This window comes from Vanellus vanellus (genome assembly GCF_965231255.1).
Source record: "Vanellus vanellus genome assembly, chromosome: 10".
NCBI classification, from domain to species: domain Eukaryota; kingdom Metazoa; phylum Chordata; class Aves; order Charadriiformes; family Charadriidae; genus Vanellus; species Vanellus vanellus.
In genome coordinates this window covers 14,792,928-14,936,543 of record NC_138915.1, presented here as the reverse complement: position 1 = coordinate 14,936,543, position 143,616 = coordinate 14,792,928, and the positions used below count along the sequence as shown (strand labels likewise).

General features: G+C 43.7%; 4 protein-coding genes across 4 annotated transcripts; 3 read left to right on the top strand and 1 right to left on the bottom strand.

Annotated features, from left to right (window-relative positions):
* Nucleotides 1–53,067: 53,067 nt before the first annotated feature.
* Nucleotides 53,068–58,519, top strand: CYSLTR1 (cysteinyl leukotriene receptor 1). The gene is made up of 2 exons (XM_082488230.1): nucleotides 53,068–53,073; nucleotides 57,200–58,519. The coding sequence occupies exon 2, from the start codon at nucleotides 57,228–57,230 to the stop codon at nucleotides 58,281–58,283; it is 1,056 nt and encodes a 351-aa protein (XP_082344356.1). The 5' UTR covers nucleotides 53,068–53,073; nucleotides 57,200–57,227; the 3' UTR covers nucleotides 58,284–58,519.
* Nucleotides 58,520–77,735: 19,216 nt separating this feature from the next.
* Nucleotides 77,736–127,841, top strand: LOC309676037 (fibronectin type-III domain-containing protein 3a-like). The gene is made up of 27 exons (XM_082488483.1): nucleotides 77,736–77,798; nucleotides 82,807–82,910; nucleotides 95,908–96,046; nucleotides 101,558–101,633; nucleotides 102,835–102,911; nucleotides 106,783–107,014; nucleotides 108,992–109,264; nucleotides 110,333–110,388; nucleotides 111,593–111,747; nucleotides 112,020–112,079; nucleotides 113,592–113,730; nucleotides 114,700–114,753; nucleotides 115,441–115,562; nucleotides 115,647–115,821; nucleotides 116,069–116,155; nucleotides 116,469–116,607; nucleotides 117,141–117,209; nucleotides 117,456–117,574; nucleotides 117,680–117,785; nucleotides 118,394–118,569; nucleotides 119,380–119,493; nucleotides 120,434–120,583; nucleotides 120,945–121,225; nucleotides 121,776–121,988; nucleotides 122,714–122,880; nucleotides 123,892–124,013; nucleotides 125,234–127,841. Exons 3-27 carry the CDS (start codon nucleotides 95,951–95,953, stop codon nucleotides 125,549–125,551), a joined length of 3,576 nt encoding a protein of 1,191 aa, XP_082344609.1. The 5' UTR covers nucleotides 77,736–77,798; nucleotides 82,807–82,910; nucleotides 95,908–95,950; the 3' UTR covers nucleotides 125,552–127,841.
* A 1,018-nt stretch (nucleotides 127,842–128,859) lies between these two features.
* On the bottom strand, nucleotides 128,860–131,121 carry LOC309676016 (growth hormone secretagogue receptor type 1-like; the record flags this gene model as incomplete). Its single annotated transcript, XM_082488459.1, has 2 exons — nucleotides 128,860–129,167; nucleotides 130,329–131,121. 2 exons carry the CDS (start codon nucleotides 131,119–131,121, stop codon nucleotides 128,860–128,862), a joined length of 1,101 nt encoding a protein of 366 aa, XP_082344585.1.
* Nucleotides 131,122–135,047: 3,926 nt separating this feature from the next.
* TAF9B (TATA-box binding protein associated factor 9b) lies at nucleotides 135,048–139,452 on the top strand (the record flags this gene model as incomplete). The annotated part of the gene is made up of 7 exons (XM_082488099.1): nucleotides 135,048–135,098; nucleotides 135,186–135,267; nucleotides 135,528–135,664; nucleotides 135,739–135,873; nucleotides 136,690–136,771; nucleotides 137,362–137,475; nucleotides 137,947–139,452. The coding sequence occupies 7 exons, from the start codon at nucleotides 135,048–135,050 to the stop codon at nucleotides 138,111–138,113; spliced, it is 768 nt and encodes a 255-aa protein (XP_082344225.1). The 3' UTR covers nucleotides 138,114–139,452.
* Between the last annotated feature and the right edge of the window lie 4,164 nt (nucleotides 139,453–143,616).

The following is a 143,616-nucleotide window of genomic DNA, read 5'->3' as shown; positions in this document are numbered from 1 at the left end:
ATTTATCAGCGGGTTGCATGGAGCCATCCCCCAGCCCCAGAGGAGGCTGGATCGGTGCCTCTCTGGTGTTCTCTGCAGTTTGGGGGTGTTGGCATGGCTGCAAACTGGCACAGCTCTCGCAGGGAGACAAAAGGTGGTGTCTGCAAACCTGTCTGCTATAAACAGTAATGCAGAGATGGTGCTCGAGAAGCATATCTCTAGGGATGTTATTTCTTTATAATCTCTTTTCTGGCCTACTCAATATTTGTTTTACACAGCTGCCTCCAACATCTGCTTTTCATCTCTGCTCTTTATCCATGTAGGTACTCAAAAATGCCTTTCTTCTTTCAGCTGCTTTATGTGTCTCCTGTCTTGTCAATGAAACGTGCAGCTAATTGAATTTTAAAAAAAAATCATTTTAAAATAGGCTATTGCATACTGTACACACAAATAATTAAAGGATTAATGTCAACTGCCTTCCGCATAACGGAAGATGGGGAAAAATAGCAAGATGAGCCTGAAATTTCTCAGGAATCTGAAAGCAGGCTGAACCCATTCTGTAATTTCAAGTTGAGATCTTTTCCTGCCTTTCTACCTGACAGCTTTTAAGCTGCTTTCCCAGCCTCCAACCTCTCCTTCTTCACTTGGGGCAATGAGGACCCAAGCTGCGGTTCAGCCGTTTAGCCCAGGATCCATCCCCAGAGCATCGGGCTTCCCGGGTGAGCAGCGTCCTCTGGTTAAGCATCCAGCCATAATGTCAGAAATAGCTGATTCTTTGGCTTTTGTCATCAGTTGGCATGAAAAAGCCGCTGAGCAGCACTGCTGCCCTGTGACGGTGGGTCTTGGCAGCTCTGCTTTACCCAGCTGCTATTAGGAGGTTTGCATGTGCGGGGGGACCGTGTTTAAGCAGCTATTCCATACCAGTTTGAGCCTGAAATCGCCTTCCCTTCTGTCCTCATCCCTAATAAACGCGGGCTTGTTGCTTTTGGATAAAGCATGCCGCATGTCTGAGGCATTTCTCAAAAAGCAAATACAACTTTTGACCTCAGCAAGGAGCAGAGTTTCGCCTGGATTGAAGGTCGGCAGCTCCACGAGCTGTACGGGCTAGAGACACTGATGCCTCCTCCCTCTGATACTCACTACAGCCTCCTCGGAGAAAAGCCCTTTTTCTTCTCAGAAAATCTCTCTCCTTTTGATGTTTTTCCCATTCTTTGTTATTTATCTCCCTGGACAAAGCTTGCCCTTTGGATAACACCCCTCCACGCTACAGTATCTCTATATTTCTGTGGCTGAGCTTCTCTTGCATCTTGAATCGGCCCCGGAATGGGCAAATCTGCATTTTCTCACGCAGATGATCAACAGTAAGGGTAGCCACTAAGCCCCACGACTGACTTTTATTAGGCAGAAAGCACTCCCACGCTCAGGTGGGGTAGTCTGAAGCATAACCGACCCTTCCAGTCTGGAGGGCAAACGGGGTTTGCATCCCCTCCTCCCCATCACCCTCCTCTGAGCTACCTGGGCAAACAGCCCATCATACGGAAGGGAGACTGGAAAAAAGCTGCCAGGTCACGGCTCTGTCTGAGGTCTGAAAGGTGTAGGAGGTTTCAAGGAGAGAAACACAGAGCAGCATTAGGGCCAGGTGGGACTGGGGTCTGCAAGCCCTGGAGGTCCCAAAACCAGCCCTTCAGCGGAGCAGCACCAAGGTTGGCGTCCGCCTGGATTCACATCCACCGGTTTTCTTTCGTAGGCAAATGAAAATCTGATGTGTTTATGCGTGTTTGTAGATCTGAAAATGTAAACTATGGTAAAGTGTCTGCTTATAGTGTGACCTCTTAACCTGAGGGTTTTTTTCTGTTCCGGGGTGAATTCCAGCAAACCACTGTGCTGCTGTGTTTACAAGGAAAATGCCTGATTTTTGTGTTCTCAAGGCCACAGCATTTCTCATTAAAAATCCTCTTTGGGAAAAGCAGGCTCGTTAGCATTGCTCACCCCTGTAAAGTCGCAGTGAATAAATATTCCTACTCCGCTATTTAAAGAAAAAAAAGAGAACTAAAGTCAGATTTAAATAATCGTTTGCTACCTCCTCTGGTTATGCATCTGTCCGAGTTTTAGAACATCGAGGTGCTTTGGTTACCCTACCGCGGGGCTCGGGCGGGCAGCCGGGCCTCTGTCCCCGGTGGCCGGAGCCCCAGGAGATCCTTTCCGCACAGCGGGAAGGATTTAGCCCGCTCCGGGGACCCGCTTGTGCAGGCTGGCAGCCGGACAGACACACCGCCCTTCCAGAAGGGTGCTGGCTCCCCACTGTGGCAACAAGGGCGATTTTAGCTGGTGAGCGTGTCGGCAGAGGCAGCCTGGCCGCGGCTGAGGTTGATGCAAGGTGGAAAGGCGATGGGTGGGCGGTGGCGGCTGATCAGGGGGTCCCGGCACCCCCAGCCCCCTGCGAGCTCCATCACCCCTTCAGCAGCTGCTCTTACAGGAGCTGTTTCAGCGAAGGGCCGGGGTAAATGACAGTTCCTGTTATGACAGGCAGGGTCCCACACTTCCCAATGGTTACCCGGCTCTGTAAATAGACTTCTGTGCGCCTGGCGACAGATCAGAGCCACGCGAATCGGTCCGTCCAGCTCTGCAGCAAAGCTCCGCAGCATACGCAAAGAAAAGCCAAAAACAATATGTTTATGAAATCAAAACATCACAAATACACTTTATTTACACTGCTGACACTGAAAGGAGAAACAGATGCTTCTGGTTTGGGTGCCTGTCCAGCCTAATTTCAGGAAAACATGGAGATCAGAGGGAGAAAAAAAAAAAGGAATTGAAATGTACAGTCTGTTACATCTCCATTTTTAAATATTATAAATCATTCATGTGCTGCTACAGCAAATGGAGGTGGGTTTGGCTTTGGCGAACACCGGGCTGTGTCCCTCCATGGACTGACGCCGTGGGTTAAATTGTCGGTGAAACAGCCACACGGGCACTGCCGCAGCGGCTCCTTTACCCAGAGAGTGGGACTAGTCCCAGCCCAGGCCCGGCAAGCCGGGCACTTTGCAAACTGCCAAAGGGCTGTCGCTGCAGTTGAGCAACATCCAGTGAAGGAGCGGGTGTTGGAGCTGGGTGGCAGCTAGGGCAGCCCGGAGCCGGCTCCCAGCAGCATGAATGCTGCAACCGGGAGAGCGCTGGGAGGTGCGAAAGTGTTGTACACAGCTCATGAGCCCTTGGCACATGGAATTTTGTTGGATAATTGTCTGCGTTGCCATAAAGGGTAAAAAATAAAACACGAAGCAACACATTAAGCAGTGATGCTGATAGACTGTTTGTCTGACTGAGCAGTGCTTGGAGAGACAGTGTCCAAAAAAAAGGATCAGGGCAAGAGCCAGCCTCTTCATAGCCCTGTCACTTTTTAGAACGGACAACTGGCAAGATTTATGTCATGAAACAAATATCATTTAAAAACTCTCCCCAGAGTGCCAATGGGGTTAGAGTGCCTGTGTCTCGCAGGCACATCCCTGTGGAGTGGCACCAGCACCCTCCCACATCTGACCGGCCTCGGCTCGGGTGCCCTCGCTGCAGCAGTGGGTCGGTCCTGCGCAGCTCCGGGCAGCACTCGCCTGTCTGTCTTTCCTGATTAGCTGCAGCGAGGATGTCAAGCATGTGCCATGGCCTTGAGCATTGTATTATTTCATATGCACTATTTATTGTTTTTACACGCATTCTACCACCACATGAAATTTGACAGGAGCAAGTGCTCGGCATCTCCGTCTTTGGGAATTGTCACAAAGCTCTGAGTTAAGTTTCGATTACACCTCATCCCACTCAGCCAAATAGATGGACAGGGCAAACAAGTAATGTATTATAAAGCTGTCCCACTTTCTGTCCGAGATGAAAATATGTTTTCATTGCTATGGGGATGGGGATGGGAGCGTGGGTCATGCTGAGCTGCTGGGTCACGGGGTGGCCGAACTGCTTTCTCCTCTAAGAGGCAGGACCCTCCGTGCAGCTGAGCTGAGCCACAGCCTTCCTGCCCCGGGGAGCGCAGGCATTGTGAGGAGGTGAAGCTTGTTTGGGCAAAGCTGCGCCTGGACCGGCTGCTAAACCTGCCCCTGCCTCCCAGAGCAAGCCTCCAAGACATGCCAGTAAGGGCTCATCCATCAGCAGCATTTATACATCATGGCATGGTTGCCATTTACTGATGGGTAAAAACACAGGACCTCTTCCTGGGGTTTCCTGGCGTTCAGTCTCCAGCCCCGGGGCTAACCCTGGGCTGCAAGGGAAAGTAAAGCTAGAGAAGTTATCAGGAGACATTAAGGAAGTTCTCTGGTCGGTTCCTCTGTTTTGGGGCTTTGGGGTTTGCTTGGAGGTCCTTTAAGCTGTGGTGGCGCAGGTCAGCGTGCGGTGGGGCTGCGAGCTTCCTGCGGAGGCTGTGCTGGGGTAAGCTCACCCCTGCTCTGCTCCGGTGGGTTACAGTCCTTCCCCATCCCTGTTGCGTCCTAGCAGCCTGTGTGCCTTAATGCACTGCTTGACTCTCCGGGTACAGCCTCCTGGTGCCACATCTGTAGCTGCAATCTGGTTTTCCCCTAATAATATTGTAAGATATATGTTCAGGACACCGGGAGTGCTGGGTCGTGCAGCTGGAATCGAGCACTTTTTCTTGCAAACGTCAAGCCGCAGGGTGACTTCCAAGTCACGGTGTCATCTGATACTCTGGTAAACTCCTGTTAAATTGAAAACCATATGTCCCCGAGGGAGCTTTGCGCGGGCTGTGCCCTGGCTGCCCGACCCGCGCTGCGCAGGGGTTTGCTCGCAGCAGCACCCCGGCAAAAGCGCAGCGCAGGTCTGCGGGGTGCGGGCAGGAGCCCTGTTCAGAGCCCCGCCTGCACGGGCTCAGTCTTTGCACCCTGAGCATTTGCTTTTCACCTTCAGGTGTGAACGCATTGTCACCCTGTTATGACAAATGGGCAGCTCCTGGCTGCCCCCAGGCACCTCCAGCAGGGCCAGATCCTGGGCAAGGGGGGCGCAGAGCAGTGCAGGACTCTTGGGTACAAGCCGCCCCCGGCTACTCCCGCTTGTTCCATGTCGGAGCGGTCAGAGGACTGCCTGGAAGGTCACTAGGTGAGGATTCACACCAACCTGGTGGATAAGCCTGGTTACATCTGTCCCAGGGCCAATTACTTGCTCTGAGTTAAGTCCCAGTACGTGCACGCCTACACTTCGAGATGAGCTACCTGCTGCTGCTCCGGGGCGGTCTCCTCGGGTGAGCGAAGCTGGACAGGATGCTCCTGCCTACCCTGTTGCACGTAATGCTGATTAATCAAGAGCGATATAAACTCTGGGCTTTATTTTTTCCTGCAAACACCTGTTACTGATAATTTACCCCAGCACTAATATTCTGAAGTTGTTTGGTGTGGTTTTGGCTGTGTTGATGGCTTTGGCAGAAGACTATGTGCAGGAAGGTAGTTAATCGCAGTCCTGGAGGTCACCTTTATGGGAGCAGAGAGGGATTTTTTTTCCCTGTGGAAAAGATGTTTTGAGAAAATTAGTCTGATGAGAGAGAATTTTTGGCAACCAGAAGTTTCTTTTTTAGGTGGCGAATTTTTTAGGTGGCATATTTTTTAGGTGGCATATTTTTCAACCGCTAAACTTTTCATTATTTAGGTCTTTTGCAATGAACACAGATAAAAACTTGATTTTCAGATAAGTTTCCAATAGATTGATTTACTAATCACTTGAGTGCCCTGTTGATCGGAGGGGGAGCTGGAGGGGCGGTGCTAGGGCAGGGGGCTGCATTAAAGATGGGGCTGCTGGGGGGAGAGCGACTGCCTGGGCAGCCCCACTGGAGAGCAGCACTGCTTCAGTGCTCTCTTCCAGCTGCCAGTAGCCAACGTGACTTCCTCAAACCTTCCTCTCCCTGCCCTGCGCATCTGGGTCATCACAGCCTTTTCTCCCTCATTACTCTTATGTGCTCTACGTGTGTCCACCAACTAACGAGCGACAGCATCCCCAAGCCCCAGAGCCTGCTGTCACCTCCAGCGTCCCACATCGATGAACTCTCCGCCACAAGTCAGGCGCATGAGCACAGCAATTATAAAATGCGGGGGATGATAGGAAATGGCCCGTTTGTGTCGTGTTTCTCCTGCAGTCTTCTTTCTACCAAAGCCAGAAGCACAGTTTAGAGACAAACAAAAAATGTGCTGCATTTAAGAGCCCTTTGGAGGCTGGAAATGGTAGCTCTCTTGTTTTAGTCTGACAAAGTATTGAATTCTGGGAGTTGTATAAAATGCAGATTTGAAGAAGCAAGTTTCTACTATTTTTCCTTGAAAAAAACTTCTTTCTGTAAAAGCTGTAGGTGACTCATTGTCCTTCCCTTTTCCCCCTAGGGGTTATAGCAGTAGTCCTGTTGTGTTTAAACTAAATGCAATGAATCACTGTGGTTTGTTGCTTGTTTGTTTTGGATAGTTTTGGGAGACGTGATCAGCTGTAACACTTACTTCTCCCCATTTGGCCGCGATCAGGCAGGATTGCCAAAACTGATGGCAACAAAAGCAGGAAAGTGTTTTTCCTCGCATTTCAGTGTGTTTGACTTGTGAATATGAAAGACTCTGCCAGTGGTTTCTGCTGCCCGGCTGAGCAGCACAGCTGGCAGAGCACCACTCATGGTGCAGCCTCGGCGGGATGGTGCTGCCCCGAGCAGCCTCGGGCCGGGGGTGCTGCTCCACCGAGCTCCCGCGGGAGCAGATGCAGAGAGCTCACAGCATCCCTTCCACCTGCACCCACCCCGCGGCGGGATAACGCTGCCACCCCGCACCTTTGCTCAGCCATCAATGGCTGAGCAAAGTTTACTTGTCTCAGCGTTTTCTCCTGTAGTTGGCGGACTGGATTTTCAAAATATATTCTGAGCATGGACATGCCTCACTTCTGAAAATCCACCCTCTGCGTGGATCGGTTGCGTTGTTTCTGATCAGGCAAACATGGTACCCCAGCAACATGAGCACAGGTTCATCGGGGTGAGGGGATCAGCACCTCTACAGCATTTTAGACCTGCCACTGGGAGCCCCGTTCTGCAGCATGCTCAGGCCCAGGCTGGCTTCTCGGGGCAGCAAAAAGCTTTGTAATCTCCGACAGCAGCAGAAGCATATTCTGGTCATGGCCGGAACCGGTCACTGGGTGCAACCAAGAAAGATGTACAATTTTTCAGCTTCTGCTTTCGTTCTGAGAGAACTGGAAGTAACGCACTCACAAATACCAAAAGTCAGAATGTAAATGCAAGCAGCAGACAGCAAACCCACATTTGGGCTAAAAGTTTAAAAAAGGAGTGGTGTTAGACCAAACTATATGTCTATCCATGTTAAGTATTCATTTCCATGAGTATCAGTGTTTGTTTACCACAAACCAAGTGGAAGAGATTTATTCTTCAGCATTAGCAGTATAGCAACGTAATTGCTTGCCTTAACTCAAATAACCCTTGGGGCAAAGGAGGGGATAATCGGCCTCAGTAGGGTTTATTTGGCATAGCTGCGGCATGCAAGGGAGAACTCCCAAAATATGTCTGAATAAATGGGCATCATGTGGCAGAGGACTGAGGTGGCAGGTGAAGGTGCCGTCGCGGGACCAGGTCTGGAGCTGGCTGTGACTTGCTGCCTCCTCCCAGCATCGCACTGTGCCACGGCATCTACCAGAGCAAACCAGGAGGATTTCCTTTTTGTCTGGCTTAAGCCATTGCTTTCCCAGCAGAGGGCACGATGTGCAAGCGAGAACTGTGAGTACCCCTGCCAGAAGCGATTTCAGAAATGATACAGCAAACAGGAACCAGCGTGCAGAGCCAGAACTCCCAAAGGCGGGACGTGTCAGGGCACGGCGTGCCCTTCGTGCAGCCGGCGCTGCTCAGCGCCTTGCAGAGGCTCTGGCTGCCTCTCCAGCAATCACTCAGCGCTGCTGACTGCTCCCAGCCCAGAGCCACAGTGGCCAAATATCTTCTGCGCTTCCAAAAGTACTCATTTTCAGTATAAAACACCCTCAAAGCTATTTGAAATGTAATTTGGAGAAAATTCTGTGAATTAAAGAAAATCAAGTCAGCATCTGTTAGAAGGAACACAATTGCTTGTCATTTTCCAGAATTTTGAGGCATTGATGTCAAAACAGCAACGTTTTCCAAGACAACTCAATGTCTTCTAGCAACCTAATTTACTGCAGGGAGTAAACCCGTCTCTTCAGTTCAATCTGTTCACATAGGTTGTGTGAGGTCTAAATTCAAGTCCTTTGTTTGGATTATCGGTGCTTAAGAGAACAGATCTCTGAAAGATGACCTAGTTGTAGAAAAATACTTTCCTGTCTGACTGTTTCCTTCTCAGAAATGGCTCCCTGGATTATTATCAAACTTTCTTTGAAAGAGGCTTCCCAGCAAAGGCATGACAAATGTTCAGTTCTCGCCTTAATAATTAAGTGAGGCAAACATGCTGTTTAGTTTCAGCTGTATATTTTAACTGTTCCGGTCATTCCCATGACGTGGAAATGTCCCTCTCTGTGCACCATCACGTATCTATTCCAAAATTTCTTTTATTTCAGCTTTCTGCTCATACAGTACTACCGCAATGATGTGATTCCTGACTGACACACAATTTTCTTCCAAGAGGCAAAGCTTACAGGCATCCTTGAACAGTGCAGTGACCAGTTGGGCTGAACAGACAGAAATCACCTACTCTGAGCAACTCCTGCACGGTGAGAAGGAAGAAATCACAAGCACGAGGTCTCCTTGGTGCTGCCACCCGAGAAAGAGGGCTGTGCTGCAAAGCTCCCCCGGGAGCTGCGTCCTAGAATTGCTTATCCGCTCATGGTTTCATGACCACTGGTTTTTGTTAGTATCGTGAGACAAACTGACTGGGCCACGAAGCGCCAGGGTGTTCAAACGGCAGTTAATGAAAGGTTCAGCAAGGATTTCACACCCCCGCCCACTGGGGCTAACACGAGTTTTACAATTTATTTTATGCTGCTTGGCAGGTGTTAAAAAAGAGAACTTGCACCAAAGCCAGCCCTTGAGCTGGCCCCAGGGATCGCTCGGCAATGCAAAGCTCTTGGCACAGCCCAGGTTGGTTGGGGTTTTGTTTCACCCCTGCCCTGCTTTTAGGATATTCTCCCAATAAACTGCAGCCTGGCTGGTTTTCCCAGTTGGCCCGTTATCTTGTAGCCAAGGGCTTTTTTCTGGCTTCGGAGAGATTTGTCTCACGTTACCAATGCCTAAACAACAGGCAGATTGCGGATGTGTACTTGGCCTGTCCACCCTGCTTTCTCCATCACCGCCAGCCTGCACCCACCCTGTGGTGTTTCCTCTTGTTGACAGCTCCTTCCCAGTCCCACCGCTGACTGCACACCTGGTCACCTTGTTCATACTTTCTAGCAGCTCTCCCACAGACCTTCCACCGTTCCCGGTGGACCCCTGGGCCTCCCCTCACTTGGAAAAGCCCTTAAAAGCACTGCCTGCTCAGCACAGCGGGTCTTACTCTTTTTTAAAGCTGTGGAAGGATTTTAGGTTGGCCCCCAAAACGTCGGTTTCTATTGCATCTTCAAGTCTGAAAATACACCATCCCCACTGGATGCAAACCGAAGGTGTGGTACCCACAGGTACACGTGCAGCAGTTGGAGGTAAAAGCCTTTACAAGTGGCCTCTGAGTGGGAGATCAGGGCATGCCCTGAGCCATCACTTTTTAGCAGAGGTGTCTCCGTGCCAGGGCTCGGTGCTCCCTCGCTCCCCCCAGCCAGAGGATTCCTCTCTTGCCCAGACAGCGGCTGCGCGAAGCGCAGGACACAGCCATAGCGAGAGGCAGCTGCCTGCCCCACGCCGGGCTGTCCCCTGCATGTCGCTGCCGTCCACATTACTTTGCAACGCCGCTGCAGGGGGATGGGTTCCTCTCCCTGTACCCCAGAAAAGGCATCTGGAGTCAGGGAGTGGAGAGGATGGGCCGGGCTTCCTCGGATGCCCACAGGAGCAGCGCTGTCTGCAGTGCGCACAAAGCCAGGGGAAGAAGTGCTGTAGTTTTTTTTGTGCAAAGACAGATGGGTCTGTGAACCTGACCTCACAGCCACAGCTATGTGCACGGTCAGACGTGCTGGTTCATGAACCAGCTCGAATCACTTAGGGAATCATACTTCAAGTGAAAAAAAAAAAAAGTAGCCCATGTCTATTAGTAGAGCTGTAGAGAAATCCCCTTTCTTTTACTGATTTTTAAACTTGACATAAGGATGCAAACAAAGTGAATAGAGGGTCTGTCATCAACCACAAAGTGCTTTGGGGATTCCAGCTATGCAAATCTCTTGGTAACCCGCTCTGCTGCCCCAGCTGCGGGCCGGAGGAGAGAAATTCCTTGCAGAGCATCTCCTTCCCTTTCAGCCCAACCACTGCTCAGGAAACCCGCCTGCTCTCAGGAGGGATACTGGTGGTGGGTTGTGCCCTGGGGTGAGCTGTTGCCTGCACAGAAGTCTCACCAGTGCAGGGAAAAGCTAAAGGCTGCTCAGCCCCGCGGGGACTCATTTCAAGCCACTGCTGCGGGGCGTGCACCAAGCAGCTCTCCGGTCCGGGGAAAGAGGGTCTCCCCTCCGCAGCGCCCACGAGCTGCACGCTGAAGCCACGAGCAGACCCTGGATCTTCAAGCTCCCCAGTGCCTTTCTGCTGACAGGGGAAAGGAAACGCTTTCTATTATCAGTTTTATCATCCTGTGTAAGGTTTGTTTCCTTTACATTTGAGAAGGTGGTCAGAAGTGGGGGTGATGGGGACAGGCTGCTGGTAGGCGTGCAACAGCGAAAATGTCAATTTGCTTTCTTAGATTTAGGACAGGAGATACAAGTGTGCGGTGGCATCTCTCTGTCATTTGGGTTTTCTCTGTGTCTCTCTGCCACCTAAGGAGTCAAATGTGGTCTAAATGTTAATTAATAAAAATCTCACCAACTTTGGCTGGGATAAGATAATCATCCTATCTGTAGATCTCAGCTAAGCAGATCCAATCCCTGACATTTTATTTTATGCCTGTCTTACCTTTGGTGAGCGTATGATGCAACTTGGGAACCTCTGTTCCTCAAACCATGTCAGACGGGGAAAGTTCTAAGCTCCACTCCAGACCTGATCTGTATCACTGAAATCAAAGACAAATCAGGCCTCTGACTTCAACACAGATGAGACAAGAGGTAATGGGCACAAACTTGAACATAGGAAGTTCCATCTATAGATGAGGAGGAAATTCTTTACTTAGAGGGTGGCAGAGCACAGGCACAGGCTGCCCAGAGAAGTGGTGGAGTCTCCCAGTCTGGAGACATTCCAAACCCGCCTGGATGCCATCCTGTGCAACTGCTGTAGGTGACCCTGCTCTGGCAGGGGGGTTGGACTAGATATGCTCCAGAGGTCTCTTCCAACCCCGACCATCCTGTGATTCTGTGAGAAAGTACTCACCAAGCTGTTCATCACCTTCCCTGGGATTTTTCTTGCAAATCCATCAAGATGGAGATGCAGCAATCAAAGCAATGGGAGCAGCCATGCTTGTGGGGTCTCTGGTTACCTTTGCAGAATGAGGACAGTCCCTTGGCTTTTGTGTTTGTCTTTATTAAGTGCTCTTATTGTTGAAGCTTATTGGGGAATTCATTTGCCTTTCAGAGGAGTGTGTAGTTAGAAGATGCTGAAAAGAATCTCAGAGCTGTGGGATTACTTGTTTCTACATGTATATTCCTCAGGTTTTGAATAGGACAGGTCACTAAAGAGTTCATTGGTTCTTAACACGTACAAGAGCAGGCAGCAGGATAACAAATCACCCAGCTCTAGAGATAGCCAGGTTGTTTCTTGCCAGGCTCTACAGATAACCTAGTTTTATGAGTATTTTTTTGATAGATCTCCATCAATGACTTCCCAGAAACTAAATCTTGTTGTGAGGAAGTACCCAAGACAATACTCTGGGATTCATAGCAAGTTTAGTCTGGCTGGAGTAAGCTGGTAACGATCAATCCTTTGCTTTTGACGGGGAGTGCTATAGTATTAACATCAGCTAACATCATTTTGGTTGCTAGCTTAAGATTGGTAAAATGCTCATTCATACTATGGAAATGAGTCACTTAGGAGGGAGAAGAAGTTTCTTGAACTCTCATTTTGCACAGTGTGAGAGTCTCAGCTCTGTTTAGTCATCATTTTGTGGAGTGTCTTGTATTAAATGATTCATTTTTTCCAGAGCATGTGAATTTTGGGTGTTTCTGAATGTTAGAATAACAATTGCTTTGGTGCCCAAAAGCCAACAGAAACAAGTGGATGGTGTTATTTAAAGCTTGACCTCACAGCCAGCTGAAAGACATGTCCTGGCATTGTAAGACAGTAAGACAAACTCATTGTCTAAATGCCTCCTACCCCAAAGGTGACGAGCTAAGACTGAGAAGGCAAATGGAAAAGACACAGTACAGCAGAGCTCACTGCAAGGGACTTTCCATCAAGATTTGTCATTGAAAAATGGTGATTTAACAAAATCTTCTATTTTGTAATGCAGATATAGGAACACTGACCAATTTCCAGCGGAGCAGAAAGCCTGAAACGCAGCAGAGCTCACCAGCAGTGGGGGGCTGTGAGGCTCAGCGCCTTCAGGACCACCAGGCTCCCAGTCACCAAGCAAACGTCCCAATTCCCAGCACCTTTGAGTATTTCTATTTTGCGGCTTTCTAAAATTGCCAAGGCTGCATAGCATCGATTATTCCCTTCCGTCGCAGATGGAGGAGCTGAGTTGTTAGGACAGCTTTCAAGTATTGCAGGGGGCTTGATGGCATCTCCGTCTTCAGAGGTCAGCATCCTCACTTTTTCTGCACCACAGCCCTTTTGGTTTGATTTTAATACCACCATGACTGATACTGAAGTAGCTGTGCAGTTTTATCCAGCTGCCCAGGAGATCAACTCACTGCAATAATTGTTTTGTTAATCATTATCAATATTTCTAGATAGAAAAAGAATTATTTAAAACCTTAAAAATAATACAACAAATCACAGCGATCAGAAAAGGGCTTCCCCTTGTGGTTACACAGTAATCACCTGTCTCCCTATGGAGCACCTGGGGAAAGCTGGAGAGCTGTGGGAGTCCTGACGGAGAACCAAATCCCTCGACCAAGGTGAGGGAACGGTCTCTGACCAAGGACACTGAGCAGCAACCTGAAAAATGACCCCACCTTCCCTCCAGCCCACTTGGCATCTCCCCCTGCTTGCTGCCCAGGCGGCACTTTTGGGCCCTCCCGTCCTGTTTGGCCCACCCAGGAGCTGGGGCAGCTTCCTACATGCTACACTGCAGGGAGGTACTCCATCTTGCACAGGGACCGATTTAAAAGCTACATCAAATTATTATCCATGAAAAACAGCGTCTCAGCTGCTGAATGCACTTGTCCTATGAGCCGGAGTTGAGCTTTGGACTCACTGGTTCACAGATATCTTGTCAATGTGAAGCTCAGCTAATGCTCTGAGCGCATGGGAAAGCAAAGCAGGCAGGCAGCACCGTTTCCCCTTGCCTGGTTTCCTCCTGCTCAGAAAGAAGCTTACAGTAAAACCCTACAGTAAAAGGGTTGCTAAAAGCTCTGGTCCCTGTGTCCCCCTGGGCAAGAGAGCAGAAGCAGGTACAACCCACGGCATCTACTCTTACGCGTGCAGCTGCACCCACCATGGTACCTGGGATCCTGATTTCCAGATACAAGTAAATACCTGCAGTATTTTGCTACAGGCTACCTTCTTTTTATGTGCTTGCTGTTTAAGCCAAGTCACGCTCTGTTTGCTTCCATTAATTTCTTAAGAAAAGGATTGTCCTGAGAGCACAGGCACATATCAGGAAAATCGGGCAAAAAAAAAAACCCACCCCAAAAAAATCTTAAGCTAAGTGATGAATTCAAAGATTAAAAATCCTGCGTGCCTTGTGTACCAAACATGGCTCCGGTCCGCTGGTGAACACTCAGCCATCTGCATGGGCTTCTGTAGGAGCAGACAAAAGTGCAGCAGATCCTCAGAAAGAGCACACATTTGTAATAAATAATGCCCACGCTTTAACAAAACAAAATTTTATTAATTACAGCACTTCAAGTAGTATTTCATCTCTCCTGAAAGTGGTATTTCAGGCTTCCACAATAAGAACAGTGTATCACAGTGCATCAAATTATTAAGACATCCTTCTTGCAGAAGGAATCAGCTTTGTTAGACAACATCCTAATTTAAGGGGTTGCATCGAAGTTTCTTTTAAGTGAGTTGATTACATTTCTGTTCTGCTTTTACTAAATACCCAGCCCTTAGCAGTGTTTCCTTTTAGTCTTCTGAGAAACAATGTCAAGCACTCTTCCCTCGCTTCTGGCTCTGCACTGTCCGTACCATCTCAGACACTGCTGATACTCATCGTAAATAACTGCACTTAGGCAGATAACTTCTGTGAATTCTGATACTAACAATAATGATAGTTTTTTGAAGTGTATTACTGCAGCCAAACGGATTAGAATATTTTTAAAGATTTTAGCAGTTGTAAGCAGTTGTATTTTCATCTCTTAGAGCCAGCCACGTACATCTGCAATATTATTGCTTGATTTTTCATGTAGAAGAAAAGATTCGGCCTTTTCTCAGAGAGTGTAGCGTGGGCCGTGGAGGAACACAAATGAAGGAGGAAAGGACGCAGGAAAGGTCTCTAAAATTACTCTGGATATACTAACCAGGGTATGGTTGTGTAAAAAAGGTTTTCATTAGTGTCCTTGTCAGAAAAAAATGCACTTGAGTGATCCCAGAGATGCCAATGTAAGATGCATGCTCCTTGCGCCAGGGTATTTGCCTTTCATTAAAACTGAGCTGACTTTATCTGACATGCAAAAAACCACCCCTATTTTGTTTCATTTAGTCTGGCTGCAATGGAGAGTCCCAAAGAGAGAAGACCCTCCTGCTGCTGGCTGCCTCCTGCCCCGGCAGCACGATGGGTACACCCGGTTTCACTGCCCCTTTTCTGGGTGTTGCCTTTCAGTCAAGTTCATCTTGGTGAAGAAGGAAAAACCCACTTCTGCAACCAACTACAAAAAGTGTGATTGCGAAATTTAGAAACTGGCTGGTGAGCAGAGCAAAGAGCAGGAAACTCCTCCACGCTTGCTGTTTGCCTTGGGTTTGTGAAGTCTGATCTTCAGTTGACAGCTCCTGTGCTTCTGGTCACCTTGGACTACAGGCCACTTGGGACAGTTGTCACCGCTCTAAGTGCCAAGTAGCTGCCACTAGCAGGGCACATCAGGCATTCACTGGTACCAGTCTGAGTGTGAGGATCTACTGCCAGCTGAAGCAGGGAAGGGTTAGAGATGAAATTCATCACACTTGGGTTTTGTGGCCCACGTCCTTTTTCTTCTCAAATGGGCAAAGGCTTATTGCTGTGTTCTGGCTGGCAAGGTGTATTGAAGGTCTGGAAGCATGACGGAGGGAGGCTGTATGTAGCATTTTGGCTATTAATACTGGGGATCTGGCTTATTTCATTTTTCTTTCCACCTTTTAGGATCTATGGATTGCAGAACATATCACAGAAGTTCAATCTCTCAAAGCCACAGCCTTTAATTGAAGCTGGAGGCCGTCTCCCATGCAAAGTGCAAGAGTAAATGGAAGTGCTTACATCCACTTGTGCGCTGGGGAGCGTCTGAGGTATCTGAAGTACTTTAAGTTTTGCTGATAACCTCCCAGTGCTTTGAGACCCCAGGGATCACCAACCGGGTAACAGTCCTCTTATACATCCACCGAAGCCCCAGTGCAGTCAGAGGTGCATCCTGGTCTTCTGCACCACTGCCAAGGGAGCTGGAACAGCACTGCTAACCCCAGTGCATCCCTCCCTGTCTCCGAAATCACAGCCACCGAAATCACTGGTGACGCCTCTGGGTACAGCACATGGACCCCTCAATACAGGGCTGCAGCAAACAACTGCATTCTGGCTTTCCACCTACTGTTTATTTCGCAGGTGGATGCGAGAGAAGCTATTTACAACTTTGTTGTAGCAACCTCACAAGAATAGCTCCAGGCGTGCACCAAGGTGTGGCAGCTCAGCCCTGCTCTGTCCTGGGGACTCGCATGGTGGGGCTGATGCCACCTGCTGGACAAGCCCACCTAGGCTGGCTCAGCTTGGTGCTCGCCTGGTCTCTCGATCATACCTGCTGAGCCTGGTGAGTCACCTGGGTTAGAGATATTTTAGGACATAAATCAAGTCTGTAGTATACAACTAGACAGCTCTTGGCTCAACGGATCCCTGAGTAAACCTCCAAGCACCCTTTTTATAGAAAAAATATTTGGGTTGCTTTAGTTTTTACAGCTATTCATGAAATGTCATTTATTTCACCTCTACAGTGAATAAATTCTAGCTCGAGAACAATCAAAGCAAGCCCGCGGTGCTCTGAGGCTGTCAACACGAGCACCCACAGCCCAACTGTGTTGTGTTTCAGTGCCAAGGGGCTCCTCGACCCCAGGCTCCTCACATTAACTGAGGCTAAATAGCATCGGAAAACAGGAAAGTTTAAACTCAGTGGTGTACCAAAACACGAGCCTTGGTCCTGGTTATTAAGCAGTTTTCAAACCAATAGTTTGAAACTGTGTTGAAGTGTCTTCTGTTTGGTGTCACAGTGCTGCTTCCCCTGGAGTATGCGCTATTTTGTTTTTAGTGTAGATCTGTTAGACATGCTAAAAAATATTTTGTAGTAGATGTATACATTGACAATCCTTAAAAGAATCCCGAGGAAGTAACTGAGGGACCTGAGAAGGGCTGCAGCCGTGCTGGAGAAGTGAAACAACAAAACGCAAGGGCTGTGGGTAGGAGCAGAAGTGCTGCTGGCCTTCAGGAGGTCATCTGTCTGGAACAGGGCACATTCTGCAGTCACCAGGATCCAAATGATTCTGGATGTCAGTCTGGCATTTTTCACCGTCCGTAAATGTCGAGACTCCGTGGGGAAGAAGGTTATCAAGTAAGCCTCGAAGGCAACGCAGCTTAGCAGCAAGCAGCTGATGTGTGTGTTTGCAGTAAGGAGGTTCTGCAGCAGAGCTGATGTGAATGCTGTAGATGAGATACCGACATCAAAGGTCCATACAACCATCTTAGAAACAAGGCTAACAGAAACCAGGATGTCTGCCTTTGCTAGGCTTGAAATGAGAACCACAGTGGACTTGGATGAAACCTTTGCAGACTGCAGGAGGATTACGGTGTACAAACTGCCCAGCAGGCCCAGAGAAGTGCTGACAGCATTTGAAGAAGAGAGGACAAGGTATTGGATATATTTAAGTACCAGGTATCTTCTGAGATCTTTCATGTGGTCTCTTTCCATAGAAATGCCGGTCAGGGAAGAATACCTAGAATACAGATGACAAATGGTGATTAAATGTAAAATTAGTGGGATAGATTCCAGACAAATTATTATGTACCTGCATTTGTACAGACACACGCTGGCGGCCTCCACACTCCAGCATTATCGTGGCATTGTCGGTTACCCAGCTTCAGGGGCATTCAGTATGTGAAATGCTCAGACTGCATCAATTGCGAAGTGAATTGCATATAACCCCAGGCAATAACATTTTATTATAGTTAACATAGGAGTCATTGCAGGGAGCTAGAATGACTCTGGACTAATACTGGAAAAATTGAGGTCAGAATAGGGCTACTTTCATTATGCAAGTTTTTTTCTGTTTGCCTTTATGGGTCAATTCAAGGATGAAGAATCCAGTCCCTAGTGTTGCAGCAAGAAAAAAGATTTCCGATTGTGCTGTGTAGAAGAGTGAATGAGATATTTATCACTCATTCTGGAAAACAAAGTAATAAACTAGAGGGAACGCTATCCAAGAAATGTCCAAGTTGAACCAGGGGTTGAGAATTACCATACAAATACTCATTTGATTTCCTTTTCCTGTCATTAGCTCAACTTTTCATGCGCATTCATATGGTGACTATAGCTTCTGAATAAAACCCAATGCCTGGGCACAATGTGGGAAATGGCAATGAATTAGAGATGCTGGGCTACCGGGGAAAAGGTGGGCTCAGCAGTCCCCACTGGTACAGCTTCTCAAGCGCACAACTGCTGGATGCAGAAGCCCATGGGGTTTTAAACTTTTGCTGAGAAGGGATGTGGTCTCTGTTTCGATATGTGGTTGGTGACAGCATCGCCGTGTGCACTGGAGCTCCCTACGCCTGTGAGCTTTCGGCTCTGAGCGCAGGAGGGGAGCGTCCTGGGGCCATGCCAGCTGCCACATGGCTGGAAGCTGGTCCAGCTGGTGCCCAGCCCCAGCCGAGGCACCATTTAAAACGTTTCTCTAATGTTCTGGTTTTACATAGCCATTTCTTTGGGTGTAAACTGAAAGCCAAGAGCCATTTCAAGCATTATTGCTAAAACCTATTGTTTAAGTTTCTTTTTCTTAAGTACCATTAACAAAGTCTAAGACCAACTTGCTGTTCCACTGATGGGGTGCCTGTTGGCAACTGCTAGCATTTCACTCCTTGGGCTTAGCAGAGCTATAATTAGATTTGCTGTTTTCCCACCGAGACAGCTATACTGTTATGTTTCCAGCGTGTTTATTAGTTAAATCTTCTAATGCATCCAGTTGGATGTTTATGAATCAACTGTGAGATTTGACCCAGAATTTGAGGCAAAGTTTATAGACCTGTGGGAAGGTATACAAATGAGCCTTGGGATGAAGGTGTTTGTAGGAGGTCCACATCCATTGTTCTTGGTGCTTCTGGTTGCCTAGAGTCTTTTCATATTTGCCCACCACTGGTTGCCTGCGATCTTCTGCAGCGATGGTGTGCTTTGGGGTCAGGTTTCTCTCTTGGCAGGCGTGATAAAAGCCTCAGTTCTCTAGGGTGTGCGAGCAAGAGGAAAAACTGCATCCCTCCAACTATTAGTTAACACTGCCCAACAGAACCAGCCATCAAGAATGGCAAACTGCTGGGTTTAGGCAACATGCAAAGCAATGAAATTTATGAAAACAGCGGGTTCCCGTAGGCTGTCAGTGGGACTCCTTCTTTGTCTGACTGTTATCTCCTGTAAAAGGTTGTGAACAGTCCCTTTGCCTTAAATGCAGTGGAAAGAGGTACCTGGACAATACACTTCTGCCTGGGGGTCCTCCACATCTCAGTGCGTGGCTTCAAGTGAAGTATTTTGCATCTGTGAGATTAAGTTTGCTCTTCATAGTCATTTCGTACCAACGTGCTGAAGTAATCTAATAAGTCAGGACTGCATCCCAAGGCTTTACTCACTTCCTATTCATGCAAAGTAGCCATCACCTTCAACTACAGCTTTGCATGACAGAGAATTGGCTGGAGATGACTAACAGCTCAGGATCTGACCTTGTATTTACACACTCATATCTTAAGCAGGAATGAAGTTTGTAAACTGCCCAGATATTTTTAGGTATTAGCATAATTTGTGTACTATTACCTCAAAAGGGTGTAAGTATGAACTATCACTGTGTAGGATAAGGTTACAAAGACCAGTAAAATACTAATTCGGTTAAATCAATAGTTTCCTGTTATCTCAAAAGCAAGAAAGAAGTTTACCAAAAATGGACAGAGGATTATATGATGAGGATTAATATAAAAGAATAGCATAAACGTGTAAGAATGATATCAGAAAGACCAAGACAAAAGATGAAGTGCAGTGAAGCAGTGATGTATGGGTAAGGAGGAAACATTCCATAAGTCCATTGTCAGACAAAGGAAGTCCGAGGAATGAGTCTGCTTCACCACAAAGTTTGCATTACCAACCAACTGTTGGTGCCAAAATCAGAAGACAATTCTTTTTCTGCTTTATTGTTGTCTGAAAGACACACTTACAGCTGGACACGTGCCACAGCTAGAGCTAGCAGCAGAAGACCTTCAGTAAAGGTTGATGGACATCAAGTGCCTTTCAGCCCTATTTCCTACATCTCTGTGAAGAACATTTAGACTACCAAACAGTAATAACCCCTACCTACAAATGATATAGTGTCTATCTTGTCAAGAACAGCGTGCTCTGATAATATTTAAGTTATGGCTCATGTCACACCAGAACATTAATTCATGACCTTCATTCTGCAGACATCCTGGGAGACAGCAATATAGTCTTTGCTCAGAAAGTACTCATTTCAAACTTTAAAATAATGTCATTGTTATAGTTACACTAACAATTTTGTATGAGCCGTCTACAAAGCCATTTGTGCTGTGTCTTGAGTTCATCGTTTAGTTGTGCCTAAGCTGTTTGCATAATGCTTCCAGAGATCTTTATCCAGACTCTACTCTTACTAAAACTTTGCCAGTTATTTTCCTTTATTTTGAATATTGGATCAAAAATCAGATCAGTGGTGAGGGGATCAGAGATTTAGCTAAATGTTACAATGCCATTTCTTTCATATTTGAGCACTTATCCCCCTATGTAAATTCTCAATATTCTTGATGTGAGCACCTTGGAGCATGTACTTCAAAGCTTTTCCAGTACAGTTACCCAACAGGTCTGGGTGGTTGCTTTAGTCCTTGCCTGTTTTTTCTTTTGATGAGATGATGGGAAAATGATCATTCTGAGTGATTCCTATGAAAGGTACCAAGCCAACTTTTTTAAGAGTGGGATTCCCGTTGCTTGTTGAGGCTCGATTTGTACTGGGCTGACTCATCCAAGAGTCACATGCACTTTTTCTCTTTTTCAGTATCTGAGCCAACTTGTTAGTGGAATCATTTAGGGAAGAGAGAGGAAAAATTCAGTCTTGTACTTCAGCTGAACTGTGGTACAGTTCATCTTACCCTAGTTTTCCACAGTGATTAACTAGAAAAATGATTCTGCATTTTCTGACAAAAGCAAAGTCTCTCTGAAATCAATGGTTTGTGCTCTTTCAGTGAAGTCAAGGGGCTTTGCCACCTAGTCCTGATGCAGCCCCTTTAGCCTATACTAAAGTACCGAGAAGTGGCTTTGCTTCACTGCTGAGGATACAGGAGTTAGTGAAGAGGAGGGTTAATCTCTGAGCATTGATGTCTGAGCATTGGTTTAGCCATTTGTTTTGATACAGAGCATCAATGAAATTAAGAAAGCCACAGTGTGAAAGCTCGTACAACTCTAGCTAGAAGTGGAGGAGAACCAAGCTGTGATATGTACTGATTTATGTTGTTACTCAAGCAAGCTGGTCTTTCTTTGGAAAGTTACATTAAGAATAATCTATCATTTTTTTGGATTGCAGGCTATTTCTGTGTATATTTTCATTAAGTATATTTTTAAGGAGACAAATTATGTGCCTCTATAAAGATCTTTGCTCATTTTATGACAACAGATTACTGTCATGTACATGTAACCTGGCCAGGCTGCTGTGTGCTGAAGATCAACATACCTGGCCACAGAACTTCAGCTAAATTCGAGGCTGTGATTCCCAGATGAGGGGCAGTAAACAAATCTAAGCTGGTTTGAGTAGCTGAATGAATGAGCAAAATGTGCAGTTCACTAACTTTGGGATTTTACATGTCCTGGGTAGAATGTGGAAATAAAATTTCATTGGAAAACAAACTGTATCAAACAGAAGTTTGCCATGTGGACAACACCAGATTCTCCTTTGAGCCCGTCTCATTCATATATTTCCTCCATCCTTTTTTTCAGTTAAGGAGTTTGAAAGGAGTAAGACACCAATGGCTGGATTTACAGCAGAACTTTATCACGTCCTTGTGGAGCATTTTAACTCCGAGCTTCTGGGCATTGGGTCCTGTCTTACACCCCAGGACTTGGTGATGAACCCATAGGCTCTTTTAATGATGAGTGTTAGAAAAGGATGCTGAGCAGCCGATACAGCTGGAGGAGGTGCCCAGAAGCAGCCAGTCCAGACACTAAGGAGCTCGGCATGTTTTTCACATCTTCCCTCCTTGAAAACTTTGGCATTTTACATAATGCTTTACATAATGCTTACTTTACCTATCACCACAACGTACTTTGGAAAGGAACTGGAGTTTCTGGGTGGAAGATGCCTTCCCACCTTCTGTTAGAGATGTGTCACCGGTGTCCTTTCTTTCAAGCCAAGAGGAGACAGGATCGTTGCCGTGGCTCCCTCCTGCTTCCCTCCACCCCTTTCACACTATGATTTAGTGGTTAAAACTCTCATCCAGAATGTAGCAGAACGAGGTTCGATTTCCTCCTTTGCTGCAGGGGATTTAGATGTTTATCTCTCGTGGGTGTCCCAACCAGCAGGCTACAGGTTCTCCTGAGGTGGGGACACTTTTCGTACCACCTAAGGAATCTGGGCACAGTGTAGGAAAACAGCTGACACCGTGGGCCAAGGGGCCAGGATCAGGAAATGCTCATGGATCACAACACAGGTAATTGCGGATGTTTCCTAGGCAAAAGGGCATCCCGGTTTCCAATACTTGCTCCAAATGTTGTTTGGATACATCTGCTCTAGTAGATTAAGCAGAGCTGGGAGATGTTCCTGGGTGCTGGAGCTCAGTTACTCATAGTCTCAAGACAGCTCCAATGACCCCCAGCACAGTTTTGGCATCTGGGAATGGACACCCTCCTGAACGCTGTGCAGGCACGGGCTGGGTTTTAGCAGGAGGCAGGGAGCATGCCCGCAGGCGGCATGGCTGCACTGCCCACCCTGCAAGGACAGTTTGAGGATACAGTCCTCATCGCTCTGGCTGAGCTCAGGGCCAGAGATCGGTCTGGGGCACACCACTAGTCAGACATAGCCTTTAGATATCGAAGCTTAAAGAGCCATTGGATAAACAACAGATGTATGAAGAGTGCCCAAAGCAGGGTCTGAAGCCACAGGCTCCTCCTTTGGAGAAGGTGGCTGCCAGCACAGCTCTCCTGAGCTCCCGCTGCCAGGATCCTCCTCCACAGCCAACCCAGCGGCTTCCCTCCAGCTGGGAAATCCTGCCAGCCCGTGAAGGACCTCGGGGAATGGAGAATAGGTGCTCTCCATCAGTAGACCTTTCCCTCTGTCTGCACCACGGTAGGGATGGACGGTATCATGCCTGGGATATGGCCAGGTGGGAACAGGAACAGGGGGCTGTTTCCAGACAGCCGCTCCCATCCTGCCAGAATGGGTGAAGAAGGCAACCTGAGCCAATTCATCTATTTATTTACAGTTTTCAAAGCAACCTCTTGTGGTATTCATTACAGGTCACCCACAGGAGGATCGTTGCACAGGGACAGTGACACTTAGACAGTTTTTGTTCAGTCCTTATTCAGATGAAGCCTCAGTTCAAGCCCACAGGAGGTTTCCTGAACTAGCACTTTGCGTTTTCAGCAGTACTATTTTTTATCTCCACGGAAATCTCTCCCCTGAGACGCTTTACAAATTCCAGTTAATAATAACCTCTAATTTGTCATTGGTATGTCTTTGTAGTCTGAGAGGTACACAAAATATCTCCTACTCTTAAAGAAATACTTCCTCTCAAAGTTCCTCCTGGAATTGTGTGTCAAAGAATACACAGAAGAGGAGAACAAATTTGAACCCCAGATTGCCACTGAATATCCTGACTGCAGTGAAGTGATACTAGCTTTTACTTAGTTTAAAAGCAAAAATACTTACATTTGCTGAAAAAAGCAGCCAGGAATAGTTTTCTGCATCACTGTATTCTGCGTACGGTCTGCAGCAGAGCTAAAATGTTCCGTTTCCCTTGGATTGCTTCCTGGGTTTTATATATAGCGTCGCATATTCAGTACCACGTCAGAGCACGGGGCTACGCTGACAGAATTTGTTTTGCTAGGCAACATCCCCAGGGCTGGTTTCACAAGAATTACTCGCTTGAATCATGGTAGCCATTAACTTTTAGCTGTCTGGAAAAATTGATGACCTGTGTGGAAGAGGAGTCCCAGACACTTCCACAAATACATGCTTCGAGATGGAGCAGATTACAGGGTGTAATCCTGAACTCGCCTGAATGTTTCATGAGCTAACACATTATCCATGAGTAAAAAAATTATTTTATTCCGAGCAAAGAAACGATGTCCTCTGGCATGAAAAGCAGCACTATATCTGGGATGGGGCTATCCCCGATGAGTGTTTGTGTTGGTGTTGCCTGGGATACCCAGGTTTGATGCTGATTACGTTTGCACTAACCCTTTATTGTTCTCCAGGGATGACGGTTAAGCCAAGTTCCTCCGTGTTTCAGGGCAGGGGAGTCCCTTCACAAGGTCTCAGAGAAGCATCCCACAGACATCATGGGGAATAGCAAACCGGTACGTTCCCAGCCACATGAACACGTACCACAGCTCCCAACCTTATCGTGACTGCTGATCTCACACCTCGAGTCAGGACACGAAAGCAGGAATTAAACAGCGGCACTGCATTGGTCTCTGATCAATGGGGAGGGTTTGCTGCTGATCCAACACCAGCTCTGCCAGCGGCACGCCATTGCCCCCACCGCTTCTCTAAGGGACAGAAAGCTGTAGAAAGATAAAGCAGCTGAAAACTCAGGTGCTGCAAAGGACTGTCGTTACAGCCGCAACCTGAGGAGCAGGCAGGGAAGGCAACCCTGTGCTCTCCTGCCTGCTCAGAGAGCAGCGGCCATCCTGGGCTCGCACTGGTGAGAGGACATCTGCCAAAGCCAGAGAAAGTCCCTGAAAAAAGGGATTTGACTGGGTGGTGATTAATATAATTCCTGCTTTGATTTAAGTGTATAAATATTTGGGTTTGTACTTGATTTTAATGAGTTAGCTTTTGCTAGAGGCTGTCCATAGCAGTTTTATTTTTTACAACTACTGTTTCTATTATAGTTGCTTATTTTGCTTGCATGCCCAGATGATAAAACAGAACCGTCAGCTGCAAGCGCATCAATTCTGCAAATAAGTTACACGCTTTCTCACCAGCTTGAAATTTCATAATAACCCACAGAAAACGTAAGGCAAACCCTCTGTTTCTCCAGGGCACCACCCATTTCATCACAGTGCTTCCCCCATAGCACTGACTCTGTGAAAATAATAATAAAATCACAGAGAAGGCAGGAGAGGTGCGTTTGGGTGGCTCAGACCCGAGCCGTGCCCCTTCTTCGTCTTGCAGGGCTGGAAGGCACCTGCAGAGCCGTGGGACCAGCCATGGGAAAGGCAGCTGTGGTGAAATCTTAATCAGTTCCCCTCAGTTAATCTTTACCTGCATTAGTAATCGCTCCTAATGACTGATGGCTTTCAGTGCTTCTCTTTGAACCCACCGGTATCTCCCTTGACGCAAGCAGAATGAACACAGCATCCCCGATTGATTTCTGCAGTGGCACGAGATGGTTTCCAGTATTTTTCCATAACCTGTTTATTTTGCGCTACACCTTTGTTTAAAGGCTTTGGCAAATTCCGTACATTGATTAGCAGTGCTCTTTACATCTGGGGACTTTTAATTTTTTTTCCGCAGCAAAGGAAATACAATTGAATTCCATTAGAATTCAGCAAGAGGTAAGAAAATTTCACTTTACTTTTGACACCAGAGGGTTTCCAGCACTTCTCCCTCACCATCTCTTCGGTGTCCCCTCTCCACCTCTTTGTAGTGCAATTTTGTACACCTCGAAACACTGCCAAGGGGCACTGTGAAAACTGCCCATTGCCCCTACAGCCTCTCTCTCTTGTTGATACTGAAAACAATCCTATTGCTATTTCTTTTCCTTTATACCAGGCTAAGAGCTTTCTTGAGAAAATGCAGATAAATGACATCATCTGAATATCTTGTGTTTTGGGGGAGTTTTTTTAACAGGCTTGAAGATTTTGAGGAAGCTGTAGGAAGGCGGTTTTCTTTGTAAATAACTCTGCAGCTCACTCCTATAAAACAAGTCCTAATTCTTATTCTTTGGTGGTTAACCATTTATCTGGTTCTGAAGTCATGCCAGTTGCTGTGCAGTTCTTTGGGCCATCCTGATTTATGTCTATGGTATGCAGAGCCTGTACTCTTCCCATTTTTACCTTTTTTTTTTTTTTTCCTGTTAGATTGCTTGACAAACCACAACAATTACTGTCTAATCTTCAGCCAAGGTTTCCCATTTCTCCCCTCATTAAACAGATGGCAGGTCTCCTGTCTGGGGATCTGACTTTATATCATTTCCCATCTTTATTATCCTCAGAGAACAGGCATTTCTCCGGCATTTGTGATTCCTTGCTGAAGTTCTCCACAATTCCTTCTCACTACCTTCTCTCCCTAGCCTTGCAGAGGTCAAGAAACGCATTTTAAAATTAAAAACCAGCCAAATGACCACCTCTTCTGACTAGAAAAGGGAGTAGGAGAAGCCAGGCAGGTATTTGCAAGTATGAGGAAGGGTTGAGCGATGAAGGCAAGTGTCTTGAGGACAGCAGTGACACGTAGCAGCTCCTAGGAGCACCAAGATGCAGCCAGTACAGTGGGACCTTCACAGGCAGCAAACCAACAGGAGGGCTTCCCAAAAGCTGCTCAGCTGATCTGCTTTGTGTCCTTTCTGGTGGAAAAAATAGTGGAGCCTGCATGCTGGAGAAGCAGGAATTGGAGATTTCAGCCCTATCCCTGCTGCTTTGGGCTTCGAGCAGCAGAAAGATTAGCCTATCCTCTGAGGGAGGGATGGACTTTCCAACGTGTCCCCAAATCCAACGCAACTGCCTCTTGGACATAACTGACATCCTCAGGCAGGACGCAAGACGAGGTGATCACACCTTTGCTGGGAGAGGACAGTGATTATTTCCCCTGGCCTTGCACAGACAAGAATCTTCCAAGATGTTCATTACAGAGAGGATGTTTTATGTTGGCTCCTTGGGAAAACATGAAAGGGCAGGTACGGAGATGTGTGACCTGGGTGTATTCTGCAGCTTTCTTAAGAACACTAGTTTCCACTTTCTACCTTTCCAAACAGCTCATCAGCAAAGAAAATAACTAGCTTACTTGTTCTATTGCCTTTATTCTCTATTTTCACTATAGAAAAGGAAATTCACTTTTAATGAGAGCAAATTCTGGGCTAAAGCATTACTAATGTAATGTTTATTCCTTGTGGACAGTAAGCCCAGCCATAAGACATCCTTGCAAGCGGCTTCCAGGATTTCATCAGCCCCTTTTGATAGCTGACGGAAAAGATTTCCTTACAGGGAAACAATGAAAAGGTTGATGGCTTAATCCTTTTGTCTAAGGTATTGAATCTATCAAGATTACAAATAAAACACATAAAGAAATGGTGGTGATTCATAAAACTTGGGGGAAGAAACAGGTACAAAAAGGTTGATGCAAATTTCCTTTGGTTTTGGCTTCCTCTTTCACTGACTAACTCACATTTCCAATCTGGAAATAATAGTGGTAACAGCACTTTGGGTAATGTCCCTCATCCAGGCAAAAGTAGGCGAGAAGGAAATTCCCCATAGTTGCCCATAGCTGAAGTTTTGGGAATCTCTTGAATGAGTTTGTAAGTTCTCAGCTGCCAACTCTTCCAAATGAGTAACGCAGGAAAGCCTGAAACCTCTCTCCCACCCAAGTTAACCACTTTTGGGCTCTATCCCTGCAGAGCTACGACCCTGCCTGTACGAATCCCTCCTCAGCAGCTGCTCGCTTGTCTCTCTGTGTGCTGTGTGATGAACAAGTCTTTCTGCCTTTTTATTTCTATTCATAACGTGGTTTTACACACAGTCTTATCATTCTTGTTCAGGGCTCAGTAGCCGCAGCTCCCACAGTAGCTCCCACGGTCAGCCCAGTCTGTGTTCAATTAGGGGTCTGGGGAAGTGCTTTCCTTTGAGTCACAGCATTCCTGCGCTGGCATCACTTGGCTCATCTCCGAGGATGCGGGTGACAGGAGTTTCCCTGGCACCCGCAGACTTCCTCGGCTCTGGCACTGCAGCTTTCTGCTGAACTCCTCCGCTTTCCACACCCCACATATGCTCACCATGCCCCTGACTGGACTGCCTCCATCCTGGTCAGTCCTCGTGGACCACACTGTGAAACTACGTGCATACGGTGTTTTCTTCTCAGTGCCAAAAACTAAATATGATTTTTGCTCTGCCCTTAGAGGAGCACTAGATGCAGTTTTGATATCTCCTACAAAGACGGTGCCTCCACTAAATTCTGCCCTCTTGCAATATTCTGTTTCCAAGGCATAATATTTTTACTTAGCTAGCTGAATCATAAAATTAAGTATATTTGTCTTACTACATCCCATCAATGCAGAAGGCTTTTTTTCCATTGCTAATTGTCCAGTACTTTGCCTTCATTAGATTTTAATGTCTCCATCTAATGACTGTTCCTTCCCTTCCTTGATGCACAGTCTAGGAGCTCTTCCTACTGTAAATGGCATGTTTGCTCGTTAATTGCCCCCTTGTTACTTGTCTCCATTTGTCTAAATTATCATTTATTCATATCCTGTGTTCTTTCTCTATTTTCAGCTTTCTTGGTGTTTCTTTATACCTGACCCATATGTAAAAATGTATAGCCGTACTCACAGAGTCTAATATTGTATTCATAAATAGGGTCAATTGTTTTGATTTTTTTAGCTCAAACAAGATGCATAGGACAATCAGTAAGAATATATCATGAATTTCTACCAGCTTTTCCAGGAAAGCAAGAGCAAAACCATAGTCATCAGCCAGGAGTTACCCTGTACGCTCTGCGTGTAGAAGGCAGTCTGTTTTTCAATCTCAGGCCAAGATACAGATACACAAAGTTTTACTTTTCTCATTTTTCCTACATTTTGTAAATCATCTGACCAAAACTCTTTTGAGACCTTTGTTTTCTTTTCAGTTCCTCACACCTGAGAACAAGCAAACACACCGTGTGAAGCACGTGAGAAGGCAGAAACCCACATCCTCCAGCTTGCCACAAAAGAGAAGAGTGAGCTCATTTCTGTGGTCTTTCGATAGAAATTGTGTTCTCAAATTTGGAGTTGCATCCTACGTGCAGCCTGTATTTATTATTATTCCTAACAGCAAAGCAAAGCAAAGCACGAGAACAGCGCTGAGGTGTCTGTTGGAAACATAAATGGCTCCAAGAGTTGCTCTGCATCCAGCCCTCCCAAGCAGAGGGAAAATGGGGGTGAGCTATGCCACTGGGAGCAACCGGTCCACTCACTCCCTTGCTTCACCTTAGAAATTTTTGGATATTTTGTTAACGTTTGTGTAATAATGTTCCCAGGAACTGAACTTTGCTTCACAGTAGATGAAACTGCAGCACAGTTCGATTTGTGTCGCACCCAACCAGTGCTTAGTGTTTAGAAGTGGTCCAAGGACAGCTGTAGTTTGAGTCATGCTGGAAATGATACTTGCTTCACTTCCCAGGAACATGCTGCCGTTCTCACATCTGTCTGTCATGCATCCCAATTTCGTGCTTCCCCAGGCACCTGCCCACGCTGCTCTGCTCCCCCTCAGGCCGCCCGTTTTGCTGTTTGCCTTCTGCGCTCTTAATCGTAGCCTTGATATGGTCAGACATAACACGACTGCTACAAAGGCTTGGTCCCCTTGAAGCTATTTGTTGTTGTATCCATTGGTGACAGCAAATTTACTTTTTGGCCTGTTTTTTTTTTGGTTTTTTTTTTTAATTTTGGCTAAAAGCCAAATGCCTGATCATCTCCAGCCATTGGTGCCGGTGGGCGCTGCTCAGTGGCCAGCCAGGAACAGGAGAAAGGCAGTCTTTGCTGTGTGTGAGCTCTGAGTCCCGGCAGGGCAGGGGAGGAGTGGGTACCAGCAACGTGCATCCCATCATCTGCCCTTGCACGGGTGGCAAATGGATGTGTAGATATTCACCCGTCTCAGGACAGGCAAGCCTTGCAGCAGGCTTGGATGGTATCTCTTCTGTCTGGGTGCAATCCATCACAGCACCAGCAGCACAGACTGGATATCTGCTGGCGCTGGTGAGCATCCACCCGGCAGTAAATCCAGGGAGTTGACGGGGACGTGGTCACATAGACATGTGGTTTCAGCTACTGCTCTGGAGTGGATTCAACACAGATTTCCCAGAAAAGTGTTCTTTGCTGTACTTGAGACCCTGGAGGATACACATTGTTGCTTCTCCAGACTTTCTTTGGGAATCATATCCTCCATAAACATTTGTGATGCTTCCCCTGAATATGAGTCTAATTTCCATTTATCCATGAGGGAATATAGAGGACACATCAAAGGAATTATTTTCCAGTGACTGGAGCTACATTAGACGAAAGTATTTGGAAATGTGTTTTTCAGCTTGGCATGAATTGTTTTTCAAGGCTATCTTGGTCTGAGGTTGAGACTTTCGTTTGGTATTTTGGGGGATTCTCTTCCTGATATCTGGGGGTTGGTTTGCTTTGTTTCTATTTTTAAAGAGAACAGTTTTGTTCAGGCTCGTAAACTGGAATAGCAAATTGTCATTGAGTAAAGAATGCAGAACCCCTGGAACTGAAAATACAGCTGTGAAATGAAAACAGCCCCTGAGGTCTGGATGCATGGCAAATGGTTGATTTTTAATAGAATGAGGTTTCTGTTCCCTAATGGCATCAGGAAATAGATTTTCTCAGGTCTTGTTGGGTTTTAATTCAGGACGGGTGACACATAGTGCTAGTGCCATTTCCAGAATGAGGTACCAGCCCGGACCGGAGCTTGTAGGTCACATACAAGCAGAAGTAATGTTGTCCGGTGTCTCATCAAATGCATATTTACCTGGAGTAAGGGTATTCTCCAACCTTTACACTTTTGTGGCAAATGAAAGCGGAGCAAAAGCTTGTTGCAGTGGCGGGAGGTAAATACAGAGGCACGGGAAAAGCCTAAAGGAGTATTTGGGATTGTACGTGTTTAGCTCCCATGTGGAGCATGGCAGGATTCGAGCAGATGAAGCCCATCCTAAGCAGTGGCCTCTGATAGCTCACTCAGCAGCTGAGCTGGAAACCCCAACCCACCAGCAGCAACAGAGCTAATGCCCTGATCTCTCTCCATCCGGAGCATTGTACCTGCAGTGATCGCATAAAGCAACCTTTCTACCACCAAGAGGAGCTGAAAAAAGTGCAAGATGAATTACTGGAACTGCCCTCGGTGTTTGCCAGAAGTCTGCTTTCTCTGTTTTGAAGATTAACATTGGTTACCGTCAGCTGGTGCGGCGGAAAGTTAGTTGACAGAAAGAAAAATTTACTATTTCTTCAACAAAAGATCTTAGGAGCTACTTAGAGTTTTATTGTTCCCTAGAAGACTGAAAGGAGGAAACAAATTCTGCGCTACTCCGTGCAATTCCCTCATTAGTAGATGTGTTTTGTTTGGACAGATGACAGGCGTTAGTAAATTGATTCCTAGTGGGACCACACAGATGGACAAAAATAACTTACATAGAAAAACAGTTAATAAAGACAGCACCCTAATTGTCAAACTTCAGGCAATCTAAGCAACCTCACTGGCAACCCTAGAAAATAATTTTGGAAACGTAGTTGTCCTAAGGGAGTTATTTAGGCCTATTTAATCCTTGGATTGTTTAAACATTGAAAAACTGGCCATTGTCCCTCATTGCGGAGATTTCTTTGTGTTCCTATTTAACATTTTTGGCAGTCAATAAAGTAACTAAGCACGGGCAGGTTGAGCCTGGCAGCGCTCAGCCACCTGCGAGCGGTTACCAAGTGGCATGTGGAGGGAGTAAATCCTGCAGCTAGCTGGGGGAAATGACTGTAGAAGCAGCCCTGTGGATGGAGGGGCTGGCAGGGACTGCCTTCTGCCAAGTTCTCAAAAGGAGACTGAATATGTTGGGTTTTCATACTGAACACGGCCCCCCCAAATGTAGCACAGCAGCTCCTTGTGAGCAATCACAGGTTAACATAGTTCCCTTGGTCAACAAAAGGCAAGCGGGGCTGTTTTTGCAGAGCAGGAGAGGGAGGGGTTGTTGGTCGTTTCACAGCTGAGGTTGAGAAGATCAATTTGGAAGAGGGGGAAAGTGGGTTTGATCAGATCAGCTGGGATTCAGGAAAGGGGAAAGATAGAGTTGTTCACATCTCAATTAATCCTGGCCAAAATATGCTACGCCTGAGGTATTTTGAACTTTCAGCACATCCTCAGCTCTGGTCTCCATGGAAAACCCCCTTAGCTGTGCCCTATCTTCAGCGGACCTGCGTGCCTTCACTCCACAGCTTCATTAGTGCCTGACTGCGATGGAGGAGGATCTGTACAGCTCTCTGATCACCCAAGCAGGATTTCAGCACAAGCGATTCCCTTTTCCTGACGCTTGTTCTTGAACTGATTCGATCCATCTAATCTCACCTAGTTAGCGCTTACTGCTACAGCACTGACACGGCTGCAGACCTGCTCTCTGCTGCGGTGAAAATCATTCCCTCTCCTGTAAGCACAGGCTCATACGAGGAAGCAAGCAAGGAGTCAGAGGTGAGAGTATCAGCAACTTTCTCTTCTATTTCTTCAAGACTTTGCCCTTTCATCTTTCTATTATCACCTCTTGCTTCACTTCTCTCTGCCACTGCAGCTTATATGCAGCGTTACATGTTCTTGCGCGAGCAGTTACTGTTCTTTTGCTTCTCGTTGTCTGTAGTAGTGATGCTGTAACTCTGAGAAAAAACTTGGAGGCAGCATAGACGCTTATTAAACGAAAATGGCGCTTTGTTCATTCTTATCCTGTCTTTCAGTTGTCATATGTCTCCTGCCCCTTTTTTGTGCATTGCTATTGCACTAGTTCAGTTTTCAGAAGTTTGTAACAGACGTGGACAAAATTGTGGTTAAAGTAGGACTGCCTTCAGTACGGTAAAAGTCCCTTGGTGAGCTTCAGCCCCAAGATGTGTTCTGCCAAGCAGCTCCCCAGGTCTTGATGCTTTGCCCACTGAACCCTTCTATTTTATAGAACTATCAAGAAGAAAAATATAAAATGTTTTTTTCTGGTTGATGAGGAATTATTCTCAAGCTACATCCTTTCTGGAAGACCCATTTCAGCCTGGTACCATGGCCTGGCTGGGCAGAGTGGTTACAGATCTACCATCTCTAGTGGTTACAGGGCCCTAGCCAGCCCCACCAGCAGTGGACACCATTGGGTTTGCAAAGGCTGGGAATGAGCAAGGGCCAGAACAACCCAGTCTGTCTCCTGAGGTTCCTCTTTATCTTCCCCATGAAAGATATTAGGAGAGACCTGATGGTTTGATTCTTGTGAAAGTCCCCAATTCACTGCCAGCACCATGTAGGGTTTCTTTATGGCAAAGACAGAGCTTTGGGCACATTGCCTGAGACGAGTAGACCAGAGAGAGCGCTGACATTGGTGGGGGTAAAAAAGAGCTTTGTACAAGCTGGGACAGCTGTAGCTTTTGTGATCCAGGGCAACAGAGAGGAAAATGTTGGTTGCTGCTCAAAGAAATTCTGGTCTTAAGATCAGAGAAAGTTGGCATCAGTATTTCCAGGTCTTGTCGTTTGGCAGATCACAAGTCTGCTGAAGCTGATAAGATAAAAGATCTGGAGAGAGCCTGGGGATAGGAGGAGTAACATATCTGTTTTTTTAAGGCCACACCAGTGGTTTTCAGAAGAAAATTACTTTCACTGCCAGCTGAAACTGCAGATGTTGTTACCTGCCTCCCCGCAACCCCAGCCCAGTGTGCATGGATGATGGTGTTAATGCTGGTGGCTATCACCACGACCCACGCAGAGAAGGAGAAAGGATTCCCAGCTTTCTTTTGTTTTATTGGGATTTCTCCTCTCGTTTCAAAAGAGCACTGGGACATGTAAAATAAGACCTAGGACCCACCTATTGTTACTGGCAGTAGTCAATACAGTTGCAGAGATGCAGAAGTACTGAGAGCTGGTCCTTGGCAGGGAGATGTGGCAGGTACTCGTGCTGATTTCTGCACTGGCACATCCCTATGGATTTGCTAGAACAGCTACTACTTCCAAAATCTCTAATGTTTGTAAAACAAAAATAAAGGCTAAATAATGATGATCCTGTTCTGTGGAGTCCTGCTGCGCCTTAGAAAAAAGCATTGTGGGAACAATCAGAAGGAAAACACAACATAAAAATAGTGCATACTAGTACAACTAAATAAATGACGAAGCAGGCCAAGACTTAGCTGAACTAAGGGCTCATGGTTCCTGCAGTGAAAGTCTGAGAGTTTGGAAAACGTCAACTCGATACTTTTTAATTGTTCTAATACAGAACTTTAAAGGCAGGAATGAGAAGCTGGAGTCTGATTTTTGAAGGCAGTGGAGGAACTTGAATGGGGGCAGCTTAATCAGAAAAGAATGCAGAAATCCGTTGTTAGGTTTAGCGTTGGGTGGGCAGAAAATGCTCCACTTTCTGCAGAAGTCATTGTCTCTAATTGGGTTGCTTTGCTTGGGTCTGCTGCCTTTTGTGGAGGATGGGCAGGTACAAAGTACACAGTAACCCTACATGACTTGCATGACTGTAGAACATTGTACTGCGCATCAGGCAAGGCCCTGGAAGAAGAGCTATGAAGGCTGCCAGGCAGAGAGCAGTCATCCAGATTAAGCGCAAGTATCTGAACAAACAGCCTTTAACATCAATTCCTTGTCAGTCTCAGCCTGTAAGTTAAATAGAAGCCGGCTGATTTATCTCGGAAGGAATCAGATGGCCAAAAAAGGCCACTTTTCACGATGTAGGATGATCTTCAAGGAGCAAACGTCAGCCATAAATCTCACAGATATGTGCAGACAGTTTGCACAGAAGTCTGCATTCTCCCGAGAAGAGGTTGGCATTGGCCGTGGGGTTTTGTGTCAGTCCGAGGTCAGAAGTCACTCCTGAGCCTGACCTCGCAAAGCCAACGTGGTTTTGATGCGTAAACAGATACAACTGTGCTGGTGTGCTTTATATCCACACGTAGTCCAAGTGTTGCAAATTTGAAACAAAATCTTATAAAAATGACTTCAAGGATCTCACGGAAAGTTAGGGAAGGACCTGTCTCCACCAGTGGTACCTCTGGGCATGGACTGCCTGGTGACCTGTGTCCCCTTAACTCTTTAGATGATGGATCAGAAGCAGCACAAAGCAGGCATTTAAGACATTGCTTGGCAATGGGTAACAAACTCCAGTCTCTGCTGGGCGGTGACTACAGTACTCCTTTAGCTCTCTGCTTCTCAGCAGTTGGAAATTTACTGGAAGAGACTACAAAGGCATTAATTCCAACATAAGCATGTCTCAGTTTTGCAAAAGCTTCACTGATATCTGCTGGACAGGATACGTTATTTGCCATCCCCCATAGGAAAATTTTTCTCTTCCAGCAGTATTTTTATATTTTGAATGATCTTCAGACGGATGGAAATAGACATCTTGTCTTTGGATTTTAAATGCTGTTACCGAAACTCAGAGTTGATGTGATGATAAAGCTATGATTTTAATTGCTAGTGTATTGAATTTGAGATCAACACTAATGAATCCCGTTATGGCACGTTCATGGCTGGTACCCTCAGTCTGAGCCCAACGACGTGGGTTTCCCTGGAAGCTGCTGACCAAGGACTACAGCCTGGGCTGTGGGTTGTTCCCAGCCTCCACCACTACACGTAGTACCACTGCATTTTCATTATCAGTAATCACAAGGGAGGTGATCTTGTGTGTGATTTTGTTTTCAGTTGGGGGTTGTTTTTTGGTTTTTAGGAAAAAAAGCTTTCACACTAACTTCCTTAATTGTTCCCCTTTCCTTTCCCAACCGAGATGACGGGATGACCTGTGTATAACCCATCCACTCTTGTGGTCAGCGAGCCATCTTCTGAAGAACAGCTGAGCAAGTTTGCAGGACCCAGCACTTCCTGGGAAACAAAAAACATTCCCACTAGCAAGTGACTGGGGCAACCACAACTAGAGATGTTTCTGCTACACATTCTCCCCAAACATCATTAAGTGCATTTGCCTCCCTGGTTTGTTTACAGATTTAGGAAGTTTCTACAAGTTTCTTCCCTCTTCCCAGCACATTAAGAGGAAAGGACTGTAGAGCAGTTGTCAGGACAGAAAGGCCACAAGAGGGTCCTCTTTTGTATGACTAAAGTTTAAGTCGGTTTTGGGGAATTTGGTGCATCTAGAGTGAGATGAAAGCAAGAATCTTGGTATGTTAAGCCCACAAAATTAATATATTGTGTATTCAAACTCAGAACTAATAGGTCAATACAAAAGTAAGGAACTATTTTTCATAATAAAACCTGAGCATGGTTTTTTCTGACTTTTGAGCCAGTTTTTGCAATAAGGGCAAGTTTCCAGTATCATCTGGCTTGAGACTAGCAAGATTCATTTTTAAGTGGTGAACCTTTGGGATTAGAAATGAGGAGACAGACTTGGACTACCTTCCAACCCTGCTTCATACCGAATGGTTTCTGAAGTTTACAAAAATCAGTGAAAGGAAAGTGGAAAACAAAAGTGTATCTTTCTACTTAGGCTCCTGCCCTCAGCAGGCTTCTCGGCCCATCTACAGGTGTTCCACAGACACCATCCAGCACCTCAGACTTGTTCCTTTCCTTCCATTTCCATACTCTCCTTCATTTCATCTGCTGGGCTTTTGTCCTGTTTTCCAAATCAGAACGAAGGATATTTGATAGTTCCTCAGCATGGCTGTACGAATTCATTTATTAAGTGTTACAAATTCAGTTCTTGTTCATTGTAAGATTCTTCATCTAGCCTGGTATCATAAAAGAACATGAAAATTAATGCTTCTGGCAAGAAACTCCCCTAATTTACCCAGACAGAACTCAGAAGCTTTGGTACTAAAAAGAATTAAGAATTGTGGAAAAAAGATAACCAGTTGGTGCAGTTGCTGTTTCATGCTTCGTCGTACAGCTATTCCTCTCTTACTTGTCACTTCTTTGAATTTGAAGTTCTGATTTGATTGTTGTATTGACTGAACTGATCTGGCTGCAAAAGGGAAAAGAAATAGGAATTATGTTGAATGACTTTTGGGCTGTGTCTCCAGGGCTAGTTGGTCACTTCTTGCTGGTGGCTTTCCTCTCCACCCAGGGAGATCTTGCAGACGAGCAGGTCTTAATCAGATGCTGCGGTTGTGTTGGTAGGCAAGAGCAGCGGTCACAGAAATGGATGGCTGCGGGTAGTAAATCAGACTGACATGGGCAGCAGATGGCCTGCGTGATCTGAACTGGCACCGAAGAGCACACTGGTAAACAGGAAGGCAACGGTTCTGCGCCACGAGCTTGTTGGGCAGCGCGCTGTGGGCACGCTTATCAGCAGGTGGGAGGGACACCAGCAAAGAGCAGAAAAGTAGAAAGAGCCTGGGGCGCTGCCTGAAAGAGGAAAGATGACGGACTAAACTCTTAAAAGCAATCAAATAGCTGAAGACATTTGAAATCAAAGCAAAGAGGTTTAATACGCTTCACTGGATCTAACAGCCAGAGATTTGCAATGCCCAGAGATTAGAAATGCCCGGAGAGGGAGGGGAAGAGGGAACAGGCAACAGTCAGAGGTTATTAACACCAGGAAGAGAGAATAATTATTGGAAGTGATAACTTCAGGTTAGAACTGGAAATAACAGTACTACGTTAAAATAAAAAGGTCCTTTGAGAGTAAACATTGGAATAACTTCCTGAGAAAGGGCTTCCAAGCAGATTTTGGTTTCCAGGAATAAGATCAGCATACGTGAATGTGTAGAATGCGTGCCCTTGCTTAGCTGAAGCTGATGGGTGAAGTTTGCATGCTCACATTTTAAGGGAGTAGCCCCTTTTCCCAGAGCTGCTCCTTATGTCTGCTTCATGGAAACTGGGAGTAATGTTAGGAGAAAAGTGAGTCACACAGTTTTGCTCAGGTTAGAAAGGTAGACGTTTTTCCCGAGAACCAGCAGAGCAACCTTTTCCAGAGATGTCGGAGATGAAGGGGCACGGACTCCGATATGCAGGATCAAAATCAAAATCAGCTTTATTAAGCAAGCGTGCTCTTTATATACATTTCTACCAAGGCCAGTAATTTTCTACTTTACTTGTTTACACCATCGCGTACTCTAAAAGATCACGTTCCCACTGAAAAGGGAATCTCTCTTCTGTGTGAGCAGCCCCTCCTTACCTAGGGAGGAGCTTCACACAACTTCTTCCTCTGCCAGAACAGTGCTGCAGCTGCTTATTCCTCCCTATTAGTTCTACCAAATTCAACCCTTCTTTTGCCTCAGTCCCCACATCTCCCCCTTTTTTGTTTTGTTGAACAATTAGCACTGTGTTTATTGATTGTTCCACCATTCTCTGCATACATTGTAAAAGGCATGGTATAAAGGGTAGTTCTGCAAAGTAGCATGTCTAACTGAATCTACATCCATTAATAAGCTGGCATTATATAGGTTTTTTGCATGTTCACGCGACTGTTACAGTCCTGCTTTGCTTTCTGATAGGCTTAGCTTGTTCGTTCACACGCCCTTATTATCAGTCTGATTGGTCTCTTCTTTGTCACAATTTTGGATCTTCTTCAGTCAACTTCCTCATATTTTCACCGCCGCAGCAAAAGTTGTCGCCAACATCTCCATGTTATGATAATTAGAACCGATTCTTTGACATGCCTCAATCATTTGGACTAAAAAAATAATTGGATTTTGTAACAAACGCAAAACACATTGACAATCATAATTAGCATTTTCCACAGCAAGCTGCATTAGCAAAGAGTCTTTCACATCAGCATTCGCTACTCGCTTATCAAGCGCTTCCTTCAATCTGTCAATAAACTGCATAGAAGACTCTTGCGGCTCTTGCTTTATTTTCACATAAGATGTGACAGCTTTCCCAGTGTCAGGGACTCTCAGAAGGGCTTGATAAGCTAGTGTAGTTGTTTGCTGTAATATTTGTGGAGCCAAGCGCGCTCGCAATTGTGGCGTATTTATAGGCGGCTCCCCCATCAATTGTGAGAAACCCGCTCCCCTTATGGGATCGTCGTCAGCCCTTTCCAAATTTGCAAGGGCTGCCACTTGGCAAACAGATTTCCACATTGATTCAAAAAATACCATTTGCGTAGGAATAAGTATTAAATGCGTAATTTGCCATATATAATAGGGTGTTAATTCATTTTCCAAAAATATTGCTTGCAACAGACTCTGGGTATGCGGCGCACCTAACCCATTTTGTATAACAGTTTGTCTCAAGTCTTTAATTACTTCATAAGGAAAAGGCGAGTGCTCATGAGGCTGATCTGTTCGTCGTATGACGGGACACGCTATTGCATTTCCACATTCTGTATCTCCGCTGTCTAGTGCCTGTTGCTGCAAGTCTCTCCAACGGGTTCTCGGGTCAAATCCAGTTCTGGGGGCAGTCGGTGTCAGAGGCTCGTACTCCTCCAAGTCCGTAGATGGTTCGTCAAAAGCTGGCAAAGGAGGTTTGGGTGTGGGATGGATATTAAGTCCCGATAAATTGATCAAATCGTGCTCGGCATGCTCAGAGCGCACCCCCTCGGTTCGCGGTTCTCCCTCTTCCGAGCGGAGTGCTGCAACTGCTGTCCCCAATGCCTTGCGTTCCGCTTTTTTGTCTTTTAAGGTTTCTAGAATTAATTGCCACGTGGTCATAATGTCTTTTGCGGTAGAGTCACCACAAGACGCGGTGTCCCAGATTTTTTCCCCTGCTTTTTCCCCTGTCTCAGTTTCAAATGCCGTGACCGAATCGGCTTTTTCGCCGTTAGCTTTTAGCCATTTTAACGTGAGTTTTATCTTATACTCATCGTACTTAATAACTCGATTCTTCAATATCATAATTAAGATCTGTACTGTAGCTTTCTCGTCTGCAGACATACACGCTCCCATCTTAATGACTACCCAGCCGCTCACCTGCAGTCGAATGGAGAGGCGACTGACCCGGGTATATGTGCTCAGTCAGTCCAGCCGCTGTAGCAAATCGTTCGGCTGGAGGTCTCCCGGCGCCGCAGTGCCTCGACCCTATCACGTCGGGGTCACCGTTTGTTGGAGGTGAAGGGGCACGGACTCCGATATGCAGGATCGAAATCAAAATCAGCTTTATTAAGCAAGCGTGCTCTTTATATACTTTTCTACCAAGGCCAGTAATTTTCTACTTTACTTGTTTACACCATCGCGTACTCTAAAAGATCACGTTCCCACCGAAAAGGGAATCTCTCTTCTGTGTGAGCAGCACCTCCTTACCTAGGGAGGAGCTTCACACAACTTCTTCCTCTGCCAGAACAGTGCTGCAGCTGCTTATTCCTCCCTGTTAGTTCTACCAAATTCAACCCTTCTTTTGCCTCAGTCCCCACACAGAGACTTTTTTATTAGTTTGCAATATTCACAGTCTGCACTTGCCAAATATTTTTTGCCTTGTAAACTGGAGGAAAACTAAATCCAGAGCTGCGCAAGATCTGACATAGTGCCAGGTCTCGTTTCCTGTTCACCCCAGTAGAACTGCCCCCTCCGCTGCCCTCGGTGCCTGCCGGGCTGTGGGTGAGCGGGACCAGGGGTTTGCTCTCTGTCTCAAAGCCGGTACGGAGACATCCTGGCGCCCTCTCCAGTCCTGCACCCACATCGGGAGCGTGTCTTCCAGCAAAATTTAACTTTGACAGGCATGGTAATAGAGGTGACTTGTTTCTTGCATGTGCTTCAATGCACGAAATACAGTAGAGCACACTAAAGGCGATATATCGTGCTCTGACTGCAGAATACCTTTTTTGATCTACCATTCAAAATCATCTTTACTAGCCCATTAGTTTTACCACTGTCCTTGGTTGTTACTTCAGCAGCTTCCAGTGCAGTTATTACTTTCTAATCACAAAGGCTTGTTTCTTGCCTGTCCTTTGTCCTCCATGTATTATCTGCCCAAGAATGATTTTTGAATGAGCCCAACATGAACAAACGTAATTGGTTTAAATTGGTTTAATTTCATTATTAATTCTTTCCGCCATAGGAAAAGAATATCAAAGTGCAAAACCTTAAAGTGCATTTCAAATTACTGAGGATCGCATAACATAATAAAGAGCAAAAAATCCCAAAGTCTTTGGAAAGATATTGCTCTACTGGTTTGATGAGAAATTATTAGTTGTAAAACTATGGCAACCCCCGATTAGCATTTTTAACAATGGGACTAGATTAGCATAACTGTAGTGATTAGTGAAAATATCCAGCTGCTAAAAACATTGCTGAATGAAAAATAGTGCTTGGTTTGCACGGGCACAGTCATGTGTGGTTTGTAGCTATTTCACTCCAGAGGCCAAGAGACTTGGCACTTTGTGGCTGAGAGGGGCTGAGCTGAGATTACTCCAAAAATACTGGCAATCTCCAAACCAAGCTGAGGAAGAGTCCTGGTAGTTTCAGTTAGATTAGATGATCGTTGTACGTCCCTTCCACCTGAACTATTCTATTCGTGACCTTTCTCGTGCATGGTCTGTAGAGGACAATTCGAGCAGGTATATTAAACAGAGCTTACGCTCAGTTGGAAGAAGGACACTCCTCATTCCATCGCTGGGACGGCACGATGTCTGCTGCTGCAGTCAGTGTGAGTTATCTCACATTGTCTGTCCATACAGGTGGTCTGTGCAACACAAATTTAATGCATGTAGAAGGCTCCCAGTGGGCAGCTTTGGAGGCTGCAGCTGTCTGTCCCAGGCCCAGATACCTAACAGACAGGACTAATGTGGTCCCCTCCGCTTTGCGCTTTAAATGAGCCCTGGAGGTGAAAGATGTAATTTCACATTTTTTTCCCCCAATTTCTGCAATTCCTATTTACCACAAAGGCTTGAGATAGCGCTGGTATTGCGTGCTCGTGGCCCTGCTGAGTGCCTACGGAGCATTAGCAGACTGTTGCTATTGCCCTGTTCGGCACCGAGCAGTGATGCTCTCTCCCGGGAGCACCATGGTTGAGCAGACAGCGCTGCCTTTGCTAGAGCAGCGAGGGAGTTACAGTTGGGGTGGACGTCAAAACACACACTGCTTTTGAGCTAACCTACAGCAAATCCCTGTTAGTGAAAACTCCTGCAGATGCCTATTGGCAGAGACTTACACAACACCTACTGTAAAATAGTTGAATCATGGCAGAAAAACAGTCGCATCCTCCAGCGAGGGGGGTTCTTTTTTTTTTTTTTTAAAAAAAAAAAGGCAGCCACTTGTCAGCACATCAGATAAGAGCAGCCGCAGAGAGCAGCAGGTTATATAACTGAGGGGGTTGATTCCCAGCCTGGGGAAGGTGCTTTCGGGGCTGATCAGAAGCTTATGGCCAGCCTGCACCAGGCACTTCGTTAGGGGACTGAGACCATACCTAATTCAATCCAAGCAGAGCGCATGGTACAGAAGTATGGGAAGCTTTGAAGCAGTGGATAACAACTGGATGAGAGCAAAAGCAGCTCGGTGTGGTGGTGTATGCCACACAACTCATTTCTCTGACCAAGAACATGAATTATTTTCAGGCAGTTCCACCAGTGACACTCAGGAAATAAGACCATGTAACTATTAAAGCCCACACTTCCACTATTTCATCAAACTTTTGATATCTTGATGGTTGAGTCACCATCCCTGGATGTGTTTAAGAGACGTTTAGATGTGGTGTTGGGGGATATGGTGTAGGGGAGAACTTTGTAGAGTAGGGTAGATGGTTGGACTCGATGATCCCAAGGGTCTCTTCCAACCTAGACAATTCTATGATTCTATGATCTTCCACAATCTGTTCTAGAAGCAGAAATACAAAAGTGTTGTAGGTGGTCACTGGTAGCTGTAAGAGCATCTTTTCACAGATTCACGGTATATAGGATCCCCTTATCTGAATCTCAGACTTGAACAAAAAGCCTACTTCAGTGTGCCATCATTTGTCAACAGTTTTTCTCTTTACATTTTTCCTTTTAAATCAACAAGAAAAAAACAACAAACAAGATGAGCACTTGAGTGCTCAAAGAACAGGAAATTTCTAATGCTATTTCCTCTGGTGATTTTAACAAAATTACTTTGCATATCTGATGATCTGTATTCATCATTCTCATGCTGGATGTCTCAATTTTTGTTGACTTACATTCTCATCATGCAGTTGCACATCCTACCCTTGCATTAGTTGTTAGACAAGGCAAAACATTCATCTCTTGCTGTGTTGCCATTATGTGCTGTGGTTTATTTTGATTCCAAGTTGACTGTTTTGGTCACTTTCTGTTTGGCTTGGCTTTGGCTCCCCGGATATTTTTGTTGGTTGACAAACCCCTCTGCACAAGCATGGAGGTGTGTGTTTAACCATTGGCACGGCTTGCATCCTGCTTCCTCCTTTCTCTGAGAGCTTGATTAGCCTTTTGCTATGTTAGTTTTGGGTTGGGTTTTTTTTTTTTTTTTTTATTATATACTTTCAGGATCTTGTTTCTCTCCTGCTTCATGCAGTGTCCTTCTGATACACATGCCTACCTGTTGCATTCATTCCTTTGTGGATGTTAGAAGTCCGGGACTACTGAGCTCCAAGGATGCCCATCAGCAATCTCAGCTTAGACATGGTTATGGGCCTTTCCCTGTATGAACCAGTCAGTAACAGTATCGTCCTTCTGACACAGATTATTCATGCGACCTAAACATAGTCCAGAAATCAAGGGCTATTATCCTAAGAAGTAGTAAGATGCTCTTTGGACAAAACAGTGGAGATGTCCTCTGTTCCAGATCTGTCACAAGTTGAGATCAGAGAACAGAAGCTATAGTTACAGGGCAGTAGCTACTCTCTTCATTTAAGTCTGCCACATAAAGCATTGTGGCAATTGCAAATTAAAAAGGAAAGCATCAAATGAAACAGTAGACACTACTTACAGTAGACACATGGCCAGTGCACAGTCACAGGACAGATCGCAGTGGCAGAAGCCATTCTGTAGAGTGACGCACCATAAAGCAATACACAGTGCAGCAAAAGGATGCTGGCTCACCACCCCGAGCCCTGCCTTTATCCCAAAAGTACTATAGTCACTGCCTCCTGGCAATCGAAAATACCTCGCATGGACTGCCTGCAGGTTCTGAGAGCGAATGCATGATGACCATTCTGAAACATGGTGATGCTTCCATCAAGCTCATGTTGATGCCAGGTTGCGGACTAGCATGTGTGTGCACACAGAAGGCTGGACACCACGGCTCTGGTCTCATCTCCTGTCACCGAGGTGCACGTGGACTGCAGGGCTGTGAATGTCACCTTCAGGTAAGTCACCTGAAGCGGCCCGAGGACAAGGCAATCCAGCACTAAGGAAAATCTGGGTCTGATTTCCACATGGGTTTATTTGAATAGCCAATGTGGAACAGTTCTATTGCAAGGTGGGGTCTTATTTCCTGGTGGGTATTTCCTATGAAAAGTCTCGGCTACAAGCCAATTGAGATGGAAGCCAGTTGGCATGGACTCCAATCTCATTCAAAGATGAGCAGATTAACATGATCTCTGATGTTCTGTGGTAACTTACTTGACTTACATTGTGTCGTAGATAATTATTTGGCCATCCTCAAATACCTAACAGCAATGTATATCAATGGATGCACTAGATAAATATGGGTTTAGTTAATTGTAAAGTGTCTCTACTATCAATGTTAAGATTCAGTAATGCACATGAATTTGCCTTTCAGTTTAGATTTTTAAAATTTTCCAAGCGATACAAGGCACAAAATTATTTTGATGCCAAAAATTCACATGTTTTTGTGATGTTTATTCCATTCCCTTTCCAAAAAGAGAACTTGCATATGTTATTTCTGGCTTTTTGGATTACTTTCCAAGTACCTTCCAAAGAAAGCTGAAGCAAAATTTCCCCATGAGAAATGTTTTCTTGTGTACTGCTGAATTTTCCAGGGATAAGGTTGTTTTCTCATCTTCCAGAGAAAAAGAACCCTGGTAGTTTATGTAATCAGAAAGCTCTGCTATCAAAAAAATGAACATTGGGGAACTAAAATGCTACTTTTGTACTGTGGGTGGGAAAAAATGGTAGCAAAAAAATCTCTGACAGATTATTTCAGCTTTTTTTTTTTTTTTTTTCACAAAAAAAAAAAAAGTTAAGAAGCAATAAATCTAGTGTCACTATCCGAAACAAAACTAGAAAATCAAAGCGCAACATTTTGTCAGTTTGAAAGTAAATGCTAGTTAAGATTACCTGGACAGACTCCCAGTAACCTGGATTATGAAGCCTAAAGTCACTCTTGACCTGCAGAGACCCTCACACCCAGTTCCAGTCTAAGGGCCAATAAATGCACCTTAGGTCTGTTCCATTCTAGAAAAAAAAAATATTAGAATGATAGACTACTTTGCAGAGATTTGCATATAATACAGATTCCCACCAGTTCTAACAAAACCAGGAGTAATAATGTAATTTTCCAGCTCTTGATAAATGAAGCCTCCAGGAACGGGAAAACGTTCTGCTGCTTCTGCCTGAAAACATGTCATTCACAAAGCGATGCTGAATGTTTCTCATTTCTTGACTAGTGTGTCTGCAGTGTGACTTGTGAAATAACAGACACAGCTTAAAGAAAGCTATATCTCACCCATCTACTGAAGCATTCATTTGCTATGTGTACAAAACAGGAAGAGGAAGCAGCAATTGGCTCTATCAGGACAGCATCTGCCGACAGCATGGCTGTTCTGTTTATTACAGGTTGACATGTTGGAACCATAAAAAAAAAACAAGGAAACCCAGCTTTCCAAATCAGCAATCCAAAACTCTTCATGATTTCTTTAGCTTCTCTCCTTTCTAAGGTGGTTAACCATGCACGGGACTTGGGATGCTAACCTGCAAGACACTGGGAACCCATGCCTGCCATCGAACAAACACAGAAAGACTTGGACGTGTTCAGCACCTGGTAAAGCCAATCCCATAAGGGCTACAGAAAGGTAAAATTTCAAACCTTATCTTTAATAAAAACATATGTAGTGTTCTTGTATGAAGTATGATCATCTGATTGCACATGGGCCAGTTCTCATGGTTTGCTGAGGTCCTTCACCAGCTGAACCACAGCAAAAGGATGTCTCTGGGTCCTTGTCTGGAGTTTTGGCCTGAGAAGCCCGTCCTTTCATTTTGCACAAGGTGAAAGGATCAGAGAAGGTTAAAGGGTCCCTAAAAGTCCTACTTCCAGAAATTTTCCCTGGCAGAATACCCCGCAATCACTGCTCCCAAAGACCTCTCCAAACCCAGGTGTAAAGTCAAGGTGGATCAGTCTAAAGGAGAGTGGAAGCACACCCAGCTGCAGGAACACCATGAGGCACTTTGGCTGCAGCACCCCAAGGAGGCTGTGTGGGCAGTGTGGGCAGCTCTATGCCCGTACATCTGTGGTGGGAGCCACACGCTCTGCTCCACTTCTCAGAAACAGCAGCACAAACTCTAACCTTTTGGTTTGCATTTTGAGTGGAAACCACATGAACCCTGTCTTCTCCAATTAAAAAAAACCAATGCTGTTCCCTGGCTGATGTCTTCTGTCATTTCTCGAATTAGTCACCCGTGCCCATTTCTGCCTCCTTCTGAGAAGAGAAATTTGTGCCTGTGAAAGAAAGACATCATTCTCAAAAAATATTTAGGCTAACAGTGATGGGATTGTCTGAATGCTGTCCTTGCAGCCACTACTGGTAGTAATTTATTTCATTCGTCTCAGGAGAGCAAGTGCTTTATTCCAAAAAATGCTAACTAGAGACAGGGCTGAAGATGTTCTACCATCTCACCCAGCTTTGCATATTCTTTCAGTCCTCGTTTCCGCAGCAGCTAGTTAAAAACGTATATTTGCAGTAGGATATGACCAACAGCTGCATGATCTGAGAGAGTGACAAGGGCTGAGGTTTTCTTAACACAAGTTTCCCAGCTCCATTCTTCCCCCACAGAAATTGGGGGAACAGGGAGCTTCATTGAGCTGGGCTGGGATGGAGCAGCTTCTCGCAGCTGCCAGTAAGGGCCACAGATATTAACATCAGTCCCTAAAAAACAAGTAGAAGACAGGACCAGTGAAAGCAGTTGCCAAAGCTGAAGAACTTTTTCATTCAGGCTGCAAACCATTTAGTCATTTAGGAGAATTGCCTGGAACTCCAGCAGTGAAGGAAGAAGCAGACCACTGCACTGGATTGATATGACATACATGACATTTAATGAAGATCTTAGCATCATGGAATCTGCTCTCTGACTGGAACTGCAGGAATTTGGGGTCCGGGAGAAGAAGGCAATAGAGGGTCAATCAGTGCCAAGTGGCAGCTTAGCTTAACCATAAAGCATGATCCAACTTTTTTGAGATTTGGATGGTCCCAGACAGTCCTCCAAAGCCCGTACCCCTAAACTGTGCTTTATCCCATTGTCCAGTGAAAAGGTAATCAGACTGATTTACAGCCTAAGCATCATATTGCTCTTGTTAAGCAGTAAAAGAACAAATCTTCAGCCTCCAGATGTCTACTGAGCTATAAAAATTTGTGTTGCAGTTAATTAATAACCGCCTTTATAGCAGTGAAAATCTTTCATGGAGGTATAAGGTATCTATCTAGGCAGGTTCCTCTAGTGAAATACTGAAAGAGCTGATGCCTCCGATGCAGTCACCACTCGCACAGAGATCTGCTGACATACGGGAAGTGCCAGGAATTAGCATCACCAAGGTGGCTGTGAACATCTGCCACATCACTCAGCTTTCTGAATTGCCCTGAAACTCCTGGAGCAAAGTGCCTGCAGACCTATGGCTGGTTCCTCCCCTCAGCGTGCATGTGTGTGTGTCTTATTAGTGTACCTAAATGACCCCTTCCAAAATATGGCTGGCTCCCTAGTATATCTAGAATTCAAATTGTCACTTAATTAGCCCAGACTTCTAGCAACTTTGAAGGAGAGCAAAGAAATCACTTTATGCCATGTTAGAAGTGAGATGACAAGTTACAGCTACCCTCGCCTGCTCCCAAATGACGAAGTGCATCCCTCTTTCCCTTGCTAACCTCCATCCTGCTCCCAAAACTTCCTACAAATCTCTTCCTCCCTCTTTATCTCTTTATCTCCAGCCTTCACCCTATCACCACCCCCATTGTGCAAGTTTTTTAGGGGTTTCCCTCCTCTTTCATTCTGTCACTCCCTGGTGTGTTTTTTCACGCTGAGGCTTTTCAACTCCCTCCTCGTCCTGCTCTGCTTTATGTTCCTCTGAATTTAGTTTCTTACCTTTTCTCCAGCCCTCGTTTCTCTGAACTCCTGCGCCTAAGCAGGATCTCTGCCCTTGGGACACAAGTGTAGTCTCAGCTGCTGCACTAGACAAAACCATCCTTGATCCTGCTACCTTCTCTTAATCGCTCCCCACACTTTCACCACAGCACACTCACACTACACACCCCAATCTCTCTCCTCCTGACCCCTCCTCACCCTCCAAGAACAGGTGCTTACTCTCCACATGATGAACCTGGTCTTCCTAAACACTCCCCATCCCTGTAGTCCTGCCCGGGCTAATTCTGCAAGTCTGACCACTCACAAGAGGTAATGTGTAACCTCATTCTCCACACCTGGTGGGCATCACTTTGTGGAGGTCTTCTTCACCCCCGCTTCTCTGGCAATACCTCCAGGGGGTCCTCTGGAGACTCCTCCCCTTCCCTTGCTCTCCTCTGAGCACCTCTCCTGTCCATGTGTGGCCTTTGTATGTGCATGTTCTTGTTGCCATCTCCTCCATCCTTTTCATTGCCCTCTCCCAATTCCTTGTCTAACCTACTGTGTATCGTCATCTTGAAACTTTGAATTGTTAGTCCTCATGACATGTTAGCTCAGTTTGGACTTACAGGAAGGCTCTAACAAGTCAAGCAGGGGAAGAAGAGCAAGGAGGTGACCTTATGTGGTGTGTGAGGAACACCGCACCGATGGCACTTCCTCGCTGTGTCTTTGAGTCAGCATCAAGTGGCCTGAAGATCTTCCCCTGCCCAAACTGGGGAAGCAGAATCACCGTGGCCTCTCCCACCAAGCAGTGCCAGCCATGCCCAGGGACAGTCACCCACGGCTCCACGGCTGAGGAGGTCTGCTTTCTCCTCCCTCGGGGCATCAGGTCAGCATGCCATGGATCCAGCCTTTCCCTGGAGCGCAGAGGTCCGCATGGTATGTGGAGGTGTCAAAGTTGGCCCACTTTGTCCCAGAGGACAAAAGGTTTCATCCAGATCCTTACAGTGCAGATATATTCAGTGAGTACCCCGGTCCTGCCCCTGGTTATCATGCCTGGCCTCCATCAAATACCATGTGTCTTCTTGGCCTCGTTGTATCAGAGCTGCAGTTAGACCTCCTCTTAGGACTCCAGTGAGGAAACCCTTTCCACACCAAAACTTTGGCTTTTCTGCCAGCACATCTGGAGCAGCAGCAGATTCCTTGATCCCACACCAACCTCAGTCTGACCTGACAACTACAAATCTTCCTGTTCTCAAGAGTAAATGGCAGAAAAGAAAAGAAGAAGGAACAGACACACACAAAAAAAGGAGAAGGAATAACAAAACAGAGTAGCAAAAAGCAGAAGGAATAGCAAAAAACGGTACCAAAAAAAGCAGAAGGAATGGCAGAATGGAGTAATACCAATATGTGCACCACAACTAAAAAAGTGGCTTCACAGAGTAGGAGATTGCAGCAGCGCAATGGGTTGCCCAGTCTTGGAGGCTCTTGGACCTCCATCCTTGGAGTTCTTCGAGACCAGATGGGATAAAGCCCTGAGCAACTGGGTCTGACCTGGTTTGAGCAGGAGGTTGGACTAGAGATCTCCTGAGGTCCCCTCTAGCCTGAATTATCCCATGATTTGACTGTTCCTAATACGCTGCTAAGTGGCTCTTGGAAGACTGACAGGCTTTTCTGCGCATGGGGTAGGTGAGGAAGGCAGGGAAGGCTCTCAGGAGAGGCAGATGGATGAGGCGTACTTACACACCTTCACTGTCCATAGACAGTGGTGCAAAAGAGGAACTGCCACCTCCGCTGCACCGTGGCTTTGTCTGAAATGCAAGTCTGCATGTTCTGGGTGTGCACAGGTGCCAAGGACCCAAAATGAAAGTGCAAATTGCTGGGTTGGACAGCAGAAAAAACATCTGGGACATACCAGAGTGGAAGAGATGCAAGCAAAAAAAGAAAGAAAAGACCTGGCTTTGCAGCTGGAGGAAACAGACACAGCTGCAATGCTCAGTACTGCAAAACCTCCAGGTGGGTCTGTAATTCCAGTGCGAGGCGGACAAGGGCGTTGTCATTATGTTCCGCCCATCTCCAAGCCTTTGCTTTCCCTACGTGATGTAAAACAGTGAAGAAGGGAGAATAAGAGCATGGTGAATAGCAGCTTGCAGTGGCTGAGTGCAGTGACACGTAAATAAAACACACAAGTACAAAACCAAAACTGTGCAGCCCAGGCGGAACCTGCCATAGCACAGTCTCCAAAGAGACCATCATCCACCTACCTCCTATGAGAGCAGACCCCAGTCTACTGTTGATCTTATTTGTGGTTCATTCCTAGAGAGCAATAATGAGTTTATTGACGTGGTAGCACTTATTTCATTCTAAACCATTTATTTTAAAAGTTCGAGGTGGCAAAACGTGTCATGAGTGCTCTCCAGCAGCCTTCCCCCAGCAGCTGCTCAGCTCTGCACCCTTCCAGCTCTCCCAGCGCAGCCCCTGGATGCCATCTCCCCACCTCGGCGCTGGCACAGAGCCCCTCTCGGCCCTTTGCACCCGCATGCCTCTGGGTTGCGCTCGCTGGCTCCGTTCCCTGCCCCAGCCCAAGGCTCTGGCTCTCACCCAGCTGACCCTGACCTGGGGTCTACTCCCTATTAATGAGAAAAGGAGGGTCTGGGACGCCCCAGGGCTCAGACATCACTGCCCAACCATCGGTAGGGGCTTTTTAAATGTTATCACCCACTGTTGCACCCAAACTGAAGATGTAGAGCAGCCTACAAGAAAGCAAAGAGCTGGAAGAATGTCACAAGCGATGCTTGCACTGAGCCCTTTCCTCCGGAAAGAGCCACGAGCCCGGGATGACCCACATGCAGGGGCAGTGGGGTCCGAGGGGCTCGCGTGGGGGGCAGCACTGGAAATAACAGCTCTTCCTCTCCCCGCACGCTTTCCTCGCCACCTGCCCTGTCTCTCCCCAGCCCCTTACGCTGTGGTGGGATGCCACCCGTGTGAAATGGGGAGAGCAAGCCCTATAGCGGGGATGTTTCCTTCCTACACTGAGCACTCCTAAATAACAGCATGGGAGTTCCTGCTGAGCAGAAAATGGGCCACAGAAAGGAGCAGCCTCGGAGACCCTCACACAGGGGCACAGACAGGCAAGGAGATGACCTTCATGCCATGGAGGTGCCATGGGAACAGGAGGATGTGGAGAGACATACATCCTATGAGCAGAGATCACAGGATCTCTTGATTACTGTAATTTTTTTTTTTTTTGTGCCTGCCACTTTTGGAAGTTAATCCTTAAGTCTGAGGAAGATTTATTTACTCAGTATTGTTATTTCCCATGAGAAGTTAAAGCTTAATATTAGAGTTACTACCAGAGACCAGTTGGGATTACATGGAAGAAAATCACCTTTCCAGGCCCAGGGCTATTTCTGGGCCACCGCAGTGTCTCTGCGTGACCCTCCTATTCCAAGGACGTGCTGGCAGAGAGCTGTGACCCTCCTGGCCCCCACCACAGGCACGGGGGCTGCAGAGCTGACAATGCTGCAGGGACAGCCCAAACAGCTCTTCTGGTGTCAAGATCACCCCAGCTGCACCTTTGGGAACCTCAATTCTGCAGAAGGCAGGGTGATGCCACCATTTCCAGGACAACATAAGGGCAAAGTTTGCCCCCAAGTGCAGGAAAAATCTCTTTTGGTGCATATGTTGGTCCAGTGCAACTACAAGTCCGCACAGAGCCCATTTGTGTGTGATCTCCATTTTTTAAATGGGTGAGCAGCAACGTGCTTGGCAGCTCGTCAGCATGTGTATGGGGATTTTTCAGTAGCTGAGGTGAAAAGATCTGCCTCCCCTGGTGCAATTTCTCAGTGCATAGTAACTAGACATGCGCACCAAGGCTTTTACTGGTGCACCTTCCTGTCCCACTGCTGGTGTGCAGCCAAGGTTGCCCCATTTGCACGTGCCCTCCCTGGGATTCTGTCAAGCTACCACTGTTTCCCCGTTGTGTGCTTCACCCCTTTGGATCCTGTCTGGGAGGACCACGCAGCCAGCCTGTCCTCACCCACTTAAAGAGCATGCTGGTCTATGGGAGCTCCTAAACCAGCCACCAATATGGAGAAGGAGCAGAAAAAAATGGCTCAAAATTCAGCCAAGTGGTCATCCAGCCATGCAGCACCACATAAAAGCTGTAGTGACGCAGGTATCTTTTCAGCAGAAGCACCTGGGGTCACGGCTTATGCCGCCTGCTCATTGAAAGGCTTTATCTGCGGACACCAGCACCCTGGGAACAAGGCTGTACTGGAGGACATCAGCACCAGATGGGTGTCAGGAACCAGGGATGCAGATGAGGGAGATCGAGTGAGGTGATTCTGCCCCTCTACTCTGCTCTTGTGAGACCCCACCTGGAGTACTGTGTCCAGCTCTGGAGCCCCCAACATAAGAAGGACATGGATCTGTTGGAGCAAGTCCAGAGGAGGGCCATGAAGATGACCAGAGGGCTGGAGCACCTCACCTATGAAGACAGGCTGAGAGATTTGGGGTTGTTCAGCCTGGAGAAGAGAAGGCTCCGGGGAGACCTTATAGCCCCTTCCAGTACCTGAAGGGGGCCTATGGGAAAGATGGGAAGGGACTCTTTATCAGGGAGTGTAGCGATAGGACAAGGGATAATAGTTTTAAACTGGAAAAGGGTAGATTTAGATTAGATATCAGGAAGAAATTTTTCACTCTGAGGGTGGTCAGGGACTGGAAGAGGTTGCCCAGAGAAGTTGTGGATGCCCCGTCCCTGGAGGTGTTAAAGGCCAGGTCGGAGAGGGCTTTGAGCAGCCTGGGCTGGTGGGAGGTGTCCCTGCCCATGGCAGGGGGGCTGGAACTGGGTGATCTTTAAGGTCCCTTCCAACCCAAACCATTCTATGGCGGATGGAGGTTCTTCATGCTGAGTTATCCCTGCAGGGCTATCTTAGATGCTACAAGCAGGTGCAAAGTGGAGGCACCCCCGCCGTAGACAAACACCATCCCCCAAAAGTGCTCCCGCCTGTCCCCGCAGAGGAGGCGGCAGCTCTGCAGCCACCGGGAGAAAACGAAAACCCGCCGGTTCCCCCAGCCCCGAGGGGCGCTGCCGGCGCAGACCAGCTCCCCCGCGAAGGAAGCGGGGAGGAGGCAGCCGGGGGTCCCGCCGGGGTCGGGGGTTCCCGGGGCGAGAGGGTCCCGGTGGGGGCCGGGCGGGGGCGGGGCGGGGGCGGGGCGCGCCCGGCTTAAGGGCGGCGGAGGGGCGGTGCGGGCAGAGCTCTGTGCCCGGTTCGGCTGCGGTGAGTCCTCGGCGGGGGACGGGACGGGACGGGACGGGACGGGACGGGACGGGACGGGACGGGACGGGACGGGACGGCCGCTAGCCGGGCTCTGCCTCCGGTGGCAGCGGGAGCTGCGGTGTCCCGGTCGCAGGGAGCGGTTTGCAGCCGGGCTAAATACCTACGGAGCTCGGTTATAGCGTTTCGTATTAACGAGCTGGGTTGTTAATTAGTGTCTGCTGCTTGCTTCGATTTTCGTTCTATTCCTCTTTCCCCGCCCCAGCTCCGTTCCCCTTGCAGAAGAGAGTTCGTCTGTGAAACGCATTCGGTGTTTTGAGGCAGTTCCTATGCCTCTTCCACCAAACATTAAATTCAGCTCATGTCAGTGCTCAGAGTGTTCCTGAGGACTGGTGATGCTTTGCATCTGAGCTTGAAACAAGTGATAGTATCTTCTTTGGTGGTATGCTTTTTGATTGTTTAGCTAAATCTAGTATATTCTACTTACGATCTACTATAAATCTAGCTGTGCTGCGTGAGACTTGAAGCATAACGGTTGTTTAGGGTTTTGCATAGTTTGGGATACTTTTCTCAGCTAGCCATCACTGCTCCCTCCCACTTGTGTACATTCCTAATGAGCTGTATTCTCCAGCATGTAAATAAATGGCTCCGTGAACCACGATTATACAAATAAAAAGTGGCAGAAGTTATATTTGTCTTCAGTTCATGATGCAAACCTGGTCTAAAGCCTCAGCTAGGAAATGGTGTTTCGTGGGGTTTTTGGTTTTTTCAGACACATTTCTAGGTGTGAAGCTCTCGTACTTTAGCAGTCCACTTCAATATAGTAATCATCATTTTTCCTTTTGGTTACAAAAGATATTCTAAATTGTGTGTGGAAATGTGATAGATATCAGGTCTCGGTTGTCTTTTAGACAAATACTTCGCACGGTTGTTCACTATCTGATAATGTCTTTAAGAATAGCAGCTGAAAGACTGAAATTTAGTCCCCAAAGGAGGTAAAAAGTTTATAATCCAGCTCAGTACCACTTAAGAAGTGTGCACAAATAGTCATAGGTTAAATAAGGAAGTTTATCTAATGAGCAAATGATGGGCTGAGATGTTTATCAATATCTCTTGGTTCTCTCTTAGGCAGGATAGCTAAACTGGCAGAAGGGAAGAGAAATCTGGGGTGGCAGGAAGGTAGCGGTACCTTCTGCAGCTGTGCATCGCTCGTGCCCTCTCCAAAGGCACATGGGAACCTGACCCAAAATGTTCTGTTGGGAGACTCAGATTCTGCCCGCACTGCCCAGCTCTCCCAGTGCTCCTGTGCCTTTCTCCATCTGCAGCCTCCTCCCTTCTCTGAGCGTTGCATCACATTACTGCTTTTGGGCAAAATGTCTCTGTTTATCCACTGGGTTGGCCACAGAGCCTGGTTTGTCCCATTTTCTCCTCATTCTGCGTACTGACCATAACTGCCTGGAGGTGCAGGCAGATGAAAAAAGCCTCAATGTGTGAAAGATCATTCCAGTCTCTTAATCTCAAATATCTTGGTGTGGGGTTTTTTTTAATGTCTGAGAAAGAACGATGCCTTGGTAAGTACAGAGATTTTATCTATATGAGTTTTCATGAGATAATTGAGCCACTAATCTCAATGTGCTTTTACAGTGCATAGCATGGTTTTGCTCGGCAGGTCTGCTTGCTGGCATTAACCCATCAGTAAGAGTAACGGTTGTGAGAGCTATTTTATTTCCTCCTATTTCACCTATGTCAGATTTTCTTGACAGATAAAAACAAGGAATGGGGATCATACACTTTTTTTTTTTTTTTTTTTTCCAGAGAATATTGCACTACCTGCCACCCCCAAACAATTGGTTAAAATCAGATCAATGTTATCGCAAACTTAATTTTAGCCCTATCTTGGAGATTTTCAAGCATTGTTGGAGTGATGCTGCTCTTATAACTTGAACCTCAAGTTTGAAGTGAAGACCTCAGGCAAGGGAGGATGCCAGCAGTGAGGGCTGAAAGCCAGATCTCTCAGCATCTCCCTCGGGACCCAGGGCTCGGTCTCCTCTGCCCCATTCCACTGGAGCAGCAGCTCCTTGTTGCTGGCTGGTCCTCGCAGAGGAGGGGTGGCTGGAGCCACGAGAGGCTGGCAGGGACAATGTCTGGTGTTCAGACCCACACTGGGCTTTCCATCGCAAGGAGCCAAGAGTCATCCAAGCTGGGGCTGAGGTCTGGATTCTGCCACTATCAGAACCAGGCTGCCGAGAGGCGGCATTTGTGGGGCAGGGAGAGGACGTGGCTGTAAACCCACTGCCTCTCTCTGATTAACAGGTCCTTTGCAATGAGTGTCTCTAAGCTTCATTTACACAAGCTAAGGTGAATTGTAAGTGATGATGTATAATGTACTGATCTATGGCTTCTGACAGAGCCATGTAGAGTCTTGGCTGCCTCTTCTGGCCGAAGACGTCGGTGCGTTTGCACAGTCATTCACTCACACACCCCAACACGTCCACAAATAGCCCAAGGAGAAAAAAAAATCCTCTCTTGTGTCAGGTTTTGCATTCTCTCGTATCTGTGCCGCCTTGCTGCTATCTGTGAGCTTTAATGTATGTCGTGCATTGCAGACAATAAAAGGATTGTTTTAAGAGTACAAGCTCCCAAATAGCTGAAATGGGATTGAAACCTGGAAGCCTTGAACATCCCAGTGTGGTTCTGAACTTCCAGTAAATCCTGGAGAGAGACAGACACGCTATCTTAATGCTGCCAGACTGTTTTTATGGATGAAAATACGTACAATTTAACACCAGTTTTGAGCACATATGTGGTGTGGGTTCTCATAACTGATCTTGTCCCAGCTGTTGCTTTCATCATTATTTTTCTTAAGTCCTGTTGTTTCAGCCTGCACGTATCCTGCAGTTCTGATCATCAGGGTTTTTCATGGTCTCGGACTGCAAGTGAGGTTCTGTGTCGGAACCATTAGAAATTGAAAATGAATGGGAAAATAAGTAAGTGTGTATTTTTCTCTTGCTTTACTTTAGGACAGCTCAAATTAAGAGTGTCATGTCTCACTGCACTCAAATGAATACCAAAAGTAAACAACAAAATTTCATGAAAGACTGGCTGGGCAGATCCGAAAACCCTCCCTGGCTGTAGGATCTGACCACTCTGGAGAGCCCCAGACCTGCTAATGTGAATGAAAGCAATGTGGAAAAATAAACCCAAGAAGAAACCCCTTGCTAGGGAGTTACCTCAGTAGTGCAGATGTTGCCAGACTGAGAGGTTTGCTCTCCTTGACATGAGCTTCCCTGCAGCTTCGCCCTCCCTTTGCCCGGCACTGCAGCAGAACCTCTGCCCAGGCAGTGCCAGGGAAACTGGTGCCCTGCAGCATCCTCTCCGCTACAGCAAGCCTTCCCGTTGGTCAGATATAATAGGTGGTATCACTTACAAAGCTAATAATTGCACATATTTACTAACAAAGAAAGCTTTAAAAAGTCCTGTGAGCAGAGGAGAGCAATGCAGAATTTGGGGAGCTGACAAACATCTGGTCGTGCGCTGAGCAGCCTCTGGCTTGGAACCATCTTCCACCTTCAATGCAAAGGGTTTGGGGTTATTTTAATGTGTTTTTTAACATTTTTTCTTCACTGTTTCAGAGACCTTCTTGCAGACTGTCTCCTTCAGTGACCTGTCCTTATGCAGGCAGGCACGCAGGTGGAGCCCAGGGAAGCAGCATTTGCCAGGCGATGTGGAGAAGCAGGACTGAACAGTCATTAGGGACCAGATCTGGTCTTTGTATTTTAAATTGCACAGTGCTATTGCCACCTTCATCATTACTCTCTGCTGGTTTAATGAGTAGCTACCTTAGTTTGTGAGGAGTTAGAGCTTTTTGGTAATTCAGTGGAAGATGGATGCCACCAGGACTGAGGACATACAAAAATGTGACTCTCATCTTTACCAGTTGTGGGTACCAGGTTAAGAAAGGTGGCTGTAGTGGATAAGTTATAATAACACAGATCTGTGCAGATCCGCATCCCTTCCTAGCTGTTGTCTCCTGTATGAGAGAGATGATAGGTTTTTTCCTCCTATTTAATAATGGCATTTTATTTTCGTGTGCTGCTTTACGTAACTCACCTGAGTTTTTCATCCTTAGGCCTGACATTCGTTGCCAGGCGGAATCCATGCCTCAGCCAGGCAACATGACGGTGCTGTTCGATAACTTGTCATGCCACCACTCCATTGACGACTTCCGAAACCGAGTCTACTCCACGCTCTACTCCATGATCAGCATTATGGGCTTTGTCGGCAACGGCGTTGTGCTGTACGTGCTCATAAAAACATACCGGCAAAAGACAGCCTTCCAGGTGTACATGCTGAACCTTGCCATGTCCGACTTCCTCTGCGTGTGCACCCTGCCCCTGCGTGTCATCTACTACGTCCACAAAGGGAACTGGTTCTTCAGCGACTTCCTATGCAGGATCAGTTCATACGCATTGTACGTCAACCTGTATTGCAGCATTTTTTTTATGACTGCAATGAGCTTTTTCCGTTGCATAGCCATCGTTTTTCCAGTCCAGAACATCAATTTGGTAACAGAGAAGAAGGCTAAATTTGTCTCCATCGGTATCTGGATTTTTGTTACCCTGATAAGCACTCCCTTTCTGCAAAATGGGTCATACCAACATGGCAACAAGACCAAGTGCTTTGAACCCCCAGAAAACACTCAGAAGAAAACTCTGGTCGTGATCCTGGATTTTATTGCCCTATTTGTGGGTTTCATTTTTCCCTTTATTGTCATAACTATCTGCTACACCATGATCATAAGGACCCTACTGAAAAATTCCTTGAAGAAGAACCAGGCTAACCGCAAGAAGGCAGTCTGGATGATCATCATTGTGACAGCCACCTTCCTGGTGAGCTTCGCCCCATACCACATTCTGCGTACAGTCCACCTCCACATGCTGTGGCTGAAGAACACCAGCTGCGAGGATGCCATATACCTACAGAAATCGGTCGTGGTAACGCTCCCTTTGGCAGCTGCCAACTGCTGCTTTGACCCACTTCTCTATTTCTTCTCAGGGGGCAACTTTCGGAAGAGACTTACCACCTTTAGGAAGGCTTCTTCCTCCAGCTTATCACAAGCCTTCAGGAAGAAGTTCTCCGTAAAAGAGAAAGATGAGGAACCCTTTGGAGAAAGCCATGGGGAGAATGGAAAGGCAGATGTGGCCCCTTCGTAAGGAAGCTAGACCTTCCCCTAGGATGGGCAATGGAGATCTTGGAACTCTTCCAGAGGACATGATGGAGGCTTAAAAGCCTTTATTGCAGTTAGATATGTAATAATAACAGTGGACAGTCCCTGATTTTATGCTACTCGGTGGTACAGCTGCCATCAGGGATGGCAGGCCCCTTCCCCAGGCGCAAGCACTGCTTGGACATGCACAGCCACTTAGCACGGAGGAGCCACCTCCAGCCAGCACCAGAAAACTGTTGATCTGATGATAAACTCACATAAACAAACTCTTCAAAGCCTGTATTTGGGCATTTGCTTCATTTCACAACTCTACAAGGATGATTAATTCTCTGAGTCAGTGAGAAATGTAAACACATTTGCTGTATGTGGCGCTCAAGGAACTACTGACAAATAACGAGGGCAGAGTTTTCCCTGAATCTTCAAACAGCCACCAAGTTACTTACACAGCAGAGGCCAGGATAGTTCCTGCCCTGCTCCCAGCTGCTTCTGCTTTGGATTTCAGCTCTCAAGATAGTTACAGGTGTAAGACTTGCAGGGTTGGTGTCTGGGTCTGCAAATCCAGGAACTTGGGCTCGAGCCCCTCTCCCACCCCCAACAAGCAGCTCTTCGGACACCCTCCACTGGGCAGTAGATCTGCCCACATTTTCTGAATTTCTGGAAAAATCTTTTCTATGGGAGCGGTTCTAAAATTGCAGTACCCTAATGTGCATTTGAAATTTCTTTCAAAGAAAGAAAGGGGAAGATCTCAAAGATCCCAAAGAATTTGGGAAGATCTCTAGGAAAACCTGGAGATCAAGAGTCTGATGAGTCTAGATGAGACATGGGTGAATCTATTTTGAGTGCAGTATGATGAAAAACCTGGTCAGGCTTTGTTTTTTGTGTAAAGAAAAACTTCAAAATCTTGGACAGAGGGAAACATTCCTGTGCTTTTCCAGTGAACCCATGGAAAAGTAGCGCTGCCTGCCTTTTGCTGGAACAAAGCCCAGCCCGAGACGTGTGATCAGGACAGAAATAGAAGGATTAGGACTCTTAGTTTGAAAAATGGTTGATAAATGAAAAGCAAGCATGTTTTGATATGGTATTTATGAAGTTACTTTATCTTAAAACAATTTTAATACTGTAGAATAAGAGTGAGCAAAAGGAGTTTGGCTTGGGGGCAGGGGTCTGCTTGAGAAATTAGCTTTACAGATACACAGAAGAGTGTAAGTTCACTCTTTACGCCACAGTTCGCATATCCCTGGGCCAGCAAAAGGCACTTAAAAGCAAATTCACCTGCAGATCAATTTATGGATGTGAAGCTTCAAGAAGATCTGAATCACCTTTAGAAAATTGTAAGGGTCTGTAAAGTGAAAAAGGGCTGAAAGCTGTTAATGTAGAGTGTTACAGTTCCCCCTAAACGCACAGGAGGGCAGAGCTTATAGTTCAATGATATAACCATGGACTGCTTTGAGAAAGTGTCTGAGAGTTGGCTAAAAGTTCTTTTCAAGGGTTAGCATTGAGTGTTACGGCTGTGTCTCAGCATTAAAGGCATTGTGCAACTGTAAATAGAAATTATCATGGGAAAACTAAGTTTCAGAATATGGAAAAATAATACACACATTCCCAAATTTTAAAATATTGTATAGTAAAGCTATATATATGTGTGTTGCAAAACACTTTTATTGTATTAAAAGGGGGTTGGTTGGTTGTTTTTTTTTTTTTTTAAAGAGGCAATGTTATGGCAAGAGAAATGGCAGTGGTTTTTGTGCAATAGGAAAGACTATTAAAAAAGATTGCTGAAAATTAAATGAAAAGGTTCTAAGTTAAATTTTAACAATTACTGTTTTCTCTGTCTTATTTTAAAGTCTCTGCATCCAGACTCTTCTTCCCTACCATACACTCTACTGCTGTGTGTAGATAAAAATGTAATATTCATGTAATAATCATTTATAATGATATAATAAAAACTTAGTCTAAGCAGCACAGAAGTTGCTGAGGGCAGCACCTGGTGTAGGCTGAGGTGCTGGGGGACTCACTGGCCAAGCCTCTTGGAGCTGAGTTTGGTCCAGCCAAACTAGCCTTTGCTGTAGCCCAACTTCCCTGGACTCAGGGCACCGTCTGGGGCTGCTGGTGTGGGGACCTGCTGGAGCCAAACCACATCTGGTGGCAACTGGGGTATTGCAGAGGTTAAGCACCCCAACAAATGGCACCTGGGACCTCAATAAATCTGTGTTTATAGTTAGAAAATGCTTGTAAGACGCTTGGAGAGATGTGATGCTTTGGTGAGGATGATATATTTGGGTGTCTTGTGTGGTCACGTATCACGACAGGTGTTCCTGCACCTGAGAATGATGTTTTCTACCTGGCTTTTCCCAAAATAGGTGCAGGATCTGTGGCATGTTGATTAGCTAAAAAATGCCAGCCTGTGCTGGTGAGGAGGGAGATTTTTCCCATCGGCTCAGAAGAAACCTATCTCCAGTTGAGAGGTGAGGGCAGTTGTCCCCTGCTTGTGACATCACCCATGGCACACAGAAAAGCGCCATCCTGGCAGCAAATGCTGATTGAGTTTTGCTCAGGAATAGGGACCTGGAGAGAAATATATGCCAAGAAACAAGACCTGTTACCATATGAGGTGAGTTAGAAATTGCGGCATTTGTATGGGCTGTAGAAATCGCGGGAGTTGGGAAGAGGGACAAAGTGCCGCTGTGTCGGTGTCAGAAGTACCTAAAAAAGGAAAGTGAGGTGTTCGTCTCTTGCTCGAAACTGGACTTTTTTCTGCTGCGATTTCTGGTACAATAGTGTCCCCTAGTGCTGAGTTATTCCCGGAGCAACTGCCAGTTGACTCACGCGGTTTCCCCTTTCTTTTCTTCAGCCCGCCCAGTCTCAGCCCCTGGCCTCTAACGCGGTCCTGTTTCCTCTGCTTTGCTCACGCTCGGGTCCCCCCTCCCGTCCCTGCCCGCCCTTTATTTCATAATCTTTGGGGTTTTCCCCTCTGTCTCCATCCTGGGTTTTCCTGTCCTCCCGGAGGGATGCTCAGGCAGGGAAGCAGCAGAAAGGGGTCCAGCAGCACCCGTCCCCACATGGACACGGGTCCCCGCACAGGGACGCTGACCTCGGCACTGAGAGTGAGCAGGGTCCCTCCTCCTGCCCCGGGCTCCAACAGCACCGTCCGCCTTGCCTAAAAAATGCTGTTTCTCTGTTAAATGGGTGTCCCAGCGCAGAGCTCGGACCTGCAAAGCTTTTGCTGGAAGCTGATGGCAACTACAACCCATTGGCATCACACCATCGTGACAGAAGTCCCATCGTTTTGCTCGTCATTTGCCTGGAAAGGTTATTTCTGCTAAAAGCCAGTATAGCTCCGGACGAAACCAGCACCCAGGACAAGTGCCTCACTGTGCCATCTGCTTGTCATATAGCAATAAAATGGCCTTGCCTGTCTCCTACCAAAAGAAAACAAGCGGTCCCCTTTGCACAGACACTGTCCCGCTCTGAGGAGTCCCTCGGGTCCTCAGTGAGGGAACCCGGTGCCAACACAGCACACACCAGCCAGGAATATCCCAGCTGAGGAGGAGGAGGAGGAATCGGCCCAGGGCTGTTGGTGCTGAAGAGCCAGGCTATGCCTTGTGCTCGCCTCTCACTTAGGCACCGCCTGGTTTGGAAAATAGCAGTAATTCCGTGGGTAAATTAGAGAGTGGTGTTCATTTCTGTTTGCTTGCAGATGGAAAAATAACTGGAGCATCATAAATGCTCCCAGCCAGCTGCCCTGTCATTTCTGACTGTCACTGGCTGTGGACATGTTGCCAGTCCGAAGCATCCAAAAGCCTCGAATCAAGCCCTCCAAATCATTGCCTCTTTAATATTGTTTTGGCTCTCTCTTTCTGCTCTTCAGCGCTTGTGCCTGTAGGGTGCAAGCAGGTAACATCTTCAGGCTTTGCTCTATGACCTCCGCAACTAGAAATATGCTTTTTTGTTCCCCAAAGCAAACCAGGAGTGGAAACTTCTGCTCTAGACCTCCGCTTTTAGCCAGCATCAAGTCAAGCCACTGAGAAAGTCTACTTAGGGCTAGTGTGTGTGCATTGCAAGCTTTTTAAATTATATGTGGGGCTCAGATAGGCTGGCAAGTGTATTCTATATGCTAAAGTATGAACTGATTAATATTAAGTTTACTGAAAAAAAAAAAAGTCCTTTAATCTGCTTTTCTCACTGTTGGGTTTTACAACTGTGGAGGTGCTGTATCCCCTGAGCAGCATTGAGCGTGTGACGCCTCACCAGGCAAAACACAAGTGATGCTTCAAGTCAGATGGTGCTGTTCCCTCTGACGGCCCTTGGCCGGGCAGAGGGTTCGCTACCGTATGGAGGGGAAAAAAGTCTGATCTAAGCTTCGGCCTATAGCATGTAATAGTATGTACAACCTGCAGGTGTGAGCGTAAGCAAGGGCTGAGGCTGCAAGGAGGCAGACTCCTTGTTCTCCTTTCATAGTTTCGGTATACAAACCATACATACAAGAATATAATCTAGATATTGTGGTTTCCGTTTTGTTTTTTTTTTTTTTTTTTAAATAGGGCAAATCTGGGTCTTTTCCCAGTGGGTTAAATAGGCATTACCAGCTTCTTAGAGCATGGAGTGGAACAAAACGTTTAAATACCAGAGAGAAAAATCTGCATCATGTGTTGATCGAGGCAGCAATCTTTTTTTCAGGCCGAAAGATTACAGTGTAGCAGATAACATGCAATTCCATAATGGGAAGATGGGGCAGAGGGTTTCCCATAACAAAAACAAACCCTGGTCCAGCAGATGCCCAGGACACAGTGCCTCCCAGACAGACAAAAACCTCTCCCCTTTACATCTTGGAGGATGGGTTTCAGGATAAACTTCTGTGCAAGCAAAGAGAACCATATGGGCGCTGTTTTGTCTTCCTAGCAGGCTAAAATCTGGTTTTATTTGTGCTCATTTACAGAGAGGGTCCAGAGCAGCCACCTGCTGCCAGAAACTAACCGCAAACTCGATTTCTGTTTGCAAAAATAAAACAATCTTTCTGTTTCCAAGAGAACAGTACAAACCTTGGCCTCCAATAAATCCTGGCCTTGACCACCGCGCACTCCTCCTCAGCAGCCGCTGAGGACGGGCATCCCCTCCAGCAGGCGCATCGCAGGCTGCCGGGCAGGTGCTGCTCAGAGGGGTTTTCAAGCCAGAATCTCTCTTGCTTTTGGCTTTTCTTAATGTTCTTCTTCAGCAACAGTAAAATCGTCTGACCTTCACTGCAGGGTGAAGGGCACTTTCTGGTTTCTCTTCAGCTGCCTGACCCCAAACTCGATTAGTCAGAATTGCTGGTTACTTCTGAAAATGTTACGTTTTGGGGGAGTTTTCTCCTCATGTGTATGCTTGAACACACTATAAATCACAGAAGATGAAGCCATATTTCAAGTACTCGGTGGCACGTCTAGTTTAGAAACTTTCAGTGGTCGTTTTTCCTCAGGCTGTAAAAATATTTCCTTTTTTGACGCTTGTGATACTAAAGCAAGGTGTCATTTGGATTTTTTAACTCCTCACTGTTTTTGACTGCTACAGGGCCAAATTCCAATGCCAGAGGCTGGGAAACTCAGAAACTGCGCATGGGACGTAACCACCCTTATTCCATATGAAGTGTCTTCATATAAAACATTTGCAGGATGTGAGAAGCAAGCAGCCCTTCAGTTTAACAAGCAATAAACTCCAAGCACTGGCAATAAAGAGAGATTTCCTGCTCTGAGCGAGGTACTTTCTGCCCCCGCTACCCGCAGGAGCCTGGGCACGTATTCTAGGGGTGGAGGAGCTCCATGCAAGGGGTCGGTGCAGCCCACGGGGTAGATCCCACTGCCTGAATCCCCCCCACCAGCTGCAACAGGGGTCTGTGCACCAAGAGGCTGCAGGTCCCTTAGCAGGAGCTAATTCTTATGCTGAATCCTAATTTAGCTTTTTTTTTTTTTTTTTTTTCCCATTTCCACTGCGGTCTGACATTAGAAGAGGGACTTCTTCCATATGGCAGGAGGGAGAACACTGGGCTCTTTATCCTTCACGTACAGCAGCGGAGGGTATGACCTGATTACTAGGAGAAAAAAAATAAGCAGCAAAAATGAAGGAAAGTACATCAGATTTTAAAATACCATCAGTGTAAGCAATAAAACGTCTTAGAAACGCTACTGAAAGCAAACCTGAGGGATGAACAGCCTGGCCCGCCGCTCGGGGTGACAAATCCATCTCCTGGCGCATGGGTCAGCAAGGTTGGGAACTCACCCCTACTTCTCCCAACCTATTAATTTCAGCTCTGTGAGTGGCCAAACGTACAAACAAATATTTGGAGTATTTGCAAACTTCACTTGAGGGTGAAATGTGCCAGTTTCTCTCCTGTCAATGCGGCTTCTTACACTTCAGAGGAAGCCAGGCTGCTCTTGGAGCAAAGTGAGGACCCTTTGTTAGTTTAATAATATATTCCAGATGGATTTTCACTGGGGGGAGAGGGGGGGGAAGAGGTTGGAGTTAAAAGGGAGGAGGTAGCAAAAACACCCTATTTTGGTCATTAATAAAAACGCTGCTTCCAGGAACACAGCTGCATGTCTCTGCTAGGGATGTTGAAGACTAAACAGAGTTTGGTTTTGGTTTAGCCCACTGAAGTCCCTTTATTTGTGAGGAGCGCACCTCTGTGACGCTCTGCTCGAGTTTAATTTCAATAAGGCTCCACGCAGCCCCTCCGAACCCCCCAGATAACGCCTTGGCGGGGTCAAGGACAAAAGGCACAGCATTGCCCTGTGTAACCATTTCAGCAATCGCTCTCAGCACAAGGCAGGAGGCTTCTGCAGATATTTTGTCTAGCCAGCCCGTGCCGGGGGTGCTGCGAAGGGCTGACTCGAGAGCCGCTCGCTTTTGCGAGCAGTTATTGCAAAAGGTGAGCATGCGGCTGACTCCGTTGAAGAATTGCATCTATCCCAGGAGTCAGACGAGGCTTTATTTCCTTTCTGGGTAACCATCTGAAATGACACAGTCCCTACTCTCTGCCCTTTTCTCCTTCCACGTTACTCACGGCAGGAAGCCTGCTGGAGTGACGAGCACACACTGCTTACGTGAGTGAGGGCTGAAAAATGCTACAGTGCCCTTTCACCACTGTTTTTCAAGGAAAATGGAATGAGAAGTTCCCCATAATTGGCCTTGAGCCTCTGCCTCCTGTCAGCAGCGTCTCCTCCCACATGCCTCCATGTCCTTCATCACCTCGACTTACTATGCCAGAGGTTCACAGACCTTCAGAGCTGGTTTATGTTCCTCCTCGCCCTTTTCTGGGTGCTCAGGCGGGAAGGGCATCGCTGCAGCTCCCGTACAGACCTAGAGCAGCGTCCTCACCCTGTGCAGGAGAGCTCGTGGTCCCCAGCTCCAGGCTGACGCTGGGGCAGCATCCTGCTCCCTACCTGGGCAAAGGAGACCTGCAAGGCTCTGCGTGCGCAGTCCAGCCCCCGTGACGAGGTGGCCCAGAAGACCTGCCCCGGAGAAGATCCACGAGCCACGCACGAGGCCTGCTTGGTCCCACGCTGAGCGGGACCACAGGCGGGCAGAGGCGTTGTGCTGAATTCAGGTGGATTTTCTGCTTCGACATGCAGCGCGATGACTCTGGTCAGGGTTAATCATATCCTGTGGTAGGAAACACGGGCCTCGGGGACGTGAACTAATAAAACAGAAGCACTGAGCAATGGTTGCCAAAGCCCTGGGGGCAGGTCTGCACATCCAGAGGTCCTGGGTACTTCTGTCAGGAACCTGTTCAAATCTGAATTGCACTGCTAATACCGTAGAGTCTGCTTTCACTGCAATTAAAACTAAAACTACTCATTACAATCTGGGGTTGTTCTGAGGGTCAGCAAATGTCCCCAGAGCATCTGTGTTGCTGGCTGGTCTGTGGTGGAGGATGCCGCGGCAGGTCAGTGCTGGGCAGGAGAATCGACAGCCATAGAAGGTGGCAGCAATGGTTCAGCCATGGCATCCACCCAAATTAAATTTCTAAGTACAGTAATTCTCTCCCGTGGTGGGAAGTTCTTCTGATGAAATAACCCCAGCTCCCTGCAAACGTTCAATATTACACCGAGTTTACATAAGTATAAAGGCACTGATCTCGCCAGCTTCCAGCGAGGGCTGCCTGAGCTCGTGGCCTCCTCCACAGCCGCTGACCCTGCAGCAGGGTTATATATTTTGATTTTCCCCTGTTTATTTCTACTGGCTGTTCCTCTAAAACAACTGTGCTCTAACGAGGAATGCTGTAACAAGAGATACCGGTTACACTTCATGCTCAAGGAGGGCACGTTGTGTTGGTAAAGGGACTCTTCTTAGTTAGAAGGAAGTTGTGAGACTTAATTGAGAGTTGCAAGGGAAAAAAGTAGAAATACAGAGTATTAGCCATTAAAGCCAGAAAAGCTTTCCCTGTGATAGTCCTCCTGCGTCAAGGCAGACAGCAAGTAGCAAACATCACAGCTGTGGCCAGGCCATCTGCAAGGAACCTCTTGATTTTGATTCAGGTATCTCACCTGCTTTGTGTAACCAAAGTATTCTTTGGGCAGCAAACAGAAGGAAGTTGTTCAACCACTCCATTACCCCACACGCCCCCCCCAAAAAAACTATAATAGTGGTAATGAAAAGGTGAAGTTGAGAAATTAATCAAGAATTCAGACCAGAGAAGCCCAACAGCTGAAGTGTCAATCCCAAATTTAATTCGATTACACAAAAAAAATATGTAAATGTTTCAACCCCTGGTTTCCCTAGAAAACTGAAATATTTACCAATTACCGGCTCTTTATTCAAACAACAAAGATTACAGCAATACAAATGATCCACGCTACACTCGTTCAGGGTCGTTGGGAGAGGGAGGAGATTTGGGACTGTTTGAGAAAATAGTAAATTGTGGGATGTGTTTGTTACTTTTTATTTTATGTTGAACTTCAGGGGCTTTTCTTTAAGTTCAGTGCAGAAACACCACAGAGCAGCGTCGCCTTTACTATCCCAGCCTGCATAAACACAGTTCAGGCTCTTTTTTGATGAAGGGATCTATATTTAAATAGTTATGGCTTTTATGATTTTTTTTTTTTTTTGCTATATTCCATATATAAATACAAACCTACTTATCCAAGGCAGCTACACTGTACATGAGCAACAGACCCCAATGTTGGCAAGTCATTTTCTCTCCGCCTCTCCTAAAGACATAAGGAGTCAGGGACCATTAGCAGGTTCCCCTCGGGAGGCACCGACAGCATTTTATCCATCAGAAGGAGGATTTTAAAGCCTCGGCCACACAACCTTTAGTAAGATAGGGGATTAGCAAACCTCGTTGAGTGACGCTGTGACAAAAGGCCAGCCCTGTGCATGTTCTCCCCCTGCCTGCGTGCCCCAGCCGCAGCACCCAGCCAAGGCGTTTTGGGGGGAAAAGGCTGAAGTAACTGCAAAGAGGGGAAGTGAAAAGAATATTGCTTCATTTTTTTATGAAACAGGAGTCCTGTCGTTCTCTCAAATTTGCGCTCTGAGTTTTTGTTTTTAGAGAAATGGCTGGAACAGACACGGCGGTGTTTCAGGCTGTGCCGTGACACTGTGCTACAGGGAATCTGCTCCGGGGTCTCCTCCCTCACGCCTTTCGCAGTGCGCGATGCTGCTTTACCCAGCGTCAGACAGAATGAGTTGTAAGTAAAAAAAAAAGCGAAACTTTTCAATTTGCTGGGTTTAATGGAGACTGCTGTTTGCGCCAGCCATGATGTGGGACCTCTGTAGCTGCGTGGTGGCCAGGGCGATGCTCATCTGCAGGGTTTGGCTGACTCGCCCCTCTTTATAGCAGAGCAACATTTGGCTCAGGGGTCTCAAATCAATTCCTGCAGAGTGCAGCTTATCAACCCTCTCTTACAGCTCTAACAGAAAATTGTCCTCCATCGCTGCCGATCTTATCTCGCCCCCATTATCACAGCAAAAGAGTAACCTCTAAAGAACTCAGGCTCATAACTTCCCTGTTACGCAGGGACCAACTGTTATTCACAGCGTGTAAATGAAGAAGTGAGGCAGTGACTGATGCTGGAGCGCTGGGACACTCTTAGACACCTTTTGTCAGCTGAAATGTTCATCCTGAGCTCACCACCAGCCAGACCGTGGTGGCAACCAGAAGCATTGCCCAGCAGAGCTCCAGGCATGAAGGCAGCTTCAGGGCACGCTCATGGCAACGTTGCTGTATATGCTGCTTACACCTCACTTTCTTTCTTCTGCTTTACTCGCAGATGATCGGAAAATTCACTGCTAGTGTGTCAGAGATGAGCCCCACGTCGATCCCCATGGAGGACCTCAGCTGGCAGTGGCTCCGGGCCTCGCCTGCAGCCTCCGGAGCCGCCAGCCCCGTCTCCAGAGCACGGTGTTCGCAGGAAACTCGGCAAAGCGAGCAATCCGCGTTTCTGCAGAGGAGCTTTCGGAAAGGCTGTGTAAAACCTCCCCTCTTCCAGCAGCCTCCATCGCAAGGCACTCACAATAGCTGCAGCGGGGAAGGCAGTGCAGATTTTTTCTTTCATAGCAAGAGAAGATGGGGAAGGTGGGAAGAGGCCAATTTTTTTTTTTTTTTTTTTTGCTTTCTCATGCACAAAAGGGTCCTTATTCATTTTAATAGCAGGTTCTCTCACACAGCAATCAGCTCTGTCAGCCAGGCGGCAGAGAAAGACTCCTTATGCAGCTACCTCATGCAGAATATTGCCGCTTAGACCTTCTCGCCTGCTCTCTGAGGATGGGAAACTAGATCCATGACAATCTCAAAATGGAGAGCATTAGCCCTGAACAAATAAGTAGATTGCAATAACGGATACAATACGGAGGTTTCCTCTAGGAGCCAATATTTGTATTCTTCACAGCTGCATCTTTTTCTGGGTTGTTTTTTTTTTTTCCCTTTTTAGCCTGAAGTGCTCCCAAATGCTTCGTGCCATGTGGCTGCTTCTTATTTGCATCAAAGACCTGATTCATCGCTGCTCTGCACTTTGATAGATTACGTATGCTCTGGCACAGCAGATATAAAATGCTCATCGGAGAGTATGGCAAGCCTCTTCTGCAGCGGTACGGACACTGATCCCACGTGAAGGAGACGGCGCTCCAGCTCCGACATGTCTGCCGAGTGCTGTGGCTGGAAGAGGAACCCCCAAGGCAGAGCAGGGGCCCCGGGCCTCCATCAAGTGAGAGAAAAAAAAAAAAAAAGAAAAAAAAAAAAAGGAATGGAAACAATAATGAAGCATGGGGTTATTGTAGGAGAGAGCGAGTAAAAGAGGTTGTTTGGGGACAGTGAAGAAAATGCCAGATAGGGAAGAAATAGTGCTCTGAAAAAAGACAATGGAGAAACAGAGTGAAACAATAGAAACCCCATGTTAAAACAGAGCAGGGAGATCGCTGATCGCGGGCGAGCAGTTTTTCACGAAGGTGTTGCAGCTTTATTCACTCCCAACACACACAGCTTAGGGGATGCAAATAAAACTCTTCGTGTACGTAGTTAAATTGAAACTTTGGTGCTAACGTGATGCCATGAGGGAGACGGTTTTTACTCGTGAAATGTGAAGGGGGGGGGGGGTTAGAAAATGGGCAGCAGCCAGGAAAACGAGTGAACCTGCGTCACCTGATGGAAGGTAGGAAACCTGCACCACACACACAGCAGGAAAGAAAACAACGCAAACAAAGGGAAGAGCATCACATTACGCTTGACATGAAAATATGCTTAGCATTTTCAGATTGCATCGGCCCTTTAGCGGTGATGGGTTCACCTGCAACTCATCCACATATGACATTTAGAACAAGTTGAATAAAAGATCAGTATTTCAACAACTAAAGTCTCCAGCCTTTTGTCTGATGGAAAAAATCAATTCCAAATGTGGAAATTTCAATACAGACTATAATTTTGTTACAATTTAGATTTATTCTGCTTGCTTTCCTTTTTGTCCTTCCCCTCCTCTCTGTTCTTCAGAAATTGGCTCTGATGCTTCGCTCTCGCTTGCCACAGACCCTTTGCAGCTGAGTTTAATGCAGCAGGAAACGAGCCCCTGCCCTGCTTAGCCCAGGGAGTGAACCCCCTCCTTCCAAATCCCCTGTTATCTTTGGGATAATAACACAGGATCCTGGTGCTCCAGCATCTTGCAAATTTTATTTTCATGCAAAGCAACAGTAAAGCATGTTGCTGATGGCTTTTTAAACATTTTCAGTCTAGTTTATAAGAGCTAGTCATGAACTCATTTTGGCTTTCTCCTTTTCTCACTAGAGCGAGGACAAGCATCCTCCAGCTCTAACATGTTTAAATTATGGTTGTTTTGAGCATTTCTGAGGATCCAGCTACTCCGATTACTTTGAACTATGACTACATTCGCGTCAGGCCAGGCACGCAGACCTGACTTTGCTCCACTGGCACTGCTACCAGGTCAGCTGAAGAACTGCCTGAGTATTTGCCCTGGGAGCGATGACTCCGCTCCAGCTCCTCAGAGCCTGAGCCTTCCCACCAAACGAAACGGCCAATGCATCTCCCCTGTGCCCTGGGGATGCTGCAACACCAGGGAGCGAGGCCGGGATGGGCTCCAACCTGCAAGGAGAAGCTGTTTGCAGGGAGACCATGATTTCCTTCAGCCATATGTTTTTGCTCTGGAGTAAAAGGTACGGTGCCTCATTGCGTGCGCTTCCCCCGGCATTTGCTTGGGCCTGCCTGTTCCCAGAGCTTTGTTGCAGCACGGAGTTCTTCAGCCTGTTTGGGGTTTTTTTTGTTTGTTTGTTTGTTTGCTTCTTGGCTTGGGGGAAGAGTTATAAATTTATGGGTAAACACAGCTAGTGTTTGGAATTAGACTGAATTGGGATATTTGATTCCTATCTGGGCCCTTGCTTAATAATTTGAGGAGGAACTGAGCAGAAAGACCTTGCAGAAGGTGGTAAAGGCATGTGGGAGAGACAGGGCAGGTGTCCCACAGCCATCTCCTCCCGTGGTGGTACCACAGAAGAGCAGCAGCCCCAGGCTGGGGCCAAGAGAAGCGAGTGATGACTGCCCCACTCCAGGCTTTCAGATGAGGAAAGCGCTGGTGCTCAGGCAGTGCTTGGGGCCGTGGCAGCCAGCTAGATGGTAGAGGACAACTGGAGGGTGCCACATCCCCTTGGCCAGAAGACCAAGCAGCTCCTACACTTGCATGTGCTTCTCCAAGGCTCTGCAGAGCTGCCGGGACCGGTGACTACGAGTCCCCTGACAAACAGTGCTTGCCCTCAGACTCTCGTGGATCAGCAAAGAGCAGACACGAATGCGTTAATTACAGGGACTCTCAGCACCTTCAGCCTCCAAGGATCCTCCGGGCTCTAAAGAAGCACTCTCAGCCGCTTTTGCCCCTCATATCAAAAGCAGCCGGAGCAATTAGTTTGCCATGGCTGATCGTCAGCCTGTGTTGCGCTCCAGAGGCGTCACGCTGCCTTTCCGTGCTCCCTGGCATCCTTTGTCGTTATTTACAGGCAGCTTCTGGCAGTGATCCTCTGGCTGCCCCTGCTCCCAAGGTGGGTGACCTGGGCAAGCTTAGCTCCTCCGTGCACACAGAGAGGTCGGCAGCAGGGGTGCAGCAACAGCCCAGGGTTTAATTCCCTTCCCTAATAGACCCTGTTGCGTTTCCAATGAATTCGGTCAAACCTGAAGGCTGGGGCGAAGGAAGATGCGGGTGCAGCTCCAGGTCAGGACACGCGGTGTTTGCACACAGACTGCGCCATATAATAAGTGAGAGAAAGAATCGTAAAACAGATGTTCTGTGCAAAGTGCAAATTACCCAGGTACTGAACTTCATCCCTTGCCACTTACAACAGCCATAAACACGAGGTATGTTTATTGTGGGTTGTGGAGGGCTTTTGTTTTGCTCCTTTATCATTACTTTGTACCAACAGCATTGTGGATCCAGCGATGACATTCAGTGAGTTCACAGGGGGTTTTATGTGAGAACTTCTGTGGAAGGAGTTGCTGATCTGGAGCATTGGATTCACTGGGAGAGGTACCACGGCAAGGTTCTGGGTCCTGCTTGGAGAAAGAACTGCAGACAGCAAAATGCAGCATCTATCTGCATCTCCATCACCTGCCAAACTTCTCTGCCAATCTATTCTGGCCCATCCATACTGATGACAAGAATCTGTCGTCTTCCTTTTTAAGACCTCTCTCTCTTTTGTTTTTTTTTTTTGTTTGTTTGTTTTGTTGTGTGTAAGATTACCACTGTTCCAGTTGTACCAGGAACATAAACTGCTGTGCCCACTGAGAGGGCAAAAAGTACTGTGAATGTTATTGGATGCAAAAACAAATCTCCAAACCTGGTTTAATTTCTTCACTTTAAATGGCATTAGTTTTTAATGCACAGTGGACAAAACCACACAGAGTGTGGAGCAGAGTGCTGGTATAACTCAGTGCCTCTGACAGTATTATCTATTTGTTTAGATAGTGTTGATTAACGTTAAATCATTTCTGCTGGTGATGACTTGCTTCTGGGGTTCGATGGCAAACAAACAGCAAATTCTCTGGAATCAGGATGAGTGCACCTGTGCACGCAGAACAGCAGGCATGTTTCATCTACCTGCAAGGGAAACTCCCGCTCCCGATGCCCTGCAGGCTTCTCCCATTGTGCTTCTTACAAAATATACAGCACAGAGTGCGGGTTTGCTCTCGATGGACCAGATCCTCAGCTGGAGAAAACACTCCTAATTCCACTGGGGTGGATGGAGCAATGCCAATACATACTGGCGGAAAATCTGCTCCAGTATACACTGTTTACTTTTGAGGATCTAAGCATACGCTTCCAACAAAGTGCTGTTTGATAAAAGTTTGTTTGCCAGGTTGCCTTGCCTCGGTCCCTCCTAAAGTGTACACAACAGTATTTTGTATATAATAAGAGAAAATGAAGCGAATGTGTTCCAAGACCTTGTTCGCACGTCCTAATGAATTCAAGAGATGGGAGGCTTTGCTAGACACCAGTTAAAATAACCATAATCATCATTATTATTGCCATGCAAGTATGGAAAAAAAAAACAACTGTTTTTATTATTGGCTGGAACTAGAAATCCAGAGCAGCTGCTAATCATCATGATAAGTGGGTTGTTGGTTTGGACGGGTTTTTGTGCATCCAGGTATTTACTGTGTCCAACTGTAAGCAGCAGTTTTTGTTATCCAAGCCTTTCAGCAACTTCCCCGCCCATGTTCAGATTGAAATATGTTGTAATTGTAATATTCCTCTTATCTCTCTTTTCACCCCTTTTTTGTGAAAGGCTTTTCTTTTCCATTTCTTTAATATTTTACTTCTTCCTCCCCATCCCCTTTTGTTTGTTTGTTTGTTTATTAACTCACCTAGAGCTGTCGAATTAGCAAAGAAAAAAGTAGAAATTACAATTCAAAATTTTCTAATGGAAGAATGAGCATGATTTTGGCACTGTTTCTTGCCATTGTTTTGTTAAGACGGACTCTCCTTAACTCTCCTTTTCCATTCCAGAAACTGCCCTTCCTTTATAAGCCCAGATTTCTTCCCATTTGTGTTCTCTTCCCTCCCTCCTGACTCATTTCCACTTCCCATTTTGGCTGTTTCTTTTCTCCTTCCTTTTCCTTTCTCCAAATGTTCTCTGATCTTGTATTCTGTTATTTTTAATTCCCTTTTCCCAGGCCCGAATCCACCCCCTGACCTGATCTCACTGGTGTGTGTGCCTCTCTACCCCCTTCCTCTCTAGACTGAAAGAACAGTCTGGGCGATCATTTCCTCAAAATCCGACTTTGTCATCCAGCGTCTCGAGATGAGCATTGCCTGCCTTTGTGTGGGAAACCTGGCATCACCACTGCCCTTGCACTGTCCTTATGGCTCTCCAGGAATTTCAAAATATAGTTAAAGCTCCCCTCAGACTTGTTCCATGCTGTTCTGTAATTTCTGACCCATCTAACCAGGGCCTTCTTTCCAGGCAGTTTGGTCACTACGCTACTCCTGCCAAATATTTCTTCTGTACAGCCTTGCCATCTGGAACAGCCCGCCTATGTGCCTTCAGCCTCACTGACTGGCCATACGGTTTCCACTTTCAGCTGAAAAAAAAAATAATATATATATAATTTCCCTTACTGTCATCCCATAGCAATCTGAATGTAGGATGTAAGCAGCAAACATTCGGTCATTTATTTTCCACGGTGTGGGAATAGTTCTCGTATTTGAAGCAATTTCAGTTTTAAAGGAGCCCTGGAGCTTGTGGAATGTGGGCAGTTTTTAGTTCTTTCATCCTAAGTCTCACTAGCGACTAACTATGACTCTGTAAGCTTTTCCATCAGACATCATGTTTGCTAGAACTACCAGTGAACACCTTGCTAGGATATAAAGTATACTTAGAGTGGAAAATTAAGAGGGGAAAAAAGTTTTAATGAAAAGTTGGAGGGAAAGGAAAAGGATTTTTCTGAGTGGTAAAATACTGCATTATTACCTACAAAGGAATTCTTGTAATAATCAAAGCTGGGAGGTCCAATAGCCTTCGGTGCAAAGAATGCTCAGCATTCACCCCCGAAGACCTTCTTTATTCTGGCTATCAGACACAGTATGCTCATGACGGGGAATCAGACCTCTGTACATCACACAACACCACTAGTCATAACTTTTAGGGTTTAGCTGGCAATGAATAAATACTGAGCCTGCAAAGTCAAAATAGTCCTTGAATTGCTGCCTTCAGCAGCAACAGTCATTTAATGCAATGTATTTCAAATCTCCAAATCGCATCCTGATGGGTCTCTTTCAGAGGATCTCTCAAAAATTAAGCACAAATATTTCACTTAGAAATGAAATCCCCGGGGCACTAGATACGCTTCGCTGCAGATTAGTTAGAGCCTGTGGAGTTATAAGATTCCTGAGATGGAGTGCTGAAGATTCCAGGAATTCTCTCAAAGGTGAAATGATTAACCAACCTTTTGTTCCTAGAGCCCAATAATACAGAAAGCAGGTCTGTATTCACTGAGTCCCATGCTGGACTTATCTACTACCTTTTCTGGAGTGTTCACAAGCCTTAAATCTGAGCTGGCATTAAAGAATTTCATTTCAGAATTGTCAGTGAAATAAATAGCTAAGTATTAGTGACATAAGAGTTGACTCAAAACAGAGAGCAGCTTATTTTTCCTCTGAATCTTTTTTCTGAAGATTTCAATCTATTTTATTGGCATGATGAATTATTAATTTCTTTTCAACCATAATAAAACATGTAATGTGCCGATCCACACTATTCCACAGGGCAAAAGTAGGAGCTGCTGCTTTTTTGTACCAGAATCAGGCAGTAATCACGTGTGCAGTAAAATTGTGGAAGAGGTAGAAAGAAGAGGAAATTTCAGTGCAGAGACCATGACAGAGATTTTGTCAATTACCTTGCTGAGAGGAAAAGGCTTCCGCTGCCTTCTCCACCTGGAATTGGCCATCGATCCAGCCACCCAATTGTGTTTTTCATATCACAAAGGGCATTACAATGAGCTGTTCAGACAAAGAAGCTCTCATATGCATTCAGAAGCTTAAATAAATAGGGGTGACAACAGAGATCAGAGAATGAAAAGGTAATGGGCTCTTTGAAAAGCCATCTTTCAATGCACAACCAGTGTTACATTACAAATGTACATTTTCAGTGATGCTAAAGCATAATGATAGCATTTACTTCTTTTCTCCCCAAAACAAATGTAAAATTCAAAAACATTAGTGAAGTCTTGTAATAGCTAGATGATCAAATACAAGAAAAGAGAAGAAAGAGAAAATACTTCAGCAGCTGCCGAATGCACAGACACAATCTGAGGGTGATTTTATCTGTTCTTTCACTGTTTGCTAACAATTTGCAGAGAATACATTCATCATTTTATGGGCCAATATGAGTAAGATTAATTGTAAAGTTACACTGAATGGTTTTGTGGCATTTATTTAACAAGGTAAGTTATTAGTCGCCTAGAAATTCAGCAGACACCACCACCTCTGGCCTTCCTTAACACTGCTTGCTTATTTAAAAAGATGGATGGGAATTTATTTTAGTCCTGTTTAGCATGGGTTGTTCAGCATGGCAAATCAACCACTTCCACTAGTCTCCAGAGAGAAATTCCCTCACATAAAGGAACAATTTCTTCTATTCATTACAAAATTTCCTATATTCATTAAAAATATATCTAAGATCAGTCCAGGGGTAAACACATGGATATTCATTTTCAAAGGTCAGTTTCTTTATATGTATATTATATAGCTTGCATATAAACATCGAGTTTGACCTTTTTCTTCTAAACTGCTATGTTCCACAGTTTACGTGGAGCTTGTGTAAGAGCACAGCTGTCACATTTATTTTGCATCCACACAGAAACTGACTCCCATGCTGTGTGCAGAATATCCCTTAAATCACCGCTTTAAAAAAATGTGCCTCAAACTTGCTTAAAACATATTAATGGAAATGTATCGGTACAAACTGTCCAGTGCAAATAAGCTGAAGAGTGCAAAACTTATTGCTACGTTAACTGCCAGACAACATGGATGTTCCAGAGAGGCTCTTCAGCCGGCGCTGCGTTTCTTCAGCCCCTGCCGCGTTTCTTCAGCCCCTGCCCTTCATCCATTTTGGAGCTGGGCTCGGTGCCCCCGAGGGCTCGGGGTGCTCCGTGGACGGGTAAGAGCGACGGTGGAGAAGGGAGCCGCCCGCCAGGATAGCCGGCTCCCCATTCTGACAAGCCAGTCACGAAATCCTGCCGCCTTCTTTGCTTCGCCCTCTTGAGCAGCTGCCGTGATACCCCTCACCTCTTATGGGCGTCAGCACTGATGCTTTGTGCACGATTACACAGTATTAGAGTTCGGGCCTTTTGTCTTTGCACATGTTGTGACCCATCTATCCCCCTAAGTTGGGGGTGAGATGAAAGGTATAATACATAAAACACCACACTAGTCCTGGTTTTGGCAGGACAGGGGTGGAGGCTGCAGACCCCCGGCCAGAGCCCAGGCACGGGTTTGCGTGTCACGGCCGGAGCACAGGACACGGCACTGGCTGTGCCACCCGGTGACGGGCAGTGCCCGGGTAGGACATCCGCCATCAGGTGCCAGAGAAGGACAGGGCCCGGCAGGGGCCGCGGGCCACCTCAGGGAACACGGCCCAGGCCTCGGTCATGGCAGGATGGTGGGGGCCGGCTGGCCACCCACCCGCTCCAGCCACCGTGGCACCTTCGTCTCCACTCGGTGCCACCTCTGCCCTGAAGAGCCGCGTCCCCTCCCTCGCCCTCCAGTCCTGCCTCCCCCGCCAGACACCCGCGGCCCCTAACTGCCGCCCGGCCGGGGCCTTCTAGCCACCTGCGGGCTCCCCCGCCGCCCCCCCGCGCCTCTTTTCGCGGGAGCGGGTGGCTGAAGACGAAGATCGGCCCGGCCTGTGGTTGGCGCGCCCGCCCGCCCCCGGCCGGCGGCGGCGGCGCAGGCGCAGTGCCCGCATTCCATCATGGCGGAACGGTCGGTTGGCGGTCGGCAGCGCCGGGGTTGAGGCAGGGGCTGCGGCGCCGCACACGGTCAGTGCTGCCGCGGGGCCCCCGGGACGAGGGTCGCTCCCGTGGGCTCCCTCTGATCCCCGTTCCCTCCTCGGGCCGGGCAGGAGAGGGCGGCGGGGCCGGGCCCGGGGGAGAGCGGCGCTCCCCACCCAAGGCGCGGTGGGCAGTGCCAGGAGCTGGCGGCCGGCTGGACTCGCCGGCGGCGGCGGGGAGCGGAGCGGAGCCCGCCGAGGCGGGGCTGGAGGGGGAAGGCGGCGGGATGCCGGCCCGTCTGTGGCGGGAGGCGGCGGGGTGCGGGGGGACGGCGGGGGGCCGCCGTGTGGGACGGGGTCGAGGGGGAGGGGGAGTCGGGGTGTGGGGCGATTGAGGGGAGAAACGGGACCTCGGAGTATGGGGCGGGGGGGAGGGCCTGGGGTATGGGGCAGGAGGAGGGCTGCACGGGTGGGTTGCCCCACGGGGCGCGGGGAGAGCCGGGGGGGTGTCTGGGGTGGGCGCGGGGTATGGGGGGGCCGCTGCTGGCGGGACAGCCCGGCGGCGGGTGGGGAGGGCTGGGAAGGCGGAGGGCTGCGGGGTCGGGGTGGCGGCGGGCCCGCTGGCGGGGCGGGGGTCTCTCGGCCGTGTTCCAGTGAGCCTCCTCCCCCCCCCCCGCTGTGCCTCCCCGGATGGGGTTAATGCCAGCGAGCTCCCCGGGCTCGCTCTTCCCTCCGCCTGTCCCCGCTCCTCTCCCCAACGCGCAAATTCTTCGTCTCTCCCTCTCTCTCTTTTCCCTTCCTTATGTTTGTCTTTTTCTTTAGGGAGGGGGTATTGAGATCTGTAGTCGTTTCCCCCCCCAGCTTCCCCCTCGCCGCCGCCGCTTCCCCCCCCCGCCCCCCCCGTTCTCCCTCTCGGCAGCCGGAGCTGCTGCCTGCAAATGCCACGTAGCCTTCGAGTTGTTCCCCTTGGCTGATCAACGGCTCCAGTACCAGACACCTCCCCCAGCTCCTCCTGGGGTCGGGGCAGGGGGAGGTCAGTTCTGTCATCCACTGTTTGGGTGGTGACCATCTTTCACCCTCCCCCATTCTGCTTTGTCCCCTTCTGCCTTGGGGCAGCAGCAAAGGTGGGGACCCTACTGTGACTGCTTTTCAGCGCAATCCTATTTACTGCCTCTTACAAAAGGCTGTTGACTTCAGCGACGTGTGATTGCTTTCCTACGGAGAACTGGGGGAGAGTCTCCAGGGATTCGTGGCCCCCAGCTGCCCCTCTGCTGCCTCTTATTTGGGGCGCATCATGTGCAGCACATCGCAATAATCTCAGAAAACGGGGTAATAACGCATTGCTGGCAGGTGTATTTGCTTCCTTTAGCAGCTTGCTCTCAGCTGGTTTCTGAGTTTTGTTTCTTTTTAAAACTTGCTATTCACACTTCTTGTTGGAACAATGGAAACTTTCTGTAAGGCTAATTTATTTTCATAATTGATGTTATGTTGTGTTTCAGTTTCTATCCATTCCTATCCATTCTTCAAATATTTTATATCTTTTCTGTCCTGTGGTAACTAGGTTTTTAACATTGGCAGTCCTTCCTTGCTTTACCTGATGCCTAACTGTGAATATTGACACGCAGTACTGCTGCAGATAAGTTCTTCAGTAGGCCAGTACATGTACGCCTATGGTCTGTGACTCCTAATGTTTTTCTAATGTATTTATGACATTTAGTTCAATAGGGAAATACTATCTCGGTCACAGATGGAAAGACTGAGGCACCGAAATATTTATGGCCCAAGGTCACACAGGAAGTATGTGGTGAGGCAGGGAATTGAATCTAGATTTCCTGAGACTCAGATTAGCATTTTAACCAGGGAAGCATCCTCTCTGTATTTTAAGCCAATAAATTGACCTTGGAGTTAATATCCAGTGTAAAAGAGAGCACTTTGTGTTTTTTTTGTTCAGTATCTTTGTGAGCAAGAAGCAAAACCCGAGTTGCTTCCCACACTTGCATTCCTTTCCTTGTTTTATGTAATTTGTATGTGAAAAAGGATAAGGTGGTAAAATAGGAAAGATGTTGACTTTCTCAAGGCTCTGTGTGTGTAATCATGCATGCTGAAAAACAGCCAGCTATTACGTTGTCTTCTCTTTTAGGTCTTTTTACCTTACTGCGTTCCAGATCTCTGAAAGTTTTGGAATACTGTTGTTGTCTGGGAATAATTTGTTCTTAGCTAGGATCTAATATTCTATAAAGCTGAGTTGAAAGCAATCTACTCTGTGTTCATTGGTATCCTGGATCACAGTTTGTGATTCTTAATACAGCAGTCTGAATAAACAGGACTTGTATTGACCGTCTTAAACATCTCCTGGCGCAAGCTATTACAAGTTGTTCACTTGGTTGTAGGCTCAATATTGTTGCAGCAAGGATTCGAAAAACTTGGCCTTAACCGCAATGAAGCGGCACTTTGACAGTGAAATGAAATAATTTCAATTTCTTGGGATTTGTATCTGCACAGGTACATATTTGCAGGCTATTTTCATTCCTGTTATATTAGGATAGCTTATTTTTGTTTGTAAAATTTGGTGATTAATTTTAATACAGAGTTTTACTTGCCAATGGTTCTGAGGAATTGGATGTTAGAATAGTTTAAAGCAATAACTCCTGGTGTATTCACCTTTAGAGAGAATAAAGATAACTTTGTCTACACAACTGCATTTCCTGCCACAACCCTTGATCACAAGATGCATCTTTCTTTGATGTCGTACTGAAACCAAATTTGCAACAAAGTTTAATATTAAAGTTCTATATAACACTTTTAGCAGTCTTTTGTTTGGGTTTTTTGGAGGCTGGCATTTGCATCATGTTGACTGTGTGGGTTGTCACACCCATGCCAACAATCTTTCATCTTTTCTGTTTATTTTTAGTAAAGGTCTGGTGAGTCCTTAAAGAAACAAGATTTCATATGTACTGTGCAAACAGTAAAAATTCCAGGATTCTGCTCACGAGAGAGAGTGCTTGGCCTTGGCAAACCCCCACTGGGAATGCAGTACGTTTGAATGGTACTATGTATGTAGGATTTGTAGACCCATTTGTACATCCATTGTCAAAAAGGGTTTTGGAATCCCTTTGAGTGAATTTCAAGCAAATTAAAATACATCCCTTAAGCTTGGAAGGCTGAAATTGGCACTTTTATTTGGTGACCTGCTATTTCCCCAACTCGGAAGGCTTCTTGTCAAACTGCAGAAGTAAGATTGTAACTTTTAAGAAAATATACAACTGGGAAGGCCTTCTTACAATATTCTGCATCAAGGTCATATGCTGGTATGAAATATTGTAAAGATTCCTTTGCTAGTTACATATTTTCTTAATTGCCTGTCTTAATTTCATTTAATCAGAGAAGAATTTTAAATTTATCTCTGAAAGCAGATGAGAAAACCTCAATATTAGTAATAGTGCAACAGTCAGGAGACTTCAGGAAAAAAATTATGTTTCTCACTTCTAATTTTGCTATATCTCAAAACGATCAGATCTGTACTATCAGTATTTAAAATTGTGGTTGCTCATTCTCTGGTTTCAAGACTGGTAAATGTCAGAGAAGTAACCTTTTCATTTTTTTCACCTGTTTTTAGCAAGTTGTCATGAAGCTTACCAAGGTCAAGATGGTTAGTTTTCAGCTGTTATCTTTGCTGCAAGCCAGACCTTAACTGAAAAGTTTTGGATTCCTGAGTGAGGAGCACACACTGAACTCTTTATTGCATTCTTGAAGAGCTTATTGTAAAAGCAGCGATAATTTATTCTTTCAGTGGTGCTAACACAATCCTTTCTGTGTATTGACCAGCAAAGACAGACCACTGGCTCAGAGCCCTTAGTCCGTTTCAATCTTAATGTAAATCTGCCATTGTTCCCAGTATCTTGATTGATGTGGAAAATGCCTCAGTTTGCTCAAGATTCACTTTTCCAGCATTGGGGCCTGATGCTTTATATTTCTTTGCCCATGTGTCATTAAAAGTAGTTCAGGAGGAACATTTATTAGGCTGTGACTTCAGAAACATCTGCGACTTCAAGACAGTATTACCTTTCTGGGGAAAATAACAATGGATCTGCTGTGTGTGCTGGAGGAAGCTGGGAGCTTCTGCTGGCTGGCTCAGTGCAAAGTTAGCCAGCTTGGGCTGTAAGCTACCTCAGAGAGCTACGGTGGCAGTGATTTCTTACAGTGTTCTGGTAAAACTGCAGAACATAAGTTTCTGTGCCTTATCTTAAGAAAAACTGTATTGGGAATTGACTAATATTTGTAAAGACTTCCAAAGTTTGGAGAGCTGAAACAGAGCAATTTATAATCCTCAGTGTGCAAATGGTTTAGGAACTGGAGCTTGGTACTGGATCCAGCAGCTTGAGAAAGATTATGATTTTTAGATTATTAAATGCAGCATCTTGAATGGCTTCAGTGACTACTGAAGCTCTTCATTACCTTCTTCTGGAGCATCTTTTGTGGAACAGTTTCTAGCATAAAGCGATGCTGCCCTGTGGCAGTTAACTCTGATGGTATTTATGTCCCCTATCAGAGAATAAATATGTTCGTGATGGTTTAAATTTGGATACATTCACATACTTTTTGGAAATGGATTTTCTTTTGTCAGTTTTCTTCTATAGAGGAATAGAGCATTGTGTAGATAACTAAGTAAACAGACTTAATTGTCACAAAACGCACTTCTTATGGGAACCATCTTGATAGTGTTCAAATTACCTTTCACTAATTAGATCAAAGCTTAAGCAATGACACGTCTTTGGCTAATACGACATTAAATGTATGCGCAGTGTTTACACAGTTGTCAGGTTTTGCATTCTGTACATACTGAATGAACGCAAGAAAGCTGCACAAGGTCTTCTGGTTCTTTCCCAGTGGAGTCTTCCTTGAGTTTTATTTGCTGATTGTAGTGGAGTTAATCATTGCCTGTTCTGTGATGTCTTTGGCTCTTCTATTGAATGTAGGTTGTTTCCTCCACCCTTTTTTCTTAGAACTTTATGCTTGCCAAGTCACTAAAAAGAAAATTACTTTTTTCTTGTCTGCAGAAAGAAGACTGAGGGACAGTACAGCACATTGCTCATACTACAGCAGGCACTGACGGTGTAACGTTTATCAACGGGAGGAAATTCAAGTCAGGAGATTGTCAACGGTAACTAGACATAACTTAGTATTCTCCCAGATTTTATGAAGTGTTATTTTCTCATTAAGTCTCTAAGTAACACTTTAAGGTGAAATAATACAAAAGTATTTAACAGACTTCTAAACTTAGGAGTTTTTTTTTTTCTTTCCCCTGGAAGAAATTTTTTGATAACTTATTATCAAATGGAAAAATGAATTAGGGAAGGGAGAACTGATAGAGTTCTTGAGATAAGAAGAGGTTCAGTATTTCCACATAAATAGTATTGATTTTATAAGGTAGCAACCTTATCTTTATTTTCACATTTCTCCCTCTCTCTCTCTCCACCCCCTTCCCCCTTAGCTGGAAGTTTTGTCTTAGAGAGACTTGCATAATTGGCCTTGGATAAAGAAAGTAAATTCTGTTTTTAGCGAAATGCATTTCCTGTGTAGAAAACAGCTGAAGTGGGTAGTAGCATACCAATAAGTGACTGACTAGGTGGCCTTACTCAGATACATTGTTTTTAATTTGAGCTCATGGAATTGACCTCCTCCAGCATGGAATTGATCAGGTCATGGAACTGACCTCCTTGAAAACTGGAAAGAAATCTGTCAGAAAATTGCTATCAGTATGGCACTTGTGAGAGCAAGAAGTCTCCAACTTTTTTTTTTTAGTGAAGATTCCTGTGACTTATTTTCTGATGTACAATACTGCAAGACCCTTATGAATCCATGCTAATTACTTTCTTAAAAATACCAGTAGCCAAAAGTAAAGACAAGTTTTAGAAGCTGTTGGCTAGAACAGTGTGTTTTACACAGAAGGAGAATAAGCAGATGTGCTATAAAGTATATGTGAATCAGAAATCACCTTTTTGATGTAAAGACATAAAGTAGTTGGTTCATCTTTTGGGGAGTTGATGTGAGTATGTCCTGAAGGCCATCATCAAGTTTTTTCTAAAAAGAACATTTATGTATAGAACCACCTGTTGCATTGGTGGACACCTGATCTTTGAAATGCACGTGTTTGAATTCATGTTTCACAGTCTATCTGTGGATTAGAAGACAGCAGTTGTTAATATTACTCAAAATAGGTATCCGTTGATACTGTACAACTATTATATCGTTACTAATTAACCTTGTCCTTTGACAAGTTTTTGATCACTGTATGTGTGGTGTTGGCTGCATATAGCTTAGAGCAGTGTATTCTTTAGCCTAACAGGACTGCTGCATTGAGGAAAGCAACCACATATCAGCTGTGTTAGAGGATAAAATTGCATTTTTGCGTGACGTCACAGCTAATGTACTGTTTATCGAATTGAAAGGCATCCAAGCAGATTTTAATTTTTTCTGTGATGGGGGTGTATTTTTGCTGAGGTTAGGTCTCCTCTAGTGAAGAATTGGTTTTCATGTTATGACTGTGCACCAAAATTCAAGTGTTAGATGCTAATCTCAACTTTGTGAAGAGCAGTTTACCCTGTTTTCCCAAGCCATTTCATGTTTCGTTCACAATTGTCTAGTGCAACAGAAGAAATCAAATAAGGAACTGAATGGTGGCTAATTGATGTAGAATAAAATGTGATGTGAAACTACATAAGTAAGTACAAAACAAGTCTTTGGGGACAAAAGTTGAAAGTGTCCTGTGAGCAAAAGATCAATCAGCACGTGGATTTCTTACAATTTTTTTTTTCTTTATGTCTTTTTATGCTATAGTCTCCTGAGTTGAATAGGTATTTTGGGAGGAAAATCATTTAACCATGTTAAATATGGGGTTATAAATTTGGATGAAGTATTTTTATCTGCTGCTTAATGCCCTTTATTAAATAGCTTCAACATTGATCTCTCTTTAATGGGGATCAGTTGCTTTTAGTGCTGCTATGTGAAGAATTAAAGTGTTCCAAACTAGTGAAGTGGTCTGTACTGTTAACGTATAATTTCAAGTAACTGTAGTATGATGAACCCAACTGAAGGAATAAAGGCAGCCTTAAATATTTGCATGCATGTAAGTAGCTTTAGTACTTTTTAAACACTTGCAAGATGGTACATGTTAGTATTGAGCAGAATGACTGTTTTCATTGTAAGGTTTGATCTGCTTACCCATACATAAGTTTTTGTCCGTTGCAAAATGTCGTGGATGATAATTGTTTAGAATAATTATTCACTTTTGGAAGATATTATGTAAACAACTTTTTGGTCTACTGTAAACTGTCATTTTGCTTATTAATGCCTAGTTTTCTTAGAATATAAACTTCATAAAAACAGATACATAAATTGTCATCCTTAGATTCTTCAAAACTGTGATAATTTACACTTACCCTCATACGTAAAAGTGTGATTACATCCCCAACTTGTAGCAGGTTAACTGATTTACCAGTAAATATTTAAAGCTCAGACACAGAAGCAAATTATTTTAGTGTGCTATCACACATCAGTTGAACTGTGATAATGGTTATATGCATGTTCCTGGCCTTTCACAAATGCTGGGTGATGTGTTTGCTTAAACCTCATGTATATGATCTCATACTTGCATTTTATCTTGCATTTTCCATGAAGTAAAAAAAAAAAGCACATGGTCTGTTACCATGAGACTGCTCAGATGTGGTAATTCATGTAATTTATTGGTGTGTTTTAGCCTCTGGTTTAAGTATAACCTGTTTTGACTAGATTAATTTGATCTGCTGTGCAGCCAAAGCATTACAGCCTGAACCTCTTCTCATGTTGTGTAAGGAAAACAGTCTTCAGTTTGTGTATCCAAATAATTCTTCCTTGCTTGGTTTGCATAATCTCTTACAATTTGAAGGAATCCTTTGCTTTTGCTGTATCTTTGTGCTTGTTTTTGAATTCATGTTTTGTAAGAGAGTTCTTAAGTTAAAAAGCTTGTTTGTATCAATACGTTGATGGGATGCATCAAGCACGCTTCTGATTCATAGAAGCAGATTGAATCAGAGCTAGTGGCGAAACAGCCTTTGCTTTCCACAGTGCATACAGAAACCTGAAAGCAAACCCTTGCTTGTGTTAATCTTGTGAAGTCCTGATATTACTTCTGTTCTGTTGGATTAGACGAAAACTGACTGCTCCGACCACTCTTGTGGTAGGGAGCCTTTCCTGGAAATAGCGGCGTTACTGTTGTTTTGAATAATCTGGATGATTAAGTCAAGTTTAAAATAAAATAAATTGTTGTTCAAGATATGGAACGCAAGTGTTTGGAAAATAACTTTTGGTTCAGATCTTATTTGTGTCACAGCAGCTTTACCATCTTTGTGCTTGTGTCTGCCATCCCATAATGCTCTCTGTGTTAATTTAGGACAGGTATTACCCAGATCTGGCACTGAAAAGGTATGAGTTTTGGTGTTTCCCTGGCATAATCGCAGGAGGTTTCACTGGCTCAGCAAACTGCCATCCATGTCTGTACAACACAGCATGGCATGTTTGGTGTCTGGAAATAGATCACATAGGACAATGTAGTCCAGCCAAGCTTGGGGTGCACTTAAACGTGCCACTTGGCTGGCTGGTCCTCAGCCAGCTCTTACTTGACGTTTATAAGAAAAGCTTTTAAAATACTTAGATATTTATTCCTGCTGTGAAGTAGTTATTCCTTGCTGTAGGGAGGAAGCTCAGATGAACAAGGTACTATGGAATATGTATGTTTCCGTTGCAATGGACTTGTCTGGACATAAAATAGCCATTTCTTTGGACTGTTTCCATTCATTGAAACAGAACTTTTTCCCCTGGAATTGAAGAAGGTTGGTAAATAAATGGGCAGAACTGTTTTCTTTTGAGGGGAAAAAGTATTGTAAAACAGATTCAATTTTATGTTCCACTTTAAGAACAAATTTGTCCCATAGGGGAGAATCGTACTTACTTATCCAGATACTTAACCTAAATTTCAGAATCTTGGAGCATGTGCAGCTCCCTGTAGAAACTTGCAGTTCCCATCTTGTAAATCTTGGCACGGTTTTAAATGTTTTCCTTCGTCTGTTCAGATCTGTAGTTACTTAAAGGTGTAAACTCCCGCTACCTTTTTTGCTGACCAGTTAAGGTTTCTCTGTGGCCGTTACTGCATTATCACCAAGATATATTTTCAGGTACATAGAAGGGCTTGTGCTCTTAGGAGTATAGGGTTGTCTTTCTAGAGCTGTAGGGTTTTATTTGCAAAGAAACACCCTTTTAGCTTTCCAGCTGTTCTTTGCCCCTGTTAACATTAGGATGAGTCCTCTGAGGATGCTGTTCCTGCTGTTGTTCTTTGCAGGGTTTTCCTTTCTCATTTTTTATCATTTTTTGGTTTCAATAGCGTGCTCTACTTCTTGTTGTGACTCTGGTCAGAAGTCTTTTTGGAATTACTTTTCAATAAACTGTGGTGTATGTTATTTCCATAACTTCTAAGTGATTTAGATAGACATTTAGGTATAAAATTTCAGTAGCATGTTGTTAATGTGTAAATAAACTGGTTTCCTTTGAGGCCTGAACAACCAGAACAACATTTTGAAATTCAGGGGGCACAGTTTCACACTTAGATAATCATATTTAAAATAAATGTTACATGGGATTTATTAAAAGCTTTTTCATATAAGCTTGAAAATTTCATGCTTTGTGTAGCTTTAGGACATTAAAATGAGCAGCTTAGCTTATGCCAGAACATGCCAACTTTCTAGCTGGTGGAAAGCAGCAGTCAGTTTTGCATTTAAATACTTTTTTTTTTAACAACATCGATACAGATGGAAAATATCTTAATCCCATTACTTTTTTGAAGTTGAAATAAGAATGAAACACTTTAAGGGCTCAGTCCTTTGAGGCGTTTAGTTCTTTTGAACACTTCTAGAAGCAGGAATAGGACCTTTTAGGAACTACTGGGTTTCGTTTTATGGGGCTGGTCACTTAGGAAGCAGCACAGAAGTGCTTAGGATATGAGTCTGCTTTTTTGGCAATAAGAGTAAAGACATAAAATAAATGAAACAATGGAGAAAAAAATATCTAAAAGAAATGTAATGTTTGCATTTTAGCAACTGGTAATGCAAACTTTACAGGCCTCATAAATGAGTATTTAAGGGTATAGACATTGCTGTAATATGACCAATGAGCATATTGTTAATAACAGCTCAGATCAGGTCAAATCTAATGTATTCTGGGTATTGACAGATGCTTTCTTCCCAGCTCCCAGTTCTTAACAGTGGAGTTTCTCATGCAGAGGACAGCGAGAAGTTCTGCAGTCACTGAGAAAATGTGTATAACCCTCTCGGGTGAGCACTACCCTTCGGATTGTGCATTTGTCCTTTTTGCCCCCATGGACTAGAGCTCTCAAAAAATCTTAAGGGATGTAGTTGCAGGCTAGAAAGTAATTCTTAAGTGCTATGGGCGGTTGCTGGTGTAGTTTCTGTTTGAGGGTGGAGTGGAGCAATTTTTTTATTGCTTTCCTGGCACAGTCGCATCAGCAACCTGATCCAGATTGGTAAGGGAGGATGAAAGTTGATATTATCACTTACGTCAGAGTTCCCGTGTGTCTTAGTATGTTGCATCTGCTGTTTCTCTGGGTTTTTAGGGTTTTTTGGTGGCCATGATATGAGGGCTTTCCATCTCAATCTTGCTTCTCCTTCAGGGAGATTTTCTGTGGGGAATCAGGTTTAACAGTACCCTAAGAGATGGGTGTTGATACTTATTTTGATCGTCTTTAGGAAAAATGTATCCTTCTCTAATTTGCTTGTTGCTTTTTTAGCCCCTGGTCTTCTGCAGAGCATTTACACCTTGGGCTCCCCCCACCATGGGTCATTTCTTGTCGGTGGCCACAGGAGCCAGCTAGCTTTCTGCAGCTTTTAGGAAGTTACTAGAACTCCTTCCGGTGACTGACCTGATGTGTTTGATCCCCAGGTGGTCTTTGTGAGCACAGAAGGACTATCTGGACTGTGATAAAAGGCTTGTGGTCACTTTCATACTTTACCATGGAAACCGTTGGCACTACTTTGAAATGAGCATTTAAGTAACAGTTAAACTTCTTCGAAAACACAGAGAAATGTTTTGGAATTGTCACTTTTACAGATGTCAAAAGGGAAAAAGATTCTAAAAGTTTCTGGAAGAAAACTCTTGGTGCAGAGCGCGGAAACCTTGTACTTTGGGTCTGTAGATTTGGGGTGGGCATTTTGTTGAGGTTTTTTGTTTTACTTAGGTCACAGACCTTACCTAGGTCAAAATTGCGAGGTCCCAGCAATACCTAGATCAAAATAACATTGGGCTTTTCACAGCTGTAAGCATTAAAAAATATTTGACTGAGCACGTTTGTTGAGTAAGCCATGAAGAAGGTTTTCAGTATCAAAGTTGTGGAGCCTTTCTGGCTAGAAGCCAAACTTCATACAAGATGGTGCGGACAAATTCACTTGGGTGTCATTAGAAATTATTTCCAACATTTTAATCAAAACATATATTTAGTTCTGAACAGATGACTGTTATGGAGTGATGGTGGTCTCTTCAGAGCTAAAGTTGTAACTGAGCCTTCTATTAATTCTGATTCTGTTAAGTCTCTCATTCCCTTCCTTACTCTTGCTAAAAGTAAACCAGTCCACCTAGAACGTCTCATGTGTGGTCCTGTGGCAGAAGAGAACTATTTTAGGATTGGGATGATATCTTAAACACCTTGTAAATACTGTTTATTTGAAAAACTTGTGAGAGGGTAGGTTGCACCTTTTTTCCAAAACATTTCCTACCTCAAAATTGTGTGGGCATAAATTTCAAATCTGGAGGAGTGAGGTTTCTTTACTTCATAAATAAGGTTTAATCTTTTTGACGAGGCTATTCCTTAGCCTGAGGTTGGGGATGACTTTTGTTTGGGTCTACTGCTGTGTTTTTTAACAGCCTCTGGAGATCGCTGATGCAGAATTTAACTGACAGGTTAGAGAGTGTTTAAAATACTCAGAGGTTTCAATTTAAAAGAGATCTTCTGGAGTTTAATATGGCCGTGTCTCAATGTTTCAGAGTACATGAGGTTCATATATGTATGTGTCCACAGATCCACTTTTAGATGTTACTTTTTTCCAAAGGTAAAAGACACTTAACGAAGTGTGGTGCTTGCAATGAGACTGGGGGTTTTTCCCCACTTAGAGAAAATAAATAAACATAATATATAAAAGCATAGTAGATATCTATATAAAAATACTAATCAGTAATTCTATTAATATCAAAAGTTACAATTAAAGCTTTAGGTTCCTATACAATACTGCTTTTAATAAGTAGCAATATTGTAGTAGTTTACTTCCTGCAGTAAATGTAAACTTATGATCGGGCTAGAAGGTTGCATAAGGCACTGAACCTAGAAATCAGGAAGTCTGAGCTATGTTTCTAGCTCTCCATCAGGCTTCCTCTTTGGTCCTGGACACATTGTTCTTTCTAACTCAGGCATACTGCATTAAAAAAAAAAAAAAAAGTCTTCATTTAAATAATAAGCTCAATGGAATAGGAACTTTCTCATATTAAATCCAGCACTTACTATAATGAAAATACAGTCTTTGTGATAGCTTCTGTGTGGGATTATGAAGTCTTGTCTTTTCTTTTTTTTTTTTAAACTGTCTATGAAATCTGTTCAGCTTCTCTGGACAGTGGAATGAAGCCGATCCATTTCTATCTACAGTGTTCTCCTCCTATTTAGTTTGCGTGTGATGTCTCCCTGGAGAGATTTTTTTTTTTAATAGACAAGGAAAATACTTATTATGAGATAACAGAATTTCTAAAACTTGTTAAATACATAATACTGCTACACATTTGTATAATGGATAATTTCATATTCTATTAATATGGCTAAAGGCTATAATTCCAGTGAAAAAGTAATTTTTCAGTATATGACTTTTCTTATTTTGTATGGTATTATAAAACACATCTAATGAATACAGAAACTTGTCTTTGTTTTTACATGCTCTGCACATAACTAACTGCAAAGTCATTGTTACTGCCTAAAGAGAAACCATGTCTGTAAAATTGTTTGTGTGGTGTTGGTGTTTGCTGACTGCTCCAAAGTTATTGATAAAACAGAGTGGTATGTTTATACAAGAAAATTACTCTGGTCATAACTTTTTCTTAGGGACATTGCTGTTATAATTTTGAAGTTGTTTCTGTTGTGACATCTCGAATGTGGCACCTTATTCCAAGTTGCACGTTGGCAAATGGGTAAAGGAGGCTTTGTAATGCAGTAAGCATTGTTTCTAGTGGTTTTAGTAAACATTTGTTAGTAACTGCCCCCATGTACTAGAATTGCATGTTTCTTTCACTTTGGACTGAAACTATTTTACACTACTTTAGATTTTAATTTCAAAATGTCTCATGAGAATCCATGATGTTTTCCAGACTTAAGTTATGATGATCTAACATCATATAGACTTCAATTAGCTACCTTTGCTTTGCTCGTTCCATATAGGGAGCATAATAGCTGTTTTGTATGTAAATAAGAGCCCAGCTTTCTCCGCTGAGGCGCTGACTTCAGAGGGGAGTAAGTGTGAATCAATGAACACTGAGTTCAGTGCGAATCCTCAGGAGCTGGACGGGGTCCAGGATGACTGCAACACTGGTTGAGAAGAATTTGGGCTGGAGAAAAGGGGAGGCCAATGTTTCAGTCTTCCAGAGTCTCAGCATTTTTACTATGTCAGGAAGTGAGGTCAGGCACAGCCGCTGTATACTGTAATTGTTTTCTGGAAGGCTAGTCATTAAGATTTTCTGTTTTTCTTAGAAGCCTTTGTAGTGCGAGACTGTCAGTGGAAAATATTGCCTTTTTTTTTTAGTATGGTTAACGTGATTAACCATATTACATTAGCACAGTGTTGAATTACTCAGGAACGCCTCTTAGGGTACATTTTGAAAATATGAACTGGTTTTATTTGCTTTAAAATACTATTTTTTTTAAATGTTGTAAAATGACAAAATATTACAGTTTTTTAGATGCATGTCTTGAACAAATCTGTGAAAGTAGTAGATGAAACTGTTTCCTGTGTAGGTTTCTGTTAACTTAGAAATGCGATATCTGCTATTACTTCTTTCAGCTTTGCTAAAACAGCACTTCAGAAGGTTTGTTTCTGAGGTGGTTAGTCCCAATATTTTAATTTTTTTTTTTTTTTAACAGCTGTCATGCTGTATGGGTTGAATTCATCCTTCAGCTCAAACAAGGTTTGGGAATGACCTTTAGCTGATGTCTAATAGAAACCACTGTAAAGAAATGAATTGGACCAGAAGTAGCCTTGCAAAATATAACCCTTCTAAAAATTAATCTGTTTAATTCCATACTGACTCAAAAATCTCCACTGCATGGTGACAAAGCTCTAGAAGATGCCTCTATAAATTCTGCTATTGATTCATATATAATGATTCATTAGTTCTCAGTATCTTCCTTTGCAACTCTGAAAACTACCAAATTTGCCTAGTCTTTAGTGCTTGCAGATGGGATTTTTCTTGTTTATTTTTAGTCTAGAGTTTAAAATTTTTTGTATTAGCTCATCTTTAATGTCAGTGCAGCCTGTGAATTCTTAGTGCAAAACCTTTTTTCTTCTTTTTTTTTTTTTCTGAACACTTGGATAGTTAGTAGTGATGATAAACTTAAAACACCTACCTGCCAAGAACAGACCATGGAAAATAGCACCCTGAGCCTCTGTTGCCAAGCGTTTGATAGAATAAACTAGTCTTCAGAGATCGAAGAAGCCTTTTGATGCAGTTCTCCCTCTAGGTGGGCTCTTCCTTTTTGGGCCGTGTACAATTCACCAGCTGGATTTGCCCGTCAAAGCTAACTTGGTTTGGGTTTGGAGTAAAACTGAGGGTTCAGAGAATGCCCAGTGTCAGTGACAGCGTTTGGGGGATCTGTGAGACTTAGTGTAGGACTTTTACTGTGGGAGTTGTGGATGGAGGTGGGTTTGGGATCCTCGGATCTCCTCTGCCCATGCAGTGGTTGCTCTCTGTCTTTTCTTTAGAAGCAGCTGTGCTGCATTGCTTACCCTGCCGCTGCCTTTGGTGGTGAGTCCTGGGGCTGAGCTGGAGGATGGCTGGGCTGGATTCCTTGCTCCTAGACTAGCAGTAGGAGAGTGCGGGTAATGGCTTTTCAAGATAGATCTCTATTTCTTTGTTTCGTTTTTCAGGAAATTGTGCTGGGTATGTAATAACTTTTCAGGAATTCTCTTTTTATTTACCCAAATACCACCTACTTCCTTGAATGAAATGGGGACTTTTGGGAGGCGAACCTGTTGATAGCATGTTCAGCAGAAGTGCTTTATTTCCTTTGAAAAGTTTTACCTGTTATACTGGGGAGAGGTCGGGTCCCATGCTCATTTGCCAACAGAAGTGGTACCTTCGAGTGCAGCGGTGTCTTTTGCTGCTCTCATATCGGTGTTTTCAAGGAATGAAGCTGTGCTCTAAAAGCAAAAAGACTTGGTTTTTGCAAAGTCCATAAGTATGCAATGGGATGTTCCTCTTTATCGTTAATATTCCGCCACTTGCAGCCAGCTGTACAGTAAAGCGTTAGTGTTCTGAGCCAGGTGAAACTGCCCCAAGAGTTACTGAAATGGTTTCATTTATGCTATTACTTCCATTTTCTGTGACCATATGGAGATTCCTACTAAGACATGAAATTGTATTTGCTATTTTTGGAGATTGTCATTAACTGAATAGAAACATTTGCTTCCTAATATTCCAAGTATTACGTTCTTCCTTTGAAAAATGTGAGTTTACAGCACTAAGCAAGTAGAATGTGTGTGTAGGTGTAAATGTAAATACTGCCTGTGTCATTAGGTTATAGATTAAGGATTCTAAAAACCATGTGGATGTTGATACTCACCACACTGTGCTGCTCACTAACGTAGACAAAGCCTCAGAGAATTATATTCAGCCAACGTGGGGGACTAGGATAGAAACTTTGAAGATTTATTTAAAAATTGCAGGTGGTATTGGAACTTGTTTCAGAACATGTTTTTCTACAGCTGGTTATTTTGGTTAGTTGAATATTTGAATGTAGATGTAGTTGCTTTTTGATAAAGGGTTTTCCCCTTTGTGTTAAATGCTAATTTCTGTCGTCTTTGAGGTTCTTAGGTGAAAGAAATTGAGAATATACGCATATATAAAATACAGTATTTTCAAACTGCCTGTGTATACCAAATTCTTATTAAGGCTCTTAAGACTTAAATCTAACCTCTAAACCTCTAAAATTGGGAGAGGTGTAGTGAAGAAACTTCTGCCTTAATTTTAACGTACTGCCTGGCAGTGTTACCATGCAGGTATTTTTAAGTGGAGTAGTTACATACAAGCAGATGAGTTTGTTTTCTTGGCAGAGGTAATTCAAAATCTTACAAATAGGGTGGAAGATTATTTGATTCAGGAAATAAATAGCATGCTAAGGTAGTTAAGTATATTTAGGAAAAACTTGATGCAAATTTAAACTTTGGAGGTTCTGTCTAGCCCTTGCACCTGTGTAGTCATTTTTGGCCTCTTAAAATTCTTACTGGGGCAGACCCAGAGAACAATTGGTATGCAGAATGAGCTGGTTTCTTTGGCTGTTTTGGGTATTTTGTTATGCTGTATTTTGTGGCTGTGATAGTATCAGTTATTTTGAGATGCTTTTGCAATCAAGAAAGAATGTGGTTTTTACCAATGGATGCTACCAGTCTCTTTACCTTGTAATGGTAATACAGGAGAAATACGTGTAATCTCAACCGTATTACAGACCCTTTCTGAATGAAATGAGTTAACACCAGAAGAAATTATAACACTCAGGCTATGATGTTTCTCCCAGTGTCATTAATCTGCTGAAGATTCAGTCCTACAAGTACAGAATTAATCAAGTTTCCCCCCCCCAATACTGTCATTTCCATACTGGGAATAGAGAACTGAACAAAGATTTGGCAATTATGTATAGACTGACTTGGTTCGTGAGATTGGGCTGGGGGGTGTTTGTTTTGAGTTTGCTTTTTATTCTTAATTTAATGAATTGAACTACCCTAACTGCATTTTGTCTTCTGTCTGGGTTTATAGGAGGTAATGGGAAGGGAGAAGGAAATGTCAGCATTTCCTGTATCCTGTTATCTTGTGCTTTTTATGGATGCTGAATTAACTATACACTGAAAATTCACTAAAATTTGGATTGTATTTTGACTTACTGTAATCATAGATTATTCAGTAGAAGCCCAAAACTATGCAGCACTTTTCCATATGCAGTTCTTTGTGATGCCCAGTTAAGGACTTCTAGAAAGTACTCTACGCTTGTATTTCCTTAAGCCTTGTTTTCCCTGTGTCAGACTTCTGCATTGATGACATGTTGCTACATTGGAGAAATTGGGGGGGGGAGTTGATCATTATAGAGACTGAAATGTACATGTAGTATGTGAATTACCTGGCCTAAAACTTAGGTTCTGGAGTTCAAGCAATTTAGAAATTGTAACTACAAATTTAGGAATAAAGTGCTGCGTAAGTGTAAATTATGCTACTGTGTAATTGTATCACTTGTGTACCGATTTCATCACTTGTGGTATGTCAGGTTGAATATTCGTGATCCGTATTTAAAGAGTATATTTTTGGAAGAAGGATATGTATTCCTTAAATGCAGTACTTAAAAATGAAAAGTATGGTAATACGTTAGACTACTTGGGTGTGCTCCATTGTGAAGAACTTGAGTATGTGACATGTGATCCCTCTCGATGCTTTTAAAACTCTCAGTTTGCACAAGTTTTTAAATGTTCAATGAAGCTAGAAGTGGATGTTTTATAGTAACTTTTGTGTCCAATTAAAGTCAGTTTATTTGAAAATCTTTGGGGAAGAGTTGTGGGGTGTTGAAGTCTGATGATATTTTCCTGTTGAGTTTTCAAATATTCTTGACTTGTCATTAAATGATTCAAATAATATCATAGTGCAGGTATTTGACTTTGTTTTGTGGAGAAGAAAAAAAAAAAAAAAAACCAACCAAAAAAAATGTCCTGGAGACACTGCTGTATTTTTCTTCTGAAACATTGGTATCAAGTTTGGCAAACAAAGTAGAGAATTATTTGAGGGAGGGGAGACATACCTAATGTTGGCACGCTCTTTTGTTTTAGCAGGTGGTTAATGTGAGCAGTTGTCAATGAATGGTTTTCAGACATGATGGCCGACCAGCCGCCTCCATTAGAAGCTACGCCTATATTGAATGAAGTGCCACTTCTACCTCATATGGTTAATGGGGACAGCATACAACAGGCAAGTAAATCCCTTGCACTTTTTTCATACAAGTCGCGTCATACTGTGCCAGTGGTGGTAGTCGGGAGGTTAACATTCAAGCATACTGTAGAAAACAGAACAAATAGAAAAACTGTTTGTTGCACAACTTGTATGATGGCTGAAAGAGGAGGAGGCTTGGAATAAAGCAACTGCAATACTGATTTGCAAAGTTAGAAAAAAGTTAGAAAAGCCTGTGGTTCTCAGCACTGATATCCATCAGTAATATAGAAGTGCAGATATAGAGAGGAAGAAAATCATTCAACATTAATATAGTGGAAATGTGAAAACATTGTAAATTAAAAGGCCGGTTTGTTATACGGATGTAAATGCTTTAAAATTAAACTACAAAATCAAAGAATAAAAGGAAAAATATCATATATGGATTTAATAAAGCACTATGGTTTTGAAAGCTCTTCTTAAAGCTCGTGTAAAATCATCAGTGAAGATTAGTAAGTGGCTGAAGTGCTCTAAAACAAGAAGTCTATTGCAGGGAAATGCAGAGGAGAAGAATGACCTTGGCTTCCTGATATTAAGTATCTTCATTAATAATTACAGTGCACTGGTGAAACCTGAGTATGTTTAGTTGAAATGTTAGAATTTTATTGGACTCAACCCTTCAGAAGTATCTAGTATGATTAGAAATATAAATAAAAGTGAAAGCAAAATGATTTGACTGAAGCACAAGCTTGTGTAAGTTGTAAGTAAACTTGAAGTGAATTTACTGTTTGGCAGTAGAAGCTGAGTGCCTTGTACTGAGAAGTTGTACTGGCAGTTGAAGCTGAGTGGCAGGTACTGAGATATCTTCCCATCATTTGGAGATAGACTTCAAGTGCACTCAGAAATATTACAGGTATCCCGACTTTTTAACACTGGATGTTATTTTAAGAAGCGTCTTCCTCCTGTCCTAGAGCAGCTACAAATGTGACTGGTCCTGAGAGGAGAGAAAAGATTTGTTTGTTTTAAAATAGCTCTTTGTTGGCTGGCAGCAATTGCACAGGGTGTTAGATAATCTCTTCTAGACTCCCTTTCCCACAAAAGGTTGGGCCAGGTGGTCTCTTGAGGTCCCTTCCAACCTGGGCTGTTCTAGGGTTCTATGATAACAAAACATAAATTTGAAGGATTTATGTGCCTGGACTTAAATAATCATTTTGTGGAAGCAAGGGACAAAACTGCCCATTGCTTTAACCTGATCACTTTATTCAAGTATCTGACAGTAATTGAAATAGGAATTAAGGGGTTAATCCAGAAGGAAAAGTTGCATAAAAATTTCTGGAGGATAACTGTCAGATGATTATGAAGGGTAACAGTGAAGACCTTGGCATATTTGAATGTACAGTGGATAAACGGGGTACAACAATATAATCATGAATTGTTGAGGATCTGATGGACCATAAATGCTGAAAAGTTTTACAAAACATACCCTTTACTTTGTAATTGTTAGAGATAGGGAAGGATTGTAGTTTATTTGCTTGTAAAAAGAGCCTTTATTTAAAAAGTCTACTCTGCTTTTTTTCCTCAGACTCTGGAGATCAAATACAGTGACTGTGTTTTGAAATAAGTGAAGCTATAGAGTCTCTAAGTTAGTTCTGAAGTTCTGGCATTAGCAATGTGAAATTTTAGACACTGACCAGCTGTGAGGTTATTCAGTAGCTACTGTTTCATGTTACACAAGGAAAAGAGATCAAGTAGATCTAACTGGAGACTTGTCTCCATAGCTGTACTTGTATAACATGTCTTGGTATAGATCGGTGTGTAGAACACTAGGTTATTGACTGACCCAAAAGAAGGTGACAGTTGTTGAAATTTTTTGAAACCTGGTGAAGACTGTTTGCAATCAGATGAGATTAAAAAAAAATAGCTTGATCTTGGAGGTGTATGGGAAAATGACGTTTGAAGAGTAGACTTTGAACACTGGTAGTCTCTAAGACTTATAATTGAATTATACTGGAAATAACAAATAAGTCTGTCTAGTGAAAATCTTCATGTGCCAACACTTCTCATTCTAGCATGTCTGTATATAAACAACCATGTCATGTTGCCATCCGTCAGTTGCCTAACAAATACACTTGCTGCCTTGTTTGTGGCACCTTTCTCTAGAGAGGAGAAGCTTCTGAGCCACAGTCTCACATTGGAAAGTTTGCTTTTAAGTTGGGTATTAACTTCAAAGCTCTATTAATGCAGATGATTTTTAATTATTTTGCTGCCAGTGCTGTAGAGGATAGGCTAATTATAGAGCATTGTACAGTGGTTTCATTTTCAGAAATAAAACTTGTGCTATTTGGCCAGTCCCTTCAGTCAGATGCAGCACTCGGTTCGTTATTTTCGTTTCACATTAAGTATCAGTTGGAAGCTTTTTGGAAGGGTTTCTTGTTTTAAAAATCTTCAGCCGTGGAGAATATGTGAATAAAGGATAAAAGCAAAACACTGATCAGCGCTTTGAAATAGCGTGATCCCACTTGTTCAGAAATGGTTGCACAGGACACGTGAAGGTGTCGACGTTACTGTGACCCCTAGCACTAGTCTGTTTGCTAACTTGGCTTAGATTGACTCATTAGAAACGCTCAAGCTTCCTGGAGATTTTCCTTGGTGGAAGGTAGATGGAACTGCATTTGTTTCATTAATTATAGTGAGTCATTCCTCTAAGACATTGCCCCATGCATTCCTGAAATTCCAGTCTCTGAACTGCTCTGCAGCCCTGTGATTACACCACTTATTTGTGATCCTTTTTGCTGACTTCAGTTAATAGTTTCCTGAACTGTTTGTGAGAACTTCAGTTGATTGAAACCTGTTCCAAAGACCTGACATGTTCAGAGGCTCTGAATTTCTAAAAGGGTCCCTTTCCTGCCTCTGAATTTTCTTGCCTTCGAAGATGAGATTTGCTGTGGGGTCTAATACCTGCCTGTGGAGTCCTGTCCCTTGCTAGTGTCCATCCCCAGCAGCTGTTGTTCGCAGCAGACCTCATCTTTCCTGTTTCTTTGTGCTCTGGCAAATCCCCAGCGCGTTGTTGCCTGTTTTCTTTAAACAATTAACATCACTTCTCTCTTTACTCCTAGAGATTCAGTACCATTGAAGTCATAAATTTACTTACATACTGAAATGACAGATCTGCTTAGGTTTTGGTGTTTTTAAAAAGTATTATCTGTCATCTCTCCTTCTTGTGGAACCATAATACACATTACTGACTGGCTAGCAGGCCTGTTCAGGGGGTTTTGGTGTTTTACTTAGGTCCAGAAGCAACTCATCTACCTCAAGTAAAATTGTCTCCTGTACTGTGAAATCACTGGAGCAGAGGCAGTGTTCATATATGCTTCTGCATCGCCTAGTAAAAATTAAAAGCTAAGATTAATGTAGCAATATGCAGAAGCTGCAAAACCAGTGTTAAACGGCGTTTAACAGTCTTCCTTTGAGTTTTGTTCTACACACAGCAGTTTAAATGTAACAGATCTGTGCAAACCTCAATCTCTTTCTGTTATGAAGTTGCACGCTCAAGGGTAGAGGGAGAGAGAAGCGGGAGACGTAAGCTGTAACTGCAGGAGACGTGGATGTGTTTGCACTTACTCTCTGACACGTTAGTTGGAGAAGTGGGCTTTGGTTAATGCCAGAATAAGCTACTTGGCAAACTCTATGGAAAAGAGTAGTCAGTGGAATTGGTCAAAATGCAAAGGTTGAATGAGGGACCACAAGATCGTTTTAAGTCTCATTCTTTTCAGTGATCTTTTATTAATGACCAATATAATAGAATTGAGGTGTACTTAATAGAACTGAAGCTGATATGAAATGGGAGGAATTGCAAGTGTCGTGGAACTCTGAAATTACTTTGATTACTAGAAATATAATCCAGAAAATCAGCAGCAAATAGTTAGCAAAGTACTGTGTTTAGATAGTCAATTTATCGCAAGGAATGACTGGTTTAGCAGTGGTCCTTTAGAAAAAGGTCTGCCGAGGGATGAATAAAGACTGCAAGTGGAACTCATCAGTGTTGCACTATTTCCAAAAAAAAAGGCAGATACAAATCCCAAAAGTATTTATATACAGGGCATGGCATCTAAATCACAGAAAACAATCTTTTCTTTTATTGGTGCTTTATTCTTTATTTCATTGGTGGTTAAGACATGGAGTAAGGGGTTCAGGCTGAAGTAGGGAGTGTTGAAGTTAGATGATGAAATCTGTAATGATGTGAGGATAGTGAAACTGTGGTGCATATGCCTGGAGAGTTTATGGTGCTCCATCGCCAAAGATGTAGCAGCACAAAATAGATAGGCTTATTCATTAACGTCATGTGTAGTTCATTTTTACCAGGAGTTAGATGACTAGGTCATCTCTTCAGGTCCCATCTACCTGATCTAATTGTCATTCCAGGAATAGAATAAAAATATTTTATAAAAATTTATTGAAAGAAAATTATACTTTGAGTTTCATAGCTGGTTTTACAAATGTATTTTATTTCAATTTTTACATCAGCCTTTCTCCTTTATGTGCTAGCTGTCGCCAGGGTGGAATTTTGACTGTGTAACAGTGCAGTTCTTACATGGCCAAACCACTCATTTTACTAAAGAATTAGACCTGTCCCTATGTAATATAGTAGAAGCTCACTGCAAAATTATTGTAGTAAAGTTGTGTTACAATAAAACTGAAGCGCAGCTGCCAGTGCTTTACAATAAGACCGAAGCATGTGCTGTGAATGGGGTAGAATGAGGTGATCGTTTGTGTTACCCAGCACAAGGGAAATGATGCTGTAGGCTGCCTGAAGAATAATTCTGGCAGATGTCCACATTGATTTGTGTGAAAGTGAATGTGATCATGTCCAAACTGACCTGCGGAACCTCGCTGATAGTTGTATTTCTTTAGCTACAGGATTACCAAACGTAAGAAAATACACTTGATATCTCAGGAGCTGTAGGGCAGAGGCGGTAGGCATGACCTGCTTCATCACCTCTTCTACCCTCCTTCCACCCCCAAAGGACTCCATACGTTATTAAGTTACCTGATAGTATTGGAGAATATATTGTCAAAATACATACCAGTAGGCTTTCATTGAAAAAAACATGGCTGAGTTTTGGGCAAAGCATTTATTTTTTGTGTGTGTAATTCTGATTTTGCTAATTTAGCCCTGGAACTGAAATAATCTCATAGACAAAGCTTGGAAAGCAAGGTGAATCTTAGGTAATTTATTCCTTCAGTAAAAGAAGACGAAGCAGTGTGAAAATATTGAAAATAAAAATTGTCAAGTGTATCAAGGGAAGCACTTCTGGTAGTAATCGGAGAAAAATACTGGTTATGCAAAACTAATGATTTTATGTCAAAGTATGAAGAAATTTCATTCTACTCATCAGTGTTTCTCATCTTGCTTTCTTATTCTCTAAGATTGCCAAAGCTATATTGTTTTAATCTAACATGTAAGTATAAGGAAGAGATGGGGATTTTTTTTTGCCAGGAAATTTCTAAAATTGGAAAAAAAAAAAGTAAAGCCTCATGTTTTGTTTTCTACAGGTTATTCTTGTACAGGTAAACCCAGGTGAAACATTTACAATTACAACTGAAGATGGACACATTCAGTGTATTCAAGGTAAAGTGCAGTACGGAATCCGAATATTTTGATTTGCAAATACCATAAAATTACTATCAGTATTGTTTTCTGTAATGTTAAGTGTGGGTTTATATGTTCTGCAATGTAATAAATCAGATTTTTCAGTTTGTACTTAAAGCACAAATAAGACAGCACTGGGAAATTGACAGGATTTCCTGCATCTCTGCAGACTTTGCTGATAATTTATAAAAGGCTGGCATCTCAACTGTTTTTGTAATGATCCTTGAATAACTGTTCTCAGAATCTTAACACATGAATTTATGTGGACTTTAGTCCACGCTAATCTAAACAACTTTAATAGATGCTGTGTGACCTCACTTTACTGTAAGGTAGTGGCTACTGTTTGTGTCTACAGACTACTTTTTACCTTCTGGGTAAGTGACAGAACCACAAATCTGAGTTGGGTCAAAATATCTCTTGTAAGTCAAGTTGAATTTATCAGTACTTCCATTTTTGGAATATTTTTCACTGTTTCAAATAATATTATATAAAATGTGTCCATTCTGCTTTCATCAAATCGCAGACAGGAATACTTTCTTTCAGCTTGATGTGAAAAATAATATATTCTGATAAAAAAAAAAGAAAACAACAAAAAAAATCAGTAGACAAGCTGTCAACATTACTGTAGTGCCAATGTTGTTGCTACAGACTTAGCTTTGTTACAAAACAAGAATTAAAATTTGTGTGTGCTGATTTTTGTCCAATTAAAGACCTACCATTGGCTGTATAAGCATTGTGGTCAGGATAAATCTAATGTGTGCTTTTTGTAGAATAAATGTACAGCCATACTTGCATTCAGCAATATTATCTAAAATTCTGGATGCTTCCTGGAAGTTATAAAATGTGTATTTTGAATGTGAAAATGAGTTACCCATTGGTGACATAAATTGCATTATTTTTCTTGATGAAAACTCGGTACAGTCACTTTTTCTTTTTTTTTTTTTTTTTTTTTCAAACTCGCAGTCCTGATTATTCAAGTTTCTCTCCTAACTGACTCTTTTATTGGATAGTTTAAGCCTTGCTTCTAAATCTACTTGTCTAAAAGTAGTTCCATAAATGCAGAGTTGGCTGCAGTTGCTGGCTTCTCAGGCACCAAAGTGAGCCACCACCTTTGGAAAAAAGGTGTCTCGAGTTTGTAAAAGCCTCGTTTGTTAAAAAGTGGCACCTTCTTACTTCTCAGGTCCAGCACATGTTCCTATGATGTCACCAAATGGTTCTATGCCGCCTATATTTGTGCCTCCCGGTTATGTATCTCAGGTAAACTTTAATTTATTCTTGTATTTAAGTATGTTTGTGGGTGTGGCTTTTTAACAATAGAGCTATTGATAATTTTATCTAGAACAGCTCTTAAAAGCATTTCTCTTATTTTTTCCATTGAACTTATCAACTATTTATTTTAGGCTCTGTCACCTTTTGTTCACATAGAATTTGATCTAATTTTCAGGATTTTTTTAATAATACTACTTGCAGAAAATCATTACTTTTAGTGAGGTGGCTCTGAATTGCCTATCTGTTGAGCTCCATTAGCAGGATCCACATCTTGATTTTTCTTCAGTCCTGTTTTCAAGGTGAAAGTAGGTGCCTGGGTCATAGGAACAACCACAGTTGAGTGCAGCCTGCTAAGTGTCAGAGGACTGATGAGTATAGATGGTGCTTAGCGCTGCTAGAAACAGTCTGATGGGAACATAGCTGGGGGCAACGTTGGAATTGACCGTGTCTCACGCATACTATGGATACAAGACTCATGTTTTTTACATTGGGGTTATATGGGTCATATACTAGTTATCATTGTCTCATCCCTTGGGTCTTTTTTTTATCCCTGGGCTGCATTAGATACTTCTCTTTAATGTCTTCTCTTAATTCAGTTTTTTCTATTCTAGTATAACAATTTATAATCAGTTTTCAATGCCCCTTTCTTTACCAGCTCAGATCTCCTTAACATGCAGCAAAACACTCAACTATTAGCAGAGGTGTGAAGAGGAGTGTTAATGCTAGTGACATGTGCCTGTGAAATGAGCAGGACTCTGGGCTTCTCTCCCAGCTTTACTTTTCCATTCTCACTGATTTTCCACTCCTCTGTGTTTTTAAGTCATAGCAGATCAGACCTGAGTGTGTGTGGTATTTGAACTGTTATCAGAGATATTTGAAGTTGCCGGTTTGATTTACTTTTCAATTAATGCGTTTTTAAAGGGAATAATTAAAAACAAACGTTTAAATGGGACAGGCTAGGTTTCTCATTTTCTAGTGATGTTCAAAATCAGGAGTTTCCTGACTAGGCGTGAAAACGTTGTTAACTGTATGTTCTTGAGTTCCCCAGACAGTTGTCTTTTTGCATACAGCTGCCTCTGCATTTTGTGCTTCTACTATTAGAAGTAGGTACTTTCATGCAGACCCTGGAGAAAGATCCACCACATAATTTATGTGTCAATATGAAATTGAGTCTTTAGTGCAAACAGTATGCAAAGCACTGGCAGATGCTGAGGTGTACAAACTGAAAAATACGTTTGTTCTGTGTTTGCTGTCACGTGAAACTGGGGGGGTTGTTTGGTTTTCCCTTCATCGTTATGACAAGGATAGACAAGTTTGAAACCAACTTTGAATCGGAGCTTGAGTTACGTGTACTGATCTTGTCAGTAGATGAGACTTCAACTTTCTGTTCACGAGTCTGCCTGGAGGAGCCCAGAGATAGTTATGTTGGTTTCTGCCAAAGTGAAGCGATTCAGTAGTGGATAATGGGGACACAGCAACATCAGACTATAAAATCATGTGAAAGTCTTACTGTATTAATGTGTCCCTTCTACCCAAAACTGCCATGCGTTCTTGTTTAATAGGTACATAAAATAGATTTAACATAGCCATCAAAATCTGCTATGAGTTTTGCCTTGTATATGTTATTGCATAATATTATAACGTATGCTTTGTAACGTAGTTCAAGTGGTGCATTTAGTTCCATTGATGAACCAAAAAGCCTCCCATGTTGTTTTTAGAACAAAGTGTATTCAGTGTAAGCTTAGTCTTAAGTGACTTCTCCGTGTAATTTTTTTCTTCTACTTAAAGTTTGTTAATAGTTGCTAATAATACAGCTGACTCTGAGGCCATCTCACAGCTGAACTTTGTCATAGCAGTTTGTGAGTGGACACATTCTATTTCCCTTCAGAAGAAGAATTTCTTGTTAGTTTCCTCTGTCTTTTGCAGAGGAGCTTTTCAAAATGTACTTTTGGCATAAGCAATATTTCAACATCTGTAATGCCTTCTTGGCCAACTAGGAAATGCTACAGTGATCTCTTACAGCCAAACTAAATGTGCTTTAGGAGAGGATCTTGAAGAAACTAACAGGATAAAACATAGGGCCTGCTTTTGTGTAAGTGCTTTCTTTAAATGCCTGAAAATATAAATTGTGTATATTTTTAATTACAGAGGGCTACATAAATAAGGTGAAATCTTCTAAGAGCAGGTTTTATTTTGTATTATTTACTTTACAGATTGCATTAACAAAATAAGGTTTTGTGCATCTCAATTTTGTATGCCAGCCTGCAGCTGGGATGCACCCCCCCCACCCCCCTTGCATCCACAAATAATGTTTTCTGCTGACTACATGATCCATCTCTGTTAATACTAAAGTACTGTAAGGCCCTGCCTAATAGCATTTATTTGCATTTTTAAATGCAACTTGGAGGAGATGACTGATTTAGAAGGAAGGAAGCATAAAGCTGCAGACTACTTTTAAACCAATCTAAGAAAAATGCCTGGTTTTCCTTGGTTAATTTTGAAGTGTCAGTTTGTCTTTAATATTGAACATTTTGCTATCATTGTTTTGGGTTTTTTTTTCCAATTACATTGGTCATACCTCTCTAATTTTTTGTGTGAGGGAGAAGAGAAAAGAATTGATTTGTTGTCTGCCTTTAAACAGGATTTAATACAGTCTAGTTTGCTTCTGAGTCAGCCTTCTCATTAGATACAGTCTGAGTTTTATGCCAGTGGATTTCTGTATTGTAGCAGAAGAAACAAACTGGAATAAGACCAGGTGATTTCTCTGATGGTCAGCTCAGAGGCCTTTGACCCTGTCAGAACTGTAGGTGCTGAAAACTTAATCCCTCAGATAAGCAAAATGGACTGTAACTACAGAATGACAACAAATCAGAGCAGATGTCCTCTGTCTGTACAATGAACCCCACCTGGAGAAAGGACCCTCTAAACCTCAGCCTCTAGTTGTCTGTTCCAGGGGTCTTCAAGATGAAACTAAACTGGGCATTGTTTTACTTCAGTGTCATTGTTTAATATGTCCTTTTGTAAATCCTGCTCTGGTGTTATTGTTTGACCTTGTCTTCTAAAACCTGTGTTCTGTCCAAAGTCTCTTCTCAGTTTTAAGATTTAGAGAAGCATTATTGCATAAAACCTTAACGTATCTTAAGTTTACTGTAGGAAAAGGAGTACATTGAGCTATTAATGTATTTCGCACTGGCAGAATTAGACTCCAGAAGGAGCCTATTTTTCTAGTTTAGGACACATGCTTAGAAGTGTGCGTGTACATACATATGCATGCACTGTCTTAGCATCTTTTTATCCTAGAGTTCAGACGCACAGACAGGTTCCTTGTCTGAATTCTCTTAGCCTGTGGCAAACATGAAATATTTCAACATTTGAGTTGGGTTGGATCATAGTACAAGACAGCAGAGCTGACTTGTACTACTTTGTACTTGCCATAGGCTAAGAAAGTGTATGCAGACATGTACCTCAAATCAGATGGCATGCAGTGACTTGTGCATACAGTAGCACTGTCAGTCAGGATGTGGTCTGAAGCAGTTCTTCTAACTGTAATTACAAGTAGACGGGGAATTACACTCTGATCAATTCACATTACTTATTTAAAAGAACATATACATTATTCATAAATTATAGATTGCTTAGCACCTTAGCGTGTGAGGCTCAACTCCTTAGAACTGACTGCCTCAATCTCCAGTTTCTTCCAGTAACGTATGCTGGGTTTCCATTGGAATTCATTTTGATGTGTATATCCCTGACTGACCGATTGTGGGTATAAACTTAAGCATAGAGATTCTTTATTAAATGTACAATATTTACAAGATTTTTTTTGTACTGATGTTTCATTTCTTATGTTGCATGACAGGTGGTGGAAGAAAATGGAGTTCGTAAAGTGGTGGTATTGCCACACTCAGCTGAATTCCATCCTTCCATGCATCCTCCTCCTCCTCCTCCCCATGTCCCACATTATATGCATCATCACCATGCTTTGCTTCCCCACCCACCTCACCCAGTGTACCCTCCGGTTCCTGGGACAGGAGAGCTACCACCACAGTTCATTCACCAGCATCCACCACCACACGTTTTTCAAGAACAAGGTGAGAGCGCAGGTGATGGTTAAATACACAAGAAGGCCTTTTCACTCTGTGTATCTAGATTGAAACAGCTGAATTCCGTCGGTAGCTCTTCCACACATTTCTGTGATTTTGGTGCTAGTTACTAGAATCCTTGAGCCTTATATGTGTTTATGGGGTATCTTAAAATACACTTGTGTATAAGGTATGCAGTGTCTGAGGGCACTACGCATGTGCAAACTATCGTCGTATAAATTTTAAATCTTTTTTTTTCTGTTTTTAAGGATTTAATACAACATTGGTAACTTAGAAGCGTTCTAATACAATATATATTATATTTTTCATGGATCCTTACATTGGTTACTGTAAATGCAATGATGATTACTTCTACCTTTCTCTAAAATTATGCTCTCCAAAAATGCTGTGTTTTGTCACAGCTTTGGCATGAAATTTTTTGAAAATGCATTTACTTTTATACATGAATGTTGGGGATTTTTGCTAGACAGAGTCCAAATGTGACTGGAAAGAAGATAAAAATAACATACATAAGCGAAAAACCATAGTAATCCATGTAGGAGGGTGAAGTGCAAGTCCACTCTATATTTAAAAACTGAATGAAGCAATACTTCAGTGGAGAACTGGGGTCACTGCTGAATTAAACCAGGCTGTAAGGCTTATTATATAAACAAGCATTTAACACAGAAAGAAATCAGACTATGTGAGACCTTTCTCTGTCTCTCTCAAGCTTAAATTGGTAATTAAGCTATTTGGGCTCATTTCTAGGATAAAATGCTCAGTAGCACCCAAGCTATGTTTTGAAAAGTTAGTTTGGGTCCTAAATTTGCTTACACTTTTTTGCAAATATGGCTATATAATAGAATCATAGAATTGTTTGTGTTGGAAGGGACCTTAAAGATCACCCAGTTCCAACCCCCCTGCCATGGGCAGGGACACCTCCCACTAGACCAGGCTGCTCAAAGCCCCGTCCAGCCTGGCCTTGAACACCTCCAGGGACGGGGCAGCCACAGCTTCTCTGGGCAACTTGGGCCAGTGTCTCACCACCCTCATGGTAAATAATTTCTTCCTAATATCTAATCTAGGTGTACCTAGTTTTAAACTTTTCAGTTTAAAACCGTTACACCTCATCCTATCACTACACTTCCTGATAAAGAGTCTCTCCTTAGCTTTCCTGTAGCCCTTTTAGGTACTGGATGGGGCTATAAGGTCTCCCCGGAGCCTCCTCTTCAGGCTGAAGAACCCCAACTCTCTCAGCCTGTCCTTATAGGAGAGGTGCTCCAGCCTTTGGATCATCTTCGTGGCCCCCTCTTCCTTTTATCAGGGAAGAAAGGCAACTGTAAGGCATAATCTTGAGCAGCTAACAAAAGGGAAAGGCCTGAAGAATTAAATTTAAAAAAAAAAAAAAAAAAAAAAAAGGAAAAAAAACCAAACCGTAAATGCAGTAAGTGATCAAAAATCATGTTTAAGAAAAAAAACCAAACTGACCATTTGGAAATGGGTTAAATGGAAAAACGGAAACTTGCTTGCAGATATTTTGCATATCTTACTGTAGCATTTAACTAACATTGACGATTCAAAATAAGGATTAAACCTCCAGGCACATTCTTTTCCTACTACCTGATCTTTATGCTCATTCACTGATTTGAGCCCAATCTGTAAACTCTTTATCAGATGAGGTTCCTGAAGTCTAGTGAAGCTCTGCCAGTCAGCGGTGTGATAAATGCATGTTTCTTGTCTGTGGCTCTGCTGCCCAGAGACACCTGAGTATCAGCCATGAAACTCCTCAGGACTTCACAGATGCACCAGGCTGAAGTTCTGTGAGCCATGCAGCTCCATGCATCTACAGACTGACAAAACAAGCACAGTGAAGTTCCACGGGCTTTCACGTTCTGGTTTTACTGTAGTTATTCTAATTTATAGACTATTTCTCAGGTGTCAAATAAATTGTACTGAATGATGAACCAAGTTCTCCTTTCTTTGTAGAACCTCGTACTCATGGAAGGACAAACTTCATTCAGCGAGATGAAAGGAGTCTCAAAATGCAAGAACATCTGAAGAAAAGACTAAAAGACAGACAAGCTAGTGGTCATACTAACAATAAAATTAACAGTCCTCCATCTTCACCACATAAAGTTGTTAATTCTTCCAATGCAACAATTCAGAATGGAAATGGAAAGGGACAGCAAGGGGCAGGAGGACCACTAAAGCAGAAGCAGATGGGAAAAACAAAGGGCAGTCCAGATGCAGAGATGGGAGGTAGGTTGCATTGAAAGGGTAAAAAAAAAAAAACTAGATTATTTTGTTACAGAAGATGCTATGAGTTCATTGCAAAATAGTTTCTGAAAAAAATGAATTTGTAAATTTCTTTGGTTATTCTGGATTAGAGAAAGCCTAAAATACTTTTCATTATGTTTAGATTTTTTTTTTCCTCTAGAAATCATAGTCGTGTCAGTGTTCATTTGAGATTTATCAATTAAGGTCTTCAGGAAGATTTAATTTTAAATCTTTTGTTTACTTCTCTGCCTTTTCTGACCCAGGACTGATCAATATTCCAAATGAGGATGACCTGTGGGTACTTATATAAAAAAAAAATTGTGGTCTTACTCTTTGTGGTGCTTTTCAGATAACTGCTTTTCTAGTCCTCTGTGTCGCTATTGTATCTTTGGTTAGAGAAATAAAAAAGAAACCTGGCTTTGTATCTTGGGAAGTAAATAGAGGTGGAAGCTTTTATCCAACTTACTTCAAGGATGAAAAATATACTTGATTAAAGATTTAATACAAATTTATGCGAGGGGGGATAAGGTTTTATTTATGGGCAGAATAATATCCTGAATTGTTTGATATAGACAATTGTATAGATAGGATTCGTTTTACACGTGTAACGCTTTTGGTACCAGTAAGTGCTTTTAGTGTGCAGTTTTGATCAGGCTTCTTCCAAATTATGCCTAGTCCAGGTGTTTTGCAATAGAAATTCAAGGAAAGTACATACAATAGAGTGATAAGATCTTATTGTCATTTCTTTAACACCTTTCACTTTTGGAGGAACGTTTTCGTATTGTTAAAGAAAACTCATTTATGCCTAGATGAGGAAAATATACCCTTTGTGCAGGATGTACTAAAAGGGTTTTTGTAACACTGTTAGTTTTGGATAGTTCATGTTTCTACCCCTCACGCAGCCAAAACAAACAGGGGAAATGAACTTTGCACAATAAGTACTATTGTTAAACTCTTAATGAGGCGAACTCCATCTTGTGGTGGCATTTTTGGAACAGACTGGTTTACTCCTGGGGTTTTTTGTAATCTGTTCTGTATTTGAAATTTCAGAATCTGACACAGAATCCAAGAAATGTGATATTCACTTGAGCATTGGCAAGCCAGTTGTAAGTATTATCCTTAAAATACCATTATTTTCTGTGCATATACTTTCTATAAAATAACATGGATCTTATTGATCTCTCTCTCTTTTTTTCTTAACGTTTTACATTTTTAATAGGGAAAATGTATTTTAGTTGTCAGATTTTGTAGCTCGGAAAGGGCAACCATGCTATAGAAACCTACTTTTTCGCAACTTGCTGAAACAGTCTGTCTGACTCAGTTTCCCAGTCTGTAACCTGCGATATATCCACTGTTGAAGTTGTCTGGTATATGAGAGCACTTCAGTAACTTGCAAACAAAGGGCCTGCTAAACTGATGGAGGTCTATCCCCTCTTGAACCGTCCTTCATTCAGCATAGAGGATTTAAGAATATTGGGTATAGAATGTACAAAAATAGATTGTCTTTTTATGTTATGTTTAGAAATTGGAGCAAATATTTGAGTATTTGCATTCTTGTTTAGGAAGTTGGAGTCTGGTGATGTTAACATAAATGCCTAAAGGCTAAAACTACACTGATATTTTTGATCTTGAGCTTGTTTAATGAAACTCTTCTTTGCATTATCTATACGGTGAGCATGGGTTGTTCTTTTGCTCCAGCTTTCTAGCTATTCTTTGTTACAGTAGTATTTGTTTAATTGCTGCTTCTGACATCTGCACTTAATGCCAACAGAAGGCCATGATGACTTTGTCAGAGAAAATTTGGAGTATGGGAATTAAGCAGCAAAAATCTTAAACCAAAAATTTTAGTTGTGAGCACTTAAAATCAGAGCCTCTTGCTATCATATAGCATAGTGGTTAAATATTAAGACTACATGAGAGAGTTGTAACGGAGTTAGAAAGTTAGGCCGTCTGACTGTGCCTAAGTAGAGATCCGGTGTCAGTGTTCAAGACTCCAAATCTGAAATTTTAATCCAAATGTGTGATACAAGCAGTGCAGGTGAAATAAAAATTTTCTCTTCATACTCTGAGACAACGTAGCATGTCTGTAAGTTTGTTTAGTGTTTGAAGGGAAATCCTTTAATCTGATATTTTTAGAAATGAAAAGAGGAAACAATTTAAATTCAAATGATGACTCAATATTTCCACTACAAAGGGAAAGAATTCCTCCAGTGAGGAGCTTCATGGGCAAACTAGCGACACCATGTTATTGACTAATATACCTTTTATTACAGAAAGCAAACTTACTTGCATTATTTATGCTTTTAATAGGTTTCTGATATACAAGCAAGATCAGCCGTTCTGTCCTGGAATCTCCCAGTTAGTTCACAGAATGGAGAGAGCCATAGTCATAGTCCAGCAGCATTTACATTTGAAGTAGCAATATCCAACAGTGGTAAAAATGGAAAATTTAAATCTGTCTATGTGTAAGTTTAGTTTCTTCATTTAAGCACAATACCGATGTTTAAAAACATTAACCGATCAGCAATCTCTCTATCAGGAGCTGTTTGTTGACTTGCAGACCTACCTACTTCACGTGAAATAAATTTTAAGTAATATCACTAAGAGTTACATGGACAATGGAAAACTTGAAAATTAAATGTGTGCTACATGGTTTTGCTTTTCAATAAGCTTTTATCCTTTAAAGTATAAGGAAGAGCTGTAGCTCATTTTTTTTTTTTTTTTTTCCTTTTCACAGTGGGGAAGAATTAACAATCACTCTTCCTGATCTCAGACCAGCAACTGATTACCATGCCAGGTATGTTTCTGGGAATGAAATACTTAATGATTTTGTTGATATGTTAATTACGAAATTATTGTGGCTTCATGAAAAAGGCGTAATCACAAACGACTCAAGGAATATTCTGCGTAACATATCATAGCTATGGACACTGCTGTTGCTATCCAAATTCCCGCTGATCTTCTAATTTCATAAAAATGTCTCCTCATTTTCTTCCCTGTTATCTTCTCTGTCTTTTCTTGTTTCTCTGAACTTTAAGTTATCCTCTGTTGGTATTTTTTAGAACAACAAGATTGGACTCAGTGAAAGAGATTGTTGCACGCTGAAGGCGGAGGCAAATAAAATAATTTAGACTTTATCATGGATTTGCAAGTCTGGCTTTTCAGCTTGATTTGTAAAGTTGCTTCTCTAAACTGCAGGCTTCTGTAGCAGTGCAAGAAGGGAAGTGGAAACTGGTTGAGAAATTAGATGCTGTGTTACAAGGGAACAAGATGGATGTGACATTCAAGAATTGCCCCTCAGAGTAAATAAGCATTACTGGAGAAGGCATGTAGCTGGTCAGGAAAAAGACAGTCTGGTTAAACAAGCCAGGAGAACACTGTGATCCAGTAGTAGAAGAGAGAGCTTCAATGCTTGGGCACAGAAGAAAAGTTGCAAGACTTACTGAAGCAAACTCCTATTCTTAAACTGTAAACAGTTCTGTGTGTGCTAAACACTCAGCCCAGCTCCACTTGCACGGTGTAGTGCGTGTTTGGTGTGTGGTGTTGCTTTCCGTACAGGCCAGCTTTCTTTTGCCTACAGTGCATTTGGTAAGATGGACAGTATTTCTGAAAAGTTAGTCATGTCATTGCTCTTCAAAAACAAACATAAGTGAGCGTGACTGTTCTAAAGATTCTGTCCCATTTGAACAATTATACCGATAAATGTGGTTTTATTACCTGAACAGCTGATTTAGCCTGTTTTAGTATCTGTACTCTTGCACAAGTAAGTGTTGTCCATATTTGAATCTCAAGATCTTTTTAGCAAAAGGTTAATTTCAAGTCAGGTGTATTCTGTTACCATTTGGTAACACTTGTTATAGTTTTCAGTGTGCCTCCCACTAAAATATCTCCACTGTGATAGATAGTAATTGTAAAGTAAATGAAGGATGCCAAATGGAATCTTCAAGGTCATGAAGTGTACCTGTGCAATCTCCATCACACTACTCCATCAGCACGCCCCTCTCTCCCTGAACATAGAACAGAGAGTAGTGTGTCTTGTGATGCAGGCATCAGTTAACGAGAACCTGGAGTGACATCACAAATTCGCTTTGTTATTTCTTTCTGAATGAAAAGGCATGAAATTATTGTCTTTTAGAATTAGCAATCTGAAAGAAGAGTAATTGGGCACTTGTTTCCTATAACATGAGCAGGCTGGTCGTGTTGCTGTAACCACTGCTTGTGATTAAATGCATTTCTAAAGCTGACAACTCTTTCCTTAAATTTTCAGGTGCTAATGCAATAGCAACATAATTAATTGTCCTTTGTTCAGAGTTTCAGCAACCAGCAGTTCCATAAAAGAATCCATTTCAGAATTAGTGAGTTTCACTACAGAAAGTTGTGAGCCAGACTGTCCAGCTGCACCGAAGCTAATTAACAGAACCAAAAACAGCCTGAGTTTGCAGTGGAAGGTAAGCAGTCTGATATTAATGTAGGGTGTGTTTAAATTCGCTTTGTCAATAATTTAGTCTGTTCTTCAGGTGTTGGCTTTTAAATTGCTCAGTTAAGACTGATAAGTCATGATTTGTTTCTTCCTCTTTCTTTCAATGTTTATTTAGTTTCTTGCATACGGCTTTAGTGTGATAGAGTTGCTAGCATGTCTCTCCTAAGTATGAACCGTTGGGTAGGAAAGTTCTGAACTGGCGGCATAGGAAAGAATAGATCTAGCATTTGTATTTTCACTTGCGGGTCCTGGGTGATAAATGGATATGATTTAACATTATAATTCAGAGTTCTTATAGTTATTCTGACCCATTGTCTTTTTGTTTTTTTCTTATGACTATACTTATACCTGGAAAACGGTTTATAGCTAAATGAATTTAATTAGTTAAATTATTTCTGTAATCTGTACTTAGAAAGTGAAGGAAGTTCCCAATTCATTTGTCACAACAAGCACAAATGTTGCTCATCTGAATGCTTATGTTGCTCAGACAGTTGGTGAACATACATTGCAAGGACACAAGGAAAAAAGCTATAAGAATGTCAATGGCATTATTCATAAAATAAAACTATTAATAAGTTTATATTCTAAACTATCTGAATTAATAGAAGTAGTATAGCATCCTGGACATCCATCAGGAATGAGGAATTAAACTAGCTAAAATAGCTGCTAGTTTTGACCTTTTCTAACTCACTTCACTGAATACCTGTGTCTGTGCCCACAGTAGAGTTTCAGCTGATCAGATTATGTGTCTGTGGAAGAAGAGAGCTGTTCTGTATGCCTACTGCAGATTCTCTTCAGCTCTACACTAAATATTTTGTTTTAAAAGGAAGTTGGAGTCTATTAAATTCAATTGTTAAAGTGTCTTTTTAAGGTGCAAAAATATTTCTAAAAGTACAACCATTTGATTTTAATTTTTTTCATTGTTTCTTTTTTTCAGTCCTCAAATGACAATGGTTCCAAAATAACTAATTTTCTTTTAGAATGGGATGAGGTAAGACCTTTTCTAGTGGCAAAAAAAAATCGTAATGACACCTGTAGACCAATTATATTTAAAAATACTTTTTGCTTAGGTACATCAACTATTTTCAGTGCAACTGCCCAGACAGTTTTAAAGAGACAAGTCAATTAAAAAGCTTGAATCAAATGACTAGTATTGCAGCAATTCAAGTAGACGGTCCTTTCAGATCCTCTGAGAGGACAGTGTAAGCTCCCTCGTTTGGCTCTTGTCATTCAGGGTATCATCAACTCCTCTGCTCTGTTTAAATGGGTGAGCATTTGACTTGTATCTTCGGTAGCTCTCACGAATACTGCTCGGCTCTTGAACTTTTTACTGAATTGTACTCCGAAGTGATAAAAAACTTCAAAAATGTGTTTTGTTTTCAATTGCAGTCACTTATTGCCATTTTGTCAAATTGACAGTGCCAAAAAAAAAAACAGATATCTCAATCAAAATGTGGTTTTATTATCAAGAATACTCAGGAATTAGTATCAGTGTACTCCATATGACCATGATGACATTAGCTTTTTACATTCTTTAGGCTTACCGATTATTTTTTTTAATTACTATTAAATTAATGAAATTAAATTTAGGGAAGTTTAGAGTGAAGAAGTTGACCTTAGCAGGGAGTGTACAGTCTCCATGCAAAAAGTGACTCGGATTGTTCTTACTTTTTCAAAGGGGAAGAATGGACCCTTCAAAGAATGCTACTTCGGGCATCTGAAGCAGTATAAACTTACCAAACTCTCTCCTTCTACAAAATATTCACTCAGATTAGCTGCTAAAAATGATATTGGAATGAGGTAATGAACACGATGTATCGTATCACTGATTTTCTCATCAACTAGGTCTGCTGTTGCTAACATTTTTTAAAACTGTTTTTCCAGTGGGTTCAGCGAGACAGTGACATACTATACAGCAGGAATTGTCCCACCAGCCCCATTGCCCCCTGTGCTCGTTGAAGCAGGAGTGACCTGGCTGTCAGTGAAATGGAGCCCACCTAATGGAGTGTCTTCAGATGACTCTCTCACTTACAGTTTAGACATGGAAGAAGAAGGTTCTGTAAGTGCTGGGTTTTGTTATAAGCGTAAAGCTTGATATGCAGTAGTGCTGAAATAAAAAAATTAACTCTGTATTTTACTTTTAAATAACATCCTACAAAATACTGCAACAGTTGGCAAGTATTGCATGTATTCATGAAACAAAGATGAAGTTCAAGCTAAAAAAAAACTTGAACGATCTGCTCTAGTTTTTGTTTTATCATGGAAAATTAGTGACTGCGTTTGTTCTTATTTTCCCTCCTTTACAGGGTTACGGTTTCCAACCACAGTTCAATGGAGATGAACTCTCATGCACTTTAAGAAATCTTAGGAGGAGTACATCATATAAGTTTAGGGTTTGTACCATACTTTGTTTCTAATTTAATCATGACTGTATGCCTTTCTGGAGTTGTAGCATTTTCATACAGCTAAGACACTTTCTATGGAGACAGTACATTTGCTGTACATTTGTTGTTATAATAGCTTTTGGTGGAATCATAACACAAATCAGATTTTTTTGCACTAGCTAATTTTGTTTCCTCTTAAATTGTTGTCTTTTCTGGGTTTTATGGGGGGCATGTTTTTTGCATGGAAGACCTTTATAAATCAGGATATTACTTGTCACTAAATTGAGCATTTATTATATATTCCAATTCATTCCTGAAACAGCTCTTTGCCTACAACAGTGAAGGAAAAAGTAGTCCTAGTGAGGTGGTAGAACACAGCACCAATCCTGACAAACCTGGACCACCAAGTAAACCAACTGTAAAGGGCAAGATCCATTCGCACAGCGTGAAAGTTACCTGGGGTAGGTTACCTTTTGTTAACGCTGTATTTGAGTGCTGCTTAGGTATGTACAGTCACTCAGTAACGCAGATTCAAAAACAGGGGCTAACTTTGGCTAATTATTTGTCTCTGCAGATATTGTTATTGCAGGAGAAATACTCAGCATTATCAAAAAACTTTTTTTGGTTTGTTTTGGGGCTGTGGTACAAAAACTAATGTTTTTCATTATTCATTTTAGAGAAGCAGTCAATGCTATTGTAATAGCCTCAGTTGTAATAGCCTCTAGATTTACTGTGATGCTTAAATAATTTTCATATGTTCCTAAAACAATTAGAGATGATACGCGAAATTGGCAGTATTTTCCTTCTTCGTGGCATAATCACAAATAATAGAAAAAAAATATTCTGGAAAATGTATTATGAATATAAGTACGCTGGGTTTTGTTTCTGTTTGAATTGAGTTTTCTACTTGAGTATATGGTCTCTGAAAAAGTTGATAACAAAATAATGCATTGTTTCTAAATCTTCTGTAATTTAAGATGTTGATTTCTTTCAGAACCACCCAAAGATAATGGAGGATCAGACATTTCTAAATACTTTTTGGAAATCTCAGAAACATCAGTTGGTAGGCAATCATCTTAAAGTACTAATTCAGCTTGTGCTAATTCAGTGCACTGATTCACTCCTTGTTGATCTACCAATTACTGTTCTGATTTCACATGTGTGTATATTATGTTGTACATGTTCTTTGCATAATTAATCATTCAAATTGGATTCTGTGGCTTGATGAGGTCTTAATTGTGTGAGAGAATTTTCAAGGTTGATTTTAGCGTAAGTTTTGTAGTGTAAAGTATTTTCTTTTTTACCTCAGGAAGTAAATGGGACACCATATACAGCGGTTCCCAGAGAGAACATGTATGTGATCATCTGAAGCCTGGCACTTCTTACAGAATGAGAGTTTATTGCGTCAGTAAAGGTGGTGAAAGCCAGGTGAGAAAAATAAGAGTAAATTTGCTGCTGAAAACCATTTCCATTTATGTTTTAGTGAAACGTTGTTTTGTGTTTCCCCTCTAAAATAATATGTATTATTGCTAGGCTTCTGATGTTATGACTGTTACAACATCAGCTGTTCCTCCTGGACCGTGTCATGCTCCGTGCCTGGCAGGCAAAGCTAAGCCCAAGGAAATCACTTTACAGTGGGGTAAGCTCCAGTATTTCTGAGCAAAATAATTTTCTGATGTTAAATGTCAAAAGAAAAATGAAAAATCTGTAGAACTCTTCAGGGATGTGGTCCATGTCCTTCGTTGTGGTTTTGTTTTCTTTTTTTTTTTTTTCTTTTTTTTTTTTTTTTTAAGAAGACCAAAGCTTGCTAACCGCCTCTGATTTGGTGATGCATGCACGTGCAACGATATGGTGAAACCCTAGCAGACATAGATGTCTTACAGCGAGAAAGCTTGCTGACTGACGTGTCATCACTGGCACGTGGTTGGCAATTTAAAAATCAACCCTCCTCTTCTTGTCTTTATCTCAGTAAAGGGGATAATCAAAAAGTAATGAAGATAGACTTTTTTTGAAGGAAATATGTGAAAAATACCTGAAAAAAAAATGAAGGCCATCTTAAACTAATCTATTGGGGGGGGAGTAAGCTTCATAAAGTGTTTCTGCTCAGATATATGATAAAAGCCTGCACTATAACTTTTAGAATTCATCTGATTCAACTTTTAGCTTGAGAAGGCTAACTAAAAACTATTTAAAATAAAGTGTTTTGTGCAATTAATAAGGAAAAACCCCTCTCTTTTTATTCCATAGATCCACCATCTGTAGATGGAGGTTCCGACGTTACAGAATATATTATAGAGATGGCAAACTCTGAACAAGATGAACGCAGACAGGTGTATCAGGGTCCAGCATCTGAATATGTAGTAAACAATCTACTTCCAGGGAGAACATACTGCTTCTGGATACGAGCAGCAAATAAAGTTGGGGTAAACCACTGTGCTAATGAGATCAATAATGGAGATAGTAATGATACTGTTTTTCATCCTAATGATACTTTGTAGCTTCTAGGTTCTGTCATAGTTCTGTTGAAGGAGCAAAATTTCTTACAGCATTAAAAAAAATTATTTAAGGAAGATTCAATAAATTAGGCCTGAAGAAAGGATTGAACGTCCCTGACTAAGGAGATGTTCACTGTGTGTTGCATTTCTGTTGTTGTTGTTTACTGGATCAGTAGTATCAGTACCTAAGGTAACTAGTCCAAAGTTAGTGCTAGACATTCCGTTACTACTACTTTTAGTTATTTGTTTGACTGCAGTGTAAGTCCTACATTTGTGGCCGTGAATAGCCACCTAAAGTTTATGCCTTAAGAAATTGCCTTATGTTTTCCAGTTAGCGTGGACTTTGCAGATTGGTGATGCGGGAATAGTATTGTGTAGAGAGGGGTGTGTTCAAATAACGCCAGGTTTGAAAAAGGTTGGGATAAATGTGGGTTGCGTAAGAGTCTTTCTGAAACAGTACCCGGCTTCTTCTGGAAACCAGATCCTGACTACAGGGGAAGGAGGAGTTACACAACCATAGCAGTGCGAGGATTACAGATATCCTGTAGGCACAGGGCCAGTTTACAAAGTAAACTACCTGAAAGGAATTTTAAACGGAGCTGTGAAACTAAGCACTGAATTCTTCTATTTATTTCTCTATCAAGTTAAAAATAATTTGTTTTCTTCAGCTCGTATGCTTGCATGTCAGTTTTTGCCCTACTGCTGTTGCTGTATTCATGCAATTGTATTTTCTTGCAGTTTGGCCCTCACTCTGACAAAGCAGAGATCTCTACTGCTCCAGGACCCCCTGATCAATGTTGCAAACCCCTGATAACGTGTAAAAGTGCAACTTGTGCTGTAGTTTCATGGGAGGTAGGTTTTAATGATACTCAGTAAAACACAAATTAACATTTGGCTTTAAGAATTGGAGTGACATGTGTATGATACACAGAAATGGAAGAAACAGCAAATGTAGGGCAACTAAGATGATTAAGGGCTTGGAGCATCTCCCTTATGAGGAAAGGCTGAGAGCACTGGGACTCTTTAGCCTGGAGAAGAGAAGGCTGAGGGGAGACCTTATTATGGCGTACAAGTATCTAAAGGGTGGGTTGAAGGAGGATGGAGCCAGGCTCTTTTCAATGGTACCCAGTGACAGGAGGAAGGGCAATGGGCACAAGTTAGAACACAGGAAGTTCCGTTCAAATACATGGAAACACTTCTTTACGGTTCAGGTGACAGAGCACTGGCACAGGCTGCCCAGGGAGGTGGTGGAGTCCCCTTCTCTGGAGGTTTTCAAGACCCGCCTGGATGCAGTCCTGAGTAATGTGCTCTGGGCAATCCTGCTTTAGCAGAGGAGTTGGACTAGATGATCGCTAGAGGTCCCTTCCAACTCTGAAAATTCTGTGATTCTGTAGAGCTGGAATGTTTTAAGTACTTCTTATGATAGAGGTGTACGTTGGTTTTGTAAATTTTGCCAGCTATGGATTTCCATCTTAACTGAATAAACTGTGTGACATTTAATCCTCCTCATGGTATGGTAACTAGTGTATTTAATTCATCCAAGTGGTAAGAGATTGTGTCACTCAAAATTCTGGTCTGAACTGTGGTGGTGTTATAGCCGTGCATCTAGATGGAAACCTTTCAACAAGCTGAACTTAAAATCATGCCCTTGGCTATGGTGGAAAAGACCTCAGGTTTCTACCCCAGTGCTTCTGTTCCAATGTCACTGTTCAGTGTCACAAGAGATCCCACTTGTGTGGTGAATGTGTGTATGTGCCATAGCTGAAGGAGAATTTATCACTTAAACCCACAGAGTCCTGCGTGCAATGGTGCAGAAATCAGTGAATACAGACTGGACTGGGGACAGGTGGAAGGATCAATGCATATCATTTACACTGGCCCTTGCCAGAGCTATGAAGTAAAAGGTCTTACACCTGCAACCACATATTATTGCAGAGTACAGGTATGAAAAGCTTTTTGTTATGTGTTACTTAGCAAATGAACAAATACATAGAGTTTGAAGAAAAACTTCAGCTAGAGATGAAGAAAATTATGTAGTCGCCTACTAATGCACTATAGAAGGTAATGGGTAAAAATACTTTCCTTTCTCCCCCAGTCCCTCATTACTACATGTATCTAGAAAAGAGGTTTAGATCTAGTGTTGTATTAAATACCAGACATTTTGCCGTATTTACATTTTATGTGGGAGATTTTCCATTCTCTTCCAAATTGCTTTTAATAACATGCAAAAGGAAGCGTGATAGACGTGACTGTCTGGTTAGAAAAATGTAGATTCAGTAAACAATACATGTTCTCTCTTGCAGGCTGTGAATGTCGCTGGAGTTGGGTTGTTTGGTGAGACTGGTGTGGTGACAACCCCTGCGTCAGTGCCTGCAGCAGTGTCAGTACTGCATTTACTTGAAGAAGATCAAATGGAAACGTCTCTTCCTTTATCAACGTGCCTTGCAATTCAGTGGGAAGAACCATGTTGTCACGGGGCAGAGATCACTGGATATAATATAGAATATGGAGAGAAGCAGCTTGTAACTATTGGAAGGAATACAAGCCATGTTCTTGAGAATCTGCTGCCTGACACTCTGTACAGGTTATTAATCATTTTTATTCTGAAACCACATTTGTAGGATTTTCAGTCAATAGCTTTGAGGGTAGTGTTTTAAATTTTTAGAACAGTTTTTTTATTCATTCTAAGTTTTCTGGGTTTAGAATTTTTTATTCTGAAGGAATGCATGTAATCAGTATCTTGTCAAAAGAGGATGAGTACAGATAAGAGCAGAATAGTTGTTCCTGTGTTGCACGCTTAGGCTTGGTTAAAGCTTAGTTCAGGCTGTGGATCTCCAGTGTCAGTGGGAGGCAACCAGTTCAGGTTAACGTGGAGGACCTGGGCCCTTGTTCACTGAACAGAATAAACCGGAACAATACTGAGAAACACCGAAGCTTCATTATGCTGAAAACAATGTAATTATGTTGACTGGTTTTGAAGTAGATTATTTTTATAGTTAATTTCTAACTGCATGTTAATTGCTTTATTGTTTGTGGTTATATTCTTCACAAATCTTAACCCTTGCTTCATTACCTAACGTTTTTTCAGGAACTTAGTTAATTAACCATACAACTGCTCTTCTCACTTTTTTTAGAATTAGAATACAGGCGATAAACAGCTTTGGAGTTGGTCCTTTCAGTCATTCCATTAAAGCCAAAACGAAACCACTACCTCCTGACCCTCCTCACCTTGAATGTGTGGTCTTCAGTTACCAGAGCCTTAAACTTAAATGGGGTGAAGGTCCTAGCAGAGCTTTAATTACCAACCCTACACAATTCAACTTGCAGATGGAGGACAGGTTTGGCAGGTAAGATAATCAGAACATTACAGACATTGTTGCTTTACAAACTTGTATCAAGTTTTTAAGACATTTTATGTATTCTCACTTCTGTTTGCACAAGTAAGTAATTTGGGCATCCCAAAGTTTGCCCCTTAGTTTGCATTTTTGCATCACGTCTTTCAACCAGAAATGCTGTTGCACTAGTATTTACTTGTAAACAGTAAATGCTATTTACTATTAAATAGTAATATCTTACTATCTTCCTATGTTGCCAATTTTTTTTTATTTTTTGGAAATTCTAATATGAAGTTCAGTTTGCATATAAGAAATGTGAGGTTGACAGCTGTTCTTTAACTTGAAATTGCAACTCACCTAGTATATACGAGGGTTATTCTCTTGATTCAAATCAAGAGTTTGGTCATGTAGTTTCAGTGGTAGCCTGTGTATGGCTGTAGCTTAGCGCCTAGCCAGGTTGAATGAATGCTTTGTGAATGTGAATTAAGACTTCCACCAGTAGGAATGGTGCATGTTGCTGATTTAATGCACGTCATGAACTGTTGATGACCATAACGGAGTTCAAACTGTCTAACATTCATCGTGCACATATGTAGAAAGCTGGGGCACCTGGAATGTATTGTTACGGTTTTTTGTACTTAAGTTAGATATGAAAGTGTTCCACTTATGATATTGACATACAAATCTGTGATTACTGAATAGATCTAATTTGTATGTATTCTGTGTTTTTCTTCCAGATTTGTTACTGTTTATAATGGTCCTTGTCATACATACAAGGTACAGCGGCTCAGTGAATCTACTACATACTATTTTAAAATCCAGGCATATAATGATGCTGGAGAGGGAGAGTTTTCTGAAGTTTACGCTTTTACTACAACTAAGTCTCCACCTGCATCTCTTAAAGGTGAGCTTACCCTGTACTAGAAACTTCTGCAATCCATTTACGTACTGGGTTAAATGCTAAAACCTGACTCTTCCTAGCCAGACATCTTTCTAGGGCCTTTGTGGAACAGAGAACAGAAATTAGCTGTGATGGGTTTTATCTTGGTATAAGAAGGGCTCTACTGATACAGGACCGGTGTGTGGCCATCTCCTACACTGTAGCTCTTCCACTCCTGGCAGTGAGGATTTCTTCTACCCTTTTTCAACTGGAAAGTCATTTTACAGGGCTGTCTATCATTTGATATAAGTTACAACAGCATGTAGGCAATTAAGAACACAAATAATTCCTCTGATCTTCAATTTCTAATATGAACATTAAAGATTGCTATTAGAGAACATCATTTTGACAAGCAGAATGGTAATTACCTGCAGGAAAATTAGTTGACTCAACTGTGTTTATAAAATGTAATTTCAGCTCCGGAGATACCTGGACATAAATTCTGGTTTTTCTAGTGATTTGAAAGTGCTTGCTTGTCCGGACAAGCACTAAACATCAGAAGTGTATCTTTTCAGCTTAAAAAGAAAGACAAGTGTAACCTACAAATATTACAATGATAATTTTTTAAGTTTATGTCACGTAATATAGCAAAGAAAAAGAAAGTAGAATGAAACAAATCTTAATTGCTTAAAATTATTGGAATGACTGTTACCTTGAAGAACAACAGTTACCTCTACCCTGTTAACAAATATATTGGAAAAACCTTAAGCTTTTAGATTTACACTGCCCAGTCACTTGCATTAGAACTGAAAAATTTTAAATGGAAAACATACAAAAGCAAATCATACTTCAAGCTGAGTGGGAACGTTTCCTTGTTGTCACTGAAACTAGCACCAATTTGCTGCATTAACTGTGAAAATGAGTCACTGTAATAACTGGTGATTTTGGACCTTTTCTTCTGATTGAAAATACAAGAACACTTGTTGAAACCATTGTTCTCTTTTTTTAAAATGCCAACAAATCACTTTTTTCTAGCACCCAAAGCAAATCAGCTGGAAGAAAACACTTACGAAATCACATGGGAACCTTTACAGCCGATGAAAGGAGATTCCATTGTTTACATCCTTCAGCTTGCTGCTGGGAGAGAGTTTGATCAGGTACCTTATACATAACATAATGAACTTCCGTTTTTTTTACTTTGAAAAATTATTGGAAAAAAAAAAAGATGTCTATATCTGACGGTTGGAATTCTTTTTGGTGATGCTAGTGGCAGGGATACTTTTCATTTCAGCAAGGGACTCACTTTACTATCCCTGACTCCCGAGGTGCTTCATTCTAGGTCTCAGTCAGTTCCTCTGAATGAGACTTTCAGTTTGTGATGGATGAGGACAGCTTCCAGTATAGGGTCCTGCCGTTCTGCCTCTTCACAGCATCGAAGATTGACCCAGATTAAAGATCATAAAGATTCATTTCTCTGTTGACCCTTTGCTTGTACTGTAAAAGCAAATGACTGTGAAGGCGGGCTTGAGAGTTATTGGGAGAATTGGTTGTCTAGAAGTGGGTTAATGCTGGTTTATCCTGTTCTCCCAGCACTTACCTTGGCTCTTTTGATTCACGGAATCATAGAATTGTTTTGGTTGGAGGAGACCTTTAAGATTATCAAGTCCAACCATTAACTTAACACTGCCAAGTTACCACTTAAGCCATGTCCCTCAGCACTACACCTGCACATCTTTTCAATACCTCCAGGGATGGTGACTCAACCACTTCCCTGGGCAGCCCATTCCAATGCTTGACGACGCTGTCAGTGAAGACAATTTTCCTAATATTCGATCTAAACCTCCCCTGGCGCAACTTGAGGCCATTTCCTCTTGTTCTATCGCCTGTTACTTGGGAGAAGAGACAGACCTCCCCTTTGCTACGGCCTTCTTTCACGTAGTTGTAGAGAGCGATAAGGTCTCCCCACAGCCTCCTTTCTCCAGGCTAAACAGCCCCAGTTCCCTCAGCTGCTCCTCATAAGACTTGTGCTCTCTTAAATCTTATGGTCTGTGGCATTGCTGCCTTTGTTAGTCATAGACAGCACTTGCCCCACATATGGAACAACAGTTGTGCAGAACAATTATTTTTTAAATTTTTTTCTCCTGAGCTTCACAATCCAGGTCTGTCAGTGTGGGGAGTAGCAGGAAGCTTTGGATTATCCACAAGAAAGTGAATAATTCGTCAGAAATAAAAGCTGATATTCTATTAAGTAGGCTTGAAGAGAACAACTTCAGGCAGTGACCAGCACTGCATGTGCTCGTAAAGCAGAATGGAAGGTATCGCGTACTGTTTCCAAGATGAACCCCATGTAAAGTGGTCTCTTTCTCCTGCTGACTAGGTATACAAGGGACCAGAGACTTCCTTCCGTCTCACAAGCTTGCAGACAAACTGTGAATATCGGATCAGAGTCTGCGCTGGCCGTCAGTCCCAAGACGCGACTGGATCACAGGAACTGTATGGACCTTACAGTCCCAGTACAGTGTTCTCATCTCAGAAACAAGAGCTGGTTCCACCGTGTGCTGATTTGACGACGGAGTTGGCAGAGACTAAGAAGACGTTACGTGAAGAGCGCTTCATTGCTATTGTTCTTCTCTGCGGATTTGCAGTGGTTGCTATTTTATTTGCTGTTGTTATTCAGTACTTTGTAATCAAGTAGACGAGAGCCTGTTCAGTACTCAGCTTTTTGTACAGAAGCTATTTCGGGTATTTATGGTTAGTTCTAATTAAAGTCCTAGCTGGAAACGTATAGTTACGTGCGTTTCCAGTGTTGCTGCTGGCTAACAGTGAAGCTGGGTTGGCAGATCCTCTCCAAATACTGAACACAGATTTCTTGTAGAAAGGGTAATCCTGGGTCCTCTGTAATCAGGGTTAGCTGTTAATAAAACGGCAAAAAACTGCCTTATTGTGCACACTGGTGTGTGTGTGCACAGTCTTCCTCTCATCGAATTCAAAGTGGTGCCCTTTGGCCAGTTAGAGAGAGAAGATAGAACAAGTCCTTTCCACGTACAGCTAGAGCAGTGGTAGTCGATCCGCAATGTTTAATCAGGTATCGTAGTTTGGTATACATGAAATACAGCAGCACAAATGCTTAAGCTTAGAGCAGTACTGTATTGCAGAACATTACTAGAGCATACCACATTTAATATACTGTAGAAGGAAAGCAGAATATTGACTTTGACTTAGCGATATTACTACTTTACAGTTATTTTAATATTTCGGACTCAGTAATAATCATTTCAAGTGTTAAAGTAGAGGGTGCCGGCATTTTTAGAATTTTAATCAAAATGCTAGACAAAATGTTAGCAGGACGTAATGTGCATACAGCGATGGCGTTCGTATGTAACATTGCAGAAAAGGCCCCTTTTGTATTGTACATTTCTGAATGAAATGCTTTCTGCTGTTGGTGAGCAGCTGTTGGCCCAATCCACATTTCACTCTCAGTGCCTGAGAGAAAAGTAATTTCCTGTGCTTCTGATTAAATCTTTGCAGTGTTTTCAGAAAAGCACAGGTATTGTCTTTAAGGAGAAAGAGTGCATTTATGATAAATGTTACACTATTTGGCTCAAACTGAGCAAATGTTTTTGTACTATTATTAACCTAAAAATAAAAAGTTCAAACTGCTTTTGGATGCCCTTCTAACTTAATCTGAATTATCAAATTGTACATGAAAGAACTCTTTTTAGATAACATTTATACAATGTTTTAAATGACTTGCTATCCCAGTGGTAGCAGCTTCACATTCCATTGTTTTCTAGATGGGAATGTTCAGCCTGCTATGAACTTTTCTGAAACTCGTCCTGTTTGTCTGGGGGGTATTTTTTGTGGACACTGTGCACTACATATGACTGTTCTTGTTAAATCTGCTTGCAAATACCTAAAGATGAGCCTGACAGCTGTCGTCTTTATATCAAATATTTTGAAAGCTGGAACTCACAAGTTTCAAACATGTTTCAGAATGGGTCTTCCCAATAGCATTTGGAATATGCCATAGAAAGGTAGATTTAGCGTATTTTGCAAAGACTACAGCTACACTTTATATACATCAGAGCAATGCACTTGTATGTGGAATGTTGGATGTGATAGTGCTACAGGCTAAGTATTTCCAGTAATTAATCACTTTAAGGGTCTTTCTCCTATGGCAGTTGATGAATAATGTTGCGTTATAGTTTGAGGCATTGTGTTGTATTTCAGATGTGGAAAACCTAAATTATGACATAGTATCGCTTAATACTCTTAAAAGTAGATTTATGGTGCAATCTGAAATTAATCTTTTCAAAATGTACTCTTCATTTTGTACTCTATTTATTTTGATTAAAAGTCCTGGAAAATGTATGTTTGAATGTATTGTTCTACTTGTAGCAGAACTTTAAGTTAATCATTTATTATTATATCACAGAAATCTCTCCCTCCAGTGTTGGAAAGAGTTTTATACAGATATTAGTCTTTAGTTTGCAGAAGAGTTTACAATCTGTCTTCATTTCTCTTCATAGTCTACTTTTAGCAAATAAGACTGCCTTCAGCAAATCTCTATTGCCAAAGGGTTATTTCTTTAACTCTTAGAACAAAGGGTGTAGAGGTTTATTTGGCAATAATATTTCTGATAATTTTAAAAGATAAATTAGGATTGCAGAGTAAATACTAACAAGTCATGACTCCTAAAAAGTGAAAGAAAGTTCTTTTGTAATCTCCACAAAATAGTCAAGTTTCCAGAAATTATCCGTGAAAGCCTTCCGCAATACAGATTTTACATCAGCTGTTATCCATTCCAGAACAATATACCCTAGTGGCATTAATGTATTAGGTATCTTCAGTTTTCTTGTATTGTAATGTTGAGGTATCTCAAACTTATGTTAAAGCTGCCATGCATTGTATTACTAAATTGTAACTATCAAATAGATAATATATTTAATACAGCCAATAAATAATACAAATGTATTCAAATTTGACTCCAGAGTTGTGTGTGGTTTTGTGGATTTTAATCTTACTCAGGGCAGCCATTGTGTAGTATGTAATTTAAGGGGAAGAAACATGCTGAGCATTGCTACTACATGTCATTAAGAGCTGTCTTAATCTTTCTGGAAAAAAAGTTATTTGTGGGGAACCTTAGCGCAACACTGTCCCCTTCTTTTCCAAGAGCTGCGTCAGTCAGAGGACCCTTTTATGTGAGGTCTTGGGACAGCCCACGAACTAGTGTTCTGAACTCGGTGTTTGCCTGTTTTACAAACAAGGGAGACGGGCAAATGCCTTCCACTCTTGCTTTGCTCCCCAGCAATCGCCCACATGTGTAATTTGTCCCCGATCCATTCAGATGAGCTCTAAAGGCAAGGATGGTTTCTCACCATAGAGCTTAGCAGAGATGGCATCTGACTTTGTGGCAGGCTGGGTACAGTTTGAAGAAAGAACAAGGTAAAAGACTGAAAATGAGGGAAGCAACTCAAGAGACCTGAGGGGGCGAGCAACAAATCAGTCTGTAGGAAGAAGGTAATGTGTTCATAGTCCTGCTAAACAAGTAATTTCTTATCGCTTTCAAGCACCTTACAGACTGTATTTCTTACACTTATTTGCTGAGAGCAAACAGCTGGCCTGGATTTAGTCTCCACTTTCTCTCTCTTGGCTTCTGTGGGAAGAAAGTAACAAATTATGTTTCACAGGTCTGTGATTAACGAGATGTCTGGTCCTCAAAAACAGGCAAATCCCTTCACAGGAGCTTTGTGGACAGTTAAGCCTGATAATGTGGCTGGTAAGCTCAGTGAAGAGAAGAGCCCAGCCTCCCGTGTGCCTGTCCCTATGTGCAGGAACAACGTGAATCAACTCCAGCCTTCCTGAAATGTTCCAAGCCTATCTCAGGAACACATAGAAGCCGAAAAGACAGCCTTAAGACTTGTTCCAGTCCCCATGTGCCCCACCTACCTGTGTTTTAACCCACAATGCTGCTGGCAAAAACCTTGGGTTGTGAGAATTAAGTCAGTGCTGAATGCTTGACGTGAAAGAACCGAGTTCTGTACCTTCAGAAGAAACCTTTTCGCTCCTGGTCAGGCTCCTGCAGCGCCGAGATCGCTTGTGGTGCAGGATTTTGCTCATCGCTTTCCTGTATTTGTGTGACATGACATTGTAAAGTATGGGGTTTATAGAAGCCCCGAGGTAGAAGAGAAGCATGGCGATGAGGTTGAAGTACTGTGTGAGGTCATACAGAATGATTTCACTCTGGGCGAAGAGGATTCGGCCGACATGGAATGGGAGCCAACACAGCACAAAGGCCAAGACTACGACGGCTAAAGAGGAAGAGAGCACACTTCAGTCATCTTGAGCAGAGTTTATTCTGCCTCTTTAAACTATTTAAGGATTTGACATGAGGTTGCTAAGTTTAACCCAGCAAAGAGGAGACCTCCTGCTTTGCCCAGCTGCTTTTGTGCTGTGGTTACCGGTAGTCTCAAGCAACGAGGACATATGGTTGCACACAAAATTAATTGTCTGCAGTTAAAATGGGGCTCTCTACACCCATGTTGTCCAGTGGAGACAAGTGAATCAAATCTGCTGGGGGCAAAGCAGCCTGTACTTACATTGAGGACTACTGCCCACTCTTGGCCTGAAAATCTGGGTGGCCAGTGGCATCCTGCGACAGGTATGGGAGGAGAAGGATCAGGGACAGGGGAGGTGGGGGCCCCCTCCGGGCAGTGAGGGGAAAAGGGGAGCAAACTGGACCGGGAGGCACTGAGGAAGAGGATGGGAAATAGAGCACGCAATAAGCAAATAAAACCTGTCAGGAAGCAACCTGTGGATAGCTGCAGGATGTTTTACTGAAGGTATCTCCAGTCGTGGGTGCTGCTGCTTCCCTGGGGACAAGGATCTGGGGGGGTGTCTTAAGAGGGAGTGGTTGGAGGGATGGGGAGGAGGAGAGGAGACCCAAACTCTCCTGGTTTCAGTGTCTGCACCAAGACGCCAAGGTACCAGGATAAAGATCACATTAAACTAAGCCCAGACAGGTGGGTTGTTGCCATCCTGGACAAAGCCATAATCGCTAAACTTGAGAAATTTTGCAGGAGAAATAGCTTTAAAGCCTTTCCTTGCCACAGCAGGGGACATGCCTGGTCTGGTTTTGAGTCACAGAATTTTCCAATTTCTTTAATTTAATCCCACAAGGTCAGAGATGGTGTGGGGACATGAGAAATGTGATCTCAAAACAACCAAAAGCTGATCTGCTTCCCCGCCGTGCAGTGACGTCCCTAGCCTGAATACCATGCAGACAGGGACGCCCCTTCTTAACAGAAAGAGCCAGGAACAAAAACTAAGTGTAAATCCATTGATTTAAATTCTGTGTAACTAACTCTTGCGTGTTTTGTCCCTCCTCTCCATAATCCCCCACATCACTGTACACCCCGTGGGAGTGATTAAAAAGGACAGATCTTCAGATTTGGTTTCTAAACCACTCTTACCCAGCATTTTGACAGTCTGCATGTGTGACCTTTTCCTGCCCGCAGCCTGGCAGCCCGGCAGCTGCTGCCCGCTCCGCCGGAGCTTTCTGCAGATGAGTCCATACAGCAGAGTCAAGCAGAGCATCGGCAGGAAGAAATAAATGGTGGAGACCCAGGTCATCGTCTCAAGCAGCCCTGTGCGTGCCACGTGTTCGATGGACCTACACTCCCAGCTCTCCTGGGGCAGGCTGCCGTTGGAGTGTTCCACCCCAAAGAGGAAAAGGATGGGGCCGGCGGTCAGGAGGGAGCAGCCCCACAGCGCCAGGATGACCCGTTTCACCCGGTACTTGGTGATGGTGGCTTTGGCTTTCAGGGGAAAGCAGATGGCGAAGTATCTCTCCACGCTCACTGTCGTGATGTGCAGGATGGTGCAGTACGTGCACGTTTCGCTCAGGTAAATGAAGAACTTGCAGAGAAAATCCCCAAATATGTAGGGCTTGTACTTCCAAAGGCGGTAGAGATCTGAAGGCAGGCCAAGGAAAATCAGCGTGTCTGACAGTGCCATGCTGGACAGGTACATGTTCACCGTCGTCTTCATCTCCTGTGAGCGTCTGAAAATTACTATTGTTATCAAATTCCCAGACACTCCCAAGAAAAACAGGATGATGGAAATTATAGTCACGGGCACCAAAATATGGACATCAAACAAAGAAAAAGACTGATCTTCAGAAGAGTCCGTGTCATTTCTGAAATAGCTGTGATTCGAGATGGAGCCCATGTCAGGTTTCAAATCCGAGGGCAGGGCTGGCTTCATCTTTCCCTTTGACAGAAACCTGAGTCACAGTAAGAGAGAGGCATGTTTCAAAGCAAGTGTCCAAGAAACAATTGTCTACACAACAATTCTTACGTGATCAGTTAAAAAATCAAAGTTGTGTTCACAACCATTTAGCTGATGAAGATAAATACCCAAGTGCTGATTAGTCCATTTTATGAGAAGCGAAGGAATATTAGATTCACACATCCAGCATTTGCCAGACGCAACTTTTATAAAACAATATTGACCATTATAAAACAATATTTACCATGCCGATATTTACCCTTAGCTTCGCAGTGTTTGGAAAAGGGCCGTTTTTTACATTTCCTTTTGCGTCCTGTGAATCCCACTAAGTGCATAGAGCCGGGTCGGGCAGTGGGGCTCCAGATCAATTGCGGGGGAGCTGCAAGGGGAGCCAGTCCCCACAATGGGAGCTGGACGGGAACAGCCTCTTGGATGAGCTCAGTGGTTTGCCAGATCCTTCCTTGTGAGTGCCACAACTGGAAATCTTTAGGCTGAGAAGTTTCCTCGAGGCTCCACTGAGGAGCAAGGAGGCTCACAGGCAGTCACCGTGGCTGGCAGACACGGGATGCTTCAGCTGCAGGATGGCTTTCCTACCGCCAGTGACGACGATGCTGTTTGTGCCAGGAGGTCCCCGGGGTGCCAGAGTTCCCCAGCTCAATTTCTGAGGAAATCAGCTGGGGCCACTTGACTATTTGCGGCTGTTTCCCGTGCTGCCCATTCTGCGGTCATCCACCTTCCTCCCTCCACCTACACACCGCTAATGATGCTGCACTAAATACGCACCCCCACTCCACTTTTCTCCTTACCCTGCAAAAAGTGCTTGCAGTTACCAGGTAGGGTAGAACAGTTCTTTGATACTGGAAATTTAATTAGCCCATTTGGGCCAGTTACATAATTTTCCATCATTCTGTGTTTACTTAGGGCCTTTCCCACTTGAGCTCCTCCCCAGCATATGCCGCCAAGTGAGAAATTTCTACTGACAGTGCTTTAATGACATTATTAAGATAGGATGGGAAAGCCTTTATTTGAACATCAGTCTTCAAAATGAGACAGTCTGACACTTAGCCCTGATTTACTTTCCACTTCAGAAAAGATCAGAGATGACGAGCTGGAAAGCACGGGGGAGGCGAGGGGAAAAGGGGCCAGCGCGAGGGAAGGCTCCGGGAAGCTGGAGGTTAACTGCATGCAGCCGGGGAGAGCAAGGACACTCGGCACTGAAGAGGCTGCATACACCGCTCAGCTCAGCTCAACAGCAGGATGTGTCCAGCCACGGGCCTTGGAAATTCCTCCATAACGCAGGAACTGGGGCGCTGGCAGAATTGAGCAGGGTACTGGGTACAAAATAAACCTCCTCCGTTCTCCTCAGAGCTCTGCTCTCCGCAGGTTTTCTTGTCTCAAGGACTATTCAAAAGCCAGCATTTTATAGAGCCAAATAGTGTGGGATTTGGGCTCAAAAGGTCAGTGCTGAACACAGTCACTGCATTGTGTTGACAGAGCCTTGGTTCTAACGTCAGGGAGATTTCTGCTGCCATTTCCAAGAGGTGGAAGCACTGGCTGTGGGGTTTTTTTTCCAAGAGATTTAGGCACTTGAACACCTCAAAAAAAACCCCAACCCAGCAGCCTGTGTGCCAAGACTTGACTTTGCTGCACCTTAAACACCTCTACAAAACCCATTGAGGAAGAAATTTCCAGTGCTTAACACTGCGTTGGCAATTTAAATGATGCACCCCGAGCAGAGCTAAGCCCCAGCCAGCGCGTGCTCGCATGGTCTGAACAGCCTGCAGCTGCCGTCCCTATTTCTTCGAGCAGATCGCTCCCAGCTGGGAGACAGTTGCCTTTGATGAACGTCCCCGGTTTGGCGGTGGCAGACAGAGGAGTCAGTGCGCGGCCTGGCCATGCCGTGACCCAGTTTCCTGTTTTCCAGTGCTGAAAGAAACCCCAGTGTCTGGGCAGAGATGAAGAGCGACTGCTCTTTCATTCGGCCGGTGCGCAGTGCCCACAGCCCGCTGAACGCAGGCATTCACAGCACAGGCGTGCCCCAGAGGACTGGCGGTGGGGAGAAAGCTTTCACAGCCAGGCAGAGCCGCTCCGGCTCAGCTGCCCACACCAAAGGCATTTGTGGCTTTGGGGACAAATATCTCCCCTGTGGAAACTGGCTGTCCATGTCTTCCCCTCACCACCGGTTTCCAGGCAGAAATGCTGCAATGGCCACAGCTCTTGCTCGTGCTGCTCAGCCTGGAGAGTCACCCCTGTGTAGCAGGGATGGTGGGGAAGGCGGTCACAGCACGCACAGGAGATCGGGGGGGTGGAAGGGTCTTTGCTTGCTCCTGGAAGTAAATCCAGAGCCCTTAGGCAGTACAAAGTATCCTTCTTTTTGACTGCATGGGGACTAAACAGCAGTGGCAGCAGACAGCCCGATGATGCCAAGTTTCAGCCTGATCCACACAGCCTGCATCCCGTCCGAGGTGGAAGAGCTCCCCTCCCCCTCTTCCCTAAAACAAGGGGAAAAAAGTGGGTTTTGTTTGTTGTCTAAGGTCAGTGTCTGGAATTCATCCTCCGTTCCCTCCTCGCAGGATGTTTTTGTGTAATACTCTCTGACTCATGAAAGTCAAATGACTTGGACTACAACGCTACAGTGCTTCCAGCCAAAGAGCCTCAGCAGAGGCATTCCGGCTGCCTGCACCTCCACCACCGGCACATGCTGGATGCGGGTTTTCCAGCTCCTCCAGCCGCCACCGCAGCTGCGGGGCTGCCTCTGCCCCCTGCCAGGCACTCCCATCGCCGGCAAACCCGCAGCGTGGAGGGTCAGACGCCATCTCAGTACAGATATACCGGGGCCGAGACAGATTCGCACATTGCATTTAGATCTAGGTAGGTTGAGCGCACGGTTTCCAGGTGCTAAACATCATCCTTGGTATAGATGAGAAGCAGAGATTATTGCTGCTGCTGGAATGTTTTGCAACGCGTTGCAGGCATGAATCAGAGGGATCACAAGTTAACGGCTGTTTATTTCTTCTTGCTCTGAGAGGCGCTTGGCTTCTCTCCCCCCTTACATCAGCTGGTCTAGTGAGGATGCCGCCTCTTCCTCCAGACCTTGCTTCGTTTGGGCCGTCACAGCTAATGACAACACTATTGCAACTTCTTTTGGTATGCTGCTAATCCCTGCTTGACAAAATCACAAGAAAACAATTTTTTTGTTGTTCTGTTTTGCCTCAGAAAGTAAGAGAGAAACTTCTGACGAGACTTGCATGGAATGTACGTAGAGATCCTTCGGCTGCTAGGACAACAAGCGTAAAAAGTCCTGCTGCCGATAATGACATTTTTCTTTAACCCGGGGCGTGCTGACAATTTAAAAAGTGGCCGCCAAAGCCGTTAATGAAGCAACACGCCCTTCTGTTTCATCGCTGGGCAAATGGCCGCACCGGGCTCTTCTGCAGCACGGGGGGCAGGGGACAATTCCCTGATCCCAGCAGACCTATGTGCGCCCTCGTGTACCACTTTGTCTCCACAAATGCTTTTATTAGAAAGAATTTATGCATCACAGAAAGGGAGTTTTTAAAAGTAAAAAGCGGGATAAAAGCCCTACCTAACCCAATACCGGTCTGACCTGGGGAGGGAGCTGAGGGGCCTGTGCCTCCCCAGCCCACCGGGACACTGACTGAAGCCCCCGTTTGTGCCGCGGCTGTTCGACCCCTCGAGGGTGTGTTTGCTTTGGCGCAGACAGGAGGAGCGGCGACCTCCGCACCGGACGCGCCGCTGCCCGACACAGCTTCTCCCTGCGCCCGCCCCGGGCCCGGCCCCGCCCAGCCCGCGTCTCCATGGCAACCCCCTCCCCAGCCGCCCCGCCCACCCCCGTAGCCGGTCACGCGACCGGAAGCGGCCGCCTGGGGCCAGCGGAAGCGATGGAGCCGGCCAAGATGGCGTCTCCTAAGAGCGCGCCCAAAGACGCGCAGGTATCGCGGGGGTTGGGGGAGGTTGTGCCGGGTCGGGTCGGGTCGGGTGACCGCGGCGGAGCTGAGCGGTGCCTCTCCGCCCTGCAGGTGATGGCGCAGATCCTGAAGGACATGGGCATCACGGAGTACGAGCCGCGCGTCATCAACCAGATGCTGGAGTTCGCTTACAGTAAGGGGCGGCGGGGCTGGGCCGGGCCAGGGGCTCTGCGGGGGCCTGGCATGGGCAGCAGCGCTGCTCCTGGGGAGGGAAACGCCGAGTGGAGAAGGGAAATGCAGTTTTTAGCCGTGTTTCCTTGGAGGGGTTCCCTTGTCAGTCTTCAAAAATAACGCTGGAGGAAGTGGTGGTTTTGGTGACAGCTGGGTGGGATCAGGAGGGGGAAGATTTATTGCTTTTAATCTAGCCTTAATGAAAAGACCTGTTTTTCAAAGGGTACGTGACTACTATACTGGAAGATGCAAAAATTTACTCGAGCCATGCAAAGAAGTCCAGCGTCGATGCAGATGATGTGAGGTTGGCAATCCAGTGTCGAACAGACCAGTCGTTTACATCTCCACCTCCAAGAGACGTAAGTAAATCCGTGTTGATAATAACAGAATGCAATAAAAGGCTACAGGTGGGAATGTAACTACGTCTCTCCAGTTCTTGTTAGATATTGCAAGGCAGAAAAATCAGACGCCGTTGCCATTGATAAAGCCTTATTCTGGACCCAGGCTTCCACCTGACAGATACTGCTTGACAGCTCCCAACTACAGGCTGAAGTCCTTACAGAAGAAGGTAAGGGATTTGGGTAGGGGAGGATTCACTTAATGCCCATGTTGTTTGTCAGGAATGTTGTTGGAATTAGTGTTTTCCATGCCTCTGAAGGATACGTGTGGGCAGATACTGACCTCTGCATGTCAAAAAGAGTGATTGAAACTAGATCAGTGGTCTTTATCTTTAGGGATTTGCAAGTATTCTTATTGCAGATAGTTTTAAATGGAAAGCTTAAAATGCTTCTGCAAATCTTTTTAGTATTAAAGCAATATTGTCAAGTTGAATATCAGATTGTAAAAGGCAAAAGGTTTTAGTGTAGATATTAAAGGGTGTTTTGTACTTACACCTTAGTTGTTTCTGCTTTAAAGGGAAGAGAAAAGATTTACTTTGCTTGCTGGAAAATACCTGAATGTCTCAGTGTGTAGGATTTTGATTTATTTCCCACGTTTTAAAGAAAGAATCTTAAAAGTTGAACTTAAGGTTCCAGGTGTTGACACAGGATGTGCCTTGGTGCTAGGTGTAGAGTGGAACAATAATTTTTGATTAAAATGTTCTAGTCCGCTTTTTGGGTAGAAACTACCGTGATTGACCAGACTGCTGTTTGCCAGAACAGTTGCCTGCTGGCCTTTGCATTATGTCACGTCCAGGAGCACTCAGCTTGCACCAGTGACGTTCACACCATGAAGAGTTTGAGAACTTCTCTGTTGGTATACGAATTGTGTATTGTTGCTGTGAAATAGGCTCTTTGTGGTTTTGTAGGAAGAACCATTTCTTTTTTTCATGTTAAGAAGCGGTGATTTCTAACGGGATGCTAAACTGAGTGTTCTCTCTTGACAGGTCTCTTCCTCTGCGGGAAGAATAACAGTCCCTCGCCTCAGTGTTGGTGCTGTGAGCAGCAGGCCCAGCACTCCGACTTTAGGTAGGAAACTGCTCAGTTGGGGTTTCCCATGTTGATTTTATGAAGGAAAAAAATAGTGAGTAATTTAAAGTATGCTTCAACCACTGAGGACGTGTTGGGTGCCACCTGAGCTTAGTATCGCTTGATAATAAGCGACAGCATCAGAAAAGTTAAATTAATTTCAAAAAGGTTATTGTAATCTTTGATACATATATACATTATTGATGTTCTGTATTTTTATTCCCATGTTTGTCGTAAGTTCTATATGTGAAGAAACTATTCAAGAAACTTTTATGTGTTTGAGGTTTTTTTCCTCATTGTAAGCACTACACTGAACTACAAGTAGCACTAAATAAAACCAGTTTTTAAAGGGTTCACAAAATTTATGACTGAGCATGTCACACATATTACTGTGTGTGCTTGTAGCCTAGAATTTTGTAGGTCTTGAGTAAATGTGCAGTTCTACCTGAAAATCCAGTATCGATATGTTCCTATGTGTTCCCATTACTTTGAAAATAATAGGTTCCACTTTGAAAGCAAATTTACGAGTGCAAGTACTTTTTTTTTTTTTTTTTTAATTTATCTTTTGACTGAGTTGTTTTGAATTTCAGGTACGCCTTCAGCACAAACAGTGTCTGTCTCAACAAAAGTTGGCACTCCAGTGTCGCTGACCGGTCAGAGGTTCACTGTACAGATCCCGTCTTCTCAGGCAGCAGTCAAGTCAGGTAAAACACAAGCTGTAAAGATCAGCAGCACTTTTTGGTGTTCTTTTTAGCAGAGCGGAACTTAATTTGTAGTAATAATGTGGGAAATTACTTCACCTCTTCTGTTTTTTTTATTATTGCTGATCTTTTGTACCTCCTTATGTAAGGCAGGCAGTCCTTTCTGCTCATTTCATAACTTTCAGTTTTCATTCCTATTTCTAGCACAATGGTGTCACCCCAGAACATACAGCATTTCAGGCAGATTTCCCTTATGCCTTAATTGCCACCTCTCTGCTCTCGCTCTTTTATGCTCACCCCACTAGCATTTGCCTGTCTTCTCTACTTCGCTGTCAGGATCATTCCAGGGTTTTCAGCCTGTAATGTTCTAGTAGCATGCTGCTTTATTGGGTTGGAAGTTCTGTTTCCGTGTGGGCAAATCAACTGTCATTTTTTCAAGCTTTCCTTTCAATGACATCTTCCTTTTTTTCACAGCCACACCAACTACTCCAACAGTTCAGAATGTTCTAATTAATCCTTCGTTAATTGGACCAAAGAATATTCTTATTACTACAAATATGGTATCGTCACAGAATACATCTAACGAATCAAATCCCTTGAAAAGGAAGCACGAAGATGATGACGACTATGATAACTTGTGAAGAAGCTGTCTGCCAGTGATTCATATTGAGTCTGACAGGGGTTTTGCCAAGAGTTCTTTGTAAACAGTGAGAGAGTGTGTAAATACTGTGTTAAAATGTAGTTGGGTGTGGAGTGGGAGAGAGATCATTGCCTGTGGAAAGAGGAAAAAGCGACTAATCTTTTTCTGTGTCCTGTAATGTGTTTTGAACTTCAGCAGCAATGGTGAGCACTGCTCACTGTTACACAGGAGAACAGTCTTCACGTCTCTTCCATCATCTTATTTCTAACAGACGTGTCCGTGTCTCTGAAGCCTGCTGAGCCAGGTGCTTGTAGTACTGTGCCGTGCCAAGTAAAAATAATTTTTAGAAAATACCGGGTGGCATCACATAGATACTAATTTCAAATAACATCAAAAACGGTCCTGGGTGAGGTGGGACATAGCTGGGGAATATCAGCTTGTTTGTTTGTTTTTCCCCAAAAATACATTTCCTGCTTCAAGGTTGTGTTAGTGGCATACACTGTTCTCCATGGGCACTTCCAGTGGGTGTGAAGACTAGCAGTAGAAATGCAGAGAAAAGGTAGAGGAGGGGTGTTCTGGAGAACACTTACTTAGGCTGACCTCTGGTATCCATTAATCCATGGTTTCTGTTGGCCTTAACACCTACGCCAGTACCCACAACTCAAAAGTCAGAGAAGAGGTAAAATTCCAGCCAAGATTTGTTTTTTATTTGTTTCCAAAGAGCTGCACGTCTGTCAGTCATCACTTCATTAAGCTTGCGTTCATATGTGTCCTGGCATGCAGCAGGATCTGGCGAAGGGCAAACCCCCTGAGCTTGGCTGCGAGGGTCTGATGGAGCCCTGGGTACCTGAAGATGCTTTTGTGGTGTAGCAGGATCCTAACTATGCTCTACTAAGAAGGCTGAATAAATTTAATGTGTTTTTATATATCATACAATAACCAAAGTGTTGTGCTTTTGTAACAACGTCCTTGGTAAGTGCTGTAGCTTGTACTGCCTTTCCTAATGCCTCTTTTCTCACGCTGAGCTTGATGTGACTTAGGCCGGGAGAGCTCTTTCACAAATCTTGGCTCCATTGCACATGTAAAACCACTGTTTCCTGCTAAGGCCTTTGAAGGGTGACCAGCAATTGAATATACCACCTTTGAAAATGACACAGAAAAGAACGCTCCCTCTTCATGACACTTTTTTCAGGGCTGAAGTTGCCTAATGGCCCCCTCGCTTTGCCCTGGCTGGCTCCTACTGCAGGTTGTGAGACTGCTGTGTCTGTGCTGCTCTTTGTAACTGCGGCATTATTTTCTGTTGGTTTTGTCTGAAATGCTGAATAAAACTCGTTTTTCACTGGGGGAAAAGGAAGAGCGTACAGGCGACTTCTCAAGGTGAACGTTGATATACAGATTGAAGAAGAAACTGTTCTCAGCAGCACATTGGGAAGGAAAAGTGTGTGGTGGGGGCTGGGGGTGGCACAGCCCTGGCTGGGGACGGCGCGAGCACTGGGGAGCGGGCCGGGGGACGGCAGCACTGCCCGGCAAAGGATGGGGGTCCTGGGCCTCCCCTCCTGCCCAGCCCCCCCCTCCCACAGACACCCTCTGTGTGGCTCCAGCTCTCCCAGCCAGCTGTTCTTTTATATACAGAGAGAGAAACCGTATATATAGAACATAGTTTCCAGGGATGAGGCATCTACCACCTCTCTATAGTGTGTGTGTAGGGAATGTACAGTAGTCAGTTGCATGCACATAAACATATTCAGTCATCCTTTATATAGATGTATAGACATGCTTGTATTATATATACTCACTCATGCTGACACTCTTTTATATAGATACATATACTATTCATACTCTATACCGTCTCAGGCACCCTTTTTGTATATATGTATACACCATGCAACATTTGATAATGCATATAACGTTAACACATACGTTTTTTTTGTATTACACACATCCACACTCTCACAGACACTATTCTTACATATCTACTATTCAAACACACATGTATGAATAAAACTATATGCTATCATCTCACATCCCCCCACTTTTAAAAATACCTAATATACATATATATTTAGACATACATATGCATGTAGTTTTCATTTACACACACTCTCTCCCTGCCTCGATTTTATGTACTCTCTCTATAAATGTACACACAGTGTCGGGCACTTTTTCATATATATAAAAAAGTATAAAATAATAATACGTAACATATAACAAAACATAATACAAGCATATTTTATGTATGCTATATGTTATGTATCAGGTAGTCTATTATTCAGCATTACATTCGCTATTATACAATATATAATTACCTGGTCTCTAAATTGGACAGGGATTTGCCCAGTGGACCACTCAGTGGATAAGGAACTGGCTGGACAGTCACACTCAAAGAGTTGTGGTCAACGGCTCAATGGCCAAGTGGCAACCAGTGACAAGTGGTGTTCCTCAGGGGTCAGTACAGGGACCAGTACTAGTTAACATCTTTGTTGGTGACATGGATGTTGGGATGAAGTGCAACCTCAGCAAGTTTGCTGATGACACTAAGCTGTATGGAGTGGTCGACACGCTGGAGGGGAGGGACCTAGACAGGCTTGAGAGGTGGGCCTGTGGGAACCTCATGAAATTCAGCAAGGCCAAGTGTAAGGTCCTGCATGTGGGTTGGGGCAATCCCAAGCACAAATAGAGGCTGGGCAGAGAATGGATGGAGAGCAGCCCTGAGGAGAAGGACTTACTTGGGGGTGTTGGTCGATGAAAATGTCATCATGATCCGTCAATCACAGGACCACAGAATCCCAGAATGGTCAGGGTTGGAAGGGACCTCTGGAGCTCATCTAGTCCAATCCCCCTGCCAGAGCAGGGTCACCCACAGCAGATTGCACAGGGCGGCATCCAGGCAGGTTTGGAATGTCTCCGGAGTCGGAGACTGCACAACCTCTCTGGGCAGCCTGTGCCTGTGCTCTGCCACCCTCAAAGTAAAGTAGTTCATTATCATGTTAAGATGGAACTTCCTGTATTCCAGTTTGTTCCCGTTACCTCTTGTCCTATTACTGGCACTACTGAAAAAAGACTGTTCCCATCTACCTGGCATCCTTTAATTATTTGTACGCATTAATAAGATCCCCTCTCAATCTTCTTTTCTCTAGACTAAAAAGACCCAAGTCCCTCAGTCTTTCCTCATAAGAAAGATGTTGCAATCCCCTAATTATCTTTGTAGCCCTTTGCTGGACTCTCTCCAGCAGATCCCTGTCTTTCTTGAACCAGGAAGCCCAGAAATGGACACAGTACTCCAGATGCGGCCTCACCAGGGCAGAGTAGAGGGGGAGGATGACCTCCCTCGACCTGCTGGCCACACTCTTCTTGATGCACCCCGGGATGCAATTTGACGTCTTGGCCACCAGGGCACATTGCTGTCTCATGGTCATCCTGTTGGCCACCAGGACTCCCAGGTCCCTTTCCACAGAGCTGCTCTCCAGGAGGTCAGCCCCCAACCTGTACTGATGCAGGGGGTTATTCCCCCCCCAGGTGCGGGACCCTACACTTGCCCTTGTTGAATTTCATAAGGTTTCTCTCTGCCCAACTCTCCAGCCTGTCCAGGCCACACTGGATGGCGGCACAGCCTTCTGGCGTGTCAGCCACTCCTCCCAGTATCGTGTCATCAGCAGACTTGCTGATGGTACACTCTATCCCTTCATCCATGTCATTGATGAATATATTGAACAGGACTGGACCCAGTACTGACCCCTGAGGGACACCACTTGTTACTGACCTCCAAATAGACTTTGCACCACTAATCACAACCCTCTGAGCTCTATCTGCCAGCCACTGTTCAATCCACTCCACTGTCCATTCATCTAACCCACACTTGCTAAGCTTGCCTGTGAGGATGATGTGGGAAACAGTGTCAAAAGCCTTGCTGAAGTCAAGGTAGACAACTTCCACTGCCCTCCTCTCATCCACCCATCCAGTCACGCCATCATAGAAGGTTATCAGATTAGTCAGACATGCCTTCCCCCAATGTGCTCTCACAGCCTGCATCCTGGCCAGCCGCATCCTGGGCTCCATCAACAGAAATGTGGGCAGCAGGTTGAGGGAGGCGAATCTGCCTCTCTGCTCTCATGAGACCCCACCTGGAGTACTGCATCCAGCTCTGGAGTCCCCAACATAAGAAGGACATGGACCTGCTGGAGTGTGTCCAGAGGAGAGCCAGGACGATGATCCAATGGCTGGAGCACCTCTCCTATGGAGACAGGCTGAGAGAGTTGGGGTTGTCCAGCCTGGAGAAGAGAAGGCTCTGGGGAGACCTTATAGACCCTTCCAGTACCTAAAGGGGCCCTATGGGAAAGATGGGGAGGGACTCTTTATCAGGGAGTGTAGCAACAGGACAAGAGGTAATGGTTTTAAACTGGAAGAGGGTAGATTTAGGTTAGATATTAGGAAGGAATTCTTTACCGTGAGGGTGGTGAGCCCCTGGCGCAGGTTGCCCAGAGAAGCTGTGGCTGCCCCATCCCTGGAGGTGTTCAAGGCCAGGCTGGATGGGGCTTTGAGCAACCTGGTGCAGTGGAAGGTGTCCCTGTTCATGTCACAGGGGTTGGAAATGGGTGATCTTTAAAGTCCCTTTCAACCCGAACCATTCTGTGATCCTATGATTCTATATACAATTATCTCTTAGAACATGATATATAATTATAGAATATATTACATATATATAAAAAACACACACCCTTGCAGAGTCTTCTATTCTTTTATATACGTGTGTGTATTTGGACTCCACAGTCTCAGACACGCTTCTTTCATATTTACAATATAATATATAAAATATGCTGATAATACCTAATATATAATGCATCTCGTGCATGTGTATGACTATGTATACACACCCACTGGCTCAGAAAGACAGCTGTTCTTGTATATATTGCAATACTGTAATATATGTATACAAAAAAATTCTATTTAAATATTTATGAACTACCACACACTCACTCTTGTTCTCACATAGCCATCTATGCTTTTATATACACATATATATTTGTACTCCCTCCACACACCTCTCAGAGAACCTTTTTGTATATACAATACAATAGCACCTAATACAAAATATTACTGTATAATGTGTAACATCATTATCTAGCATATATAAAACATACATCGCGTATCTAAACCACATAGAAACCTATGTTTTCATACACATATATATCTTTATACTCTATGCACACACAGTCTCAGATACCCTTTTGTAGGGGGTGTCTGTGTGTTTATGTATAAAAATATATGCAATATATATTCTAACATAAAATATATAACATAATAGAGGACATAACACTATCATATAATGCTTATATATCATATAGCTTATATAGAAAGCATTTTTATATGCATATTTATGTGTGTATATATATATTTAAAAAAAAACAGTTGGATTTGATCTTAAGGGTATTATCCAACTTAAATGGGTCTAGTGTCTGATACACACAGTATCAGACAGACTTTCATATATCTAAAACGTAAATTCT

What these genes read in the sequence shown, in the direction of transcription:
- LOC309676037 (XM_082488483.1), top strand. Translation starts at nt 95,951, where the DNA reads ATGATGGCCGACCAGCCGCCTCCATTAGAAGCTACGCCTATATTGAAT. An exon ending in ACACATTCAGTGTATTCAAG is followed by an intron (nt 101,634 to 102,834) that starts GTAAAGTGCAGT and finishes CTTACTTCTCAG; the next exon opens with GTCCAGCACATGTTCCTATG. An exon ending in AAATTTAAATCTGTCTATGT is followed by an intron (nt 111,748 to 112,019) that starts GTAAGTTTAGTT and finishes TCCTTTTCACAG; the next exon opens with TGGGGAAGAATTAACAATCA.
- CYSLTR1 (XM_082488230.1), top strand. Translation starts at nt 57,228, where the DNA reads ATGCCTCAGCCAGGCAACATGACGGTGCTGTTCGATAACTTGTCATGC.